The sequence below is a fragment of the Momordica charantia genome, assembly GCF_013281855.1.
Source record: "Momordica charantia cultivar OHB3-1 chromosome 7 unlocalized genomic scaffold, Mcharantia_2.0 BLBB01000007.1, whole genome shotgun sequence".
Classification (NCBI taxonomy): Eukaryota; Viridiplantae; Streptophyta; class Magnoliopsida; order Cucurbitales; family Cucurbitaceae; genus Momordica; species Momordica charantia.
In genome coordinates this window covers 6,304,638-6,448,816 of record NW_028275165.1, presented here as the reverse complement: position 1 = coordinate 6,448,816, position 144,179 = coordinate 6,304,638, and the positions used below count along the sequence as shown (strand labels likewise).

General features: G+C 38.2%; 2 protein-coding genes, 1 long non-coding RNA gene, 2 other non-coding genes and 2 pseudogenes across 5 annotated transcripts; 4 read left to right on the top strand and 3 right to left on the bottom strand.

The window, feature by feature from the left end:
• Positions 1-26,111: 26,111 nt before the first annotated feature.
• On the top strand, positions 26,112-27,829 carry LOC148210215 (uncharacterized; annotated as a pseudogene).
• A 979-nt stretch (positions 27,830-28,808) lies between these two features.
• On the top strand, positions 28,809-31,772 carry LOC148210214 (uncharacterized; annotated as a pseudogene).
• Positions 31,773-41,705: 9,933 nt separating this feature from the next.
• On the top strand, positions 41,706-42,357 carry LOC111024368 (Calcium-binding EF-hand family protein). Its single transcript, XM_022302023.2, has one exon. The coding sequence runs from the start codon at positions 41,778-41,780 to the stop codon at positions 42,159-42,161; it is 384 nt and encodes a 127-aa protein (XP_022157715.1). The 5' UTR covers positions 41,706-41,777; the 3' UTR covers positions 42,162-42,357.
• Positions 42,358-63,917: 21,560 nt separating this feature from the next.
• On the top strand, positions 63,918-64,024 carry LOC148210213 (small nucleolar RNA R71). Its single transcript, XR_015792538.1, has one exon. It is a non-coding gene; the product is annotated as a small nucleolar RNA R71 (small nucleolar RNA).
• An 8,403-nt stretch (positions 64,025-72,427) lies between these two features.
• Positions 72,428-72,534, bottom strand: LOC148210212 (small nucleolar RNA R71). The gene has a single exon (XR_015792502.1). It is a non-coding gene; the product is annotated as a small nucleolar RNA R71 (small nucleolar RNA).
• Positions 72,535-94,881: 22,347 nt separating this feature from the next.
• On the bottom strand, positions 94,882-95,762 carry LOC148210211 (uncharacterized). Its single transcript, XM_088126200.1, has 2 exons — positions 95,094-95,762; positions 94,882-94,989 (listed from the first exon to the last, which is right to left on the bottom strand). The coding sequence occupies exons 1-2, from the start codon at positions 95,677-95,679 to the stop codon at positions 94,982-94,984; spliced, it is 594 nt and encodes a 197-aa protein (XP_087982326.1). The 5' UTR covers positions 95,680-95,762; the 3' UTR covers positions 94,882-94,981.
• Positions 95,763-127,798: 32,036 nt separating this feature from the next.
• Positions 127,799-128,943, bottom strand: LOC148210210 (uncharacterized). The gene is made up of 2 exons (XR_015792323.1): positions 128,865-128,943; positions 127,799-128,162 (listed from the first exon to the last, which is right to left on the bottom strand). It is a non-coding gene; the product is annotated as an uncharacterized LOC148210210 (long non-coding RNA).
• Positions 128,944-144,179: the final 15,236 nt, after the last annotated feature.

Sequence of the window (144,179 nt, the reverse complement as noted above, 5' to 3'; positions counted from 1 at the left end):
AGATAAAGTTTGTGGTGCTTGTCAAATGGGTAAGCAAACCAAGTCTTCTTTCAAATCTAAAAATATGATCTCTACTACAAGACCCCTACAACTATTACACATGGACTTATTTGACCCTTCTAGAATTGCTAGTTTTGGAGGGAACTATTATGCCTTTGTGATAGTTGATGATTTTTCAAGATTTACTTGGGTTTTGATGCTAAAACATAAGGATGACGCTTTGAAAAGTTTTTCTAGTTTTGCCAAAAGAGTTCAAAATGAAAAAGAATTTTTGATTTCTAAAATTAAGAGTGATCATGGAGGAGAATTTGATGGTAATGCTTTTAAAAAATTTTGTGAAGAAAATGGATTTTCTCATAACTTCTCTGCTCCAAGAACTTCTCAACAAAACAGTGTGGTTGAAAGGAAAAATCGTACTTTGCAAGAATTTGCTAGGTCAATGTTACATGAGTATGGTTTACCTTCTTATTTTTGGGCGGAGGCCGTTTTTACCACTCGTTATGTTTTAAATAGAGTTTTAATTAGACCTTTAGATAAAACTCCTTATGAACTTTGGCATAACAAAATTCCAAATATTGGGTACTTCAAAGTTTTTGGTTGCAAATGTTTCATTTTGAATAACAAAGAAAAGCTTGGAAAATTTGATTCTAAGATGGATGTTGGTATTTTCCTTGGTTATTCCTCTACTAGTAAAGCTTATAGAGTTTTCAATAAAAGAACTTTGATAGTTGAGGAATCTATGCATGTGGTATTTGATGAATCTTGCAATGTTGTTTCTAATGATTCTTTTTGTAGTGATTCTTTAGAAAATTTTTTTGGAGATTTACTTGTTAGTGACAAAAGCAAAGAGATTGCTTCAAGTAAGCAAGAAGTGAGCATCAACGAAAATAAGGTGGACAGTTTTTCATCCATGCCTAAGGAGTGGAAGTATGCTCCATCCCATCCTAAGATTTAATTCTTGGTGATCCCGAACAAGGTGTGAAAACTCGTTCTTCCCTTAATATGTTTAATAACATTGCTTTTGTTTCTCGAATTGAACAAAAAAGTTTTAAAGATGCCGAAAGTGATGAATTTTGGATTTTAGCTATGCAAGAAGAATTAAATCAATTTGAAAGAAACAAAGTTTGGGAATTAGTCCCTAGGCCTTCTAATGCTTCTAGAATTGGGACTAAATGGGTCTTTAGAAATAAAATGGATGAAAATGGAAATATCATTAGAAATAAAGCTAGACTTGTAGCTCAAGATTATTGTCAAGAAGAAGGAATAGATTATAAGGAAACTTTTGCACCCGTTGCTAGATTAGAAGCCATTAGAATGTTACTTGCTTTTGCTTCTTATAAGAATTTTATTTTGTACCAAATGGATGTGAAAAGTGCTTTTTTAAATGGTTATATTATGGAAGAAGTTTATGTGGAACAACCTCCGGGATTTGAAAGTTTTGATTTTCCAAATCATGTTTTTAAGTTGAAAAAAGCTCTTTATGGTTTAAAACAAGCTCCAAGAGCTTGGTATGATAGACTTAGTAATTTTCTTATTGAGAATGGTTTTAAAATGGGTAAAATTGACACTACTCTCTCTATTAAGTCTAAAGAAAATGATATGCTTTTAGTTCAAATATATGTGGATGATATTATTTTTGGTTCTACTAATCCTTCTATGTGTGAAGAATTTTCTAAATGCATGCATATTGAGTTTGAAATGAGTATGATGGGAGAACTTAGCTTCTTCCTTGGACTCCAAATCAAACAACTCAAGGATGGTATCTTCATAAGTCAAGAGAAATACACAAGGGATTTGCTCAAAAGATTCAAATTCAATGAAGGTAAAATTGCCAAAACTCCTATGAGCACATCCACTAAGCTTGACAAGGATGAGAAAGGTAAATGTGTGGATGTAAAGACTTATCAAGGTATGATTGGCTCTTTACTTTATTTAACCGCTAGTAGACCCGATATTATGTTTAGTGTATGTGTTTGTGCTAGATTTCAATCTTGTCCTAAAGAATCTCATGTGTATGCCATTAAAAGAATTTTTAAATATTTGCTTCGAACTATTGATTTAGGCTTGTGGTATCCTAGAAATGTTGAATTTAATTTGGTAGGATATTCCGATGCGGATTTTGCAGGTAGTTTACTTGACCGAAAGAGTACTAGTGGGACTTGCCAATTTCTTGGTAGTTCCTTAGTTTCTTGTTTTAGTAAAAACCAAAATCGGTTGCTTTATCAACTACCGAAACAGAATATATTGTGGTTGCTAGTTGTTGTGCTCAAATTCTTTGGATGAAACAAACTCTTTGTGATTTTGGATTAAAGTTTGAAAATGTGCCTATATTTTGTGATAATACAAGTGCCATAAATTTGACTAAAAATCCTATACATCATTCTAGACTAAGCATATTGATATTAGACATCACTTTATAAGAGAGCATGTGCAAAACGGTCATATTACTCTTGAATTTGTAAGCTCAAATAATCAATTAGCGGATATTTTTACCAAGCCTTTAAATGAAGAATGCTTTTGCAAAATTAGGCTTGAGATTGGTATTATTCGTTGTGATGCATCTTGATTTTGTATGTGTTATTACATGCATATTGATAGGGAGAGCATTTATGCAAAATTGTGTTCATATTTTTAGGGGGAGCTTTTTATGTTATTAATTATTTTTTTGTTCTTTTTGATGATTCCAAAGGGGGAGAAGTTTAAGAAAAATTTGTTCTAAAAATGTTTCATGATTTATTGGTTTATTAATCCATGGATGTATAAATTGAGAGGAGAAATTAATCTTTGAATGGTTTTTAAGTATGATATTTTGGATTTACTATGATGTCTATGTATTTTTCTTTGGAAGTTTGTCATCATCAAAAAGGGGGAGATTGTTTGCTTTTTGGCCTTAATCTCAAATTAATTAATTAATTAATGTATGTTTTGATGGTAACAAACTTAATTTTATTTATTGATATTTTTGTATTTTAAAGTGTCCACAGTGTGGAGCTCGTTACAACGATTCCAACGACTGTTAGATCATCCAAATCGGAGCTCAAACGGAGAAGTTACGATCGAAACAAATTGGAAGGAAAAATACTTGAGAAGATAACGTGGACAGTTCGTAAGCTGACAAGTGACAAGCTTCTTTTTAAAGTGTATATATATATATATATATATATTATTATTATTATATATATACATAATTAAAATAACTTGTCACTTTTTATATATATATATATATATTTTTTATTTTATCTTATTATATATATATATATTATTCTTAATTTATTTATTTTTCAAAATTATCTCAACCCTTCATTCTTAATGATTAAGATCTAATGGTTTAAAATTAAACTTGATTTTTTTACCATTTTCTTCCCTCTATTTAAACTAAACTTCTCATTCAAAATTATACAATAATTCTCTTATTCTCAATCCTCCATAACTTCAAAATTCTCATTTTGTTAATCTCTCCAAGTTCTCAATTTTTCTTTCCATCTTATTTGTGAGATAAATTTTATTGTTGTGAGGATTGAAATTTTTGTGAGCTTAAATTTGTATCTTTACTCTATTTGAGAGTTTGTAAGTGTGTTTCAAAATCTTCAACTCATTGTAACGGTGTGATCCTCACCGTGGAGAGGATCGTCTTTGCTCTTGTGAAGATCAGTGTACCGGTTTGACTCCTACCGTGGAAAGAGTCAGAATTTCAATTTACAACCCAAGAGGTGCTTGGGAAGTGGGGTAGGACAGTTGTGCCGAACCACTATAAAAATTCCCGGTGTCAAATTTCTCTAACCCTCTCTCTTATTTATTTTTGCAATTAATCTTAGAATTTTATTGTTTGCTTTAAATTTCTCTTGTTTGCCTTAAAATTTATTTTATCTTACTTTGTTAAAATTGCATATCTCAAAAAGTGTATTATTTTTGTCTAAATTGGGCCCATTTATTAAAAAGTTTATACTTTGTTAATTAAACCCTATTCACCCCCCCTCTAGGGTTGCCATACCGATCCAACAGAGGCTCGGTCCCAAGGCCTTCATGAATCTGTCCCTTTACCACTTATGCCCCGACCTCCCTCTGGTGGCCATCATTGGCAGCCAGAGCTCTTCGATCGGCTGTATTAGTTGAGTTTGCTGGTTGAACCATCTTTGTCCACGTTTTCTAGATCGGGATGACTTAGACTGTTCTTCCCCACAGACGGCGCCAAATGTTTATGAAAAGAACTTGCACCATACTATTTAACGAAACCACCTTGAACCCGGTCCCCGGCTCGACCTAAACTCAAGAGCGAACCTGCACAGAGGGTAAACACTCCGACGCTCAAGTTAGTATAGGTCGGACTCAATATTTAGCTCGAGGTGAGATTCAATACCTGAGCGTGAAATGAAGCCCTCTATTTATAGGTGGTGGATCCGACAAAACTCACGACCGGCGGTTATATGTTTTTCTTTCATGTCGGACCTATCGGGTTCCGAGCAGATCGAACCCCAATAAGGTCGAACCTCAACACCTATATTTAGCCTTTTTCAATGGGCGAACCCAATCACTTCGGCAGGTTCGAGGTGGACCTGGGATATTTCATTCCTTGAACTTCAATGAGTGTCATCCACGTGTTCAAGGTAATTTTATCCCTAAACACATACTTTTGAACGAGGCTCCAATTTATTTGAGTTAGTCATGAGCACGTGTGCCAGACATCCCCAAATGCGGAAGTGACGTAATCTAGCTTTACGAATCTTCATAGTTCAAAGGGTGTTTCAGAAACACTTTTCGATGGAACTACGTTTAAAATGTAAACGCAGTCTTTACTGCGTAACCCCAAAACGAGTCAGGCAACTAAGCATAGCTCATCATTGATCGAACCATGTCCAAAAGTTAGATTATATATTATGAGAAAATTGATATTGATAATTTTATCCTAGAGCGCAAAGATAGAAAGTAGAGGAAGCTGTGAGAATGAACTCTAGAAAAAACATATCAATAAATAGTGAAAGTTCTGTAAAAAGGGATTTAGAGACCAATGTTGCTAGAGTTAATGAAGAAGGTCATACTGAAAAAAGATTAGAGGAGTTTAGCAAGGTAATCTTAGAAAAAATCAATTTGTGCGTGATAAAGGTTATGATTTAGAAACTAAAATTGTTAGGATTAATGAGAAAATTGATATTGAACATAAGAACAAAGAGATTAGGGATAAGAAGAATGACGGTATTTGTGCCAAGATAGCGGAATTAAATGATAAATGACAAAGATTTAAGGAAAATTCAAGAAAGTGGAGTGAAGAAATATAAATTGAATTAAATGATATGAATAATTGCCATAGGTTAGATTTTTCTCAAAACAACTCCGTATCCGAATCTTTAGAGTTGTCTATCCCTCCCCCTCCCTTCATTACTGTTGATATAGATGTAGAAGGCTAACAACAGGTTAGTGGTGATTCTGAGCATGACATAAAGCCATTGGAGCATTCAGATTCCCCATTGTTGAAATTCATTGCTAAATTGCGTCTGGCACAATTTTGGAGAGCACTCCACCAGGCACTGTACAAGGTACTTCGTCTCCCAATTTTCTAGATCTTACTTTGACTATTGCCTATAGTTTTTTATGATTTAGAATAGGATAGGACGACATAAAGAATCGCCGAAATTTTGGTTGCTTTGAATGAATCAACAGGAGAAGATCCATTGGAGGATGATCAAATTAGTAGAGAAGCTCAAGAGAAGCTGAATTTTTATGGAGAGGATGAGGATCTTGGAGATTTATCCCAAGAAGTCCATGGAGAAGAGTGTGAGGAAGAAGGAAATGACAATGTATCCCAATTTGAAGTGAGAATGCGTACTCCGGTACATGAGTCACAACAAGATGAGCAGGAGGCCCCTATTCAAGCGCAAGAAGGAGCATCCGGCCCTGTGGATGTCCCCAATGAGGCCACCAAGGAATTATCTTCCTTTTCTTCAAAAGGTATGACCCCTTATTTTTTAAGTATGAATGTTTGTTGGGATTTTCTCTACCTTTAAAAAGATTAGAGACTCGTGCAAGCGCACACGATCACAAGTAATACTCGGAAGTAATCCAAGGTCGAATCCTCAGGGACTTGTTGCTTTTCAAAATCAAGTAATGCAGTGAAATGGTTCAAATATGCAATTGTGATTTAGGAAGAAAATAATGGTGAAATGTTGTTGGTTGGGGTTTTAACTATCAAGCAATTTAATGAAACTCAACCTCCTTGTCTCCTACCTTAGTTTTGATGCAAAACATGGAAAACACACTATGTTGGGAAAATGCACCTGGCGCAATTCCTGACTTTTCTTGGGACTTGAGTTCTACTCTTTCTGTAACGCCCCAGAACTTCCCACACACTTCTAGGTCACTTTAACTACCCACCTGTCTAAACTTCACTCCAAACACGAGATGACAATTCTCTGTGAAATAATTATATAAAATAAAGCTTCAACTCTTATCAATTTACCAATGAATCAACTCTATAGAATATCAATCAAACATCATCCGTGGACAACCCCATGAGGCAACTTCATTATTCCAACTAGGCAAACTCAATGAATGGAAGAAAACTAAAATAAACACCTATTCCGAAATAAAGTAGACAACGAGTGGGAACCTCCCAATTATTCAAATAAGAACAAGTAGTTTATGGACCAAACCATAAAGTCTTACCCATCTAAACCTAAGCTAAGCAAAAGTAACTACGCAGCCTATGGTCCTCGCTCGTCATGTCTCCTCCGTTTCATCCCATGGTCGCCAACGAATCCTCCGCCTGAAACAATATTTGTAGCGGGGAGGGGGGGGTGAGTATATAAAATATACTCCGTAAGTAGCCCTCACCAACAACACACAAACATCATGCTCAAACAAAAAAGTCATGAAACATTCATAGTCATGCTCTTCATCACATTATGCAATCAAACATAGACACGCTCTATAAAATCCGACGATAACCACAACCACGGACAATTTAGTTACCAACCTCGAGGCTCCCTAACATCTCAAGCACCTCTATGCTTATCACAGCTATCCTAGCTTTCCAAAGCTAACTTTTTCGAGTAGAGTCGGCCCCTGACTATTTTTATCCAGAGCCCCGACACTGCTGCATCGACCCTCGACCATTTTTATCCAAGGCCTCGATGTCTTCACCATCTATCGGCCCTTGACCATTTTTACCCAAGGCCCCAATAGTCTTCCTTCCAAAAGACTACTCGCATCGACCCTCGACCGTTTTTACCCGAGGCCTCGATACTCAGTTAGTGACGTATCAGCCCCCGACCATTTATACCCGAAGCCCTGACACTTACCCATTCACTTTCCCCAAGAATCCAACGTTCCTTATCACGACCCACTTCACAACAACCCCTAACCTGCGAACATGGTCCAAAAATATGTTTCTATTACATGCACATCTCATAAGAAAATAATATGACTCAGACCAGCACGCTCGCATCATAAAGAAACGTTTATATATGCTCAACCAGCACACTCACATCATAAATGAACATTTATATAAACTATACCAGCACGCCCACATCTTAAGAAAACATAATCACAATAATTCTATTTTAACGTGCATCCTTTGTAAACATACATCATCCCACAACAATTTTCAGCAGTTTAGCAAGGCAAAATTCCACCATTATCACCGACGAATATTCAACACTACACCAAGTATAAAGATTATCACAAACGAGAGTTACCTAGCACAATAGCGTATCAAAATCAATATTAAACATCACAAAACAGCACATTAGAAACCAACTGGCACACATTAACGCACGCACACGCCCCTTGTCTACTTACTCACAACCGCGCCCCTATGTTTTGCGTTGATCTCACACCTAGGAACTAAAACAGAAAAAAACAGCAAGTTACATATACGATTCAGCCTTCGAAATCAATTATAAGAGGGTTCAAATGACCCATTACCACAAAATCGACTTCGTATAGGTGTGGGTAACTTAGATCTAGCTCGCCAAGGTGTGGGTAGCCTAAATCGGGCTTCGAACGGATGTGGGTAAGCCCTAATGCCACTGAAACGCTGTTGTCCACGAGTTGCAGCAGAGGGGACGCACCAAGTCAGCTACCGAACACTGTTGTACACGAGCCTAGGTGATGAAGGAGTGTTGTTTGGACCCGAAGCCGTCAGGAGCCGTTCCCAAACGACGATCTGTCACGAATGAGCGCAATTACTGGTCGTGGGTTCAGGCCGCCGGGTTCTTATTCGTTGAACGCACGCCACCGGGAAGATGCCGCAAATCGCCACCTTTTGTGGAGGGTTGCTGTTGAACACTGTGGGATCTCGCTGGAGTTACTCGAAGACGCAAGAAATTGAAGTGCAGGGGAGGAGCAATGCCGGATCTGCACGCAGACGGAGGACTGGTCGGAGGGACTATGCGCTGCTTCGCTGCCGATCCGAGGAGCGGCCGCTGAAGACACTACACGGAGGGCTCGCCGTTGATGGGGTGTTGGCCGCCGATTGCTGCTGCCAGAAAGCTGCCGTGCGCCGCCGGTGTCGTCGGTTGCCGGAGGAAGAGGGGAAGAGAAGGGAGGTTGGTGGCTAGGGCAAGGGGAGAAAGAAAGAGATGGAAACCTAATGTGTTTTTTTTCTTTTTATTAATTTTCTTTTCCTTTGTTTTAAAACCAAACCAACCCAATAAAAGCCCAACATAACCAAGCCCAAGAGAAAAAGAAACCCATCCCAACTTAAGATAAAACCAATCACGCGGAACCCGATATATATAAATTTAAATTAAAGTTTAATTTAAAATTAAATGAAAATCTCATGATTCGAGACTAACTAACCTGAGGGACTCGGGCGTTACACTTTCACTACCGCATTTGGTTGTTGTAGAGGCTAGGGTAACCTACAATCATATTCCTATGTGTGATTACAATCCTAGAGAATATCTACCAACTCATTTGCATTATGGGTCAGAGGGCCTATTCCTAGGACCATATTTTATGCGCTTATTCCTAAGTCACATCCCATATTGGTTTCCTATTATTTTACCTAACTCACCTTTCCCAAGGTTGGGCTTCAGTGTATAAATCAAGTTCCCACTGGCCAAATGGAAAAAAGACGTAAAGAGAAGTTTTTAGAAACCAACCCAAAAAAGTGTCAGGCGCAATCTGGCCAAAATCCCGAGCGTGTTAAAAATCAAATCATTTAACTAAGGCATTCCACAAGGAGGTTGATAACTAATTTAGAACATAATTAAATGAAAGTAAATGCACGAAAACATTAAGAAAGTATTTTTCATTGAATTTAAATGAATAAATAAGCCGTACAAGGAGTTCTAGCTTGACCCTCTTCTCTCTCGAGCTTGAGGGGAGTTAAAACTCGCTAAAGAACTTTAAAAAAACAGAATGAACAAAGAACGGAAGTAAGAAACTGAATTAAAGGCAATACGAAAGGTAAAAGCGTGAAAAACGAAGAAATGAACAACTAGAACATGAACATAAACCCTAAAAACGTGTTGTACAGCTAGAGGGCATCTAGAAGAAGATGAAATAAAGCTTAGAAGGGATGATTTGCTGAGGGATGGATGGCCTCCTTTTATAGCACCATAGGTTGGTTGAAACTCCCCTCCATTTTAGGTGGAAAAGGGTTGAGATTGACCTAACCACCTCACTTGGACTTGGACTCACGGTTTTGAACATGTGGGAAATGTCCTCCTTGCCCTTCATTAATCAAAACGTGCGTTTTGACAAATTACCCTAAAAAAATGCGCCAGGCACAATTTGGCAAAAGACAGAATTTTGTTATTTTCTTCCAACTTTGACCGCATTTATCTCATATTTTTCCTAAAGTACCATAGCTTGACTTTTATGCAAAAATAATCTATGTATGTTCTACTTTAAGAATATGTGATTCTTTTTGGCAAATAATAATGGAAAATGGGTCAAAAACGTGGTCAAACAGGGCTACCGACACATGTTTCTGCAGCAAAAAGTCAACCCTAACACACCCCCAAACTTAGCCATTTGCTTGTCCTCAAGCAAAAACAACAACAACAAATCTAAAACAATCAACATGCTAGAAATATGAATGATCAGCAATCCAAATGTTCTAAGTAAATGAATCATATAAGTCTCAGGAAAGGCTCCACAAGCTAAACGTCCTAACCTTACTCTCAAGCCAACAACCATAAACCATCCTTTGTTTTGAAAATAAAAACGATTCTAAATCTTCTTTTTTTCTAAAACACAAAACTCTTTTACAAAACCATGGAATATGCACACTCCATTTTGATTAAAAAATTTTAACATTAAGTGGACCGGCTACTAGCCCCTGAGGTTTTCAACACACTAACATCGGTTTCAAAGCACAGCCACTCATAGAAACTTGTTAGGTAGCAACCCGCAATAAAGTGATGTCGACAATGGTTTTCACGAAGTCACCTTAATATGTAGGTTACCACCCTCCAAGATGCTAATGCCACTCATTTTAAGAAAATGAATGTCTATAGTGGGACTCGTGAAAAAGTAAGTGCATTTTCTTTCCTCTCATGTTTCTTACCACTCGTTTCGTAGTATCACTTTTATTTTTCTTTCCCCCACTCTTATTTTCTCTCAAGACTCTTTTTTTTTTAACTTGCTTTTCTTCTTTTGTACTCTTTTTCATACTCTTTCTTTCGAAAATATTTCTTGCATATGACTCTTTTATTGCTTACATTTTCTTTCTTGACTCTTTTTCCAAAACATAAAATGCATTTTCTTTCTTGAAACAAAATAAAAAACACACACTGTCCCCCCCAAACTTAAGGGAAACAGTGTCCTCACTGGGGAAAGAAATTTTGAGAGATGCAAAATTTTGGCACAAAAAGGACAAGGACTTCCAAAGCAATGAAAAAGTTAAGGTTTCAAAACAAAAAGAAGCAGAACACAGTTTTATAACCAAAACAAAAAGAATGGAAAATGACTCATGTCTTGATCATAAAACTAGGAAATATAACATATTCATGCCCTTAAGAATCCTCATCGACATGATACAAAAACAAAGAACAAAGGAAAACATTTCATTAAAAAGATGAACATGTTGAGAGTTTAGAAAAGATGCATTGAAGAAGCTAAGGACAAGCTAGTAGCTAGAACAAGGAAGCATGCACTTTAAACATATGCAAAAACACAACTTATATGCATTCCTAACAGCACAACATCTGAACAACTAACCTAAAAGAAAGATTAAGCGTAAACAACCTATCATGAAAACAAAAAGAACAAAAACAACCTACACAAACTAATATGTAAACTAATCTAAACAACCTAAACTAAACAACCTAACATACAAAATCAAGATCCAAATATCAAAACAAAGAGAGGTAGATACTCCCATATTCATCATCGGAAGACTCATCATCGGTGGAATCGGTAGGAAGACGGGAAGAAGATGGTAAATCAGCCGCCAGCTCATCGGGGAAAGAAGATGTTTCATCACCGTATATCTTCTTGAGGAAAGCACATGTGGCACGTTGAGTAACTAACAGAAGCTCATACTTGTGCCTAAGCTCATCATACTGCTCCCTAGTCACCACCTCTTGGGTCTCGAGATCCGCGGCGGTAATGGGAGAATCTTCCTCTAGAACAATGGAATACCCCCGAACTCTTCTTAGAGATGTGAAAGGCTTCTTGGGCATCACAACATTGGCATCATCGGCCGCCACTCCCGTCTGCAAGCATAACTCAGTTATTAGTCCAGAAAAAACAAGTGGACCTACCATTTTCTCCGAGCAACTCCGTATCTCGTTTTTTATGAGCTCCCCAAAGTTGAGCTCAATGCCATTCATGAGAATGTACACCATCATCGCCCTATTGCGCTTAATGGAGGAATCATGAGAAGTGGGTATCAACCGGTTCTTCACCACATACATCCAAATCGTCGCTTGCTCATTGATGTCAAGGGGCTTTAAGGTAAGCTTCCCCGTGGTTGAGACGGTCCATGTCTTATGTGGTCTACAAATAAGTCTACGCGCCTCCTCCACTTGCTCGTCCGATGGATGCACCAAAATTTCATTACCTATGGCATTAAAAACATCCAACAAACCATAGTGAGTATTAATAATGGAAGGCGAGAATTTTACCACTTTACCCCGTACTCTCACTACATCCCCTCGGTTTGGGTTAATGGCAGTGTAAAACTCTTTCACCAAGTCCTCTGATACACGTGTAGTTGGGGCAAACAACGACTCCGAACCATTCTCCACAAGTCTTCTCCTAACATATTCTGGCACCGGTTCTTGGGTCTTATCAAAACCTCTCTCAAGGAGGATATCACGTGTTGTAAAGGTGGGCCTTCTCACCTCCAATCTCACCCTTTTTACTCTTGATGGTGTTTGCTCGGTAGAATCGGTCTCCTCTTCATTGGTTTCCTCAAGTGGCTCTTCTGCCCCTCTTTGCACCCTAGCCCTCTTGGCTTTTTTAGATGGACCAGCCTTGGCTTCTTTTTGGGCAGCCAAACGTGCTACATCGGCTCGGGTTCTAGGACTAGAAATTGCACTGGCGCAATTTCTACCACTTTTTTCTTCTTTTGTGTTTTCTTCACCACTTCGGCCAAACTCACCTCCTCATCTGAAGTCTCTGCATTAGCAACAAAGTTTGGGTAAAAAACATTCAAACTCGACAAAGAAGGGGTCTTACCTTGTGAAGAAGAGGAAGATGATTCCTCCATGGCCTCACTAAGGACATCAACAGGACCAGATGTTCCTTCTTGCTCTTGTGCAGGGGGCTCCTAATCATCTTGCTGAAATTCATGCACCGGAGTTCGTACTCTCACTTCATATTGAGAGATATCGTCATTTTCTTCTTCGTCCTCAAACTAATCTCCATGCACTTCTTGGGGTAATTCTCCAAAATTTTCATCTTCTCTATCAACATTCAATTGTTCTTGTGTTGCCCCACTGTTTCCATCATCCTCCAATGGATTTTCTCCTCTTGCTTCATTCAACGCCACCAAAATTTCGGCAATTTTCGACGTTGTCCTTTCTTGTTCTAAATCATCAAGAACTAGGGGCTTTTTAGTCAAGATAGGATCAGGAAAAGATTGAGACAAAATATCTTGTAGAGTGGCTGGTGGAGTCTCATCCAAAATTGCGCCAGGCGCAATTTGGCTTTGAATTTCGACCGTGGCTAAATCTGAGTGTTCCAAGGGCTCCGTGTCGTGTTCTGAGTCTCCACTAACCTGTTCTTGACCTTCAACATGCACAGCAATAGTAGTGGAAAGAGAGGGAGGGATAGATAGTTCTAAAGACTCGGAAACGAGGTTATCTTGAGAAAGATTCATCCTACGACGTATACTCATGCTGTTTAACTCAAGTTGAATTTCCTCACTCACTTTCTTTAAATTTTCCATGAATTCTTGCCATTTTATGTTTAGTTCCTCAATTTTCTCATAAACTCTCTCATTCTCTTTATCCCTAATTTCGTTATTTTTCTGAACATCTTCGTTCTCTCTTGATGTCTAGCTATTTCTTCATCTCATACAGCACCTTTTTCTTCTAAAGTTTGATTTTTTTGAAGATAGACTTTACTAATTCCTCCTAATTTCTTCTCACTACTACCCTCTTTATTAACCCTAGCATCATTATATTCCATATTAATTTTTTCAGAATTTATACCACCTATGGATAGGTTTCTCCTAGGGTTCATTCTTATAGCTTCCTCATATTTTCTTCTTTGTTCCCTAGGATCAAAAACTAATTTTTCATGAGAAATATCCTAGAAGGTTCAAGAGGAATCATACTCGGTTTAGTTGGTGGAGGCAACAACACTCTCTTCTTCTCATTCTCTTTGTTGTGTGGCTTGGAGGAATATGAACCTTCCATGGTTCTTGATCTTGCTTCACGATCAACAACAAAAATCCCTCCAATAAACCCTAAATGTGCCGAAAAGGAGAGAGATGAGAGAGACTTTGAGATTTCTTGAGAGAAGATTTGAAAACAAATGAGAAAATCTTGGTGAAAATTGTGAATGGGGTGTTTTGAAACTCTAGGGCTTTTTGTTTTATGTTTTAAAACATATTAAAAACATAATTGGGTTTAAAATTGGACCTCCTTTTGATTTAAAAACAACCCAAAGCCCATTTATAACCCACATAAAGCCCACGAAAGCCCTAATCCATAACTCAACACGACGAATGGACTATTTTCACTGTTTTTTTTTATGATTAGGCATGCTTAACAAATAGACAGTAGTTTTAGCAGCAGCACACAAGGCATGAAGTATGATAAGGAGCCTGGGGTACATAGAATTTTAATGCTTATATGACCCTAACTTGTAAGACTAAACATGATATATGTTATCCACAAAACATCTCAGCATGCTGTCCAGCTTATGCGAATATTTCTACCTAGAAAATATCATGACTAAGCACACATGAACAAAACAACATTATATCAGCAACAAAACAAGGGTTAGAAAACTCCCTCGATTAATCCGATAGTAAAAAAAATAAAAATAAAAAAATAAAAAAAAGGGCCACCTAGTGGCACTTTTTCTAGGCATTACATATTTAAGTCTTGTTTTGTTCCATCTTATGGAATAATGCTCACTGCTCCTTGCCTTATGCCTTGCTTATTTTCTTGGGAACTTCAATCCTGTACTAAGAAAATTAAATTATTAAAACGTTCAGGACATAATAAAAAAACTGGAAAGTAAACAAAAATGACACTAATGTACAAAACTTCCCACCTATTGATTTTACTTTGAAGAACGTTGGAGGCTTTCAACTTTCACTCATTTCCTCAAGCTCATTTAATCTCTCTTCTGCTACTACCATGTCACAGTTTCGCTCCTTCCGAGCACAATATGCTTTAAGGTCTAGCTCGAGGGGTAGGTGACTTACTTGTATGCATTGATTTTTTAAAATTGGAATTTGGGATGAAACTTTAACGTAGAACCCTTCATCTGAACCTATCACATCTTCTCCTAGTTCTTCATTTACTTGATCCTCGACAGGTTTGGTCAACTCTTCCTTCTGTATGTATTGGGTTATCTCTAAAGTGCATCGAGGGAAAAGGAAAAAGGGTCCAATATTTAGAGGTGATGGGTTTAGGTCCATTGTAACCTCATGCTCCATTTCCTCTATCGGTTTCTCGGGTTCAACTTCCTTATTCTTCCATACCTCGTTTATCACTTCAGGGATTGGTGGATCATCATTGTCTATTGGGAGCTCAAGTTCGTCATCTTCAAGCTCGCTCCATACATTAATTGCCTTACCTTGCTCATTGTTAGGAAATGCTTCTGGTGGACTATTCCTCAGCTCATCAACCATCAACTCCACTTGGATTTGCAGCCTGTGTATTGATTCATTAGTTCTCGCCATAAAGTCTATCATAGTCTGTTCAAGGCTAAAAACTTCCAATAATTGCGTTTATTCTGGCATCCATGGTTGATTGTACTCTTGTTGAGGTTGTGACGGGAATTCTGGTGGGAATGCATGCTCATACGGATGGAATATACTTTCAGGTTGAAGCTCTCCCCACGAGAAATTCGAATGATCCCTCCAATCTTGGTTGTATGGATTTGAATAATGGTTGAATTGTTGTTGGTTCCCTTGTTGACCTGGATAATAAAAAGATGAAGGATTAGATGGACAATATTCCAATGAATGGCGAATATCACCACAATATAAACAACATAATTGATTCACAGGAGCTATGGGCATGTTACTTCCCATTAGAAGATTATACATAAATTGAGACTCCATTTCCAACACTCCTGTTTGTTGTTGGCTCGATACAAGTAACATCCTATTTATTTTTTCATTTCCTTCTCTTTTTCAGTTTTTCTTTTGTTTTCTTGGCCTCAAAGCCTTTATTCTAAAAAAATTGGCCCGTTAAGGTTAGATATAACAATTAATCTCAAGGAACAGAGGCACGCAACAATCACACTATGAAACAATTCACTTGAAAAAAAATAATATGATTTTGAAAATTAAGTCCCCGGCAACGGCGCCAAAAACTTGTTGGGATTTTCTCTACCTTTAAAAAGATTAGAGACTCGTGCAAGCGCACACGGTCACAAGTAATACTCAGAAGTAATCCAAGGTCGAATCCTTAGGGATTTGTTGCTTTTCAAAATCAAGTAATGCAGTGAAATGGTTCAAATATGCAATTGTGATTTAGGAAGAAAATAATGGTGAAACGTTGTTGTTTGGGGTTTTAACTATCAAGCAATTTAATGAAACTCAACCTCCTTGTCTCCTACCTTAGTTTTGATGCAAAACATGGAAAACACACTATGTTGGGAAAATGCACCAGGCGCAATTCCTGACTTTTCTTGAGATTTGAATTCTACTCTTTCACTACCGCTTTTGGTTGCTGCAGAGGCTAGGGTAACCTACAATCATATTCCTATGTGTGATTACAATCCTAGAGAATATCTACCAACTCATTTGCATTATGGGTCAGAGGGCCTATTCCTAGGACCATATTTTATGCGCTTATTCCTAAGTCACATCCCATATTGGTTTCCTATTATTTTACCTAACTCAGCTAGGTTGGGCTTTAGTGTATAAATCAAGTTCCCACTGGCCAAATGGAAAAAAGACGTAAAGAGAAGTTTTTAGAAACCAACCCAAAAAATGTCAGGCACAATCTGGCCAAAATCCCGAGCGTGTTGAAAATCAAATCATTTAACTAACGCATTCTACAAGGAGGTTGATAACTAATTTAGAACATAATTAAATGAAAGTAAATGCACAAAAACATTAAGAAAGTATTTTTCATTGAATTTAAATGAATAAATAAGCCGTACAAGGAGTTCTAGCTTGACCCTCTTCTCTCTCGAGCGTGAGGGGAGTTGAAACTCGCTAAAGGACTTTAAAAGAACAGAATGAACAAAGAACAGAAGTAAGAAACTGAATTAAAGGCAATACGAAAGGTAAAAGCGTGAAAAACGAAGAAATGAACAACTAGAACATGAACATAAACCCTAAAAACGTGTTCTACAGCTAGAGGGCATCTAGAAGAAGATGAAATGAAGCTTGGAAGGGATGATTTGCTGAGGGATGGATGGCCTCCTTTTATAGCACCATAGGTTGGTTGAAACTCCCCTCCATTTTAGGTGGACAAGGATTGAGATTCACCTAACCACCTCACTTGGACTTGAACTCACGGTTTTGAACATGTGGCAAATGTCCTCCTTGCCCTTCATTAATCAAAACGTGCGTTTTGACAAATTGCCCTCCAAAAATGCGCCAGGCGCAATTCTGCAAAAGACAGAATTCTGTTATTTTCTTCCAACTTTTACCGCATTTATCTCATATTTTTCCTAAAGTACCATAGCTTGACTTTTATGCAGAAATAATCTATGTATGTTCTACTTTATGTGGTCCTTTTTGGCAAATAATAATGGAAAATGGGTCAAAAACGTGGTCAAACAGGGCTACCGACACATGTTTCTGCAGCAAAAAGTCAACCCTAACAATGTTTCTGACCCAAATTTTATTGCTACCGTAGAAAACTCAGAGGAAGAGGTTTGTTTGGCCAAAGTGGTGAAGAAAGCAAAGAAAAAGAAAACTCCAGCCCAAATTGCACCTGGCGCAATTTCGGGACCACACACTCGAGCCGCTGTAGTGCGTTTAGCCGCCCAAAAAAGAAGTTGAGGCTGGTCCATCTAAAAAAGCCAAGAGGTCTAGGGTGCTTGGAGAAGCAGAAGAGCATCTTAAGGAGGTGAATGAAAATGAGCCTGCTATTTCCCAACCACAACCATCAAAAGCCAAAAGGGTGAGGTTTGAAGTGAAAAACTCGAATATGTCACGCGACAGCCCGTGGTATCTTGGTTGAAAAGGGTTTTCATAAAGTACAAGATCCTGTGCCAGAATATGTCACGCGACAGCTTATGGAGAATGGTTAGGAGACGATGTTTGCCCCACCTACACGTGTGTTAGAGGCCTTGGAAAAAAAATTCTATGCTATCATCCAACCAAACCAAGGAGGTACTGTGAGAGTAAGGGGTGAATTGGTAAGATTATCTACCATTATTAACACTCATTATGGGTTGTCGGATGTGTTTGATGCAGTAGGTAATGAGTTTTTGGTGCATCTGATGGATGAATAAGTGGAGGAGGTGCGTAAGCTCTTATGTAGACCACACAAGTCATGGACCGTCTCGACAACGGGGAAGCTTTTATTAAAACCCCTCGATATCAATGAACAAGGCACGGTGTGGACTTATGTGGTAAAGAATCGGTTGATTCCCACTTCCCATGATTTTTCCATCAAACATAGCAGGGTGATGATGATGTATATTCTAATGAAGACCTTTAAGTTCAACTTTGGCAAACTCATAAGCAACGAGGTTCGGGTTTGCGCCGATAAAATGGTAGGTCCACTTGTCTTTCCTGCTCTTATAACGAAATTATGTTTGAAAGCAGGTGTAGAAGCCTACGTTGATGATGTAGTGACACCTAAAAACCCAGCCATGTCCACAAGGAGAGTTCGGGGATACTCGATAGTTCGTGAGGAGGATTCTACCATTACCATTGCGGATCCCGAGACCCGAGGTGTAGTTTACTAGAGAACAATACGACGAGTTGAGGAACAAATATGATCTTCTCTTGGTTACTCAACATGCAACATGTGAGTTTCTCAATAAACTATATATTGACGGTCCACCTTCTCTCCCCGATGAGATCGTGGCCGACTTGCCTTCTTCTTCACGATCCACCACCGCTTCCACCGGCAATGATTCTTTGGATGACGATGATAAGGGGAGTATCTCTATCTCCTTGCTTTGATATTAAATATTTTTGGATCTTGATCTTTTATGTTTTTTGTGTTTTTAGTTTGCTTATTAGTTGCTTAGGTAGGTTTAATGTTAGGATAGTTTTTGTGGGATGTTGTGGTGTTAGTAAGAAATTTTGGTTGTGTTTTTACAATATGTTTTAAGTTCAAACTTTGCATGCTTTCTTGTTCTAGCTACAAGTTTGTCCTTAGGTTCTTCAAGCTACAAGTTTGTCCTTAGGTTCTTCAACGACATCTTTTCTAAACTTCCAGCATGCTTATCATTTTAATGAAAAAACTTTCCTTTGTTATTTGTTTGTGTATCATGTCAATGAAAATACTAACGGCATGAATATGTTAAATTTTCTAGTTTTATGATCAAGCCATAAGTCATTTTTCACTTTTTTGTTTTGGTTATAAATATGTGTTCTGCTTCTTTTATTTTAAAACTTAAAACGTTTTCATTGCTTTAGAAGTCCTTGTCCTTTTTGTGCCAAAAGTTTGCATCTCTCGAAATTTCTTTCCCTAGTGAGGACACTGTTTCTCTTAAGTTTGGGGGGACAATTTGTATTTTTTTTGTTTTAGAAAGAACATGCTTTCTATTTAAAAAAAAAAGTCGGAAAGAAAATGCAAGCAATAAAAAGAGTCTTATTCAAAAAAGAGTCAAATGCAAGGAAAAAAAAAAAAAAGAGTCCAAGAAAAAAAAGAAAAATCAAGTCAAAATAAGTGTCTTGAGGGAAAAATAAGAGCGAGGGAAAGAAAAGAAGAATAAAAGTGAGAGAAAGACAAGAGTGGTAAGAAACATGAGCGGCAAGAAAAAACACTTACTTTTTTCGCGAGTCTCACTGTAGACATTTATTTATCTTTAAATGGGTGGCGTTAGCATATTGGAGAGTAGTAGCTACATATTAAGGTGACTTCGTGAAATCCATTATCGACATCATTTTATGCCAATGCCAGATTGCTACCTAAAAAGTTCCTATCGAAACATAGGGAGATAAAATTAGGGTTTTATTTATTAACAAAATTAAATTATCTTCGAATACACAGTATGATGCTTATATAAGTTCGTTAACCCTAAATAAGAAAAGACTAATCTACCCTAAAAGGCAAATTATATTAATAACAAAAATATTAATGCTAACACCTATGAGTGGCTGTGGTTAGAAACCGATGTTAGTGAATGGAAAACCTCAAGAGTTAGTAGCCGGTCCACATGTCTTCTTGATGCAAGCTTTTGAATCAAAACGGAAGTGTGCATATTCCTTGGTTTTGTAAGAAGTTTTGTGTTTTAGAAAAAAAGTAGATTGGAATTTTCAAAACAATAATGATTTATGGTATATTGGCTTGAGATTAAAGTTTGGAATTTTGGCTTGTGGAGTTCTTCCTGAGACCAATATGATGCGATAACTTAGAATCTTTGGATTGTTTATCATTCATCATTCTAGCATGTTGATCGTTTTAGATTTGTTGTTGTTCATTTTGCTTGAGACAACCAAATGGAGAAGTTTGGGGGTGTGTTAGGGTTGACTTTTTACTGAAAAAATGTGTCGGTAGGTCTGTTTGACCATAAAAATAAATCATTTCCCATCATTATTAGCTAAAAAGACTTACATATTCTTAAAGTATACCATGCATAGAACATTTATGAATAATTTGCAATATATGGTACTTTAGAGAAAATATGAGAAAAACATGGTGAAAGTTGGAAGAAAATCACATAATTTGTTTTTGCAGGAAATGCGCCTGACGCAATTTGGGCTTGGTCAACCTCCAAAACGTGTGTTTCACTTAATGAAGGGCAAGAGAGTCATTTTCAACACGTTTAAAAGAAGCCAAAACCATGAGTCAAAGTCAAGGAGGGTTTGTTTAGAGAATCTCAACCCATTTCAACTTAAGATGGTGGAAAGTTCAACCAACTTGAGGGCCTATAAAAGGGAGGCTTCCCCCAGCAGCAAATCATCCATTTCCATCTCGTTTTCATCTTCATTTCTTCCATTCTTAGCTGTAGATTTCGTTCATAAGCTTTGGAGTTATGTTTTAATACTTCTTTTCTTGTATTTTCATACTTTTACTATCGTAGTGCCTTTAATTCGAGTATGTACTTTCATTCTTCATCTATTCTATTCTTTTTAAGTTGTTAAGCCAATTTTCACTTCCCTCACGCTTGAAAGATAAGAGGGTTAAGCTGGAACTTCTTGTACGCTATTATTATTCATTTAAATTCAATGGAAATTTCTTCTTTTATGTTTCTGTACGTTTTATTTCCTTTAATTATGCACTAATTTAGTTATCAATCTTATTTTACAATGCCTTAGCCAAAATGAATTGGTTTCGAACATGCTTGGGATTTGCTCAGATTGCGCCTGACACAATCTTTGCATCTTTTTTCCATTTGGACACTGAGAATTTGATTTATGCACTAAAGCCCAACTGTGATAAGGGTGAGTTGTGTAAAATAATAGGAAACCAAGATGTGACTTAGACATAAGCGCATAAAACACGGTCCTAGACATAGGCCCTCTGACCCATAAATGCAAATGAATTGATAATTACTTTTCAGGATTGTAATCACACATAGAAATATGATTGTAGGTTACACCTATGCTCTGCAACAACCAAAACCAGTTTGTAAAATAGTAGAACTCATATTCCCAAGATTAACCAAATTGCGATTGGCAAAATTTCCCCAAAGTGTGTATCTTCCATATTTTCTATCAAAGCTAAGGTAGGAAGCAGAGAGGTTGTGTTTTATAAAATTGATTGATATTTGCAACTCCAAAGAACAACATTTGTCCCCATTTTCTTCATAAACACCAATTGAATTTCTTAACCATTTCACTTCATTATTTGATTTTGAAAGCACAAATCCCCAAGGATTCGACCTTGGATTACTTCCAAGTATTACTTGTAATCGTGTACGCTTGCACATGTCGCTTATCATTTAAAGATAGAGCAAGTCCCGAGAGGCGTGCTAGGGATTCTTTAAAGTGTATCGTGGTTTTAACATAGGTATTAGTACCTTTCGTGCTGGTTCTCTCGCATATAATCCACCCAAGTACACTCGACCCTCCATTAGTGCACTCGGTAGTATGCTCGATGAGCTCGGTCTATGCTCAATGTCCGTTGACCCAGTTAACGTGGCTCAACTAGGATATTGGACGCGTGTCACCTTTGGTTTACTTGATAACATTTGTGAAGAGTACTAGCGCAGTGACCACTGAACTAAGAATTGCAACATAATATAATAAATGAGCTAAGTAATCATAATTTACAGAAGAGTCAATACATCCCGTCAGACTTTAGCACTCGAAGAAAGCTGAATATTAAAAGCCAGGATAGAAAAATGAGAAGAAGAAAAGGTTTTTGCAAATATATAAGCAAGTTGGTCCTTAGAAGCAACATACTGATCTTTACGAATAACCTTATTGTGAACAAAATTATAAATTAGTGTTGCCTACTACTCTGCAAGTGCACACAATCGCAATCAAGTAACAAATTTAAGCATTTCAAGATATCGTTTCTACAGGGATTCTTTAACGACTGAAACAAACTTTACTTTCTATTATGCCGCAGAAGAAAAAATGTTGGAAGAAATATTTTTTGTGCTGTTTGAGAACTAATTGAATAACTATTAAAGGAGATAAAATACGTGCTAAAATACATAATCTAAAAAGATAGACAAAACATAGAGAATGAATAAAAAAATAAGAAAGTAAAGTTTAGCTATTGAATTCCCCACTCCCCATCTTCAATGACAATGATGTAGCATGCTTTTATATAACATAGATTTGTATAGATCTGAACATTATACTTCATCTACTGTCTCTCTCGTGAGTGTATGAAGTGATTTCTAAGTAGTCTCATATCTTTATGTCTCCCTTAGCTGTCTTTACGCAGTAGATCTGCCCATAATTAAGACCTTTACAAACCAACGTGGTTATCTTTAACTCAATGAACCCAATCTTCCTCTTTGCCTCAGCTTCTCATGGAGATTCCCTTTTTCCTCTCCTTCTCTTAGCAGCTATCCCCATCTACTTTCTTAACTCTTCCCCTATATTCTATCTAGGTTTGGTGCTTCAATCGTTATAACATTCAGACTTTTCTAGCAAGTTAATTTGCGTGCGATATTCGCTTGTTATACTTTCTTTCTTCCACAATATCAAATTTGTAATTCCCAGATTTCCGATGCTGTCTTTTATCGGTGTGATACAAAATGGGTTGCAACATTTGATGAATTGATGTGCTCCAACATTCAAGTTCTAAAGCGCGTATACTCTTACAACATGATGGCTCTTCTGGCTTCAACGCATTGTGCACTTGTAATTAAAAATCCATTAGTATATTATCTCAACAAAATATGTAAATTTCTCTGGGTATGCATGAATTCTCATAATACATCCCAAGCTCCATAAATACTTTAATTTAACTAACTCGTTTCATCATAGCTGTTATTTTCTTTAGAAAACATTATGCTAAACAAGGAAATAGTTAACTTTTTTTTAAGAGTTATCAATAATCAATCTCAAAGTGCTTGGAAAATGTTATAAATTTCTTTAACATAGACAATTTAAATTAAAATATTATCATGAATTCAAAATAAAATATCATTAACATTTGTGTTTTAATATGACTAGCTAATTTGAACTATATATATATGAATAAGCCCAAAAAAATTAATCTTCTTATTTTCAAATTAATTAATGAAGATTAAATATATATTTGGCGCTATTGCTAATTAAATATAGATTAATGGAGAGAATAAGATGTTTTTTTTAATAAAATATTATAATATGTTGTATGGAGAAAGTGTTAGGATAAAGCTTTTATAAAGAAAAACGAAAGGAAAGGAAAAAGGATAATGTATTAAAAGAAAAAAGAAGAGAGGTGTTGTAACCTAGCTAGGTTAACGGTTGATACTATTCAACTCAAAATTTTAGAGCCAAAATGAGTATAGTTTAATGATAGTTGACATATATCTCAAACCTGAGGTTGTGACTTCGATCCCTTGCCTCAACATGTTCTACTAAAAAAAAAGTTAAAAAAGTTTCTAAACCAAAATTGTCGGATTTTGTAAGATTTCACATAATTTTAAAGTAAATTACCCATTTAGCCTTATCATATTTTGATTTCTAATTAATAAATTCATATTAAAACTCCAAATCAGTAAAATTTTTATTTTCTTTTCATTTTCACCGAACTTCCAAACAAAGAAATTTAATGTAATTCATTTCAATTCATTCGCGTTCCAATCAAGATAAATAATTTAAAATCGTTTATCGGATTTCAAATCATGAAATATAAAATTATTTCTTTTTAACTTTCTTGGACACAAAACAAAGGATTAGGTTTAGGAAAAGCGCATAATTGCAAAATTCATCCTCCAAACATGGGATAGGCCACCCCGTGCCAAACTCATGGCCAAACAACACTTGCCAAACACCTCTTGGAGACGACAAAGAGAGTGAGAGAGAATAATTTTTTTCTTTATGTCTAAAAATAAAAAAGTTGTCATAATTTTATTTAATAGTGGGTAGGAAGAAAAATGACAGTTGTTGAGATAACTTTTATCTACATATACACATAGCATTAGTGAAATTCGCAATATAAATTTAACTCAATCATAATTGACACGTGTCTATCAAGAAGTCATAAGTTCGAATCTCTCACTCCCCTTGTTGTATTAGCAAACAAAAATGTCTTTTAAAAAAATTTATTCTTGGGTTCGTAATTTACTTAAAATTACAAAACCCATTTTTCCCAAAATATATTTCAAAGCGTAAAATTTAAAACCGAATGAAAGCCAATTTTAAAAGTAGGACATCGAACATAACCTTAAATAGGACGAGTTTGGCATACCACCTCTACGTATGATGTAAACACTTTAAATAAATACTTTTTTCTCAAACAGTTTTTATAAAAATAGTTTTAATAAATGCTTTCATATTTTGTTACATTTTTTAAAAGTGATTTTAATTATTAGTTTATTAAGTTGCATCGTAAAATTATTATAAAAATACAAAAGTATCATGGCGTGTGTTGATGTAGGATTATGCCGAACTACTGAAGTCGGACACATGGCAACCGGACCAGCTAATGACTGCGACCTTAAGTAAGATAGGATCTGAAAAAAGGAAACAAACACTCTATTATTCAAGTTAGTAAGGCACAGACTTAAGTAGGTCATTCTCGAAGCATAATTGCGTACCTAAATGAGCGGAGCAGTGTCCTTTTTATAGGTAGTGGCTGGGGAGGAGGGGGACAAGGTCGATCTTCTCAATTAAGCTAGTTGGACGAATTTGACCTTACCGAGATGATTTTATTTGTCCTCGTGTCATGTTGGTTTTTTCTGGAAAAAATCTGCTACTTGCAGAAAAAAATAGCTAACGGTCCTAGTTCTCAATACGAGCACCTCAATGAATAGTTTAACTATAAACTCTTTTCCCCGTTCCAGTGTTATTCAGCGAATCCAAATCCAAACAATACAAAAAGGAATAAGAGAAAGCACATTTAACGACATAAGAGAAAGCACCAAACTATATGGCCACGTCTAGTCTTCTGCAATGTACGAGTTCTACTATAGTCATTGTTGACGGAGAAATTTCAACTAATCACTAAATGCCATGTCACAATTTTAAATCATATTTAAGGCCAATCATAAAATTACACGTGTCCTAATTAATTTAAATTGTGTCCTAAATCAATGGATGAAATAATGCCACGTGTCTCTCCTATGGCCGTCCGATGAAATCGATTAATTGGACCAAACCCATAAGGAGATTGGACTCAAGCCCATGGCCCATATGTGACCCACGAAGTCTCTATAAATAGAGGGAGTCACATCCCATTGAGGGGAGGGAGAGTGGAGGCATTCAGAGGATTGAGAAGAATTGCAGACTCAGAGTTTTCAGCATCCGGTGACAAGCGAAGAATCTAGATCCTAACTTGAAGACTTGAAGATTGAATTGTCACTCCGCCAAGCAACCGATTGAAGAATTCCTCTCAAGAATTGAAGATCTCACAAGCTGCACTTCAAGTAAACGAACTCTTCACAAGCTACAAGCCAAAGACTTCACAAGCCGCAAGCTGAAGAACTCGCAAGCCGAAGATTTCATCAAACATCCAGTTTCACAGCCGAAGATCGTAAAGATTCTTCAATATGCTCGAGACTGAAAGTGACAACCTCCTTGATTCGAGAACAAGTTCATTAACCCTCGAAGCGAGCTTACGTCAGAGAGAATTAATCAGAGGATCATACAGTAGAGTTGTAACACTTATACATAAATACAAATACAAGTTCATTAAGTCGAGTTTCCCTTATTGAATTTCTCGTCGAACAAATTGGCACGTCCAGTGGGACATCTCTACCTCTCATCTTTTTCTCTCAACCAAAAGGCGATGACATTCAAGGAAGCTTCATCCAAGATTGATGTTTCAAGCGACTCTTACTTGGGCCCAATTACTCGCAACAGAGCCAAAGAAATGATAGATTCCCTGTTCAACTCCAGCTCCGAGAGTGAATTCGCTCATTCCTCTGCACATCACAAGGGGACATCTACTCTGAACGTCATGTACTCTGTCATGATGGCTGATGCATCCACCATGGAAGAAAAAATGGCGGATATGGAGAAAAGACTCTGCATGCTGATGAAGATGGTTGAGGAAAAGGATTACAAGATCGCTTCCCTCATGAACAAGATCGAAGCTCAAGACGTTGCTAAATCCAGCCAGAATCTTGCTGCAAAAGTCACTGAGAAAAGAAACAACACCGTGCAAGAAGAACAACAAGAACATTCTGTCTCAATTGCTTCACTGTCCGTCCAACAGCTCCAAGATATGATCACAAATTCGATCAGAGCTCAGTATGGCGGACCGACTCAAAATTCCCTCCTGTACTCCAAGCCGTACACCAAGAGAATTGACAATATGAGATTGCCAACAGGATATCAGCCTCGTAAGTTCCAACAATTTGATGGAAAGGGTAATCCAAAGCAACATATTGCTCATTTCGTCGAAACGTGTGAAAATGCTGGCACTAGAGGAGATCTACTGGTCAAGCAGTTCGTCAGGACGCTGAAAGGCAATGCCTCTGATTGGTACACAGATTTGGAGCCTGAATCCATCAGCAACTGAAAAGAGAATTCCTAAATCGCTTTTATAGCACAAGATGAACTGTTAGCATGATGGAGCTAACCAGCACTAAGCAACTGAAAGATGAACCTGTTGTCGACTACATCAATAGGTGGAGAGCTCTGAGCCTCGACTACAAAGACCGATTGACTGAAGTGTCTGCAGTAGAAATGTGCACTCAGGGCATGCATTGGGGACTCCTCTACATTCTCCAGGGAATAAAACCCTGAAGTTTTGAAGAACTAGCAACTCGTGCCCACGACATGGAACTAATTATCGCTAGCCGAGGGAACAAAGATCATCTGGTCCCAGACCTCAAGAAGGAGAAGAAGGAAGTAAAGAACTCTGATAAAATTGCTAAGAGTTCTAAGAAAGAATCCATGGTCGTCAACACGACTCCGTTTAAGTTTTCTACGAAAGGAAGAAACTTCAACGACAAAAAGGATGGAAGACAAATGGCTGGAAACGAGAAGCGGCGTCCAACATTGAAGGAGAGATAGGAAAAAGTCTATCCTTTTCCCGATTCAGATATTCCAGATATGTTGAAGCAGCTACTAGAGAAACGGCTAATTGAACTTCCCGAATGCAAACGTCCGGAAGAGATGGGAAGAACCAATGATCCCAATTACTGCAAGTACCATCGGGTCATTGGTCATCCAGTGGAAAAATGTTTCGTCTTGAAAGAGTTGATCCTAAAGTTAGCTCAAGAGAGGAAGATCGAGCTTGACCTCGACGAGGTAGCTCAAACAAACCATGTTGCAGTAAACTCTAATGGTTATGCAGTCTACAACGAAGAAGTAAAGTTGATCCAATTTGGGACTCTAGAGCCTGTAGCAATTTGGTGGCAACACGCGATACCAAGAATCACTCTTCAAGACGAGACCAAGTTTAATGTCAATGAAGAAGAAGGATGGACTCTCGTGACTCGCCGAAAGAAGCAGAAACAACGACTCATTCAGAAAGAGTCTCGCATGTTTCGAAACTAAAAAAGAAAGAACATGCCAAAAAAGAAGAAGGGAAAGAAAGATATGAGAAAACTTTGGCATGTTAAGGAGGAGAGTAAGGATATTCTCCAACCTTGCCAGCAGGTAACATTAGAAGAATTCTTCCCAAAGAACTTCCTTCATAACGAACAAGAAGAAGGTTATGAAATTGTCACGTGTCACGCTACACATGTGATAGAAGGTGATAACTCCGTGCTAGAGGCACCTGAAGGAGTAGTGGAACAAGAGGATCTCCTAGTTCATCTCATGAATGATTTGGTTAGGGTCTAAACTCCATAATAGGCCTTTATTCGTCTCGGGCTACATTCGTGAGCAGAAAGTTAGCCGGATTCTTATCGATGATGGTTCGGCTGTCAACATAATGCCTAAATCAACCATGAAGCAATTAGGCATTTCAATGGAAGAGCTCACGAAAAGCATATTGGTAATCCAAGGTTTTAATCAAGGTGGACAACGAGCGATTGGCATGATTAGGCTGGAGTTGATCATTGCAGACCTTAAAGCCACTACCATCTTCCACATCATAGACTCCAAGACTACTTACAAATTATTGTTAGGACGTCCTTGGATTCATGAGAATGGGGTGATAACTTCGACGTTGCATTAGTACTTCAAATTCTATCAAGATGGAGTTAGAAAAGTTGAGGCTGACACTAATCCATTCTCGAAAGCAGAATCACACTACGCAGATGCAAAGTTTTATACGAGTAATGATCAAATAGAAAAAAACGTGCCAATAGATGCTTCATTAACCGAGAACAACAAGGACAACTCTAGCTCGAGACAACCAACGATCAAGACAGGAGAGCTGGCAAAAGAAGTTCATGCTGTCAAGGCCATCGCAAATGAAGCATCTACTAGTTCTCTAAAAACGAAAGCTTTTAAGAAAGAAGCCTCACAGAATTCTACCATCTTGCGGTATGTCCCTCTATCTCGATGAAAAAAGGGTGAATCGCCATTCATGGAATACTCAAATAATATGAAGTCTGACGACGTAGAAATATTGAAGGAGAATTTCACACTGCCTCTTACTAAGATATCAAGTCAAGAGATTAAGAAGTCCGAAGATCTAAGTATGAAGCAGTTTCTTCCCGTGAAGCGAACGAAGGATGGCTTCAATCCCAAAGCATACAAGCTTCTGGAAAAAGCAGGCTATGACTTCACAACTCACACTGAGTTCAAAAGCTTGAGGATTTTCGATGACAAGCGGGAACTTTCTACAACACAGAAGAAGCTTTTGAAGTCAGGCTACAATATACCTACATCAAAGGCTGGAATTGGTTACAAACCGTCAGAACCAGTGTATATAGTGAAAAAAGGAAAAGAAAAAGTGGAGAATAGCAATCACATCACGGTTGAAGAGATCGATGACTCCAAAGAAAAGAAACATTCCATTAGTCAAAGAATTTCAGTCTTCAATCGCATTGAGGTTCCAACTGTTCGTATCTCGGTACACCAAAGGTTGAACATGGGGTCAATGAAAATAGAAAGCCAACGTCTGGGACATATTCCTACACGACCTTCGGCATTTCAAAGACTGAGTGTGTCGACATCAAAAATGAAAGATCAATCGTCAAGATCCGTTTTTGACCGCCTCGAAAGAGTAGAAAATCAACGTGAGCCTAAGTCAGAATCCTTGGAAACAAGACAACTCGATGGAATGAAGAATAATAACGGACTTCATAGTTCTGTCCCTTCACAAATGAAAAGAAAACTTTCTGTTCTTATAAACACAGAAGGTACATTAAGAGTGAAACGACAGTTAATCGTTTTAACCAATCCAGCCGAGGAAGATCAAGAGCATGGAGAAAACGATGTTAGTTATTGCCACATCTCCTTTGACGAAATGTTAGACGATGAAATATTAAAGGAGGACGTTGAAGAGGCACCATCATCACTAGAGGACGGCAGTCAATCAACTGTTGATGAACTTAAAAAAGTGAACCTCGGTACAGTAGAAGAGCCACGTCTGACGTTCATAAGTGCTTCACTTTCCAGCGAGGAAGAAATTGAATATATGAGTTTGCTCTCCACATATAAAGACATATTTGCTTGGTCTTACAAAGAAATGCCAGGACTTGACCCGAAGATAGCAGTCCATCACCTTGCAATCAAGCAAGGGTATCGTCCAATAAAGCAAGCACAACGACGATTTCGGCCAGAACTTATACCTCAAATCGAAAATGAAGTCAACAAATTAATAGAGGCAGATTTCATCCGTGAAGTGAAATATCCAACATGGATAGCCAATATCGTTCCGGTGAAAAAGAAGAACGGCCAACTTCGTGTATGCGTCGATTTTCGTGATCTGAACAATGCATGTCCCAAAAATGACTTTCCATTACCCATCACTGAGATTATGGTTGATGCTACTACAGGACATGAAACTTTATCTTTCATGGACGGATCGTCGGGATACAATCAAATTCGGATGGCTCTCGAGGACGAAGAAATGACTGCATTTCGAACTCCAAAAGGGATATACTGTTATAAAGTAATGCCTTTTGGATTAAAGAATGCCGGAGCAACCTACCAACGTGCTATGCAAAAGATTTTTGATGACATGCTCCATAAACATGTCGAGTGCTATGTTGATGATCTTGTAGTTAAGTCAAAAAAACGCGAAGATCATCTGCAGGACTTGAGAATAGTCTTTGAGCGCCTAAGGAAATATCAGTTGAAAATGAACCCTCTCAAATGTGCTTTTGGTGTGACATCAGGGAAGTTTCTTGGCTTTATAGTATGACATCGAGGAATTGAGATTGACCAATCCAAGATTGATGCCATCCCAAAAATGCCAGAGCCACGAAACTTACGTGAGTTGAGAAGTCTTCAAGGACGTTTGGCCTATATAAGAAGATTCATCTCAAATTTAGCTGGTCGATGTCAACCCTTTCAACGGCTAATGAGGAAAGATGTGACCTTTGAGTGGGATCAGGCATGTCAAAATGCTTTCGATAGCATAAAAAAATATTTGCTTAGCCCACCCGTCTTGGCGGCCCCTACAGCTAGAAAACCTTTAGTGTTGTATATTACTGCACAAGAAAGATCACTCGGAGCATTACTCGCACAAGAAAGAGAGAAAGGTAAAGAATGTGCTCTCTACTACCTAAGTAGAACTTTGAATGAGGCAGAACTAAGTTATTCACCCATCGAGAAGATGTGTCTGTCACTCTTCTTTGCCATCGATAAGTTGAGGCATTACATGCAAGCCTTCACAATACACTTGGTGGCAAAAGTTGACCCAATCAAATATGTTTTATCTAGGCCAATTGTCTCAGGATGACTGGCTAAATGGGCAATCTTACTCCAACAGTACGACATTGTCTATGTTCCGCAAAAGGCAGTAAAGGGACAGGCCGTTGCAGATTTCTTAGCAGATCATCCAGTTCCAACAGATTGGAAATTATCTGAAAGCTTGCCTGACGAGGAGATCTTCTATATTGAAATTACTGAGCCTTGGACAATGTATTTCGATGGTGCAACTCGAAGAAGCGGTGCGGGGGCAGGTATAATCTTCATCTCGCCAGAGAAGCATATGTTGCCATACAGTTTCACTTTTGGCGAGTTGTGTTCAAATAATGTCGCTGAATACCAAGCACTCATTATCGGTCTCCAAATAGCCTTAAAAATTGGCGTGACATATATGCAAATTTATGGAGACTCGAAACTGATAATTAATCAATTGTTGCTTGAGTATGAGGTGAAACATGAAAGCCTAATACCTTACTTCAATTATGCCAGACAGTTGTTGGGAAATTTTGAAACTGTGACCATGGAGCACGTCCCAAGAGCTGAAAACAAGAAGGCCGATGCTTTGGCAAATCTGGCTACAGCTTTAACAATTTTGGAGGATGAAGTTGTAAATATCCCACTTTGCCAAAGATGGATCGTCCACCAACTGAAAGTGAGAGTGAAGAAGTGAATGCAATATCCGTCTATGTGATTGAAGAAGAAGATTGGCGGCAGTCAATTATAGACTATCTCCAACATGGAAAACTCCCTACAGATAACCGACATAGAACAGAAGTACGAAGGAGAGCAGCTCGTTTCATTTATTACAAAGAAACTCTCTATGGCCGTTCGTATGAAGGTCTTTTCCTTCGATACTTAGGAAAAGAAGAGTCGATAAAAGCTTTAGAAGAAGCCCACTCGGGCGTATGCGGGGCTCACCAATTTGGACCAAAGCTTCATTTCCAATTGAAAATGATGGGCTACTATTGGCCTACAATGGTCCAAGACTCGATGCAATATGCAACGAAATGTGAGGCTTGTCAATTTCATGCCAACTTCATACATCAGTCTCCGGAGCCACTCCATCCAACTATAGCTTCATGGCCCTTTGAAGCTTGGGGACTCGATCTTGTTGGTCCTATAACTCCCAGATCATCAGCGGGACATTCTTGCATTCTCGCAGGAACAGACTATTTCTCAAGATGGGCTGAGGCTGTTGCACTAAAAGAAGCTAAGAAAGAAAATGTAGCTGATTTTATTCGCACCCATCTCATCTACCGTTATGGCATCCCGCATCGCATTGTCACAGATAATGGAAAACAGTTTTCCAACAGCCTAATAGAAAAGTTATGTGAGAAATTTGGCTTCAAGCAGTATAATTCATCCATGTACAATGCTGCGGCAAATGGGTTGGCAGAAGCGTTTAACAAAACGCTATGTAATTTATTGAAGAAAGTGGTTTCCAAGTCCAAGCGAGACTGGCAGGAAAGAATTGGTGAAGCATTATGGGCGTATCGAACTACCTATCGCACTCCGACTTGTGCTATGCCTTATTCTCTTGTATATGGAGTAGAAGTCGTGCTCCCTCTAGAAAGAGAAATTTCATCTCTACGAATGGCGGTACAAGAAGGACTAACAGTGGAGGATAATGCTCAGCTTCGTCTTCAAGAGTTGGAAGCATTGGATGAAAGAAGATTGGATGCCCAACAAGCGTTAGAATGTTATCAGGCCCGCATGTCTAAGGCTTTCAACAAAAAGGTACGACCTCGATCATTTCAAGTTGGTGAGCTCGTACTTGCAGTGCGAAGACCAATCATTACAACTCGACATACAGGGAATAAGTTCACTCCAAAATGGGATGGACCCTATGTTGTAAAAAAAGTCTACACGAACGGAGCATACAAGATCGTGGATCAAGACGGCCTCAGAATTGGCCCAATCAACGGAAAATTCCTAAAGAAATACTATGCTTAAATTGTAAGCGCTCCTTATCGCAAGAGCCTAAACTGCATGATACTCCTAGCCCACGTGAGTTTAAAAGGTGAATGGCAAAAAAATAAAAATAAAAAAAAATTGTAAATGAACTACGTTATGACTTGATCCTTTTTTTATATAGAAAAAAGGTACGTAGGCAGCTTAGAGGAAACTTTAAGTTCAGTCCAAGAAAAAAATGATGCAAGTTATTATCATCTTGGTCATGAAAATACTTCTTCTTCGTAAAAAAAATATATAACAAAAAAATAACGCCAATAATATAAATGAGTAAGTAAACTGAGTTCATACATGTAATAATAATAAAAGAGCGAGAATGCAAAAGAAATCATGACATCATCTAAAATCGTGGCGCCCACTTGAAGTCTTTCAATTCCTGTTGAGCATCTGTCAAAAGTCCACGAAATGCCTCGAGTGATCTCACTACTGCATCATTAACAACTGGAGTGTTTTCAAGGTTGCTCATCCTCTCTCACACTTTAGAAGCCTCAAGTTTCTGCTGGTCTAAACGCTCATTCTGTTCAAGAATAAACTTAGAAATCTCACTTCGTTTAGCCTGATAAACTTTAAGCTTGGCTTCCAACTCTTCCTCTTCTTGTAGCATGCGCGTGTGTTGTTGTTGTAGCTTGTCTTTCTCCTCAAGGGCGCTCTGCTCATCACATAATATCTTCTCCAAGCTAAAGCTGCACTCTTCCAGTTGACGGTCCTTACTTGCTAAAGTCAGCTGAGAAGAAACTGAAGACTGTAGGTTATTATAATCTGTAACCTTTTGAAAATAGTCACCTACAAAGTCTTTGAGAGACGCAAGGTTTATCGCTTTAGTCTCTGAAATGGCATGAAAAATTTTGTGTGCCTATGGCTCAAGATAAGAAGCCTTATCAAGTGAAGTACAAACGAGCTTCTTATGTAGGCGATCCCACATGACTAAAGCAAGTTGTCGTTGAACATCAGAAATCACAGTGTCCGCACAGAAGTTGGAGACTTCAGGAGCATCAACACATATCATCTTTTGGGCAGGAATAGCATCCTTCAACAAAATTGGGGGAGCTACAACCTTGTCAGTTGGCGCCTTGAAACCTCCAACACAAGCAGCAGCAAGATCAGGGGCATCGGGACTCAGCCAAGATAAAAGACTACTTTCCCCCATATCTTCATGAATGAGATCATCCAAAGGTGACTATAAGTTGAATAAATAAGAGGATTGTTAAGAAAAGTAGTAATAATCATAGAAGACAAGACAAATACAAACAAGAAAATAAAAAGAATTACTCACCAAATGTGTAGAAGGAAGAGCATGACATTCCAAAGCACTCGCAACACCATCAAAGAATTTGTCGTCACAAACTGCTACCAGCTCCGATTTCTTTGATCTCTTCCAATGATGATCACTGTTGCTGCTATGACTCTCCTCATTATCTTCAGCAACAAACTGTTCAACATCTAAAAGATGAATTCTTTTCCCCCCATTGTCATCACCAACTTTCTTTGCAGGTCTTGGTTTATGAGGGGGAAGAGCGGCACTGATCTTCAACTTTTGTATCCCTTCTTCAAGATAATCTCCATGTTTTACTAACCACCATTTTGTACAACGGGGAGTGACTTGGTTATGCGGATCTAGTGAACATGCAGGGAGACGTACTTGAGATGATGTCCGAGTCAAAATACAAATTCGCCAATGATGCAACACACTATCCAAGCTGGCTGGAGGAACCTCTTCGCTCAAATCCTTTGGTATATCTTGATAAAACCCGAACTGTCGACTGAACCGATAGGGACTATAAGCCTCAACGACTATCGAACCCAAGCTTCGTGATGATAAGAAACATGACCGCAAGCTTGAGAAGAGTGATAAATTATGAAATGAAAGTCGCTCGTTACCTTTCAAATCCTCATCTTTATTCCTAGATTGAAGAGTTGCATGCCATGATATATGTCTTCCCCTGTGAATCATATCACGAGCTTTGACAGCGCTGAAGTACTTAGCTCCACCTTCCCCAGAATAATCAACCATCATAGGACCTCTGACTGGCACATAAGTTTTGAAATGTGTGTTGAAATAATGAGCAAGCCAACCATGAATGTAATGTATGGGAAAGCAAGCACCTGAATTCCCAGCAGAAGGCGACGCATTATGGATCTGACTGAGCCCACGATAAATTTTGGCCAAAACAGGAACAACAAGGCTAAACGAGACGCCTTCGGCCATATAACTAGCAGTTTTGAAAACTTCTGGGCGAAGAGACAAATTCTTACTAGGGAAGACAAATACACATAACCAGCAGGAAAGAAAAGCGGCCAAATACGTTTTTTCCCTCCATTCATCTTCTATACCCAACTCGTCAAATAACTTAATTTCCCCCGCAGACCAGTCACCACGTACAAAAGAAGTCCCGTCCGGATTATGGGTGGCTTCGTGTACTTTCGATCTCCTTTAAACCAGAAAGAAATCCACAATTTGACATGGACTCGAAAGCAAACCCCCTCGTTAGATGCTACATGATGATAAGCGGCAAAAAGATACTCACAACTTTTCGGGAGATAATCATCATCCTTAGACGTCGCTAACAACTCCGAACGACATGGAACAACTTCATCATAAAACCTGCCTTTAATAGGAAGTCCTCCTAATCTCCACATATCCCACAAAGAGATGGATAACTCTCCAGATGATGTGTGAAGAGTATTGGTTGAAGGACACCAAGCTTCACAAAACGCTCGAATTATGTCGTTGTTACGATCATAGGTGTACAAAGAAGCCAGAACAACATCTAACAAATACGTACGTTGTAGTGTATCCTCGTTCCGAGCAACTGTGAATTCTAACCATTCCCAATAATAGGGAATATAAAAGAATTCTCCATGAAGTTTTAACATAGGACCCCAACGAGCCGAGCCTTTGATGATTCGACGACCTAGTGTCGACTCTGGATTTGAACTTGGCTCCTTATTATGTAGGGGAGAGTCTAAAAACCATGCCGCCAAAGAAGGATCCCGAGTTAATGATTTCTCTCTAGACCATCTCGATAAATGGCCAAAATTATCTAAACGAGGCCAACCCTTCGGATTATGTATCGGCTCTTCAACTTGAAGGATAACTCCATTCTTGAACGACTGGTCTTTGTCCTTCAAAATGACTAAACACCTTTTCTTGGGATCAGGGTGTTCTACAAAATATACCATGATCCTGCACACACACAAAAAATGGTGTTTAGAAGGGAACATTATGATGACAAAACTTAAAAAAAAAAAAAAAAGTAAACAAAGGCGACCATTGCGGACTTAGGAACACCTCAACCAGCGGAAGAGGCGTTAACCTACTCAGCAATGAAATCACTGCGGGGTTACCAAAAGGGGACCGTTGCTGACCTAGGAACACCTCAACCAATGGAAGAGGCGTTAACCTACTCAGCAATGAAGTCACTGCAAGGACAGACAGGAGGTGACCACCGCTGACCTAGGAACACCTCAACCAGCGGAAGAGGCGTTAACCTACTCAGCAATGAAGTCACTGCAAAGACAGACAAGAGGTGACCACCGCTGACCTAGGAACACTTCAACCAACGGAAGAGGCGTTAACCTACTCAGCAATGAAGTCACTGCACGACAGACAGGAGGTGACCACCGCTGACCTAGAAACACCTCAACTAGCGGAAGAGGCGTTAACCTACTCAGCAATGAGGTCACTGCAAGGCAGACAGGAGGTGACCACCGCTGACCTAGGAACACCTCAACCAGCGGAAGAGGCGTTGACCTACTCAGCAATGAAGTCACGACAAAGGCAGACAGGAGGTGACCACCGCTGACCTAGGAACACCTCAACCAGAGGAAGAGGCGTTGACCTACTCAGCAATGAAGTCACTGCAAAGACAGACAGGAGGTGGCCACCGTTGACCTAGGAACACCTCAACCAGCGGAAGAGGCGTTAACCTACTCAGCAATGAAGTCACTGCAAAGACAGACAGGAGGTGGCCACCGCTGACCTAGGAACACCTCAACCAGCGGAAGAGGCGTTAACCTACTCAGCAATGAAGTCACTCCAAAGACAGACAGGAGGTGACCACCGCTGACTTAGGAACATCTCAACCAGCGGAAGAGGCGTTAACCTACTCAGCAATGAAGTCACTGCAAAGACAGACAGAAGGTGACCACCGTTGACCTAGGAACACCTCAACCAGCGGAAGAGGCGTTAACCTACTCAGCAATGAAGTCACTGCAAAGACAGATAGGAGGTGAACACCGCTAACCTAGGAACACCTCAACCAGCGGAAGAGGCGTTAACCTACTCAGCAATGAAGTCACTGCAAAGACAGACAGGAGGTGACCACCGCTGACCTAGGAACACCTCAACCAGCGGAAGAGGCGTTAACCTACTCAGCAATGAAGTCACTGCAAGGCAGACAGGAGGTGACCACCGCTGACCTAGGAACACCTCAACTAGTGGAAGAGGCGTTAACCTACTCAGCAATGAAGTCACTGCAAGGGTAGATAGGAGGTGACCACCACTGACCTAGGAACACCTCAACCAGCGGAGGAGGCGTTAACCTACTCAGCAATGAAGTCACTGCAAGGCAGACAGGAGGTGACCACCGCTGACCTAGGAACACTTCAACCAGCGGAAGAAGCGCTAACCTACTCAGCAATGAAGTCACTGCAAGGGCAGACAGGAGGTGACAACCACTGACCTAGGAACACCTGACCAGTGGAAGAGGCGTTAACCTACTCAGCAATGAAATCACTGCATAGCAAATGTGATTACCGGGGGGATACCTATGAATCAGAGAATATACATATGCGCATATAAAGAAACAAGATGCATAAAATTGGCCATGGATAGAAAGGTTTGAGGACACAATTTACCTCTCAAGAAGCCGACGAAGTTGGATATTACGGTGGCAGTTGTGGATAAATTTGCAAATCTCAATTCCTAAGAGATAATAATCAGAATAACAATAATTAAAATTAAAAAATAAAAAAAATAAAAATAGTAATAAATAAATAAAGCATAAAACAGGCCAAATAAAAAAATTAATGTACAGTATTTGTAAAAATGGAGAACCGTGGTAACTGGTAGGTTAATGATTAAAAAAAATCATTCACTCTCTCATACAAAACATAAAGTTAGAATAAAAGAAAAAGAGATTTCTTACCGACGGCGGGAGTGACAAGCAAAGGAACAGTATGACGACAACAATAACACAAAGGACTGCATGGAAAATAAAGCGACATGAGCAAGTTGGAGATTTTAAAAAAAATAATAATAATAAAATAAACGAGTCTCATAGATTCTCACCGACGATGCGAAATGAAGACGAATAAATGAAGACTATGGCCTCAATAATGATACGAAATGCTGCATAAAGAAGAAAAATATATCATGAAAAGAAGAAGAAGAAAAAAAGAAAAAATTTTACAGACCTGAAAGCTTCCACAAGAGTAACGATGTTTCTTCGATTTAGCTCCACAAAACTGGAGGAAAACGTCAATCAGACTTGGAAAGAAATAGAAAAGTCTCAATCGTGTGAAGTCAAAACTAAACTTCTTTCTTTTGGATTTAATATTTCACTTTGTTAATGCTAAGGATGGAGATTTAAGAAACCATAAATGTCGGGAACATATATGAAGAATTGACGAACAAAACAAAAACGAAAAATAGAAAATCACAACACCCGAAGATTGGACGTTCGGCGGCGACGTTCAAGGAATTATTCGGTAGGATTTCAAGAAATTATTCGTTTCAGTCGGGGTTGGGCGTTCTGCGTTCAGCGTTCAGCGGCGGCGTACGACGTTGGACGAGAAGTTCCTGCTGGCTCTAGCGTTCAGCGGCGGTGTTCGAACGCTCAGCAGCAGACGAGAGAAATTTTGTGTTTTGTGACGTGGGAACACAAATATACCGCCGGCGAAATGTTGGAAAATTGAAGACAAAATTGGCATATTTGGGATGGTCAAGGCCCGTGGATGGTTAAATAAAATTTGGCAAATCCCAAAATTCAAGCGAAATTTAAATCACAAATTTCGTTTGAAATCAAATCTTGGATGATTTATTTTCCATTCAAATTAAATGCCTTTTTTTGCCAAAGAATTATTCCTTTTCATAAATTCTTTGCTCAAATAAAAAAAAAGAAGAAGGGGGTGTACCAAAAAAAAAAAGTCAAACTTAACCCCCAAATCGTGAAAAAAAAACATCGCATAATATTTGTCCAATTTATGACATGTTGCAAATCTTATATGTCATACTTTACCCAGATATTCTACTCCAAAATTCAGAGGTATCAATAGAAATTTGATCGGAAAAAAAAAGATCAAATCAAAATCAAAAGTCGGCGCCAAATCTGATATGTACGTTAAATCAAACTTATGAACCATACTTCATATTTTGATCAAATGTCACATATTACATTTTTCTTTTTCGAGATCCACACACAGATATACGTGCATAAATCTCAAAAAGGGGAGCATTTGTTGACGGAGAAATTTCAACTAATCACTAAATGCCATGTCACAATTTTAAATCATATTTAAGACCAATCATAAAATTACACGTGTCCTAATTAATTTAAATTGTGTCCTAATTCAATGGATGAAATAATGCCACGTGTCTCTCCTATGGTCGTCCGATGAAATCAATTAATTGGACCAAACCCATAAGGAGATTGGACTCAAGCCCATGGCCCATATGTGACCCACGAAGTCTCTATAAATAGAGGGAGTCACATCCCATTGAGGGGAGGGAGAGTGGAGGCATTCAGAGGATTGAGAAGAATTGCAGACTCAGAGTTTTCAGCATCCGGTGTCAAGCGAAGAATCTAGAGCCTAACTTGAAGACTTGAAGATTGAATTGTCACTCCGCCAAGCAACCGATTGAAGAATTCCTCTCAAGACTTGAAGATCTCACAAGCTGCACTTCAAGTAAAGGAACTCTTCACAAGCTACAAGTCGAAGACTTCGCAAGCCGCAAGCTGAAGAATTCGCAAGCCGAAGATTTCATCAAACATCCAGTTTCACAGCCGAAGATCGTAAAGATTCTTCAATACGCTCGAGATTGAAAGTGACAACCTCCTTGATTCGAGAACAAGTTCATTAACCCTCGAAGCGAGCTTACGTCAGAGAGAATTAATCAGAGGATCATACAGTAGAGTTGTAACACTTATACATAAATACAAATACAAGTTCATTAAGTCGAGTTTCCCTTATTGAATTTCTCGTCGAACAGTCATGATCGATACAATTGACAGACAATGTCTCTCAAATCTCTCTAGATGCGTCAACAAAGACAACTTCGTTTCTAAGCGCTATAGCAATACAAATTAATCTAGGAATACAAGAATGAAAAACCTCACCAATAAACTCAATAACAGGTTGTCGATGACGCACTACAACGCGGGATCTCGATCTCCTCTTTGCTGCCAACACACTTTTCCACCTCTATATCTTTATTTTGTTCCACTTACAGAATAACCTAAACGAAAAAAAGGAATTTTATATTATTGTCGTAGCATTGAGACGCTGTCCGTAGCGTCTCAACTTTACGAGCAAGACAGCATCAATGAGCAACGTGCGCGCCTCCGCCTTTTATCAATTCTGGGACAGTGTTAAAATGCCCCGCAATGTCTCAATGTTGTGCCCTCAGGTCTATATACTCACCCTTAACTATCCCAATATTTTGGCTCCACGAATCCGAACAGTTTTTTCCTCCACTGGAGTGATTTTGAGGTGATTGATGTTAAAGTAATTCCTCGTCAATCTATTTAAACTTAGTTTTTCAAAAATCAACTTTGAAGTAATTTTATCAAAGCATCATCATAAACAAATTTAATTATTTGAAAAGGAATTTCCAGTTTGTCCCTTTCGTCTCTCTCTCTCTCTCTCCAGGGGATGCATGTGGATGTGGAGGGAAAAAAACGGGAATAAATGGTCCCTCAATGAGCCTAAAGAGTGGTTACTATTTAAAAATAATAAAACTGGACACCAATAATGTCTCTCCCAAGAATCCAAATCCCGCATAAATTCAAACAACGAAACTTCTCAGAAACTACAATCCAATCCACCAAAATTATCATATTCCCTCTGTCTCTCTCGATTGCGTACTCTCTTTTTCTCTCAAATCCCACGAAACTTCCTCGAAACTTTCATGTTAATACCAAAATTTTACACCAATCAAAAGAATAAAAATTATTCCTATAGATAATCATAATCGGGCGTGTTAAGGATCCTACATTGAAATAAAAATAGACCTTATATAAGATATATTGATTACTACTCTTATTATCAATTAATTTTGAGACATAACTTCGTGCTCGAATGAACATTCGAAATATGATGTCATCATGGTATATTGGAAGTAAATTATAAAAATATTTTAACGAGAAGCAGTTATGGGTGGTTTGATTCAATAATTTTTCCAAAATCAAAAAAGAAATAAAAAGAAAATTTCGATGTTTATTCCAAGCCTTTTGGGCCGTACACGTGTGGAATCCAATGTGATCAACGTGGTTCACTCAAGGGCAGTGGAGTACACACCACACCAACCGTTGGATATCTTAGACAGGTAAGATTTGGATGATTTTGAGCACAGAAATGACATCACGAATTGCCATTTCAACCGAACTAAAAAAAGATAAGCATTTCTTCTTATATATATGTGTATATGTATGTACGTATACTTGCCTCTTCTATTTTTGTTTATCTTTGTGTTTGATCTTCAGCAATGGATGGAAATAACGAGAGGGGAGTGCAGAGGTCAAGGGTAGGTGATTGTGATGATGGGTACAAAGACTTGTTGCCGGTGATGGCCGAGAAGTTGGACATGGACGTGTTCGTGGGGGAGCTGTGCCGTGGGTTTCGACTTCTGGCCGACGTCGAGAAAGGGTTGATAACGTCGGAGAGTCTGAGGAGGAACTCGGCGCTATTGGGGATGGAGGGGATGAGCTCTGAAGAGGCAGCATCGATGTTGAGGGAAGGAGATCTCGATGGGGATGGAGCGCTTAATCAAATGGAATTCTGCATCTTGATGGTCAGACTTAGCCCCGGAATGATGGACGATGCGGAAGCTTGGCTCCACAAGGCCATCAACCAACGCCTGATTATATAAAGAATAATACTTAGGTGCTAATCGATCAATACTCATGTATCATTGACTACAATTTAAAAGAAATTTCAAATTTTGAGTGATTGATCAGGCAGCCGATATAAGTGTTGATTTTAACACCTAAGTATATTGTTCTTGAGTAATCCTTCTTATTAATTATAATTATGAGTAATACTTAGATATTGATGGTTGAGTATAAGTATTGTTCCTACTCACTGTTACTAGAAAGTTAACAACTATTTATTTTGTTAAAAAAATTAATATATTTATTCGTTATTCTATTGTAAAAAACATAATGGTGGTCTAACAAGAGATAGGTATCTAGGTATTATTATTCTTATATTATTTTTTGTGTTTGTTTATTTAACCGTAATTAATAACTCAGGATAATAACAGTACTCTTGTCCTTTGTCCTTCAATATTGTCGATCTGAAGGTCTATCTCATAACACAGTGGTTTGTCTTTTATTTTGTATATTTAAGAATCGATTAGATAATGTCAAAAGACAAGGAAAGGCTCATTGAAAATAAAGTGTTTTTCTCGGTTTAGTGTTTAATTGTTTAAAATTCTAAACTTTACCTAATGCATTAAAAGTTCTCATTTAGGTCTTTATTCGAAGTTAAAACTTTTGTTCATCTAAAGTTAATAGGTCACTAATACCGTAATCATCTCCTTTTCCATTTTGATTTTTGGTTTTTAATTTTTTTTTTAAAAAGGTTTGTTTAATAATCTGTTTCCAGTTTTCTAAAAATATTTTTAAAACTCTTACCTCTGTTTGGCATCAAGAAAGTTGATGAAGTCATTTTAAATTCTGTGATTTGAAATCTGATAAATGATTTTAAATTCTTTATCTTATTTGAAACAACAATGATTTGAAAATAATTAAATTAAATTTATTTGTTTGGATGTTCACTGTAAATGAAAAGAAAATAAAAATGTTACCGATTTAGGCTTTTTTAGGCTAAATTTATGAATTAAAAATTAAAATATGAGGAGGTTAAATAGATAATTTACTTTGAAAGTGTATCAAATCGTGCAAAATCCGACCATTTTGATCTATAAAATTTTTTAAGTAAAATTAAGATTTGAAATCCGATAAGATTTCAAATTAAATCATGCGCTACCAAACAGTGGAATTCATTTGAAATTCTTCATGATTTTGAATTCCTTCAAAATTCGAGGTACCAAACAGAGCATTAGTAAATTTCAAAAACCAAAGAGTAGTTTTCAAAAATAAATTTCTGGTTTTCAAAACCTCACTTTTTTCCGGTCTAAAGCTCAACTTTTTATTTTATTTGACGTATTTATCTCTAACAAACTTCTTTCTCATTCTAGAACTTTTCCCACCCAAAGTTTTGTCTCTAAAAAATTTATCTTTCTTTTTCTAAAAGTTTTATCTCTTAAATATTTACTATTGTTGAGGGTAAAACAGATCAGGATGCATGTCCACCCGCATAGAGACGTGGGACCAAATTATGTGGCAGAAGCAGGAGACGTGCGGGGACAGTACGGGTAGCACGCCTTCTAGTAGCAGGCGACGAGCGTACACCTGCGGCAGGCCCCGTACCGTGTGGCGCTTCCCTGCCACCTCCAATCGTCGTCCTTCCTGGTCGACCATTCGAGCCTATATAAGTAAAGACCCTCACCACCATCAAGTAACTGAAAAATCTGTCAATAATACTAAGGTGTATTTTCCTATTTCCTACTCTGATTACTAATTTGATTGTCAGAGTGTTTTAGGTAGGACACCGTACCGGCATCGAGTTTTTGGTTGCAGGTCATTTCGTCTGCCGGCGAAGCTACTCGTCCGCAGACACGTGGCCTTCCGCCAAAAATCACCATCAACAATTTGCACCATCTATGGGAACAACGTTTTCAGGTCAAAACGAAAACTAGTTCTCTATATTAAGACATCACTAGGATGACTTATGATAAGAAATCGTCGTATGAAAAATTTCGTCAACAACGAGCATCGATACAACAAACCAGTTGACAACTCAGCTCGCATCGCAGAAGGTGAGGGTAGCACGTGACGCTCTCAACCCCCTCCCTCTCATCGGCCACCTTGGCAAGTGAAAGGTGGGGCATCGCAAGGGCTCGGGGTTACGGAGCAAAATGCGGGCCATCAATGCACACGTGGCCTCCCAGATGAGGAGGTAAATCGAGGTCATCCTAGCCGATCTGATGTGATCATATTTGACCCAACACTCCAAAATACCACCTACACCAACAATAAAGAGAAGCTTGAGGAAAGACCCGCCAAACGAAGGAGACTTCATTGGATACACCAACAAATTTTGACCATATTGAAGGCCAATGAAGAACCTACTAGGGTTAAGAGGAAGCATGGAGAGGAAAACAAGCCAAGCACGTGGCCCCACTTCAATGACAAGCCTATCAAGAGGCCATACGCACGCACGTACGCCACCGCGTGTGCACATGCCGTGAGAACCTCACAGCATGCCCCCTGCCGCGTGCACCTCAGACTTGCTAACCTCACAGTACACGGTCCCTGCACCTGCTGCCTGCCCATCGCCTGCCGCCCACGCCTGCACGCCATCACCTGCACGCGAACGCCTGCCGCCCACGCCTGCACCAAGCGCCCGCGCGCCCACGTCTACCTCAGTACCCGCGCGCCTCTTACCTGCCTAGCACCCATGCACGCAGCCCTGCCTATCTGCGCGCCTCATGCCCAAGCGCCCGTGCGCCCCACACGCTATCAGCGCCCACCTCTGCACGCCCATGCCAGCACCAAGAGCCCCTGTCCGTCGTCCATGCGCACGTCCGCAAGCGCCCAGTGCCCCTGTCTGCCGCCCATGCGCGCACCTGCTCGTCCAGCCTATTTTGTTTATTTGGTGGAATTTTATTTGAATTTGATTTGATTTTATTTCTTTTTAAATTAAAAGTTTTAAATTTCATCGTTAGGCAAGTTTTGCACCTTTTAGGAATTTAGCAATTTTTATTTTCTTTTTATTTTTGTTATTTTCCTTAAAAGACCAAGGGCCTTAGCATATAAACAGGCTCGTACCCTCCATTGTTTAAGGCATCTTTTGAATGTCAAGTTGAATAAAACCTAGAGTGTTTTTCCCCTTTGTCGTGTGCAAAACCCCTTCCCAAATATCGAATCTCTTTGTGTGATTGAACTTAGGTTTTCGTATTTGACCCCCCTAGGAGCATGCTGGTTTGATTGGTCATCAAAGTCGTGAAGGGTTTCCAGCCTCGAGCATAGTGAGTATTCTATCTGCGTAAGGTAACCGAATGTAGAGGTAACCCTCTAACTCTTAGCCTTTTCAGGTTGAACCAACTATATGATTGGATTCAAGTGGCTTGTGGCTCGAGTAGCTCAATACGTTTGGATTGTCGCGTATCACAATCGAACTCGCGAAATCATCCCTCCTTCAAATGGGAGCACGGTCGAGGGGGAGGTAGTCGAATGAGAGCTCTGAGCTCCGCTAAGAGAGGTACTCGCTAATGATGACCCCTTAGCAGCACAAAGACTCATCGAGGGTCTGAAGGACCTTCAGAACAAGCTCAACATAAACCGGTCCAGATGCGGAATGACCAGCTCCAAGATAATGTCTCAAACCAGCATCGAGATGTCTAGTCGATCGAGCGCATCCCAAGCCAGGATTGGCCAGGAAGAGCTAAATCGAGTGAAGGAAGAAATATTCAATCGGATAAAAACCGAGCTTGGAGCAAGAGGTTGCAGACCCACCATTCAGTATGAGCCCTTAAAGATCGCTCAGAATCCGTTCACAGCCAGTATCCTGGCCGTAGAACTCCCGAAGGGGTTCAAAGGCCCCCGAATAAACAAATATGACGGATCAGCTGACCCCGTGTACTGTGAGGGCTGCCTACCACGTCTACTTCAGATGTTAGTTTATTGAATTTGGGTTAATGCAATTTTAAAAGAAACATCAATAACAACTTTATTGAATAAATATTTGTTTTACGTTTACAATCCACTAGTTTAGGGCATAAAACCCAACAAGTAGTGCATAAGACCCTATACTGCTATGTAGTTCTTCTTCCACATGTGTTTATGAAGATGTGATTTAGCCGCTTCCATTCTTTTACGTTTTAATGAAATGGTTCTTGTTTCTTTTTTATTTGCTTTTTCTTGACCTAATGTTTTAGGAAGTTGTGGTTATACAGTCTTTCACTCTTAGTCCGGGTTGTGAACCATCGGTAGGATGAGTAAGGCCCCAAGTCTTATCGCACTATGCAAATTCAAAATGATAGCAAGGAAATGGACATTCCATATCATTTAATCATAAATTGTTGCATACATAATAAACGGCTCACAATCCTTCTAGGGGTAGAATATATGGAGGTGCTCCGCATTTCACGGGTTGCTACGTAGGTCTTCCAACGTGTAGGTCCCGGGTCGAATGACTCTGGTCACTCAGTCTAATTGGGGCCAAGTGCTTCATCTGATCGGTCCTTCGTGTTCAGCATCACCTTTCTGAGCATTAGGACTCCAACTTCGTACCTACGCGGCTTAACCCATGAATTGTAGTACTTGACTATTCGGCTCTGATGCTGGGCAACGTGGAGGCGGGCGGCCTTCTTATGCTCGTCTAGAAGGTCCAGTGAATTAAGGATTCCTTATTTGTTCAGCTCTTTGTTGAAGGCTTCGATCCTCAGTGTGAATAATCTCATTTCCACGGGCACCACTGCCTCCATGCCGAAGGACAATGACTACGAAGTTTTGCCTGTGGTGGTCATTGGCGTAGTTTTGTAGGCTCAACAGACGATAGAGAGCTCTACGACCCAGAGGCCTTTGAGTCCCTCGAGCCTTGTGTGAGGTATCTCCTTACAATACTTTTGGAATTCAGCAACTAAAATCGAAGGTGATTAAGTCGTCACCCCACCAATTCGAGAGGGAGTGGGTAACTCTCCTTACAGTCTTCCTACACAACAAACTTCGATAATCATCTTACTCCTCATTAATGGATATTTATACCCATTCACTACCCAACCGTACACCCCTAGACCCACATTCTCTCTGTAGGCCGTTATACCCGCGCTACATGATTATTCACCTCTTCCCAGAACAATTTTCATCCTACCCCTCCTAGAATATGTTTTAGTTAGGATCTTCTTGATGATTTTGTTTACGACTCGACTTGCCCATTAGTTTGGGGTGCATTAGGTCGAGCTGAGATGATTGATACCCATATATGAGTAGAATTTCTTGAAGTTTACATTGTCAAATTGCTTACCATGAGCAGAAATGATGGTGTTTGGAATGCCGAATCAACAAATGATGGATTTCCAGACAAAGGTGGTTATATTCTCCTCGATGATGGTGGTAGTGGCTTTGCTTCCAACCATTTCGTAAAGTACTCGATCGCAAGTGTTTGGCCCCCCAAATGGTATCTATAGTCTTCTTAATGGACTTCGCTGAGGATGTATCCAATCTTCCCGGGTCCCACGCACCAGAGAAATGGAAGGGATTATCGCTTTTTGTACAAGACCCCATCTTTGAGAAGGTAGTGGGCCGCTCGTCTCCTGAGTCAGTGGGCCTCTACCAAGTCTTCGGGTAGCTCCCCAGTCTCTAAATGTTTGACAATGAAGGTTCTCCAGTTCGTCGTGCTCAGCTGGTCGATGTCCATAATCTCGGGCTCGGTGAGGCTCGAGTTGCTTACGATTTCGACCATCACTATTTGTGGCAGGTTCGTCTTGTAAGATGAGGCCGAGCCAGGGCATCAGCGTTAACGTTCCTGGAGCACTAGACCAATTTGACAGTTTACGTCTTTATGGAATTTAAGACAGATTGTACCTTTTGGAGATATGAGGCCATTCAAACGTCCTTAGCCTGATACTCCTGGTTGATCTGGTTGACTACTAGTTATGAGTAGCTGATGACACTGAGGTGACAGGCCCCCATTGACTTTGCCAAACGGAGCCCGACAATTAGTGCTTCGTACTCGTCTTTATTGTTCGAGGTCCGGAATTGAAGCATAGGGCACACTCGTGTCGGCTTCCTTCAGAACTAGTCAGCAAGATTCTCGCTCCGTAGCCTGCACTTTTACAGATCCATCGGTATAAAGGGTCCACCGTCTCGGCACGACTTTTGATCGTCCGGCGTCGTGGTCAGCTCGACTACAAAGTCGGCAGCGGCTTGTCCTTTCATAAAACTTATGGGGGAGTACTGGATATCGTACTTACTCAGCTCAACCGTCTATTTCACGATCCTCCTTAAGGCTTCTGGCTTCTGGAGCACTTGCCGGAGTGTGTGGTCGATCGTCAGAACCACGATCCGATGGGCATGGAAGTAGGATCTCAACCTCTGCATCGAGACGACCATTGCCAAGGCCATCTTTTTAATTTGGGTATAATGGGTTTCCGCTCCTGTCATGACTTTGCTGTATCGTACACTGGGACTGCTTTCTGCCTTCTTATTTGACAAGAGCTATGCTAATCGTGCCGTTTGAGACGACCAAGTAGGGGTACAGGCCATCCTCCTGGTTTGGCTTGGCGAAGAGGGAGGCTAATATTAGGTACTCTTTGAATTATGTAAAAGGTCTTCTCACATTCGTTCGTCCACTCGAATTTGCCTTCCTTTCTCAATGTCTTTAAAAAGGGTAGGCATTTGCCAGCCGACTTAGAGACGAACCTGTTCAAGGCGACGATCTTTCTGTTCAAGCTATGTAGTTGTTTCGAGTTGGTTGGTGGCTTCATGTTCAAGATGGCTCCAATTTTCTCGGGGTTCACCTCGATTCCTCGTTGGTGCATTATGAAACCGAGGAATTTGCCCGACTTGACCCCGAATGCGCACTTTGTCAGGTTCAATTTCATACCATGGCTTCGCATGACCCGGAAGGCCTCAGACAGGTCCTCCTCATGCTGCTCGACGGTGTGGCTTTTTATGAGCATGTCGTCAACATAGACTTTCATGTTCCTTTTGTTGGCTTTTTGCCCTTAATCTCAAATTAGTTAATTAATTAACTAATGTTTTTATGATGACAAACCTAATTTTTTTTATTAACAATTTTGATATCTTCAAGTGTCCGCAGCGTAGAACTTAATACAACGATTCCGACGTCTTTTAAATTAATCAAATCGAAGCTCAAATAGAGAAGTTATATCCAAATGAAGTTGAAAAAAAAAATATCGAGAGGATGACATGGCGACTGAATCAACCTAATCGATCAATAAAATAACGACAAGTGGCGAGCTGCATTATTATTAAAAAAAGGAAGAAGAAAAAAATAAGAAATAAAATAAGAAAAAGAAAAGAGTTAAAAAGAAAAACAAAGAAAGAAGAAAATAACTAAAAAAAAAAGTTACCGTTAATGGTAATTATAAAAATAAATAATAAATGAAATATGTTATATTTGCATTTAATGTACTGAAACACATTAAAAAAAAAAGTCGTTGGTGAGGGTTTGAGATTTATTATTATTATTATTATTATTATTCACTTTTTGAATTAATCTCAACCATTCATCTCTTTCTACAATAGATCCAGCAGTCCAAATTAAATTGGATTTCCAACCAATTTTAAATCTTTTTTACTTCTACTTAAACAACATTTTTTTCTCCCCAATTTTCTCTTTGATCTGTTCGTGTTTCTTCTCTCCAAAATTTCAATGTTGTTATTGTGAGAGAAATTTTTTATTTTAGAGATTCTCGAGCTTATAATTTTACTTTCTCTTATTCCATTTGAGGATTTTATTTGGTAAGAATTTTTCTTACAAAAATTGTGACTAAATTTTTATATCTACTCTTTGATAGAGTTTGTGAGATTGAGATTGTTCTTTAAAAATCCAATTTTTGTAAGGGTTGCTATTGAGTCCGAAAAAGAGCGTTGTAACGGTTTGTTCATAAACTGTGGAAAGAATCGAGTTTCTTCTTGCTCCCAGAAAAAGAAAGCGTTGTACCAATTTGACTCCCACCGTGGAAAGAGTCAAGTTTCTTAAACGAATACCCAAAAGGCGCTTGGGGAATGGAGTAGGCGGTTTTCCAAACCACTATAAATTTCGGGTGTCATTTTCTCTAACCCTCTACTATTGAATTGTTGCAATTAATTTTTTTTTCATAAATTGGATAAAATTAATTGCTATAATTTGTTGTTCATGTTTATGTTCAATATTTACATTAGGATTAATTAGAGTGCTTGAAATGTATTTCTAATTTATTGATTAATTGTGTATTAAAATTATTTATTTTTGAAAAAAGTTTACAAAATTGTTTAGCTTGGGCCAACCGTGTTAAAAAATTTATAAAGATTAATTAAACCCTATTCACCCTCCTCCATGGTTGTCATACTAATCCAATACCTCACGATCTGCAAGGCTAACATCTTTGTCGCCATCCTCTTTTATGTCGCCTGACATTCTTCAGTCCGAATGGCATGACCTTGTAATAGAATAATCCATATTCGGTGATGAATGAAGTGTGCTCTTAGTCCGTCAGGCGCATCTTGATCTTGTTGTACCCTGAGTAGGCGTTCATGAACATCAATAATTCGTGTACGGCGGTGGCGTCCACTAGTTGGTTGATTGGTGGCAAGGGGAAGCTGTCTTTGGGACAAACCTTATTCAGGTTGGTGAAATCAACGCACAAACACAATTTCCCATTGGCCTTCTTTACCAGGACACATTGGACAACCATTTGAGATATTGCACCTTCGGATGAAGCCAGCTTTTAGTAACTTGTTAACCTCCTCAATTATGTCGGCATTTGATAAGATGAAAAATACACCTATATTTTATATATTTATTTTACATTTTATTAATTTATTATGTTTAAATATTTGAATTTAATTATAATTTATAATTTTGTGGGAGATTGAAGATATTCAAGAATAATAATTTAAAACTGCAATTTTAGAGGATAATGTGGACTTCACCAAATTGGGAAGATTTCAACGGATAAATAGAGACACAATTATCATGGCGGGAAGCTTCGATTTGAGAATTATGAATTTTTAGGATATTTTGAAAATAAAGATATATAATCAAAGTAGGAAACATAATCCTCAATTGATTAGAAACTCTTTTATTTAATTTGTTTTCTTTTAAAAATGATATTTCCCAATTAGTTAGGAATTCCTTATTAGAGATAATTCCTCTTTAAAAGAGGATAAAGTTAATCTCTATAAATAGAGAAGCCTTATTGGGAGATCCATCATTCAACTTCCAACGAAAAGCTCTCTTCTCCGAAATTCAGTTCTCTCCCTCTACCATGAGTGGCTAGGATTTAATTCTTCCAACTCAAGGGTGATTCAAGTCCAATTGTAAGCTTGAGAGGCTCAAGTTAGATAGAGATTTCTTCTTTTTCAAGTATTCTTTATTTCTTGTTCTTATTATTTATGAACAGTTTATATTAATTAAATTGACGCTTTAATTCATATTAATTGTTCTACTACTATCCAGGAGTTTGTGATCCGTAATTGTCATGAATGATTGAAATAAGTAACAAGGGGTTGGCTTATGTGTGTGTATTTATGGCTTTTCCATGTTTACATAGCTGGCATAATAGACTCTAGGGAAACAAAGGGACAACATTAATTAACTTGCAGCTATCTCAAATTAATTGATTTTGGTTTAGTCATTCTCATCATCCTTAATGCTATTCTTTGATTAATATGGAACGCTATCGTGCCCAGTTGATTAATTAATAAAATTTAATTTTGATGCTTCGTCTAAATTAATTAAATTAGGAGAATTAAAACTTACCACGACTGTTCCGAGTAAGTAGACTAAGTTCTTGAATCAAGAAATCAATTTTTTTTCTATAAAGCCTATAATCAAGATTACAATTGGATGAAAATCACACCTTTGGATTGGAAGCTCGGTAACATTAACTTTCCTTTTCCTTTTAGTTTATTTTTTTAAATTTCAAAATTTAAATATAAACCCCCCATTTTTTTAACTTTGAGAAATTAATTTCACTGGTTCCCTTGGGATTCGACCTAGTCTCACTACTTCTACAAGTTAGATTTAAGTAAAATCACTAATTATTTTGGAGGGCCTCGACAACCCTTACCAGTATTTCGGGCGACGTCCATAGTTCGATTCTTCTACCTGACTGGCTTGGTCCCAGGGTCGATCTTCAGCCTATCTATAACAATGGAGGGGTCGATCCCGAGCGTATCTTCAAAGGACTAGGTGAAGACATTCGCGTTTCTTCTAAGAAACTCAACCAACTGCTCCTTCTCGGTGCTTTGTAACCGCACCTACGTTGGTAGCATTGTCGGGTCCGAGGACACGGATCGTTTCCAGCTTCTCTGCTGATAGGATGTTTTTTCTCGTTCGGCATCACATGATTCCAGGGTTCCCAGTGCCTGTGCTGGTGCCTTTTTCAAGGGGAAATTTTCCCTTCCGAATTTGACACTGGTCGGCCGAGGGGGGTCGTGCTGTCCAGGATCGACTGTTGTGGATGGATGAGTTGAGCGCGACTCGTCGTTGTGGGGCCCAATAGCGCACACTACCTTGGTTCATTCATGGCTATCGCATCACATTCTCGTAATGCTTGTTGCTGCCTAACCACAGATCTCATCCCATTCGGAGTGAGGAATTTCATCGCCTAGTGGTAGGTGGATGGGACGACTTTGAAGTTATGTATGGCTAGACTTGTCAGTATGGCCAGCCTTGTCAATATGGCCTTGTATTTAGAGAGGCTGTCTACTACAACAATCTCTTCAACCATAGTAATGGCTCCCTTTCTTTCACCCAAGATTAGTGGTAGCACGATACTACCTTCGAGATAGACTTTTTCGTAAAATAAGCCGACCAACAGGGGGAAGGACATCTTTTAGTGGTGGAGTCCCACCCGAGCGTTCGCAACACTCCCAGGGGGAGGACGTTGCATGAGCTTCCTCCATTTACCAATATTCGGTTCGTAGACACATGATCGATGTCCGCGACAGTCATGAGCACATCGTTATGAGGTAGGAGCTAGGTGTCAGCTTCTGCATCCGCGAAGGTTATGGACGGTCCGGGTTCGGCTATTCTTGCGGTTAGGACTTCTTGCATTCTTGGGCCATTTCGGGCTTTCCAAGCCAGGGACTTCCGTTTGTTTCCAGAGTAACCTCCTATTGACCCTCTGCAGGTGATAAGGATGACTTAGGGTAGTTCGTCCTTTTTAGAGGACTTCAGCTTCTACTGGCTCCGGTTGTTGTTGTACTCCTGAGTACAGTGACTTGGTCCCGAGCTTTCTCCCATGAACTCCTTCAAGTACCGTCTCTGGACCAGAGACTGGACCTAATCCTTGAGATCGCGTCAGTCGGTCGTGTCGTGTCCATGGTCCCGGTAGAACTTACAGTACTTGCTCTTGTCATTTTTGGTAGAATAGCCCCAGGATTGCTCTAGCCAATTAAGCAAGCTGTCGACGGGCATTCCACTGCATCGAGATTCGTGTAAGGGTATATTTCTCATATCTCAGTGGTCGATCTGCCTTGGGATTAGGGCAAATTCCACTGGGTTTCTTTTTTGCAGAAGTGGACCGATCTGACGACTTTTTTTTGTCCCACCTGGATGACTCGTTTGACTTCTTACTCAAGGATTGGGCCTTAAGTAACTATTCTCCGGCTATATGCTGGTTAATCTGAGCCATAAGTTCAGCCATGGACTCGGTTGGGTATTCGTGCTGCGAGCGGACAAGCTTCCATTCTTTGATCCTCTAGGAGAGCGCCCAGAGGGCCACACTCTCATTACAGTTTGGTACGCAGAGTCGTTAAATGGTAAAGCACGCCACATATGCTTTCAGGTTTTTGCTAGGCTTCTGATTGATTGACATGAGGTAAGCCTCTATCCGTCGGTTGATACGAAAGTAATGAAACTGGTCGACGAATTTTCAGGCCATGTCTTGGTAGCTCCCGATAGAGTACCAAGGGAGGTTTTGGAACCACTACTAGCAGGGCCTGTGAAGGTTCTTGAGAAGTCTTGACACCGCTCGATGTTATTGTATCATGCCTGTCGCATGGCATCATGATACGATGATATGTTAGTTAATAATTTCCAGACCAAATAAATGATGACTAAACATTATAAGAATAAGAGTTATTCTGGTGTAAAATTTAGTTGAGAATGTCTCAATTCAGTGAAGGAGTAAATGTCTGTCCTATGGTAGCTGTTGCTCTAAATCACTGAAGCATGAAACTAATATTTTGTTTGGGTGCTTAATTACTTTTGCTAAAATATGATTGGGTTTAAAGATAATGCTTGAAACTAATATAGGTTTGTTTTTACTTTCAGCATGTATACTTCTATTATTGCACTCCTAGTCGTAGAAAAACTTAACGACGAGAATTACAAACAATGGAAATCGAATCTAAACATTATACTCGTGATAGATGATCTTAGGTTCGTCTTGCAAGAGGATTGTCCTCAAGCTCCTGCGCCTAACGCCACTGTGGCGGTTCGTAACGTCTATGATAGATGGATCGAGGCCAATGACAAAGCTAAAGTCTACATCTTAGCGAGCATATCTGATGTGCTTGCTAAGAAGCACGAGGACACGATCACCGCTAAGGAGATCATGGACTCGCTATAGAGCATGCTTGGACAACCGTCCTCCCAGGCTCGACATGAAGCCCTTAAGTTCATTTACAACTCCCGCATGAAGTAGGGCTCATAAGTGCGAGAACCCGTTCTCAACCTAATGGTCCACTTCAATGTGGCGGAGTGGAACGGGGCCATCATAGACGAGCAGACTTAGGTCAGCTTTATTCTGGAATCTCTTCAGAAGAGTTTCCTGCAATTCCACAGCAATGCGGTTATGAATAAGCTGGAATACACTCTTACCAAGCTCTTAAATGAGCTACAGACTTACCAGTCTCTTACGAAAAATAAGGGACAGAAAAGGGAGGCAAACGTTGTCACCTCGAAAAAGTTCCACCGAGGTTCGACGTCTGGAGCCAAGTCTGTACCATCTTCTTCTGGTAAGTGGCCTAGACCAGACCCCACTGTTGCCACTCTCAAGAAAGGCAAGGCCAAGGTTGCAGAGAAAAGAAAGTGTTTCTACTCCAACATGGATGGGCATTTGAAGCGCAACTGCCAGAAATACCTGGCCGAAAAGAAGAAAGCCAACGAAGGTAAATATGATTTACTTGTTTTGGAAACATGTTTAGTGGAGAACAATGACTCTGCCTCGATATTGGATTCAAAAGCCACTAATCACGTTTATTCTTCGTTTCAGGGAATTAGTTCCTGGAGGCAGCTTGACGCCGGAGAGATGACTCTCAAGGTAGGAACGGAAGAGGTCGTCTTAGCTATGGCAGAAGGGGAGTTCAAGTTATTTGCAAACAATAATATGTATATATTATTAGATAATGTGTACGTAGTTCTTAAAATTAAAAGGAACTTAATTTCAGTTTCTCGTTTGTTAGAAAAATTGTATTCCATTTATTTTCTTTTAAATGAAGCATTGATTTCAAGAAATAGTGTCAATATATGTTCTGCTTTGCTTGAAAACAACTTGTATGTGTTAAGACCAAACATGACTAAAACAGTTTTAAATACTGAGTTATTTAAAAATGCTAAAACTCAAAATAAAAGGCAAAAAGTTTCTTATAGAGAAAATACCTATCTTTGGCACTTAAGTTTAGGTCACATTAATCTCAATAGGATTGGGAGGCTGGTTAAAAATGACATTCTAAGTGAGTTAGAAGACGATCCTTTACCACCATGTGAGTCTTGTCTTGAAGGCAAGATGACTAAAAGACCTTTTACTGGAAAAGGTTAGAGCCAAACAGCCCTTAGAACTTATACATTCAGACCTTTATGGTCCGATGAATGTTAAAGCTCGAGGAGGGTATGAATACTTCATCTTTTTATAGATGATTATTCAAGGTATGGTTATTTATACCTAATGCAACATAAGTCTGAAGCCCTTGAAAAGTTCAAGGTGTACAAGACTAAAGTTGAAAATCAATTAGGTAAAACCATTAAAACACTTCAATCCGATCGGGGTGGAGAGTATATGGACTTGAGATTCTAGGACTATATGATAGAACATGGAATCACGTCCCAACTCTCTGCCCCTGGTACACCTCAACAAAACGGTGTATCAGAAAGGAGAAACAAAACCCTGTTGGACATGGTTCAATCAATGATGAGCTATTCTCAGTTGCCTAACTCATTTTGGGGTTACACAGTGGAGACTGCGGTTTACATTTTGAACGTAGTTCCATCAAAAAGTGTTTCTGAAACACCCTTTGAGCAAGGAGGAGTCCTCAAGCTAGTTTACATCACTTCCGCATTTGAGGATGCCCATCACACGTGCTCATTACTAACCCAAAGAAACTGGAACCTCGTTCAAAAGTATGCCTATTCGTAGGTTACCCTAAAGAGACGAGATGTGGTATTTTCTTCGATCCACAAGAAAACAGAGTGTTTGTATCGACAAACGCCACCTTCTTGGAAGAGTACCACGTAAGATGATCATAAACCACGTAGTAAGGCAGTGATAAACGATATTTCCGACAAGGCTACAAACGTGTCAACAAGAGTTGTTGATCAAGCTGACAATTTAACAAGAGTTGTTCATGAAGCCACCACATCATGTCAGTCACATCCACCTAAAGAATTGATGGTGCCTCGACATAGTAAAAAGATTATATCACAACCTGACCGCTATGTGGGTTTAACTGAAACCCAAGTTATCATACATGATGACGGCGTCGAGGATCCATTGACCTACAAACAGACAATGGAAGATGTCGACAATGACAAATGGGTCAAAGCCATGGACTTAGAAATGAAGTTTATGTACTCCAATTTCGTATGGGAACTTGTAGACCAACTTGACGGGGTAAGACCGATAGGGTGCAAATGGATCTACAAAAGAAAACGAGACGCCGAAGGAAAGGTACAGACCTATAAGGCGAGACTTATGGCGAAAGGCTACACATAAAGGGAAGGGGTGGACTATGAAGAAACCTTCTCCTCTGTAGCTATGCTCAAGTCCATAAGAATACTTTTGTCCATTGTCACATATTATTGACTATGAGATTTGGCAAATGGACATCAAGACTGCCTTTCTGAATGAAAATCTTGAAGAAAGTATTTATATGCCTCAACCCGAGGGATTCATAGCTCAAGGTCAAGAGCAAAACGTTTGCAAGCTTAAACGATCCATATACGGATTGAAACAAACATCTCAATCTTGGAACATAAGGTTTGATACTGTTAACAGCAGGTGGATCAACCGTATCACGAGGTGGAATATCTGCCATTGATGTGCTCGTACTCTCTACCTCACTTTCAGAACTGATTTCACCTTCTCTCTCTTTTTGCTTTTCTAGTTGTTTTCGAAGTCTTTGCTCCTTTCGAGTTTTTCGAAGGGTCCGCTCAATCTCAGGGTCAAGGGGTACAAGAAAAGATCTTGTGCTCATGCACTTTAACTTACCCTTGTGAGATAAACGACCAAAAATATAGAACAAAAACGGTGGATGGAAATTACACCCAACAACAATTCACAAAAATAAAAACTAAAAGAATTTGAAAATAATTTTAAAACTAAAGTCCCCGGCAACGGCGCCAAAAACTTGACTAAGGGTTTGCTGAACGCACGCACTAAGCGTGGTAACAATTATATAGATGCAAGCGCACACCTGTCAGAGTAATATAAAATGGATGGAGTATCCAAGTATCGATCCTCAAGGACTTCTAAACAATTTCCAAACTCTAAAGTTTTAAAGAATAGTGAATGTTGGAATGAGTGATTCTTGTAAAATGGGAAGTGGTCACAAATAATGGTTTTGGATTTGGGATTTGGACTTATAACGATAAAACCTAGCCCGAATTACTTCAAGATAGCCAACAAAGAATCAAGGACATGCTAAGGACAATATGCATTTTACTTTAGAAACCAACGACTACGCTTCTCACTTGACTTATGTCTAAGCAAGTTCAAAGTCCTGAGACATTCCCTAATATGTCTATTATGAGATATATCTTAGTTTTAGGATGGAAATAGTCGCAACCTCGGGTTAAGGTCCTATGTCTAGGCTACTTAAGCGGAACCCTTATGTCTAAGGCGCTCCTCTCCTCGGTTTAACCACTCAACAATGCAAATAAGCAACCTTTTCAGTATTGACTTGTTAAGACTTACAGTGGCCTTCTCTAAATCCTAACTTTTTGGGAAAACATGTTGAGCAATGAATGGAAAGCAAAAACACTACTTCTTAGCAACCCTTTTTAGACATAAAAGGCTAACTATCCATAACCGGGCTAGAGACGGGAATTTAGAAAGACATATTGAAGAAAATACAGCAAGTAAAATGGTTGAATGTGGAATGCATGTGTGAAAAACAAAAGTTAACTAACGGAGAGTTTTTATCGGGATTGAGAGCTTCGCCCTTCTCTTTCAAGCAAGGGGGAGTGTCACGTGCTCTTTCCTCCAAAAACACAACTCTCTTAACTAAAAATAAAGTAAAGACAAAGGGAAGATAAGCAAAGTACTAGATTTTTATATATTTGAATAAGTAGAAAATAACTAAGTACAATGGAAACAAAACAAAGCTCAATAAAGGAATGTAAAGTATTCGGGATTTAAAAACCAAAAGCAACTAATGAAAGCAACTCAAAAGTACTTAGAAAGCAATAAAGAAACACTAAAAATGATCAAGAGAAGGAAGAAAGGCTTGATGAATTTGGTGGAGAAGTTGCTGGAATTTATAGCTGTGCAGACTTGGTTAGGTAGGTCCTAAAACGATGGTGAATCACCCATTTCCAACTCTTTTGACTGACCAAATCGTGCTAAAACTGATAGTCGAACACTTCTTCTACACGTATGCATCGGTTGGAACCACCAAAACGCATTGGAAGACGCATTTCATTAAGGGCAAAGTTGGAAGAAAACCAGTTTTTCTGCAGGCACGCAGGCGCCTCGCGCCTCCCATGATGTTTTTTCGTCTTTTTGCTTCTTTTGATTAATTTCCACTCCCAAATGGTCCTAAAATGTCATAAATATAATATAAGCCAACCACAAACCATAATATATGAATTTTGCATGAATTGGAACTCAAACGACCGAGAAAAATCCGAAATAAAGCTGAAACATAGTAAAAACAGCATCTAAAACCTTCTTTTTACGCATGTAAACAAGCGTAATCATGGTGCTCTGGAAAATTCTAAAGAACCTCGAAGCCACAAGAGAGGCCAGCACATCGAAAAGAAGTACCACCTTATACGGGAGATAGTGCAACGAAGAGATGTGATTGTCACAAAGATCGCTTCGGAGCACAATATTGATGATCCTTTTACGAAGACGCTCATGGCTAAAGTGTTTGAGGGCCATCTAGGAAGTCTAGGTCTACGAGCTTTATACGATTAGTCTAGGGCAAGTGTGAGAAATGTAATGGGTATAGTGTATGCCCTAGTTTATGGTATTTTCCCTTTGCTTTATGATAATGTACACCCCACTTGAGTTTAGTTCAAGTGGAAGATTGTTGGGTGTGTTGTCCTAAACTCGTAGTTTGTATTTATGTAAAAACAAATATATATTCAATAAAGTTTTATTCAATCAATCTGTTGTTGAATTCATAGCATTGCATTGTCCAAAATCCAATAAACTAAACATCCAAGGTTATTATCATGTAACCGAGACAGTATATCTATTGGGTATATATATGATATATTGGGTTTATATTTGATATATGCTTGATATACTAGGTATATATTTGATATACCCCTGATATACAACTGGATATAGTCCCGGGAATGACCTAAAGGGTCTATAATATATGGATAAGACTGAGTACCTTATCCTGGCAACACTATGGATACGACCCACTTTGTAAATGTTACAGACGACTCGACCCAGGTCGTCCGTATGGAGACATGCGAGTGGGGGTATCCTATACAAAGAATTTGTATGAGACCGAACCGCAAAATAGCCAAGCTTTAGATATCACATCGTTAACCAACAGATTGCTATTTCTTAGGATGATCAGGTAACTCATTCTCAATCTTGAAAGAGTTACGGACTCCTGCCCGCGAGGGCTCGTCCTTTGATTTGTATGGGTGAGAATGGCCAGAGTCGCCGATTCAATATTCCTACCATTTTGGGAATAAGACCGAGTGGGGAACTGAGAACATAACTTCACAAGATGGAATTCACTCTTCCCGACTTTAGGGAGTAGATGAGTGTTCTCTTAAATGGTGACTCCGGGACTTGAACTAGGGGCCCCACCTTCTCAATGGCCCGAGAGGGACTTCCGGTTATTGGTCGGACCATAACCGGGTTGTTCACTAGAGAAGTAGTCGTATTTAAGGAGTAAGATATAACTTAGGGGTAAAATGGTAATTTTACCCAGCTTGAGTTACGAGCATTCGTGAAGAATTGGCTTGTCATTAAAGGTTATATATCCATGGACATGAAAACATTCTGGAGTGAGAGGAGAACAACTGCGGATCTTTAGTGGAGTGACCCGTAGTTGACGAATGTTGATTAACTCGGTCAATGAGTTTGATCGATTAATCTCGCATCGTTTGAGCATCTGATCTGTAGGTCCATTAGGTCCCTTTGCTAGCTCATAACGGGTAAAACGAGGATCAAGTTTTTGAAAAATTTTGAAATGTTCAAATTGCTCAAGGGATTATATGTATAGTGATACATTATAATATATAGTTAATTCTAATTAAAACTATATATTATGAGAGAAATTATTTGAGTGAGATTCATATAAAATTAATATTAATATGATTCATATTAAGACTAGAGTTTAAAAATAATGTGGATAAGATGTACATTACAACTATAGGTTATATGAGAGAAATGCTATAGAATATGATTCTATTTTTGTAATAAATAATCAAGTGTTAATTATTTATTTGATTTATATATATATGTATATATGTTAATTGTTAATTGTTAATTAGATTAATAATTAATTATAATTTATTAATTAATACGATTAAGTAATTAAATAAATAAGTATATATATATTAATTATTATTATTAATAATATTAATATATAATTAATTTATAACTCTCTTACAAAAATGCAGGGGAGTGGGGAGTTAAGTGACGTGGGGTAACTCCCACGTCACAGTTTTTTTTTTTTTTTTGGTTTTTCAAAAAGGTTCTAGAAGAACACAACAGACACTCTCAAGATTTTCTCTCAATCACACTCTCTCAATTCTCCCTCACGTTCTAAACCAACGCTCCCACAAGCATTATCTCTATACCAAGAGGATAGCTTGGAATATCTTTTGGTGGTGTTCGGGAAATCGTTGAAGAACAGTTCTTCAAACGTAACTTTTTACCTGTATTTCCTTTTTGCACATTTGGTTTTGTTTCTCAAAATTGATGAATGATGGTCATTGCTTCCACTACGGGACTCACATCCCATCAATTAGTATTAGAGCAGCGTTGATGTTCTATTTTTTTGGGGGCAAAATCGGTGTTCTTGGTGGGTGTTTTCTTATTTTCGAAATATGGGTTTGCGGGTTAGAAATTTTCCGATTTTTGGCATTTAGATAGCATTTTGCTTCTTGATTTGATCATGTAAGTGCCCGGTGTTTTGGTTATTGTGTTTCTGTACCGAGTTTGTAAGTCCAGGTCGCTCGAAAGCTGTTCGTAGAGTCGGATTGGACGAAAAATTGTAGAAAACAGCGAATAAGACAAAGTAGGCCGCCCAGACTGCGTCATGGCGCTGCGGGGATAGCGAACAGCACCACGGCACTGCATTGTAGCGCCACGACGCTGTGTAGCGCCATGACACTATGCTGCAATTTTTTTTTGATGTAGCAGTGCCATAGTGCTACCCTCAGGCACCGCGGCGTTGTCCTGGGTGTTCTCCAACGTGGTTCCGTTGCTCCGGTTTGCGGATCAAGGACGGTTTCGGGCGTTATCTTCTTTTATTTGTTTATTTAATTTTTCTCTCTTAGGGTACCAAAATCTGGTCCAACTCTGCTATTTAATTATTTTATGCATTTTGAATGTATATTTTAATTAAATGTAGATTGAATTTTGTATGCCAAATAGTTTTAAAATCCCACGGTAGGTTACACACATAATATATATATTTGATATATAGTATGTATGTATAATCATGCATCATATAGTTATAAATGTTATAATGTATGAATGCATGTTTTATTTTCATGATTAATATAAGTGTTGTATTAATTAGATGAAAATAAAGTTGCATTGAGCATGACATTACTTTACTTAATAGAATTGTTATATTAATGTATGCTTACAATGCATGATTATAGTTTTAATTTCTTAAATTTTTATAAGAGTTATAAAATTTAGTAGATAGAAATTAAAATCTATAATAAAGAATTGCATGCAACATAGGGTCTAAGTTAATTAATTTTAAAGGGGTTTAAAATTAATTAGACCATAGGTTATATCTTCTAATATGATTAAGGGTAGTGTTTTATTATGTTTTAACTAGGTTTAAAATGAAATAATAAAAGACTAAATATAAAATATTGCCTATAAGGGAACCTTGTCTAAGCAAGGATATGTCTAAATTGTACTACACTCCTTGGTTAAGCAGACGGTTTCAAACTCTCCCAGCCTATGCTTCTTAGTGAGCACATCATTCAAAAACTTCACATATGTAGGCATCTGCTCCAAGGATTCCACAAATGGTATATGAATATGTATCTGCTTAAGTACCTGAAGAAATCGTTTAAACTGCCTGTCTTGATTCTTTTTCTGCAACCTTTCCGGGTAGGGTACTGTAGGAACATATCCTGTTGTGGTTACTGGAGCAGTGGCCTGTTCCGGATGCTTTGGATTTTTAGTTGCCTTGGACACGGATGCTTCAGCATTGTCTGTCTTAGCAACTTGTTTGTCTTCATCGCTTGTGTTGCCTTGCGGATCCACTATCTGCTCACTATTCACTAACTCCCTAAGGTTTGTCCTTTTTTTTAACTGGCATTGTTATAGGTGTCCTGTTTGCCTCAATTTCTTCTTCTTCATTTAATTCATCAAGGAATCCGCATTTGGGTGGGCAGAAGGTAGTGTCTTTCGGCTTCTCAATGTGATGGCCTTACATTTCTCATTCCCATCTCTTTTTTACTGTTCAGTGTCATTAGGAAACACTTCTCGTGGGCGACTCTTCAACTCTGTGGCTAGCTGACCTATTTGCACCCCATATTCCCCAATGATGCGCTAGACTTTGAACAATAGTATCATTCTTCACCATATAAGCCTCATTCTTTACCATATACGTCTTAAACATATCCTCTAGGGTCATAGTCTCTGTATGCTTTGGAGCGGCGTATTGATTCTGCCTAGAAAATCCAAGTGGATACTGCACCTTCTGATGATATGCTAGAGCATTGCTAGTTCCAGCATTCCGTCTCGACTAATTTCCACCCCAGCCAAAATTAGGGTGATTTCTCCAACTCGAATTATAAGTATTTTCATAAACATTTTCCCTATTTGGCTGCGAATTACCCAAATAAAACACCGAAGCTGGGTTGTCCGGACAATCCTGAAAACAATGCTCTCTTTCGCAATAAGGGTATGAAACATTATGCAAACTATTTACCTTAGCGTTGGATGCTCCAGCATCTGAGTGCGATATGCTCTTCATCACAATGTCTGCTAGTTTTGAAATTTTCGAATTTAAATCAACCACCACATCATCATTTGCCAAGCCTTTAAATTTTGCTAATGAAACAGCCCTGGTGCTTATTGCACGAGATTCTCTCCAAAATGTCAAAAGCTTCAACATACGGCTTGGATAGAAGGGCTTCATTTGTTGAAGCATCAATCACCAACTGTGTGGCCTCATTCAAACCGTTATAATATGTTTCAATATTGATGCAATGTCGTATTCCACGATGTGGGCACCTCTGGAGCAATCCTTTAAATCTTTCCCAATACTCACTCAAAGATTCTTCTGGGAGTTGTTGAAAATTGTTTATCTTGCTCCTAAGCTCCACATTTTTCGATTGTAGGAAGTATTGCATCAAGAACTTCTGTACTAAATCATTCCATGAAGTGATTGACTCCACAGGTAAAGAATCTAACCATGCTCCAGCACTATCCCTGAAGGAATAAGGAAACAGTTTCAACCGCATAGCCTCCTTGGTTACTCATTGCAGCTTGAACGAATCAACAACTTGCATAAAATATCGTAGGTGGCGATGGGGATCTTCGGATGAAAGTCTGTGGAAATACCCTACAGTTTGGAGCATCTGAAACATTGCAGGCTTCAGATCAAATCTATCGGCTTCAATAATAGGATCTGCAATCATTGGGTTGAAATCGTAGAATGTTAGAGCCACGTGTGCTCTTATTTCCTACTCTATATCATCCACGAGAAGAACAGCATTCAGAGGAGTTGCTGGAGCATGTCTTCTAGCTACAACCCCTTGTACTCCCTCTACTCTCAACTCTAGTGGATGTTGTGGGTTATCCATTTCAATTTCTTCTTTGCACTGGACTCTTTGCTCGACCTTTCTCCTTCTAAAAATTTGTTCAATTTATGGGTCAAAATCAAATTCCAAAGTAGGAAAATCGTTCATTCACTTCACAAATCAACAAGAGTGGGATTAAGAGAGCTCTTTAAGTCTCGTATTCTAATTTGCTAAAATCAATTAAGAAAACTTAATCCCCAATAACGGTGCCAAAAACTTGTTCACTTCCTCATAACTAGGAGAAAATTGGTGCAATTATACACCAAAACAATCCGTTGTAGTATAAAAATAAGGTCGTCTCCACATAGATTATAGTTTACTTGAAATAGCATATTAGAATACCAAAAAGTAAAATAAAAATAATTTGTTTAGAGTGGTCTGGATGTTGTAACAGTAAATGATAAAAATAGTAAATGAGCAAACACAGAAATATTCTGCGATTTTGCTCTGGAGCATCTGAAAACGAAAAACAAACAGAAAATGCGAAACAAATGCGAAATGAAGGTAAATTGAGGGGGAATCACTCTAATGCTCTCACTCACATCTAATTATGCCGTAATAAACTCAAAATGCTGAATGCCCAAACCGACATGGCTCTCTCCCGAGATTCCCAAATATGTTTAACCCCAACTCCCGTTGTAGACTAAACAAGCAATACGAACAGTTTATAGGCATGAAAGGGTGAGTCGTCTCATCCCTAAGTACTCACCATTCTACTTCTAAGAGTGAAATCTTACGCAAATAGAGGCAAACACACAACACAAAGACTTTCCCAAGCCTCACGTGAGCATAGCAAACAAATAATGTTGTCCAAACAAAATTAGTACGATGAAAGAAGAAAAACACCTCTATTAAATCAGCATAAATGTATATGAGTTACTAAAGTGTAAATAGATGGAAGCTACAGCGAGTTCATCCCCCTCGAAGGTGGGGTTTAGTTTATAACAAAAGAAAAGAGAAGAGTGGGTAGAGAAGAAATGTAGCCCATTGAGTAAGGAAGCTTCAGCAGTAGAGAAGATTCCCCCAACTCAGTGAAGACGCAAGGTTCGGCTTCTTCTTCGTTGGCTTCTCTTCAAAATGGGTGAGAATGTTCTCCAATTTCATTGCCCAAATGCATTTTCTGTTCTTGGGTTCTCCGTGGCAGATAGGTACTGTTCTTCTATTTATATCGCGTCCTTAAAAATTAGGGCACCACTAGGAGGCTGTACAGACACGGTAAAACTGGTGCAAATAAATTACTGCACAGTCACACACACTAGGGCATCCTGAGCGACTTCCGGCTCCAGCAACACTTTCACAACCTTGAAAGCACTTGGCTTGCCCTCAACAAATTCTCCAATCCCTAATACAAAACATCCCTAATTAAGCATAATTCATTCAAAATGAGGGAATTGTGAATTCTAAAAGCTCATGGACCTAACTAAGTGATTTCTTCTCTTTTCCATGGTCTTTTCAGAAAGATTCTCACATTTACACGCCATTTTGGTGTACACTTGATAACTCTCCTAAAGAGAGTTAATTGTGCCTATAAGTTGCATGACATAGCTAAAATTAGTCTATTCTAACCCCATTTATTCAGTGAGTGTGCTTGAATTACAAGATAAATAGATATCTCACATTACTAAGAGTCTATGTTAGCACTAAATTAAATGATCTATTTCTGAGCATTTTTGTTGCAGCTTCGATGAGGCTACAGCATCGGTTCTAGATAAAGACATAAAGCAGCAAGCTAACAGTGAACAAGCTTCTTAGTAGAATTTAGCACAGTAATTAGAGGTTTTACCGAAAAGTAAGAGCTGGGTTCCTCGAGGCTTGTGTTGTTGTTCTAATATCTGAAAGGGGTATAAATGCAAACAAGAGGAGAAGCCTCCAATGACACACGCATCAAAAAATATTCCCCTTGTTCATTCTTGAAGGAATCCACCCTCACCCCAAGAAATCCTATCCAAAACAGTTAGAGAAAGTCAAGAGAAGAAGGAGACTCTTCAGTGCCATTTGGGAGCTGATCTTCCGCTCCTTCTCTTCATTTTCTGATCTTTGTATTATTTTCATTCCTACAGTTTGTTTGGCTCTCCTTATGGCTTTGCATAGCTAACCAACTTGTGTAAGGGGGAGATGTTCTAGACTTATTTTCTGGGCTGTAACCTTATTGTTTGCTTTAATGAAAATTTGTTTTGAGTTGAAGTTGTTTTATCACTCTATTTTCAACGTACTTGATCACCATTTTGAAATACCTCTTTGATCATGTTTGGAAAAATGTATTAAGCAGCGAAACCCTTCATCTTGGGTTAGAGTCTACTTGAGTTTAGCGTGTGGTGACTTAGGGATAAGCATCACCTAGCTTGGTCATAAGAACTGTGCATATATGCTATTGATGTTTGTCTATAAATGTTAGTAGTAGAAAACCTAGGGTGTTTGGAAGAACACCTTGTCTTTTTGACCATTACAATACTCCATTTCTTCTACAGCATAGTTAGAGTGGCTCAGACGAGTCGGCTTCCTTTCCCCCTTACGCCCTTGTTTTTATACGATGTTATTAAGTTATTGTGGATGTGTGGCAGACTAGCAGACTTCACTTTTGTGTTTGATATAAGATACTCGCTTTAAATAGCCTTTACGTCAATATATTTTAGTTTTCGTAAAACAAAAACCCCTTGGTTTATTGCATTGTTTCCTTGAGTAAATATTGAGTGTTTAAGCATTTAGTCTCTGTGGATTCGAACTTTTATTTCTTGCTGCGACGATTGTGTACACTTGCACATATAAGAATTGGTAGCAAAATTAGTGGACAACAAGTTTTTGGCGCCATTGTCGGCGACTAAATTGCTTTACACTCTGTATTTTGATTAAATAAATTTTATTCTAGCTCTTTGACTACTGTATTGGTGAACTTTGAAGGTGAATGCACGATTTGCAAGGGTTAGAATACTTGCTTGACAACGAAATTGAGCGCACTTTCCACAAACGAAGAAGAGAACAGCGTCGTCAGCGAGTTGAAACTAACCCCATGGATCAACCACCAAGGCTCCCCAATCCAGTTGTGGAAGAACTACATGGAGGAGACATGGCTAATCCAGTAGCTGTGCCCCCTCTAAATGTTATTCCGTTGGCAGATGATGGAGACAGAGCAATCTCTTCCAATAACTTCCATTGGTCAGATTCTAGAGCTATAAATGACAGAGAAAAATATGGGGCTGCTAGCAACACGGAGATGGCTTCTCTAAAAGATCAAATAGCAAACTAACCAACAGGTAAATAACATGAGTGCTGCTACAGCATCGTCTACTAACTCATAATCAAGCAAAGTAATGGCAATCTCATGTTCCTACTGTGAAGGTGATCATACTTATGACTCTTGCCCGGAAAACCCAGCATCAGTGTATTATTTGGGACATCCTGGCAGAAACAACCCTTACTCGAATACCTATAACCTAGGATGGAGGCAACATCCAAATTTAGCTTGGGAGGAAATCTAGGTAATCATGGGAATCAAAACGTCAGGCAGTACCAACAGAAAACAACGCAGCAACCAGGACTACTGATGCCTAGCCAACCGCAAGGAGCAAGGCCAGCAACTAACCCCTCAAACTTTATGGAGGCCTTGATGAGAGACTATATGGCAATGAATGATGCATTGATACAAAGCCAAGCTGCCACCTTAAGAAACATGGAAGTTTAACTAGGTCAGTTGGCTATTGAAATGAAAAACCGCCCATAAGGCACCCTGCCAAGTAACACTGAGAATCCTAAGAGGGAAGGAAAAGAGCAATGCCAAGCATTGACTCTTCGCAGTGGAAAGGCATTACTACACCCCTACCTAGCTCTGATGAGAGAGGATAATGTTGTACAACAGGAGGAACTTCAGATAGAGGTTGTAACTGAGAGCGTATCAGAGAATATAAATACTGAAGAGAAGGTAGTAAATGATGCGGGAGCATCACTTGAGCAAATAGGGCAACCAGAACCGATGGCACAACAAGGAATGACGAAGCAACCTGAGCCAGAGATAAACAAAGGAAAGAGGGCTGCATAAATAGAACCTGTTGAGGAAGTGTCTACGGAGGCACCAGTGCAAAAGAAAGTAAAAATTTCAGTGGAAAATCAAGTTCCCCTGGATGTGCAGAAGAAAAACCAACTGTTGCAAAAGAAAAACCAGGACGTGCAGTTTGATCGTTTTTTAGAGGTGCTGAAATAGCTCCATGTCAACATACCCTTGGTAGAAGCATTAGAGCAGATGTCAAACTACGTCAAATTCCTTAAGGATATATTGGCAAAGAAAAGAAGGGTAGGCGAATTTGAAACGGTGGCCCTTACAAAAGAATGCAGTGCCATTTTGACAGAAAGCTCCTTCAGAAAATGGGTGACCCTGGAAGTTTTACCATTCCTGTGTCTATAGGAGGGAAAAATGTAACCGCGTGCATTGTATGACCTGGGTGCTAGCATCAACCTAATGCCTTTATCAATGTATCAAAAGTTAAGGATTGGAGAAGCAAGACTAACAACCGTCACCTTACAGCTGGCAGATAGGTCCATTACACATCCAGAAGGCAAGATAGAGGATGTTTTGGTTAGGTAGATAAATTCACTTTTCCTGCAGATTTCATCATACTGGATTATGAAGTGATAAGGAAATCCCAATCATTTTGGGAAGACCATTCCTCTCCACAGGTAGAGCTTTGATCGACGTGCATAATGAAGAGCTCACTATGAGAGTTAATGACCAGCAAGTGACATTCTCTGTTTTTAACTCTGTTAAATACCCTACTGATATGGAAAAATGTTTTTTGTTAAAGATTGCAGATGATTTAAAAAGTGATGAAATACAAAAGGAAGAGCTGTTGAACCAAATGAAGGACAAACTAACCAGAATTCTCAAGGCTGGAGACAAGGAGGCCAAGCTAATCCAACGCCAGCCAAATGACCCTGCTACTGATAGAATCTATAAGAAAATGTTTGAACTGCTGGAATTGAAGGACAGGGTACAAGCACCACTGCAGCCATTGTGGTGAAGGCCCCCAAGTTAGAGCTGAAAGTCCTACCATCACACCTTAAGTATGCTTATCTGGGAGAAGCAGAAACACTGGCAGTCATCATTGCAGCATACTTAAACAAAGAAAAAGAGCACCGTTTGATAGAAATGTTGAGGAATCACAAGAGGGTGATTGGCTGGACTTTAGCTGACATAAAGGGGATCGGTCCAAGTTACTGCATGCATAAGATCAATCTAGAAGAGGGATGTAAAAACTCAATTGAGCACCAAAGAAGGCTGAACCCTGCCATGAAAGAAGTTGTTAAGAAGGAGATCATTAAATGGCTTGATGCTGGGATAATTTACCCAATAGCTGATAGTGATTGGGTGAGCCCGGTCAAATTGTACCCAAGAAGGGATGGATCACAGTGGTGCCAAATGACAACAACGAGTTGATCCCCACAAGAACCATAACAGGTTGGCACATCTGTATGGATTATAGGAAATTGAATAAGGCAACCAAGAAAGACCATTTTCCATTGTCATTCATTGATCAGATGCTAGATCGATTGGCTGGGCAAGAATACTGATTACGCTTGTTTACATGCGTAAAAAGAAGGTTTTAGATGCTGTTTTTACTATGTTTTAGCTTTGTTTCGGACTTTTTCTCGGTCGTTTGAGTTCCAATTCATGCAAAATTTATATATGATGGTTTGTGGTTGGCTTATATTATATTTATAACATTTTAGGACCATTTGGGAGTGGAAATTAATCAAAAGAAGCAAAAAGACGGAAAAATACCTCAGGAGGCGCCAGACGCCTTGGAAGGCTGCAGAAAACAGTTTTTCTTCCAACTTTGCCCTTAATGAAACGCATCTTCCAATGCGTTTTGGTGGTTCCAACCGATGCATACGTGTAGAAGAAGTGTTCCACTATCAGTTTGAGCACGATTTAGTCAGTCAAAGGAGTTGGAAATGGGTGATCCACCATCGTTTTAGGACCTACCTAACCAATTCTGCACAGCTATAAATTCCAGCAGCTTCTCCACCAAATTCATGAAGCCTTGCTTCCTTCTCTTGATCATTTTTAGTGTTTCTTTGTTGCTTTCTAAGTACTTTTGAGCTGCTTTCATTAGTTGCTTTTGGTTTTTAAATCCCGAGCACTTTACATTCCTTTATTGAGCTTTGTTTTGTTTCCATTTGTACTTAGTTATTTTCTACTTATTCAAATATATAAAAATCCAGCACTTTGCTCATCTTCCCTTTGCCTTTACTTTATTTTTAGTTAAGAGAGTTGTGTTTTTGGAGGAAAGAGCACGTGACACACCCCCTTGCTCGAAAGAGAAGGGCGAAGCTCTCAATCCCGATAAAAACTCTCTGTTAGTTAACTTTTGTTTTTCACACATGCATTCCAATTTCAACCATTTTACTTGCTGTATTTTCTTCAATATGTCTTTCTAAATTCTCGTCTCTAGCCCGGTTATGGATAGTTAGCCTTTTATTTCTAAAAAAAGGTTGCTAAGAAGTAGTGTTTTTGCTTTCCATTCATTGTTCAACATGTTTTCCAAAAAAGTTAGGATTTAGAGAAGGCCACTGTAAGTCTTAACAAGTCAATACTGAAAAGGTTGCTTATTTGCATTGTTGAGTGGTTCAACCGAGGAGAGGAGCGCCTTAGACATAAAGGTTCCACTTAAGTAGCCTAGACATAGGACCTTAACCCGAGGTTGCGACTATTTCCATCCTAAAACTAAGATATCTCTCATAATAGACATATTAGGGAATGTCTTTGGACTTTGAACTTGCTTTGACATAAGTCAAGTGAAAAGCGTAGTCGTTGGTTCCTAAAGTAAAATGCATATCGTCCTTAGCATATCCTTGATTCTTTGTTGGCTAACTTGAAGTAATTCAGGCTAGGTTTTACCATTATAAGTCCAAATCCCAAATCCAAAACGATTATTTGTGACCACTTCCCATTTTACAAGAATCACTCATTTCAACATTCACTATTCTTTAAAACTTTAGAGTTTGGAAATTAATTAGAAGTCCTTGAGGATCGATACTTGGATACTCCATCCATTTTATATTACTCTGACAGGTGTGTGCTTGCATCTATAGAATTGTTACCACGCTTAGTGCGTGCGTTCAGCATAAATCACCAGTCAAGTTTTTGGCGCCGTTGCCGGGGACTTTAGTTTTAAAATTATTTTCAAATTCATTTAGTTTCTATTTTTGTGAATTGTTGTCGGGTGTAATTTCCATCCACCGTTTTTGTTGTATATTTTTGGTCGTTTATCTCACAAGGGTAAGTTAAAGTGCATGACCACAAGATCTTTTCTTCTACCCCTTGACCCTGAGATTGAGCGGACCCTTCGAAAAACTCGAAAGGAGCAAAGACTTCGAAAACAACTAGAAAAGCAAAAAGAGAGAGAAGGTGAAATCAGTCCTGAAAGTGAGGTAGAGAGTACGAGCACATCAATGGCAGATAATCCACCTCGTGATCCGGTTGATCCACCTGTTGTTAACGGTAATATGAGGGATCACGCAAGAAATGATTAATTCAACCATATCCAGATGGCGGACAAAAGAGACGTGGCAATGCGAGAATATGCCGCCACGGCTTTTCAGAACTTTGATGCAGGGATAGTCAACCCTATTCCAGCCCACGCAAACTTTGAGCTTAAACCAATGATGTTCCAAATGTTGCAGACAATTTGAAATTTTGGAGGGCAGGAACATGAGGATCCACATGATCATCTGAAATCATTCATTCAAATTGCAAATGCATTTCGATTACCTGGTATAACAGACGATGCTCTTAGACTAACACTTTTTCCATTTTCTTTGAAGGACCAAGCTAAAGCATGGCTCAATGCATTTCCACCGGGATCCATCACCACATGGGGGTCGTTAATGGAGAAGTTCTTAACAAAATTCTTCCCACCTACTCGCCACGCTGATATCAGAGAGGAGATAATCTCCTTTAGACAGTATGATCGTGAACCTGTTCACGAGGCATGGGAAAGATTTAAAGAACTAATCAGGAAATGTCCGAACCATGGCTTGCCGACATGCATCCAGATAGAACATTTCTTTAGAGGTTTAGATCATCCTACTAAGATGATGCTAAACAATGCTGCCAATGGAGCCTTTACAAAGAAGACATTCAACGAGATAGTCGACATCCTAAATGACTTAGCTTCACACGACGAACTATGGTGTTCGCAAAGATCTAGGGCAGCACCAAAGAAGCAAGATCCAGCTGGAGTTTTGCTATGGACATTGCGACCTCGATGCAAAAAGAGATGGTTACAATGAACCAGAGGCTGAAAGAGATGGCGTTGGGAATAAAAAATCCATTAGCCACGCCGATACAACCTGTGCAGGCGGATTATTGCACTCCTGCCTCTGTTTGCCAAGTCAACGATCTCATTTGTTCATTTTGCAGTGAAAACCATATTTATGATAATTGTCCACATAACCCTGCTTCCGTTTTTTATGTAGGACATGGGAACAATAGGAACTTTAACCCATATTCGAACACCTACAACCCAGGTTGGAGGCACCACCCTAATTTCTCATGGGGAGGTCAAGGAGGTTCGAGCGGTTTTAATCAAGGGCAAAGCCAGCAGAACAAGCAACCCTATGTTCCACCTACACAGCAATACATCCCGCCACCGCAACAACCATACAACCAGAGAACACAGATTCCACCAGTTCAAAATAACAACTCAAATCTTGAGAATATGATGAAGGATTACATGGCCCGAACCGACGCAGTGATACAATCCCAAGCGGCATCAATGAGGAATTTCGAGACCCAATTGGGACAGCTCGCCAATGAATTAAAGAATAGACCACAAGGTTCTTTTCCAGGCCATACTGAATTATCAAAACGAGAAGGGAAAGAACAGTGCAAAGCTATCACCCTTAAGAGTGGACTGGCATATGATGGAGCAACAATGCCAACAACAGATGCACAGATTCCATCCACTGAACCAACTGTAAAGATACCAGAAAATCCAACAATATCAGAAAAAGAAAATATTAGAAAAGGTAATGAGGACACCTCGAGTGTTCCTCCACAGGTACAACCTTCTTGTACCCCTACTCCCCCGTTTCCACAAAGATTAGTTAAGAAAAATAATGATTCCCAGTTTAGAAAATTTTTAGATATTTTAAAACAATTGCATATAAATATACCATTAGTAGATGCTCTAGAACAGATGCCAAATTATGCTAAGTTTTTGAAAGATATAGTTTCTAGGAAGAAAAAGATAGGAGAGCATGAACTGGTAGCCATGACAAAATATAGTAGTGAAGCTGTAGGCAGCCCGCTACCCATGAAATGTAACGATCCTGGCAGTTTTACCATTCCATGTTCCATAGGAGGGAAAAACTTAGGTAGGGCATTATGTGATCTAGGCGCTAGCATTAATCTTATGCCACTATCAGTTTTCAAATCTTTAGGCATAGGAGAAGCTAGACCTATTACGGTTACCCTCCAACTAGCAGATAGATCTATCATAAGACCTGAGGGAAAGATAGACGATGTTTTAGTCCAGGTGGACAAATTCATTTTCCCTGCGGACTTTATCATCCTAGATTGCGAGGCAGACTTAGACGTTCCCATTATTTTGGGAAGACCATTTCTAGCCACTGGGGATACAGTTTTTAATGTGAGGAAGGGAGAAATTACAATGAGGGTAAATAATGAAGAAGTTAAATTTAACGTTCTAGACGCCATGAAATTACCAGGAGACTTTGAAGAGTGCTCTGCTATAAATAGCTTGAATCCTGTTATGTTTGATGAGTTTTGTGACTTGTTAGTTACAGAGATTGAAGAAGAGCTTGATAAGATAGCAGAAGGACCGGAAGATGTGACTAATCCTGTTGAAAAAATACAAAAAGAAGAATGCAAGTCGTTACTTCCGTCCATAGTGGAACCACCCACTTTGGAGCAGAAGCCATTGCCGTCGCATTTGAAATATGCGTATCTAGGGGATAACGACACTTTACCAGTTATTATAGCCTCCAATTTATCACCTACTAATGAATATTCTTTATTGCAGATTTTGGAGAAGCACAAAAAGGCCATTGGATGGACGATAGCAGATATCCGAGGGATAAGCCCGGCCTTTTGCATGCACAAAATCTTATTGGAAGAAGATGCTAAGAACTCTATTGAGAGTCAAAGGCGGTTGAACCCGAAGATGAAAGAGGTTGTAAGGAAAGAAATTCTTAAATGGCTTGACGCCGTTGTTATATACCCAATATCCGACAGCAACTGGGTAAGCCCAGTACAGTGTGTACCCAAGAAAGGGGGTATAACCGTGGTGGCCAACGAGGAGAATGAGCTCATTTCAACCCGAACTGTGGGTGGGTGGAGAGTTTGGATTGACTATCGCAAACTCAACAAGGTAATGAAGAAGGACCATTTTCCTCTACCGTTTATTGACCAGATGCTCGACCGTCTGGCAGGTAAGGATTTTTATTGTTTTTTTACATGGATATTCGGGTTATAATCAAATTACTATTGCTCCAGAGGACCAGGAGAAGACAACATTTACGTGTCCGTATGGTACGTTCGCTTTCAGGCGAATGCCCTTTGGATTATGCAATGCACCCGCGACTTTTCAGAGGTGTATGATGGCCATCTTCTCTGACATGGTAGAAAATATTCTAGAAGTTTTTATGGATGACTTTTCTGTTTTTGGATATTCTTTTGACGCATGTTTAGTTAATTTGGAGAGAGTATTGGAGAGATGTGAACAAACAAACCTAGTCCTAAATTGGAAGAAGTGTCATTTCATGGTACAAGAGGGTATTGTTTTGGGTCATAAAATTTCCAAGCAAGGAATAGAGGTAGACCACGCTAAGATAGACATCATTTCAAAGCTACCTCCTCCCACGAATGTTAAAGGGATTAGAAGTTTTTTAGGGCATGGGGGATTTTACCGCCGCTTTATAAAAGATTTTGCTAAAATTTCTAAACCCTTGTGTCAATTGTTAGAACCTGATAGACCATTTGTTTTTTATGATGACTGTTTAAAATCATTTGAAATGTTGAAAGTTGCTTTAAGTTCAGCCCCTATAATTATCAAACCTAATTGGGATTTACCTTTCCAGCTCATGTGTCATGCTAGTGATTATGCAATAGGAGCTATGTTAGGACAACGTAAAAACAAGATCTTGCATCATGTGTATTATGCTAGTAAGACTCTGACCGATGCACAACTCAATTACACTACTACTGAAAAGGAACTGTTAGCAGTTGTGTTCGCCTTTGATAAGTTTAGGTCTTACTTGATAGGCACAAAAGTCATTGTTTTTACTGATCATTCTGCTTTAAAATATTTATTTGCTAAAAAAGATGCTAAACCACATTTGATATGGTGGATTTTGTTACTTCAAGAGTTTGATATTGAAGTTAGGGACAGGAAGGGTACTGAAAACCAAGTTGCTGATCACCTGTCTAGATTGGAATCCCCGCTCTGTGATGATGGAACTGTTATACGTGAAAAGTTTATTGACGAGCAACTCTTGCGAGTTGATTCAGTTCCGTGGTATGCCGATATAGCAAATTATTTGGTAAGTCGAATAGTTCCTTATGAGTTTAACAAGCAACAGGTAAAGAAATTTCTAAATGAAGTTCGATTTTATCGTTGGGATGAACCGTTTTTATATAAGCTAGAACCTGACAATATCATACGCAGGTGTGTAGCAGAAGAAGAGCACGAGGCGATATTAGACGCTTGTCATATGTCTTCATATGGAGGACATTTTGCAGGACATAAAACCACAGCCAAAGTTTTGCAAAGTGGGTTCTTTTGGCCCACTCTGTTCAAAGATGCACATAAGTTTGCCCAGGTTTGTGACAAATGCCAACGGACAGGTAATATATCTAAACGCCACGAAATGCATCAAACCCCGATCGTGGAGATTGAAATATTTGATGTGTGGGGTATAGATTTTATGGGTCCATTTCCATCTTCTAATGGTAAGCTTTATATATTGTTAGCAGTAGATTATGTTTCGAAATGGATAGAAGCTATTGCAACTGCTACCAATGATTCTAAAGTTGTCATTAGTTTTTTGCAAAAGCACATTTTTACGCGTTATGGAACCCCGCGTTGTCTGATAAGCGATGGGCGGGCTCATTTTGTGAATAGGTCTATGCAAAAGTTGCTGACTAAATACAATGTGCGTCATAGGGTTGCAACAGCATATCATCCTCAGTCGAATGGGTTAGCCGAAATATCTAATAGGGAGATAAAAAACATTTTAGAAAAAACTGTAAATCTTAACCGTAGGGATTGGTCTTTTAAGCTTGATGATTCACTTTGGGCATATAGGACAGCATTTAAGACTCCCCTCGACATGTCCCCATATAGGCTAGTCTTTGGAAAAGCATGTCATTTGCCTCTTGAGCTGGAATATAAAGCATTTTGGGCTACTAAAAAATTAAATTTTCATTTGTCGGCTGCAGGTGAACCGAGGAAGTTACAATTGTTGGAATTAGAAGAACACAGGCAATTTTCTTATGAGAATGCTAAGTTATTTAAGGAAAAAACTAAACAGTGGCATGATAGGCGTCTTCAGCCGAACAATCTTCAAGAAGGTGATCTGGTTCTGTTATTCAATTATAGGTTGAAACTTTTTCCTGGGAAACTTAAGTCTAGATGGTTTGGTCCCTTTAAAATTTTTAAAGTCTACCCATATGGGGCAGTGGATCTAGTTGACTCTAAGGGAAATATTTTTAAAGTAAATGGGCAGAGACTTAAGCCATATTTTGGAGAACCAGTGGATAGAGGAAAAACCTCTATTCAACTTTCAGGTCAATAAATGTTTGCGAAAAATGTTTTTCCTTCTTATCCGTTTTTGAAAGAACAAAAGTAAAGGAAGGAAGTCTTTGTATCTTGTATATTCTTTTTGTTTAATTATAAAAAGTTTTTCTTATTAAGAGAATGTTTTTGAAAATGTTGAAAAACAAAAAGAAAGAAAGAAAAGAGAAAAAAAAAACGTAAAAAAAAAAAATTTTACGCAGGCGCCTGGCGCCTGCTCTGTTTTTCCAGTATTTCGAATTTCTTTTTCCTTCGTGATTTGGGTTTCATTTTTCGACTTTTATGGGTTTTATTTTGGGTCAAACATTAATCCTTTGTGATTTAAGTTTCAAATCTCTCCTTAAACTAAAAAATTCTTCAAATTTTGTTTCCCTAATCCTATTTGGAATTCAAACTTATTTTTTCCTTTTAGGTTTAGGAAACCTAGTTGAACTGAAAACTCAATCCCTTTCCATTTAGGATTTAGTTTGGGGAAAGCTTTAAATAGACCCATTTCCTAAGCCTTGCACCTCCACCAAAACCCACACAACTCTCTTCCTCCCCTTTGTTTTTCGAAAAAAAAAACACTCCCTCCCCACCATTGTTCTCGATTTCGGCCACAACCAAGAAGAAGCAGAAATTCCAGCCTTTGTTTAGTTCTATGGCTTCTTCTTCTCAACAAACTTCACTTCCTACTTTTCCTCCCCAAGCTCCTACACAACCTCCTATGATGGACCCACATGGTTATGTGAATTTTCAGCCACTACCCACCTTTAATATACCTCAAAACAGTGAGTTTAGAGCTGAAAATCCTCAACAACTTCCTTCAATGATCAATCCGGGTATGTACCAACCATTTATGTTTCACCCGATTCCTTCCTATCATTTTCCCTTGTCCCAAACGCAAATTCCAGCTAGTGTTCATCCTTATGGAATGCCCAACCCATCTACTCTATTTCCTAGCTTTCCACCTTATTATGGAATGGGTCATTAGGTACCTCCACACAATTATGGGATGATTTCACCTAGGGTTCCCCCACCACCTCAACTTCCATTCCTAGAAAGAGGACCTTGAGCACCCCAATTGAACCCTAACATATTGAGTACCTTCAACATGGGACAACTAAAACCCTTAGAGCCTCCTAGGATGCCAATCCCAACCAATTTGCCAATGGATGCAGGAGTTGAGCATGGAGGAGAGCAAGAGAAGAGCCATAGCCAGAGGCTAGAGCCCGGGGTTTCGATAGGGCAAAAGAGGAAGGGCAAGGAGGTGATGACGGACCCAGAAATTGAGGAAGATGGGAGTAGTAGGCGTCTGACGCCTAAGGATTCATCTATAGAGAACAGGGATGAGGAGCAGTTTTATTCATCTCCATTGATTATTACACCTACTGGGGCAACTGGATCTACTCCGTTGGCAACGGATGAGTATGTCACACCGATGGCCACTCTACCAGGGGTAAGGGATGCTCACACTATTCCTTCTAATGCAGTTAACCCGCTTGGGTGTGATACAGGTAGATCCAAGGTTGGGGAGAATAGTACTCAAGAACCTACCAGCGAAGAAGATCCTGAGGACACGCAGATGATAAGGGAAATGTTCCAATACAAGAGGCGGGAGAAAAAGAGTTCAAAACGTCGTGCAGTTCAGGCTAAGAAGCCGACAGTGCCCATGAATGAACCTAAAACGAGAGCTGCGAAAGCTAAAGCAGCTGAAGCTAAGAAGAAGTTAGTGGCACCTGGGCCAGTTGATACAATCGAACTGGACTTGTCTGAGGGAGAGGAGGTCGAGATGCAATGGAACGCGGCAAATTTAGCCACTCGAACTTCATTAATGGAATCCCGTAAGATTATGACAGAATTGGGATTCGATCTCACTCTAGGAGACCGCTAGAGATAAAGAATGGAGACCATGACTGGGCGTTTATGCTGAACGCACGCGCTAAGCATGGTAACAATTATATAGATGCAAGCGCACACCTGTCAGAGTAATATAAAATGGACGGAGTATCCAAGTATCGATCCTCAAGGACTTCTAAACAATTTCCAAACTCTAAAGTTTTAAAGAATAGTGAATGTTGGAATGAGTGATTCTTGTAAAATGGGAAGTGGTCACAAATAATGGTTTGGATTTGGGATTTGGACTTATAATAATAAAACCTAGCCCGAATTACTTCAAGTTAGCCATCAAAGAATCAAGGACATGCTAAGGACAATATGCATTTTACTTTAGAAACCAACGACTACGCTTCTCACTTTACTTATGTCTAAGCAAGTTCAAAGTCCTAAGACATTCCCTAATATGTTTATTATGATAGATATCTTAGTTTTAGGATGGAAATAGTCACAACCTCGGGTTAAGATCCTATGTCTAGGCTACTTAAGCGGAACCCTTATGTCTAAGGCGCTCCTCTCCTTGGTTTAACCACTCAACAATGCAAATAAGCAACCTTTTCAGTATTGACTTGTTAAGACTTATAGTGGCCTTCTCTAAATCCTAAATTTTTGGGAAAACATGTTGAGCAATGAATGGGAAGCAAAAACACTACTTCTTAGCAACCTTTTTTAGACATAAAAGGCTAACTATCCATAACCGGGCTAGAGACGGGAATTTAGAAAGACATATTGAAGAAAATACAGCAAGTAAAATGGTTGAATGTGGAATGCATGTGTGAAAAACAAAAGTTAACTAACGGAGAGTTTTTATCGAGACTGAGAGCTTCGCCCTTCTCTTTCAAGCAAGGGAGAGTGTCACGTGCTCTTTTCTCCAAAAACACAACTCTCTTAACTAAAAATAAAGTAAAGGCAAAGGGAAGATAAGCAAAGTGCTAGATTTTTATATATTTGAATAAGTAGAAAATAACTAAGTACAAATGGAAACAAAACAAAGCTCAATAAAAGAATGTAAAGTGCTCGGGATTTAAAAACGAAAAGCAACTAATGAAAGCAACTCAAAAGTACGTAGAAAGCAACAAAGAAACACTAAAAATGATCAAGAGAAGGAAGCAAGGCTTGATGATTTTGGTGGAGAAGTTGCTGGAATTTATAGCTGTGCAGAATTGGTTAGGTAGGTCCTAAAACGATGGTGAATCACCCATTTCCAACTCTTTTGACTGACCAAATCGTGCTCAAACTGATAGTGGAGCACTTCTTCTACACGTATGCATCGGTTGGAACCACCAAAACGCATTGGAAGACGCGTTTCATTAAGGGCAAAGTTGGAAGAAAACCTGTTTTTCTGCAGGCTTCCCAGGCGTCTGGCGCCTCCCATGTAAGTTTTTCCGACTTTTTGCTTCTTTTGATTAATTCGCACTCCCAAATGGTCCTAAAATGTCATAAATACAATATAAGCCAACCACAAACCATAATATATGAATTTTGCATGAATTGGAACCCAAATGATCGAGAAAAATCCGAAACAAAGCTGAAACATTGTAAAAATAGCATCTAAAACCTTCTTTTTACGCATGTAAACAAGCGTAATCAGACCACTCATTCAGCCCATACAATGTGAGGCTTTGGAGTTAGTCAGAGAGTTCTATGCTGCTGTCCATCCCCAGTCACATATAGCCATAGTGCGTGGGAAGGAAATAAGGTTTGATGCCACTCAGATCAACTACACCTTCAACATTAAGAATATCAGAGATGCTGTGGGCAATAAGATGTTAGTGACTCCGACTCTAGAACAGCTTGATGAGGCTCTAGAATGTGTTGGGAAGCCCTCTGCCACTTGGGATTTGACTACTCATGGCAAGGTACGACTAAAACCCGAGGATGTTTCCTTAGCTGCTGCAGGATGGTTATACATAGTCAAAAACAGAATTCTGCCAACGAAGCATGATGAGCATGTCACTCAGGATAGGGCACTGCTGGTTTATGCCATGCTAAAGGGCATAGATGTGAATTATGGAGAATTGATCAATACCAGTATCCATGAGTGTGCCCACCAGACACGTGGTAAGCTTTATCACCCACGCTTGGTCACTTCTTTATGCTTGCGACACGGTGTGCAGCTCCCTGAGGATCAAATTAAGAGAGATGCCCCAATTGTGGAAGAGAAGAATATTCGGAGAATTATCGCCCATGCGCTACAAAGAAGGGAAGGTACTGGGACGTCTCCTACATCGGAGATCCGTCGTCTTCGAGAGGAGAACCAACGGCTGCGAGATCAGGTTCGAGAAGTCGTGCAACATATCTAACATCGGTTGTTTACATGCGTAAAAAGAAGGTTTTAGATGTTGTTTTTACTATGTTTTAGCTTTGTTTCGAACTTTTTCTAGGTCGTTTGAGTTCCAATTCATGCAAAATTTATATATGATGGTTTATGGTTGGCTTATATTATATTTATGAAAGTTTAGGACCATTTGGGAGTGGAAATTAATCAAAAGAAGCAAAAAGACGGAAAAATACCTCAGGAGGCGCCAGGCGCCTGGGAAGGCTGCAGAAAACAGTTTTTCTTCCAACTTTGCCCTTAATGAAACGCGTCTTCCAATGCGTTTTGGTGGTTCCAACCGATGCATACGTGTAGAAGAAGTGTTCCACTATTAGTTTGAGCACGATTTAGTCAGTCAAAGGAGTTGGAAATGGGTGATCCACCATCGTTTTAGGACCTACCTAACCAATTCTGCACAGCTATAAATTCTGCACAGCTTCTCCACCAAATTCATGAAGCCTTGATTCCTTCTCTTGATCATTTTTAGTGTTTCTTTGTTGCTTTCTAAGTACTTTTGAGCTGCTTTCATTAGTTGCTTTTGGTTTTTAAATCCCGAGCACTTTACATTCCTTTATTGAGCTTTGTTTTGTTTCCATTTGTACTTAGTTATTTTCTACTTATTCAAATATATAAAAATCCAGCACTTTGCTTATCTTCCCTTTGCCTTTACTTTATTTTTAGTTAAGAGAGTTGTGTTTTTGGAGGAAAGAGCACGTGACACTCCCCCTTGCTTGAAAGAGAAGGGCAAAGCTCTCAATCCCGATAAAAACTCTCCGTTAGTTAACTTTTGTTTTTCACACATGTATTCCAATTTCAACCATTTTACTTGCTGTATTTTCTTCAATATGTCTTTCTAAATTCCCGTCTCTAGCCCGGTTATGGATAGTTAGCCTTTTATTTCTAAAAAAGGGTTGCTAAGAAGTAGTGTTTTTTCTTTCCATTCATTGTTCAACATGTTTTCCCAAAAAGTTAGGATTTAGAGAAGGCCATTGTAAGTCTTAACAAGTCAATACTGAAAGGGTTGCTTATTTGCATTGTTGAGTGGTTAAACCGAGGAGAGGAGCGCCTTAGACATAAAGGTTCCGCTTAAGTAGCCTAGACATAGGACCTTAACCCGAGGTTGCGACTATTTCCATCCGAAAACTAAGATATCTCTCATAATAGACATATTAGGGAATGTCTTAGGACTTTGAACTTGCTTAGACATAAGTCAAGTGAAAAGCGTAGTCGTTGGTTCCTAAAGTAAAATGCATATCGTCCTTGGGATATCCTTGATTCTTTGTTGGCTAACTTGAAGTAATTCAGACTAGGTTTTATCATTATAAGTCCAAATCCCAAATCCAAAACGATTATTTGTGACCACTTCCCATTTTACAAGAATCACTCATTTCAACATTCACTATTCTTTAAAACTTTAGAGTTTGGAAATTAATTAGAAGTCCTTGAGGATCGATACTTGGATACTCCATCCATTTTATATTACTCTGACAGGTGTGCGCTTGCATCTATAGAATTGTTACCACGCTTAGTGTGTGCGTTCAGCATAAATCACCAGTCAAATACTACTGTTTCTTGGATGGATATAGTGGCTATAACCATATTACCATTGATCCTCAAGATTAGCAAAAGACGACATTCACTTGTCCATATGTTGTTTGTATTTAATAGAATGCCCTTTGGACTGTGCAATGCTTCAGCAACATTCCAGCAGTGTATGATGGCAATCTTCTCAGACTTAATATAAACCGTGGTCGAGGTCTTCATGGACGACTTCTCAATCTTTGGATGGGACTTCAGCAAGTGTCTGAGCAACCTGGAGCAAGTGTTGAGGAGGTGTAAGGACACCAATTTAATGGTCAACTAGGAAAAATGCCACTTTATGGTGAATGAAGGGATAGTGTTGGGCCACAATGTATCCAAGAAGGGAATAGAGATAGATCGCACCAAGATTGAAGTCATAGAGAACTTGCACCTCCTACCTCAATCAGAGGAGTTAGAAGTTTCCTTGGACACACAGGGTTTTACAGGAGATTCATCAAAGATTTTTCTAAAATCTCTAAGTCTTTATGCTGTCTATTAGAAAGTGAGCGCATTTTTAACTTCTCTTCTGATTGTTTGCAGGCTTTTACCACATTGAAAACAGCTTTCATCGAAGCCCCCATAATGACTGCACCAAATTGGAAGGAACTGTTTCAGTCATGTGTGACGCTAGTGATTATGCGTTAGGAGCTGTGTTAAGACAAAGGAAAGGGAAGCTAATCCACCCAATTTACTATGCCAGCAGAACACTGGTGGAAGCTCAACTCAATTACACCACCACTGAGGAAGAACTGCTAGCGGTGATCTTTGCATTTGAAAAATTTAGAGCTTACCTTATTGGAATAAAGGTAGTATTATACACGACCACGCATCCATCAAGTATCTGCTCTCCAAAAAGGACGCGAAGCCAAGACTGATTCGATGGGTGTTACTGCTACAAGAATTTGATTTAGAGATCAGAGATAAAAAAGGATAAGAGAATCAAGTAGCAAACCATTTATCGAGAGTGGAGCTTGAAGAAACAATGAAAGGACAACAAGCAGCAATAAGAGATGCTTTTCCTGATGAGCAATTGCTAGTGGTGACAGAACAGAGAAAAGATTTGGAGCCATGGTTTGTTGATATGGCCAATTATGTGGCTAGTGGAATTTTGCCATCAGACCTGAAAAGGCAGCAGCTTAAGCAATTCATTCATGACAGCAAGTTTTACAACTGGATGACCCTTATCTGTACAAACTATGCAAAGACCAAATTATGCGCAGATGTGTTGACAGTGCTGAAGCATCAATAGTGTTGGAGCATTGTCACTCCGCCCCTTATGGTGGACATTTTATAGGAAAGCGAACTGCAGCCAAAATCTTCCAAAGTGGCTACTATTGGCCAATTGTCTTCCAAGTTCACACTCATACGTCAAGAACTGTGACAAATGCCAAAGGGTAGGAAACATTTCAAACAAGTCATAAATGCCTCTGAATTTTATCTTTGAGGTAGAACTCTTTGATGTCTGGGGGATAGATTTCATGGAACCTTTCCCTCCATCGAATGGTAACCTTTACATCTTGTTGGCAGTGGATTATGTTTCAAATGGGTGGAAGCAATAGCCTGTGTAACATGTGATGCAAAAAAAATTTTGAAATTCCTACACAAGAACATATTCACCAGATTTGGAACCCCTAGGGCAGTTATAAGTGATGAGGGATCCCATTTTGTTAACAAGGCCATGAGTTCCTTGTTGGCAAAATACAATATCAAGAATAAGGTATCCATCGCATATCACCCTCAAACAAACGGTCAAGCAGAGGTATCAAACAGGGAAATTAAGGGAATTTTGGACAAATCAGTCATCTCAGCAGAAAAGATTCGTCTTACAAGTTAGATGATGCATTATGGGCATATAGGACTGCCTATAAAACTCCCATAGGAACATCCCCTTATAATCTAGTCTTCAGAAAGGCATGTCATCTCCCACTCGAACTGGAGCAAAAGGCATTTTGGGCTGTGAAGAGATTGAATATAGATCTATCAGCAGCAGGAGAAGCAAGAAAATTTCAGCTGCTAGAGTTGGATGAATTCAGAAGAGAAGCCTACGAGAATGCAAAAGTTTGCAAAGGGAAGACCAAAGTTTCGCACGACATAAGAATAAAGTCAAGAAAATTTGAGGAAGGACAAAAGGTGTTGTTATTCAACTCAAGGTTGAGGTTGTTTCCTAGAAAATTAAAATCAAGGTGGTCAAGGTCATTCACAGTGGTGAAGGTATATCCTTAAAGAGCTATAACCTTCAAAGAAGATGACACTGAAAGGGAGTTCACTCTGAATGGGCAAAGATTGAAGCACTACTAGTGAAGAGAAATGGTGAGGAAGATGGATTCCTACCGACTGAGATCATCATAAGTGGTTACCAAGACAAAATAAAAGGGGAAGAATCTTTTGTTTCTTCTCTCTCTGTAGTTTTAATCTCATTAATTAAATTTAATCTTCTTAGTGTTAGTAGGAAAATTTTAATTAGAGGCATGTTTCTTGTTTTGTTTGATTTTTGTTTCAGGCAAAGGAAAGACTCCACTAGTTCATTGCTAAAATGACGAAAGTATAGTTGAGGGAAATTGAGGAAAGAGTGGTCAACCTCGTCGATGCTGGAGCATAACTCCGGGATACGAAAAATAAAGTGGAATTTTAAAGAGCGAAAAGTAGTTAAGGAGAGAGAAAAACAATTAGTGCTTGTAGTAGAAAATTTGTCAGAAAAGAAATCGTGGGCCAGAAGTTTTTAAAACCGAATTATCTCAGACAGTTTTCTCCCATGTTTTGAGAAAAGTAGGGCATTTTTCAAGGAAAGGAAAAAAGGGTGGGAGTTTTTTAATTCGAAATTTTTAGGAAAAGAAGGAAAAGTAATTAGGGGGGTAGTTGGTTTTTTTTCTGAGCATTAGTGAGGATAATGCTGCTAAGTCTATTTAAGAAAAGACGAAGAAGGAGATTATAATCAGAAAAAGAAAAGTTTGAAGCCCTAATTTCGCGCTAGCATCCTTCCCATCCCTTCATCTTCCTTCGTCTCTCTCTGTTTAGTCATTTTCCCTCAACCCTAGGCCCCCTGCAGCATTGACAAACCATCAGCCTCATCATCCCAACATGCTTCGAGTTAAAGCGAAAGCGAAGAAAGGTAAGAAACCATCCCCCCCAAGAGCTAACACCGTTTCCTTCGCTGGAAAAGTCGCCAGAGCCAGCGAAAACCCCACCCCAACCCGATCCGTAACTCGAAAACACTGCCCCAAAAAACGAAACCCCTTCCCCGTCCAAAAAGAAAATTGCTGCCAAGAGAGGAAGGAAAGCCGCGAAAGGAAGGAAGCAGCCGCCTGTCCTAGCAGAAGAGGAGGAACAGTTGGGTTAGGCAGCCAAACCGATGCAGCTGGTCAGAATGCTGAGCATGAATAAGGACAGTATGCCGAGACAGAGGCAGAAGTAGGACCAGAACTATCGCCTGAAGCTAGACGTAAAGTCGAGGATTTTATTCTAGAGCTCTTCCAAGCGGACAGTAGCCATGAGCAAACGGGTAATGGTAAGCATAATTTGGGGGAAGGCGGCGCAGCCAAGGCAGCAGCCGGAGATGGAGAAGCTCTGCCTAACGAAGAGCAAGAAGAAAGAGAAGACGAGGAAGAAGTAACTCTGGTACCCACAAAAAAATCGCAGAGAAAAAGGAAGCCCTCCCCAGTTGCTGAAGAGAAAAGGCCTAAGCAGAAGGTCGACATGCAAGCTAAGAAAAAGGGCAAAGAGAAGGTTGCTACAGGGCCCTAAGAATTTTTGCGATTTGTCGATGCTGCAGCATCAGAGCGGTTTGAAAGCCTCAATGAGCGCAATCTGCTAGGAGAAAGAGGCTTGCCATCTGATTCATCCATGCCCCACGTTTGTCTCCACCATTATCAACAAGCATGAGTGGCAAACCTTCTGCGTACAGCCTAAGCCTGCGGTTAACCAAATTGTTCAAGAATTCTATGCCATCCTCAACCCTAGTGACCCTTCCAATGTGATGGTAAGAAGTAAGAATGTCAGCTGGAACGCAAAGGCCATCAACGAGGTATACAATCTCCCCAACTACTCTCATGCTACTTTTATTGAGATGGTGGTTGCTCTATGTGAGGGGCAACTAAATAGCGCTATCAAATGTATTGGAGTAGAAAGGTCAAAATGGCAGAAATCAGGCAGAGCAGCGCGGACTTTCCTCCCAGCTTACCTTAAGCCTGATGCCAACATCTGGTATCATCTCGTAAAAAACAAGCTCATGCCCACAACACATGACACCTCTATCACTAAGGAACGGGTTCTCCTCCTGCTCTACATTATGGAATGTCTTAGCATCAATGTGGGGCGACTCATTGAAAGAGACATTGCAGGGGTTGAGAAGAGGAAGCGAGGCAACCTATTTTTCCCCAATTTGATCACAAAGCTTTGTATCCTCTCGGGAGTCAAGATGGAAGACACAGATGAAATGCTGAAGGATAAGGGCATCATCAATGAGGTGGCAATTGAGAGTTTGAAGGCTGTTGATCGCAGTAAGCGTGGAGGAAATATTGTCTTTGCGCTTAAAGAAGTCTCAAACACACAGGCTAGCTTGATGCAGCATCTTGGCTCCATCGCAGAAGTAGTAGCGGCTATGGAGAGACGGCAATAGGCCTACATGTGCTATGCCAAAGCAAGAGACATCGTGATCCGTAAGGCCCTCATGTGAAATTTCACTTATTCTTTTCCTCCTTTCCCAAGATTTCCAGAAGACAGGCCTGATGCAGATGAAGAAGTGGATGGTGCTAGAGCATCTCATCCTACAGGCGGCTCCAGTGAAGAGGATGACGACGCTGAACAGGGGAGTTGACTTCCCCGATTGAAATCTGTTTTACATTTACTTTGTTTTCTTTTCAGCAAGTTTACTTTTATGCACTTTCATTTTAGTTAGATTAGTTTAGGCAATTTACATGTTTAGTTTTTGCATTTTGTTTTTAATTCTAGTTTTTAGGTTGTTATGATTTCAATTCAGTCCATTATTTGAAAATGAAAATGAATGAATGATTGTGCAAGATGTGCTAGATATGCTAGCTTGTGTCTTTCTAACTGTTTAATTCTTTACCCAAATGACTGATCCATGGAAATTAATAGGATGAGTGCTCTTGCTCTTGCCTATCTAAGATGTCTGTTAGCCTTGCCCTGTCTCTAAGATGTCTTTTACTAGAATTTGGTAACCTTGCCTTGCTAAATACCCGTTGCCAGCTCTAGAGCTTTAACCCCAATTGAATTTCAATGCTGATTTTTTTTTTCCTATTAAGCACAATGCTAGCTAACCATTGTCCTTAACTTTAAGCGCAAAATTCCCCCATGTAGAACATCTTATGCTAGGAAATTCTTTTATTCAATATTTTTATCTTTCCTATGACCAAGCTAAGTTTGGGGGAGCCTTGCCCTTATCTACTAAGCATTAAGGACAATACTTCCTTTTATGTTTGGGGCTGAAGGAGTCTTATGTGTAACAATAGAATATGTAATGTAACCACTGTGGCAAGAGCTGTCTTGTAATGCTATGAAAAAATTTTTGGCCCTATAATCCAACTCTAAAAAAAATGCTACAGGGTCTGGAATGGCTAGTAGCCTATAGCTGTCCTAGAGGACTTTAGTTAGTCAGTAGTGTAGGAAGGAAGTTAGTATTTTTGAAAGGGGGTTGGGGGAAATTTTTGAAAGTTGGCAGGGGAGAAGGTGAGCCAAGGCTTTCAAATATGAACAAAGTAACTTAGTTCTAGTGCAAGAGCTGGTTGGTCCCTTTGTAAGATAAGGCATGAGCACTCTGAGAGACACTTACCACAGTAATGAATTTGGGGCAGAGATGAGAATGGTTAGGGCACGGGCTAGTAGCTTTTAGCTTTTAGAAGAGAATAGCTAGCATTGCTTGGGGACAAGCAATAGGCTAAGTTTGGGGGTGTGATAACTCTCCTAAAGAGAGTTAATTGTGCCTATAAGTTACATGAAATAGCTAAAATTAGTCTGTTATAGTCCCATTTATTCAGTGGGTGTGCATGAATTACAAGATAAATACATATCTCACATTACTAAGAGTCTATGTTAGCACTAAATTAAATTATCTAATTTTGAGCATTTTTGCTGCAGCTTCGATGATACTACAACATCGGTTCCAGGTAAAGATAAAAAGCAGCAAGCTAATAGTGAACGGGCTTTTCAAAGAAATTTACCACAGTAATTGGAGGTTTTACTCAAAAGTAAGAGTTGGGTCCCTCAAGGCTAGTGTTATTGCCCTAATATCTGAAAGGGGTATAAATGCAAACAATAGGAGAAGCCTCCAAGGACAGACACATGAAGAAATATTCCCCTTGTTCATTCTTGAAGGAATCCACCCTCACCCCAAGAAACATTCTCCAAAATCATTAGAGAAAGTCAAGAGAATAAGGAGACTCTTCAGTTGTATTTAAGGAGCTGATTCAGCTCCTTCTCTTCATTTTCTCATCTTTGTATTATTTTTATTCCAACATTTTGTCTAGCTCCCCTTATGGCTTTGTATAGCTAACCAACTTGTGTAAGGGGGAGATGTTCTAGACTTATTTTCTGGGCTGTTACCTTGCTGTTTGCTTTAATGAAAGTTTGCTTTGAGTTGAAGTTGTTTTATCACTCTATTTTCAACGTGCTTAATCACCATTTTGAAATACCTCTTTGATAATGTTTGGAAAAATGTATTAAGGAGGGAAACCCTTCATCTTGGGTAAGAATCTACTTGAGTTTAGCGTGTGGTGACTTAGGGATAAGCATCACCAAGATTGGTCATAAGAATCGTGCGTATACGCTATTGATGTTTGTCTATAAATGTTAGTAGTAGAAAATTTGGGGTGTTTTGAAGAACACCTTGTCTGTTTGACCATTATGAAGGGATGTGAATCCCGGAGCGAAAGCGGATTTTCATTACTTTTTTCGGGATACAAAATCGAGTTTTAAAGAAGAAAAATACAGGGGAAACACAAACCTTTGAAGAACTTTTCTTCAGTGAATTCCCCTCGAACACCACCACCGGATCTTCCTCGCTATCCTCTTGGGTCTAGGGATCGTGCTTGTAGTAGCACCTTGATCGAAGAAAGGGAGAGATTGAGAGAGTTTGAGAGAAATCCTAGGAGCCTTTTTTTCACTGTTCTGTCAAAACCTTCTGTCTAATTCTCCAACACATGGAGAAGAAGAAGAAGGGTGACGTAGGGTAACTCCCCACATCACAAAACCTCCCACTCCCTTGCAATTTTGCAGGGGAGTTAATATTAATAATAATATTAATATATATATATATATATATAATATATAATAATAATTAAAAAAAATATAATATATATATAATTAATTAATATAATTAATTATTAATCTAATTAATAATTAATGAATATATATATATATACATAAATAATTAACACTTAATAATTTATTATTAAATTAGAATCATATTCTAAAACATTTCTCTCGTATAACCTATAGTTTTAATGATGTACATTATTTTTAACCTATAGTTTTAATATGAATCTCATTCATATTAATTTTATTTGAATCTCATTCAAATAATATCTCTCATAATATATAGATTTAATTTACAATTAACTATATATATTATAATGTATCAATATACATATAATCCTTAAAGTAATTTGAACAATTTAAATTCTTCCAAAAATTTGATCCTCGTTTTACCCGTTATGAGCTAGCAACGGGACCTAATAGACCTACAGATCCGAAGCTCCAACAATGCAAGATTAATCGCTCAAACTCATTGATCGAGTTAATCTAGATTCGTTAACTACGGGTCATTCCACTAAAGACCCGCAGTTGCACTCTTCTCACTGCAGAATGTTTTCGTGTCCATGGATATACAACCATTAATGACGAGTCAATCCTTCACGAGTGTTTGTAACTCAAGTTGGGTCAAATTACCGTTTTACCCCTGAGTTACATCTTACTCCTTAAACACCACCGCCCCTCTAATGAACAACCCGGTTATGGTCCAACCAATAACCGGAAGTCCCTCTCGGCCAATGAGAGGGTAGGGCCCCTTGTTCAAGTCCCGGAGTCAGCATTTAAGGGAACACTCATCTATTCTCCTAAAGTCGGGGAGGAGTGAATTCCATCTTGTGAAGTTATGTTCCCAGCTCCCCACTCGGTCTCGTCCCCAAAATGGTAGGAATGCTGAGTCGGCGACTCAGGTCACTCTCACCCATACAGATGAAAGGACGAGTTCTCACGGGCAAGAGTCCATAACTCACTCAGGATTGAGAATGAGTTGCCTGGTCATCCTAAGAAATAGCAATCTATTAGTTAACGGTGTTATACCTAAAGATTGCCTATTTCGCGGTCCGGTCTTATACAAACTCATTGTACAGGATACCCCAACTCACATGTCTCCACACGAACGACCTGGATCAAGTCGTTTGTAACCTTTACAGAGTGGGTCGTATCCATAGTGTTGTTAGGATAAGGTACCCAGCCTTATCCATATACTATAGACCCTTTAGGTTATTCACGGGATATTATCCATTCATATATCAGGGGTATATCAAATATATACCCCGTATATCAACTATATACCCAGTATATATACTGTCCCGATTACATCAAAAATAACCTTGGATGTTTAGTTTATTGGATTTTGGACAATGCAAAGCTATGATTCAACAACAAATTTATTGAATAAAACTTTATTAAATAGACATTTGTTTTTACAAAAATACAAACTACGAGTTTAGGGCAACACACCCAACAAACTCCCACTTGAACTAAACTCGAGTGGGGTGTACATTATCATAACGCAAAGGGAAAATACAATAAACTAGGGCATACACTATACCCAATTACATTTCTCCCACTTGCCCTAGACTAACTGTACAAAGCTCGTAAACCTAGACTTTCTAGATGGCCCTCAAACACTTTAGCCATGAGTGCCTTTGTAAAAGGATCAGCAATATTGTGCTCTGTAGCGATCTTTGTGACAATCACATCTCCTCGCTGCACTATCTCCCGTATAAAGTGGTACTTCCTTTCGATGTGTTTGCCTCTCTTATGGCTTCGAGGTTCTTTAGAATTTGCCACAACACCACTGTTATCATAATTAAGTGTGATGGGCAAGTTCATGTTTGGAACGACGTCCAAATCTGTCAAGAACTTTCTAAGCCAAATCGTCTCTTTTGCTGCTTCACAAGCTGCAACATACTCAGCCTCCATCGTGGAGTCTGCGATGCATCCTTGTTTGATGCTTCGCCAAACTACCACCCCTCCGTTAGAATGAATACTGACCCCGACGTGGATTTCCTTGAATCCTTGTCTGTTTGGAAGTCAGAGTCAGTGTATCCTGTAAGGATCAAATCCTTAGCGCCATACACGAGCTTGTAGTCCCTCGTTCTACTAAAATACTTGAGGATTCCCTTAACAGTAGTCGAGTGATCATATCCTGGGTTGGATTGGTACCTACTGACCATCCCTACGACAAAGCAAATGTTAGGCCTCATGCACAGCATAGCGTACATCAGGCTGTCTACTACTAAAGCATAAGGTATACGTCTCATATCCTTAACTTCTTGAGGTGTCTTATGACATTGTTCCTTAGACAGATGAATTCAATGCCTGAAGGGTAATAAACCTTTCTTGGAATTCTGCATCGAATATCGAACAAGCGTCTTGTCGATATAAGTTGCTTGAGACAGGGCTAACGTTCTGTTCTTGCGATCCCTTAGAATTTGGATGCCAAGAACATACTGAGCTTCTCCCAAATCTTTCATTTGGAACTCAGTTGCTAGCCACTTCTTTATGTCAGTGAGGTATCCTACATCATTCCCAATGAGTAGAATATCATCAACATACAACACTAAGAAGGCTACGGTGTTGTTGACAATCTTCTTGTATGCACAAGGCTCATCAACGTTTTGGTCAAAACCATAAGATTTGATCGCAGTATCAAACCTTATGTTCCAAGATCGAGATGCTTGTTTGAGTCCATATATGGACTGTTTAAGCTTGCAAACTTTTTGCTTTTGACCTTGTTCTATGAACCCTTCGGGTTGAGACATATAAATACCTTCTTCAAGATTGCCATTCAGAAAAGCAGTCTTGACGTCCATTTGCCATATCTCATAGTCATAATATGCGGCAATGGACAAAAGTATTCTAATATACTTAAGCATAGCTACAGGGGAAAAGGTTTCTTCATAGTCCACCTCTTCCCTTTATGTGTAGCCTTTTGCCACAAGTCGCGCCTTATAGGTCTGTACCTTTCCTTCGGCGTCTCGTTTTCGCTTGTAGATCCATTTGCACCCTATGGGTGTTACCCTGTCAGGATGATCTACAAGTTCCCAAACAGAATTGAAGTACATCGACTCCATTTCCAGGTCCATTGCTTTGACCCATTTGTCCTTGTCAGTATCTTCCATTACCTTCTTATAGGTCAATGGATCCTCGACGCCGTCATCAGGTATGACAACTTGAGTTTCAGTTAAACCCACATAGCGGTCAGGTTGTGACACAATCCTCCCACTACGTCGAGGCACCCTCAACACTTGAGGTGGATGTGACTGACGCGATGTGCTGGCTTCATCAACAACTCTTGTTATAGTGCCAGTTTGATCAACAACTCTTGTTGACGTGTTTATAGCCTCTTCGGAAATCTCGTTAATTACTACCTTACTCCGTGGTTTATGATCTCGAACATGGCCTTCTTCTAAGAAAGTAGCATTTGTTGATACAAACACTCTGTTTTCTTTATGATCGAAGAAGAGACCACCTCTCGTCTCTTTAGGGTAACCTACGAATAGGCATACTTTTGAACGAGGTTCTAGTTTCTTCGGGTTAGTCATGAGCACGTGTGTCGGGCATCCCCAAATGCGAAAGTGACTTAAACTAGGCTTACGACCCTTCCACAGCTCAAAGGGTGTTTCAGAAACACTCTTTGATGGAACTACGTTCAAAATATAAACTGCAGTCTCCACTGCATAACCCCAAAACGTGTTAGGGAACTGAGCATAGCTCATCATTGATCGAACCATGTCCAACAGGGTTCTGTTTCTCCTTTCTGATACACCGTTTTGTTGAGGTGTACCAGGGGCTGAGAGTTGGGACGTGATTCCATGTTCTATCATATAGTCCTGGAATCTCAAGTCCATATACTCTCCACCCCGATCTAATCGAAGTGTTTTAATGGTTTTACCTAATTGATTTTCAACTTCAGTCTTGTACTCCTTGAACTTTTCAAGGGCTTCAGACTTATGTTGCATTAGGTATAAATAACTATACCTTGAATAATCATCGATAAAAGAGATGAAGTATTCATACCCTCATCGAGCTTTAACATTAATCGAATCACAAAGGTCTGAATGTATAAGTTCTAAGGGCTCTTTGGCTCTATGACCCTTTCCAGTAAAAGGTCTTTTAGTCATCTTGCCTTCAAGAAAAGACTCACATGGTGGTAAAGAATCGTCTTCTAACTCACTTAGAATGTCATTCTTAACCAACCTCCGAATCTTATTGAGATTAATGTGACCTAATCTTAAGTGCCAAAGATAGGTATCTTCCTTTTGAGAAACTTTTTGCCTTTTATTTTGAGTTCTAGCATTTTAAAACAACTCGGTATTTAAAACTGCTTTAGTTGTGGTTGGTCTTAGCACATACAAGTTGTTTTTAAGTAAAGCTGAACAAATATTAACACAATTTCTTGAAATGAATGCTTCATTTAAATGAAATGAAATTGAATACATCTGTTCCAACAAACAAGAAATTGAAATTAAGTTCCTTTTAATTTTAGGAACAACGTACGCATTATCTAATAATATATACATATTCTTGTTTGTAAACAACTTGAGCTCCCCTACCGCCACAGCTGAGACGACCTCTCCCGTTCCGACCTTGAGAGTCATCTATCCGGCGTCAAGCTGCCTCCAGGAACTAATTCCCTGAAATGAAGAACAAACGTGATTAGTGGCTCCTGAATCCAGTATCAAGGCGGAGTCATCATTCTCAACTAAACATGTTTCCAATACAAGTAAATCATATTTACCTTCGTTGGCTTTCTTCTTTTCGCCCAAGTACTTTTGGCAGTTGCGCTTCCAATGCCCGTCCATGTTGCAGTGGAAACACTTTCCTTTCTCTGCAACCTTGACCTTGCCTTTCTGGGCAACAGTAGCTGAGTCAGGTTTAGACCCCTTACCAGCAGCCTTCTTCTTCTTAAAAGTCTTACTTTCAGAAGAAGAGGGCGCAGACTTGGTTCCACAGGATGATCCTCTGTTGAACCTATTTGAGGTGGCAACATTTGCCTCCCCTTCTTGTCCCTTAAATTTCATAAGAGAATGGTAGGTCTGCAGCTCGTTTAGAAGCGTGGTAAGAGTGTACAACAGTTTATTCATAACCGCATTGCTGTGGAATGGAAGGAAACTCTTCGGAAGAGATTCCAGAATAAAGCTGACCTGACTCTGCTCGTCTATGACGGCCCCGTTTGACTCAGCCACGTTGAAGTGGACCATCAGGTTAAGAACGTGTTCTCGCACTGAGGAGCCCTCCTTCATGCAGGAGTTGTAAATGAACTTAAGGGCTTCATGTCGAGCCTGTGAGGACGGTTGTCCAAACATGCTCTGCAGCGAGTCCATGATCTCCTTAGCGGTGACCGTGTCCTCGTGCTTCTTGGCAAGCACATCAGATATGTTCGCTAAGATGTAGACCTTGGCCTTGTCATTGGCCTTGATCCACCTGTCATAGGCGTTGCGCACCGCCACAGTGGCGTTAGGCGCAGGAGCTTAAGGACAATCCTCTTGCAAGACGAACCTAAGACCATCTATCACGAGAATAGTGTTTAGGTTTGACTTCCATTGTTTGTAATTTTCGTCATTAAGTCTTTGCGCGGCTAAGAGTGCAATAATAGAAGTAGACATGCTCAAAGTAAAAACAAATCTATATTAGTTTCATGCATTAGCCTTTTAAACCCAATCAAAATTTTAGCAAAAGTAATTAAGCACCCTAACAAAATTGTTTTGCAACGACGCTTCAGTGATTTAGAGCAACAGCCACCGTAGGGCGGACAGGTACTCCTTCACTGAATTGAGACATTCTCAACTAAATTTTACACCAGAATAACTCTTATTTCTATAAATTTTAGTCATCGTTTATTTGGTCAGGAAATTGCTAACTAACTTAACAACTCCTCGTAAGTGTGACCCAACATTTTCGGACCTCAAAGGTCCACCCCAATAATCCTGCCGTAGGGAAGGAAAATATTGGAGCAAAACCTAAGAGACTCCTATCCATTTCTGGAGTTTGCCTTGATTTTGATTTCCATACAATGAACCCTCCGTAGGGATGGTCGCTCCAGGACGACACGCAGGTCATGTATGAAACCTCACGGTGCAAACCAATGGCGGAGACCGCAGGATATGTTGTCACACATCCTTCTCCCACTTACTATGAAAACTATCTCCATTCACCTCGATATTGAACCATGCAAACTGTAACGCCCCAGGAATTTCACCATTTCCAAACAGGGACCGTTACTAAGCCTACCTAAAATTTTCACATAAACAAGAGAATTTTCTTCACAACAACATTAAGCAATAAAACTACCACGCTTCTGCTGCGCTACTCTGATTTCCAACACTCACGAGAGCTTGAACAATTAGAACAACAACACTAATGTTTTAAGAGAAACTCACATCCTATACAGATAAACCATTTAATACCGACTTCACATTAACCAAACCCTTCAAGGAAACCTTACTAACTATAAACCATCCACTAAATGAATATTAACATCTCGAATGGCAATGAAGCAAAAGCTAATTCAAGTACGATCAACTTAAACAAATGTGTTCATAAATATCCTAAGTGGATTACAATCCCATAGTTCAAGAGGCTAAAAAAATTAATGCTCTAAAAGAACAATGAATCGGCAACCTTACGACATCTTTTAGACAATAAAACTAAATAAAACCAACCACTACCAACTCAACTACAACATTAAATGGCCACAACTATCCTAACTAAAAGAAATTTAATTGCACACAGCATAGCTAATGGTCTTTCCGATCAAGCCTCCTTCTCGCCATCACCATCCCAAGAGCTAGCTCGATACCTGCAAACTGGAGGGGAAAAAGAGGGATGAGTACAACCACACTACTCAGTAAGCAGCCCTTATCTGAAAGGTCACGTACAAACAGCATACTTATCAAGGAACAACGTGTCATGCTTATTAAAGGGTCAACACACACACATCATGCTCAACCAAATCATGAAACATTCACAGTCATGCTTTTCATCACATTATGCATTCAAACATAGACACATTCTATAAAATTCAGTGACAACCACAACCAGGAACACATTAACTACCAGTACCAACCTCTAGTCTCCCTAACATCTCAAGTACCTCTACGCTTATCACAGCTACTCTAGCCTTCCACAGTTAACTCCTTCGACCAGAGTCGACACCTGACCATTTATACCCAGAGCCCCGACCCTGCAGCATCGACCCTCGACCATTTATACCCGAGGCCCCGATGACTTCACCGTCTATTGGCCCTTGACCATTTGTACCCAAGGCCCCAATAGTTCTCCTTTCGAAAGACTCCTCGCATCGACCCCCGACCATTTATACCCGAGGCCTCGACGCTCATCTTTATCCAATATTGGCGTATCGACCCCCGACCATTTATACCCGAGGCCTCGATACCCAATTAGTGACGTATCAGCCCTCGACCATTTATACCCGAGGCCCTGACACTCACCCATTCACTTCGTAACTTTCATAACTCCACATATCATTTCTAGCCTCCAACCAGGATTTCAATACTACTTCCCTAATAACACCAACCACCACAAAGCCCAACAACAACACAACCACTAGTAAGATTTCAATGCATCACGGGTCTCAATAACACAAAGTTTGACAACAACCAACCTGCTCACAGCATAGCGCACACAAAGCTTCAATAAACAACCCTATGACATTCTTCACATAACATGCTTTTCACAACATAACAAATCCTAATCACTTCCAACCAACCATACAATATCAGTAAGTTCCTAAAGTTGCAGACAACAAACATGAATACCAGTCATATACATATCCAATATATAAAATAACCGCAAGTTACAATAACAGCATCGACCTCACAAACCTGTCCAACAATTAAAATAATAAGAGAAACATGTTTATAATGTAAAATCAGCAAGAACAATTTCTATTAACACACATCAACGCACACACCCGCCCCCGTGCTACTTACTTTGTTATGTCCCAAAATTCTCATAAGAGTCCTACTTGCTACTACGTCATGCCTCATGCATCAACAATCTCATAACAGTCCAATATACGATACACCAAAATGATCATATGTAAAAGTTAATCAATCTAAAATAATCCAACATGATCCAACAGCTCCAGCAGGCCTCGTTCACAAAAAAAACACAAACAACCACTTAACCCAAAATATAATTGATAAATACCCAGCATACATCAAACACAACCGATTTCTCATAAATATTCAATACGCTTTCGAAACAACAGATTATAGTACCGGTATACAAATTTCATCATGAAAACCAATTAGAACATAATAGCAATTCAATCATAGTCATCCAGGATTACCTGGCTACAATTTATTCACACAACCACATACTTTTCCCAAGATATATCAACAGTTTTATGAACAATGACATTTACTAAATGATAACAACGACAAGCGACATGCAAGTATCACACATGGGCACACGAGCAAACAACCATATCATATCAGCACACAACAACCAATCCCTCCAGTAAGAAACTACTTACAACAAAGTTCTAATGCGCTACCAAGTTCACCGAACGGTTCCAAACCAAACTTGATAAGAATTCATGTTAGAAACACTTAGTTTGCATCTAAAGTGAGTTTAGATGATCCGTTACCTACTATCTCACCATGAAACCTCATGGGTAAGGAGTGGGTCGACGCCGAGCAGGTTCAGGCATCCAAAACTGAGTTCGAATGTCCTTATGCTTGTTGTTTCGATGTCAAAAGCGATGGGTAATGCTGGCTTGAGTCTAAATAGGGGTGGGTACCACGAATCGAACTCCGGACAGGTGTAGGTAAGCGTTTAAAGTCGTCGAGGGAATCAGAGCAGTCACACGTCGCCGCCACCGGACTTGCTCGTGGTCTACCCGAAGCCTCCCGAACGAGGACCCGTTCAGATGGGGCCGAAAACGCGTGGGTCGTCTCGGATCTGAGGAAGGCGGCCGCCGTGGGAAATCGGACACCGTCGTTCGTGCGCCGCTGCGAGCTGCTGCTGGAGGACACCGGCGTGGAGCTCTCTTCTGCTGCTGTGCCGCTTCGCCGGAGAACAAGAAGGAGCAGGGTGCCGGCTGGGATGCTCGAAGAAGAAGAAGAAATTTATGTGGGGGGGGGGGGGGGGGCTGGCGGCTGGCAAGGGGAAAAAGAGAACAAGATGTTGTTAGGGTTTCTTTTTTTTATTTTTTTTTCGTTTGAATTTCTTTTTCTTAAAGGAGGCCCAACTAAAACCACAATGGTCCAAACCATAAGCCCCAAAATTACACTCTAGAAATCAAATAAAACCCACAACAATCCAAAATAAAATAGTTAACTGAAACTCTAAAACCCAAGTGTAATAATTCAAAGGAAAGTAGAATTTATGAAGAAAAATCCTAAAACCCCTGAATTTAAGATTTAACTAAAAATCTCCTACACAGGTCGAGAACTTAAATTATCTTACTCCAATGAAATTAAACTTAATTCCAATTTAGCCCAAAAATTAAAATTTCAAAGTTAGAAGATCCAAGAATTAAAGTTATCAACTTAGGGGAAAATCCAAAGACACTATTTATCTCTTAAAATAAACGAGTCAGAGAACGCGGGGCGTTACACAAACACCGTCCGTAGGGAGGCCGCGCCCAGGGCGACACTAGGCCGAGCATGGAACTCACAGCGTGAATTTAAAGGAGAATGTGAGAGAGAGAGTAAAGTATGTTATATATACTTTGTATATCAAATATATACGTTGTATATTACATATTCTCTTTTGCTCCCACTTAGTATTCTAAGACTAGGGTATATTACTTAGATAAATCCCGGCTAAGTGTAATTAACTAAGTGAATTTTTAGTCGGCCCAATATAACAATTATATCGGAAGTTGTACAATAATGTTTTTGTTCATTAAACACTTTAATAAACCAACAACATTATTGCTTGTATATAAAATATTGACTAATTCAACCCCCAGGTCGGTTCCCAGGTAGAGGTGTTCCCTTACGGTCAGCTTAAATACCTCAACCTAGACAGAACCTTCATTGGACAGGGTTCCCTTATGGACAACATTTTATATTTAGTCTTTTATTATTTCATTTTAAACCTAGTTAAAACAAAATAAAAGACTACCCCCTAATCACATTAGAAGATATAACCTAAGGTCTAATTAATTTTAAACCCCTTTAAAATTAATTAACTTAGACCTTATGTTTGCATGCAACTCTTTATTATAGATTTTAATTTCTATCTACCACATTTTATAACTCTTATAAAATTTAAGAAATTAAAACTATAAACATGCATTGAAAGCATACATTAATATGACAATTATATTATCCAAAATAATGTCATGCTCAATGCAACTTTATTTTCATCTAATTAATACAACACTTATATTAATTATGAAAATATAACATGCATACATACATTATAACATTTATAACTATATGATGCATGACCATACATACATACTATATATCAAACATACATATTATGCATGTAACCTATGGTGGGATTTTAAAACTATATGGCATACAATATGCTATATGATTTTAATTAAAATATACATTCATAATGCATAAAATAATTAAATAGCAAAGTTGGAACGGTTTTTGGCACCCTAAGAAAACGAAATAATACAAAATAAGAAAATCGACTGCATCCGCCCTCGAACCGCGGACCGGAGCCTCGGAACCGAGTCGAAAACACCCGGGACAGCGCCTCGACGCCTAAGGGCAGCGCCACGGCACTGCTGCAGCACAATGCTGCAGCAGCAGCGCCCTGGCGCTGTCTGCGCAGTCTGCTTCGTCTTCTTCGCTGTTTTCTGCAACTTTTCCCCCAATCCGACGCCACGAACGACTTTCGAGCGACTCGGACTTACAGAAACAATGCAGAAACTTAATGCCCAAAACACCGGGCCCTTACATGATCAAATAACTAAGTAAAACACTATCTAGGTGCCAAAAACTGGAAATTTTCCAACCCGCAAACCCATATTTTGAAAATATGACATCACCCACCAAACTTAACGATTTTGATCCCAAAAAAGCAGAACTGCAACCTGGCTCTGATACCAATTGAAGGCATGTGAATCCCGGAGCGGAAGCGGATTTTCGTTGCTTTTTTCGGGATACAAAATCGAATTTTAAAGAAGAAAAATACAGGGGAAACACAAACCTTTGAAGAACTTTTCTTCAGTGAATTCCCCTCAAACACCACCACCGGATCTTCCTCGTTATCCTCTTGGGTCTCGGGATCGTGCTTGTGGTAGCACCTTGATCGAAGAAAGGGAGAGATTGAGAGAGTTTGAGAGAAATCCTGGGAGTCTTTTTTTTTTCACTGTTCTGTCAAAACCTTCTGTCTAATTCTCCTACACTTGGAGAAGAAGAAGAAGGGTGACGTGGGGTAACTCCCCACGTCACAAAACCTCCCACTCTCGTGCAATTTTGCAGGGGAGTTAATATTAATAATAATAATAATAATATTAATATATATATAGTATATAATATATAATAATAATTGAAATATATATATAATATATACATATATATAATGACTAATATATATATATATATAATTGATTAATCAAATTAATTAATATAATTAATTATTAATCCAATTAATAATTAATGAACATATATATATATACATAAATAATTAACACTTAATTATTTATTATAAAATTAGAATCATATTCTAAAACATTTCTCTCGTATAACCTATAATTCTAATGTACATCTTATGCACATTATTTTTAACCTATAGTTTTAATATGAATCTTATTCATATTAATTTTATTTGAATCTCATTTAAATAATTTCTCTCATAATATATAGTTTTAATTTATAATTAACTATATATTATAATGTATCAATATACATATAATCCCTTAAGTAATTTGAACAATTCAAATTCTTCCAAAAACTTGATCCTCGTTTTACCCGTTATGAGCTAGCAACGGAACCTAATGGACCTACAGATCCGAAGCTCCAACGATGCAAGATTAATCGGTCAAACTCATTGACCGAGTTAATCTAGATTCATTAACTACGGGTCATTCCACTAAAGACCCGCAGTTGCACTCTTCTCACTGCAGAATGTTTTCGTGTCCATGGATATACGACCATTAATGACGAGTCAATCCTTCACGAGTGTTCGTCACTCAAATTGGGTCAAATTACCATTTTACCCTTGAGTTACGTCTTACTCCTTAAACACCACTGCTCCTCTAATGAACAACCCGGTTATGGTCCAACCAATAACCGGAAGTCCCTCTCGGCCAATGAGAGGGTGGGGCCCCTTGTTCAAGTCCCGGAGTCAGCATTTAAGGGAGCACTCATCTACTCCCCTAATTTCGGGGAGGAGTGAATTCCATCTTGTGAAGTTATGTTCCCAGCTCCCCACTCGGTCTCGTCCCCAAAATGGTAGGAATGTTGAGTCGGCAACTCGGGCAACTCTCACCCATACAGATCAAAGGACGAGCCCTCACGGGTAAGAGTCCATAACTCACTCAGGATTGAGAATGAGTTGCCTGGTCATCCTAAGAAATGGCAATCTATTAGTTAACGGTGTTACATCTAAAGATTGCCTATTTCGCGGTCCGGTCTTATACAAACTCATTGTACAGGATACCCCCACTCGCATGTCTCCAAACGAACGACCTGGATCGAGTCGTCTGTAACCTTTACAGAGCGGGCCGTATCCATAGTGTTGCCAGAATAAGGTACCCAGCCTTATCCATATACTATAGACCCTTTAGGTTATTCACGAGACATTATCCATTCATATATCAGGGGTATATCAAATATATACCCCGTATATCAACTATATACCCAGTATATATACTGCCCCGATTACATCAAAAATAACCTTGGATGTTTAGTTTATTGGATTTTGGACAATGCAAAGCTATGATTCAACAACAAATTTATTGAATAAAACTTTATTAAATAGACATTTATTTTTACAAAATACAAACTACGAGTTTTGGGCAACACACCTAACATTATGGTCCTACCGAACTACGCCCGCCGATCTACTGACGAGACACCGTATGGACTAGCTTTTGGGTTGGAGGCAGTCCTTCCCGTGGAGATCGGTATGCCCACGCTCCGAGTTGAAGGTTTCGATGACCAGACCAACAGTGAAGCTCTCCTCCTGAATCTCGACCTACTCGATGAAAAACGGTCTCACTCCCAACTCAGGCTAGCAGAATATCCAAACCGTATGACTCGATACTAAAATGCCAGGGTAAGAGTCTGAAAGTTCAAGCGTGGAGACCTCGTCCTCAAGAAAGTAATGCAGCACGTCAGAGCCCTCGAGCCGAATTGGGAAGGACCGTACAGAGTCTTGAAGTTAGTTCGCCCCAGAGTTTATCTACTGTCTCACCTCAATGGGAGACAACTTCCCCATTTGTGGAACGCCGAGCATTTACGAGTCTATTATCAGTGAGACGAAAGAAAAATTATGTAATCCGACGTGTACAATTTCACTTGTTAATGAAAGCCAATCTCAGATGACTTGTACAAAATTTGACTTTATTCGTTAGTATCATCTGTTACTACCGAGCTACATCAAATGGGTGCCAAGGAAGACTACGTGGTACGACCTATGATGTGCCGTTGTAGTTTTTCAAACATTGGAAGCATTGGTCAGCTCGTAAGAACCTGGCTACCCTTGATACTTCGAGCACACTGCCGAGTTGAATTGCCTCGGCTCGTAAGTCGTTGTGTAGGAGAAAGATTATCCAGACTCAAGAGACTCAAATAATGAGACCGAAACTAAAAACTGAGATTTAATTAAAATTATCGAAGTATAGGGACCTCAGAAAGAGTAACTCGAATCTGAGCGAAATCTCATTTCATTGTATTAAAGTCTGATGAAGAGCCGAGGTATTTATGCCTCGGCTCGGTACATAGATTGAAAATTTAAAAAAGGAGAAGTGATGATGATTGTAAGGAGATAACAACATGAAAAAAGAAGGCGAGCTACTCTTCGGCAGGGTCATTAGGCTTGTTGGCTCCCGCGTCGGAAGGGTCGTCGAGCTTGTTAGTCCCCGCATCGGCATCGGTTGCCTCCACATCTTTGCCGACACCATCTGGACGGTCGGCCTAAACAGCCTCGTACTCTTGCTCAACAGCCGCGATTGCGTCTTCCGAGCAAGCCACTTCCAACCTCTCGACGGCATAGTAGAAGCCCTTGTCTGCCAGGTTGTGAGCAAGACCGTCAAACTCGCGAAACTCCTTCACCTTCTTCTCCACGAAGGCCCAGCTCGCCAGGTTTTGCTGAGCTTCTCTCCGCCCCTTTTCTGCAGTCTCAGCCCGACCCCTAGCGTTCTGAACATCGGCTCAAGCCTGAGCAATCAAGGCTCGAAACCTGTCGATCTTGGCCTCCTTCTCGGCTTGAACTCGTTCCACCTCCGCCTCGAGCTCAGCAACCCATTGGTCGTGCGAGGCTCGTGTCTCCTCTTCCTTGAGGTCCCGACCTCTAGCTCAGAGCTTACCATAGAGGCAGACAGGTAAGCATGGTAGTGCAGCTGCAAACGGCTGATGTTAGAGTGGGGGACAAACCAAAAAAAAAGAAAAGAAAAAAGAAAAGAAAGAAGAGAGAAAAAGAGAGAAGGAGAAGGGCAGGCAGAGCTACCTTTGCAGCAAGAGCCATCGTCTTCCTTAGTGCCTCTACCGGGTTCCCTGGCATCCGGACAGCTCGCTCCACCTGGTGAGAGTTTGAAGACCTCACCTTCGTTGCAACATCGTGGATGCTCGACCGGGAAAAAGTGAGCTTGAACGGGAATCGAAACCCATCGCAAGACTGTCGACCTTGCGAGGACCCCTCCTCTGAGTCGACGGCAATAGCGGGCGGTAGAGATTTGGAGGTGACCTCCTCAGATCGAAACGTTTCTCTCCCTCGCTTCCTCTACAGAAGAGGAGCCACCGATCTTTCACCCCTCACAATCATCTGCAGAGGCTGAGCTTGGAGGGCATGAACGTTGGCCAGGTTCTCGAGGCCGGGGGCGGGAACGTTGGCGCTGCTCGTGCACTGGCGAGCTTGGGGAGCCCTAGGTTGAGCAGCCGAGGCTGAAGCTCGTTGCCGTTTGCCACCACCGAGAACGAGGAACTTCGAAGCCATCCCTGCAAAAAGATGATCAGAGTTGGCGAAGAGGTCGAAATCCCAAGCAAAAATTCAAAGCAAGAATTACCTTCTGAAGATTTGCACTTTTCCGACCTACGTTACCGAGGCTTTGGTAGCCTCTTGAACTCATCCGGTTGATTGTACGGGCTAAGGCCGCTGGAGAAGAGGTGGAAGTTTGAAACGAGTGCTTCACCCCATAACGGTACTTCAGACTCCAACCTTGAGCGCGCTTGATGATCTCCCACGATTTGTTGTTGATCCTTGGAACGGGCGATGGCAGAGCTGCACCACGAAACCACATCAGAAACAAAGGCACGGAAATTAAAAGAAAAAAAAACCTAGCCCGCACCTACGACACTCACCTACGTCTCCGAACTCTACTGGGACATGGCAGGTCGGCTCACCCCCTTCGTCTCTCACGAGCCACTCGCCAAAGACGAGGCACCAACACTCTTTCCAATTTTTGTTGGAGGAGGGGTTCCTAATTAGCTGACCTACATTCCGCCGAGCAGAGAGGTAGTACTGACCCTCCCCCACGTTGGAGACTTTGACAGTGTGGATCGCTAAGAGCTAGTCTTCCGTAAGTCTGTCCTCGTCCTCGACCCGGATGATCCACCACAGAACGTAAGCTTCGAGCACGGTAGACCACCCGTTAGTGGAGAACTGAGTCGGGGCGAGGTTGACCGCACTAAGGAACCTCTAGATGAAAGGATGAAGCGGAAGCCTAACCCCCTACTAAACATCTGAGGATAGAAACTAACGAAGCCCATATGAAGGTCATCGAGAGATTCGCCGACGTTGGGCACCTTGAGCTCTACAGAATCGGGAATGAGGTAGGTTTTGCGAGTTCGGCTAATCTACCTACCGAGCAAGTCGACGGAGGAAGCTCGACTACCGGGCCAAAATTAGGATTTCCCGAGGTGGAGGCTATGTTGGGGGCTGCCGAGCTATCCTCAACGCGAGGGTTTCCCGAGGTAGAAGCTAGGTTGGGGTCCCCTAAGGTATTATCTGTACTAGATGAGTTAAATGACCCAAACGACGAATCGGTAGATGAGCTACTCATGGTCAGACCTAAGAGGAGAAGTTTAAAGAATACCTAAAGGAAGAGGGAGAAAAGTACCTGACTTTTATAGAACAACCCGGAGGCACGAGAGCCGTCCGATCAAGGGAGAATCAACAGACAAGATTTGTCCATGTTAGGTGATCCCCATGGCGACGTTTGAGTTCTCGAAGTAGAAACTAGGGTTGACGATATTTGTGACGTCACACATGAATGCGTGGAGTCGACCCATCTTTAGTTAGCTCGGAGTACTTCGCCGAGCCGACCTCCGACCCGCCCGAAGTGGGGGCCAATGTTGGATACAAATTCTGGCCTCCCAAATGTCATGATCGAAGAGGTGAGTTGAGTTGACACGCGCATGAAATATGGAAATTGACCCAAAAGCGTTTAGGTCGGCAGTCAGGGTATGACCAAAACAGCCGAGCCGACCTTCGGTAAAGTCCGTAACCTGGTCTCTTCAGAACCCGACAACACGCCGCGTTTTTAGGGTGTGTCAAAGTTCCCATCCGGCCCAGTTTCTATAAGAAGAAAGCGTAGCCTTAAATGCAAGGTTCGCAATTCGAGAGAGAATCGGCAAGTTAGCTTGGACCTCAACTAACTTGTTCGTCGGAGTGCTAACTTTGTTTTGCAGGTTTCACTAGTGCTCTGGGAAGGTGTAGGGCAGGCTGGAATAACTCTTCCTGTACGTTCTGATCTACTATCTATCCGAGCTCAGCGATTTCGAGCTCAAACAATCACTATTTTGGTTTTTGATTCCTTCATGACTTGTTTCAGTTAAATCATGAGATGTAGCTTTCCTGTACATTTCATTTTATCTAAAAGTTACATCTTTGCTTACAATACATTTCGAAGAGTTCTTCTCCCCTATTAAAATTTTGTACCCTTTCACGCATGCCTCTGGGTATTCTAGAAACATCCCATTTACTACCCTTAGATCACGCTTTCCTTCTTGAATGTGTACATATACAACACATACAAAAACTCTAAAATGATTTAGGTTTGGTGGATGTTTTGTCCATACATCTGTTAATGTTTGAAGGTCAATGACCTTTAGAAAATATGATGAGATTGGTTTGTTCTATTAAAAAAAAGTTAAAATACCATTTTCGTTCTTGTACTTTGAGCTTTGATTCATTTTAGTCTCTATACTTTCAAAATGTTTCAACTTTGGTTCACTTTAATCCACGCAGTCTCCAATGTTCGTTTTGGTCCTTGTACTTTTAAAACATGACAAGTTCGGTTCATATTTGCAACATTTTAAAACAAATTCTACACATAACGAAAACTATTTAATATAAAGTCATGCTAACATTTCAATAAATATATTAGGTGTAGTGTCGTGTTGAAATTGTTGTAGAAAAAACGAGATTAAAAGTAAAATTAAGGGACCAAATATAGCTAGCTTGTAATAGATTTATTATTTTCTTCATTGATGAAAAAAAAACAATGAAAGATGTCGGGTATCTACCCTTATACTTCTCGCATGCTAAGAAAATTTTCTACCATTTACTTAAAAAAAGGTTAAAAAAAATGGAGATGCAGGGTATCAATCCCCATACATCTCGCATGCCAAGCGAGTGCTCTACCATCTGAGCTACATCCACACATGTTTGGCTATATTTGTAACACATTTATTTATTCACAAACGGTTTCTTTGTCTAGTTCTACAGATACAATTGGATTTGTTCATCCTTCCACCAAGGATCTTTCCAAGGTGGTTCGAGCCTCGATCAAAAATTTCAATAAACATTAAAATTTTGTCTAGTTTATACATTTATTATTTTTGAATAAACATTAAATTCCTAGGTTCATGTCGCATAAGAAATTAAATCAACATAGGCATACCTTATTGGTGGTTTGATGTTTCTTCTTCCCCTATCACTTCTAAGTTGGCAAGAACTTGACTCATCAGTTGGAATATCATTTTGCTCTTTTGATTGTAAGTCTGTTTGAGAAAGATATATACTGTCTCTCATTTCCAAATCTTTTGCAAAGTGTGCTCCACCTCAAAATCAACATCACCATTTTGGTGTTTGATTCCTTCGAAACTTGTTTCACTTAAATCATGAGAGGTAGCTTTCCTGTACATTTCATTTTCTCTAAAAGTTACATCCCTACTTACAATGTATTTGGAAGAGTTATTCTCTCTATTAAAATTGTGTACCCTTTCACACCTTCTAGGCATCCTAGAAACATCCCCTTTACTACTCTTGGATCAAGCTTTCCTTGTTTAATGTGTGCATATACAACCCATCCAAAAACTCTAAAATGTTTTAGCTTTGGTGGATTTTTTCTCCATACATCTTTCAATATTTGAAGGTCAATGGCAGTTGATGTAGATATTGATCGGGTACGCTACTGATGGTACAGCTTTAGCCTAGAATTTCCTGTGCAAGTTTCCACTAAGTAACAGACACCTCACCATTTCCAAGAGTGTTCTATTCATCCTCTCAAGAAGTCCATTCTGCTGTAGGGTTCTAGCTACTGTTTTATGCCTCACTATTCCTTCCCTTAAGCAAAAACTATTGAATTTTTCATGTAAAATACTCAATCTCATCATCTGTTCTCAACTTGGCTGACATTAGGTCTATTACTTTTATATTAAAAAATAATAAAAAGAAAAAAAAGAAAAATAGTTTTGTCTTAATTTTGATCTTCTTCACTTGCGATACTCCTTTAAGCTTTCGTTCACTCACAGAAGATGCTCTTGTTGGGTTTGGTGCCCTTAGCTCGTATATTTGTAATTTATGAACAAATTATTTATTCAATAAAGAGTTATCCTATTATTTCTCTGTCTTACTTGTATTCCAATAAACTAAAGAGGATTTGTAATGGGTAGCATATAAGTTTTCTATATTTAACAAAATAGCATGTCTTTTTGATACTTTTAGATATAGCATTTTTTTGAAACTCCTGATTTTAAAATTTTCAATATTCCCAAATTACCCTTTTCAATTATCGCTTCATTATTATATATCAAACATATATCACATATATATTAGGAGTATATCTGACAACAATAGTATATTCATAAGTAAATCAATAGTATATCAGAAGTCAATCAATTCTATATCAGTTGTATAATAGTAAATCACTATTTTACCTGCTTTAACCCTTTGTCTTGTATTTTTTTTTATATCAATTAGAAATTAGTAAGTATTGGCATTCACTGAAAATGAGAAACAAATTTGATACTTACTGAAAATGAGAAAGAAAACTTGAAAGGAATGTGCATGTGAACGCCAATGGTGATTTTCGAAATTACTGTGAATGAGAAATCAATTAGAAATTAGAGGTAAATAGAAACTTAGAGTTTTTCTGTATATCAATAATATATCAGTGATATATCAAGTATACGTCGTACATATATCAATCTTACAATTAAGTTTTATTTAAAGTTTTAAAGATCAAAATGAAATCAACAACAATGTCATTCTTAAAAGGTTTAAATATCATTCTTGGGTATCAACATCAACATCAAATCAGCAACAAAGTCCTTTCAACCAAAAACTTAAAGGTTTAAACTTCAAAACGAACCAGTAGCATAAACCAAAAGTAGACTAACAATATCATTCTTAAAATTCTATAAAAGAAGAAGCATAAGCTCCAACAGTCTAGAAAAGCGTAAGTTTCATTCTTGTATAATCTTTAGTTAAAAGCTTGGGACATCAATCTTCGTTCTTGGTGATTTTCGTGTCTCCGGAGATAATATCTTTGAAGCTTTCCGTTTTTCCATATACAACACTTTTGGCATTGGTTTATGTTGTCTTTTGGGACGAATGACGTCAACATTTTCGACGATGTTTTTTTTATTTCATTTTTCGTGTTCGTACCATTGCTTTTATCTGGAAAAAAAAATTATTTCACATATTAGTAGTTTATCAGAAAACATATATTAGAGGTAATATGTTCGAAATAATTGGTAAATATCATAGTTATATCAGAAGTAAATCAATTTCATATCATATGTATATCAAACATATATCACATATATATATCAGGAGTATATCTATCAATCATAGTTATATCATAAGTAAATCAATAGTATATCAGAAGTCAATCAATTATATGTCACCTATAGTAGTAGATATCATAGTTATATCAGAAGTAAATCAATTTCATACCATATGTATATCAAACATATATCACATATATATCTGGAGTATATCTATCAATCATTAGTATATCAGAAGTCAATCAGAAGTAATTTATTGTTGGTTCGAGCCTGTAGGGTATATTTGTAATTTAGAACGTGGGCCTCCATTTTTTTGCAAAAAAAATGCTATTTTTGAAAAATTCAAATCTTGTTGCTATTTTGCTTATTTTCCTAACTTTTTTTGTCATATCTTAAGTTGCTTCTAAACTAAAATCCAAGGTTATCTAATGTAACTAGAATAGTATATATTTGATATACATTATATACTTAATATACAATGTATATTTAATATACAATGTATATATTTGATGTATAGTATATATTTAATATACAATGTATATGTTTGATATATAGTATATATTTAATATACAATGTATATATTTGATATACAGTATATATTTAATATACAATGTACATATTTGATATACATTATATATTTGATATACAAATGGATACTATTCCAATAATAACTTAAATGGTCTATAGTACATAGATGAGGTTGGGTACCTTATCCTGGTAATAGTTACAAATGATGTTATCCAGGTCGTTCATGTAGAGACATGCGATTGGGGGTATCTTATACAATGAGTTTGTATACGGCCAGACCGCGAAATAATTAATCATTGGCTGTAACACCGTTAATCAATGATTGTTATCTCATAGGATGACTAGGTAATTCCATCTTAATCTTGAGCGAGTTATGGACTTCTGCTTATAAGGGATGGTCCTTTGATTTATATGGGTGAGAGTGGTTGGGGTTGTCGACTCAATAATCCTACCATTTTGGCGGCGAGACCGAGTGGGGAGCTGGGAACATAACTGCGTAAAATGGAATTCACTCCTTCCCAACTTTAGGGAAGTAGATGAGTATTCCCTTACATGCTGACTTTGGGACTTGAATAATAGGCCTCACCCTCTCGCTGGCCCAAGAGGGACTTTCGGTTATTTGTCGGACCATAACTGGGTTGTTCATTAGAGGAGTAGTGGTAGGTAAGGAGCAAGATGTAAATTAGGGGTAAAACGGTAATTTGACAAAGTTAGAGTTACGAGCACTGATAAAGGATTGACTTGCTGTTAATGGTCGTACATCCGTGGACATGGAAATATTCTGCAGTGAGAAAAGTGCAGCTGTGGGTCTTTAATGGAGTGACCCGAAATTAACAAATGTTGATTAACTCAGTTAATGAGTTTGACTGATTAATCTCGTATCGTTGGAGCTTCTGATCTGTAGGTCCATAATATATTTATTCAACATATAGTATGCTTGCTAGCTCACAACGGGTAAAACGAGGATCAAGATTTTGAGAGAATTTGAAATTCAAATTATATATCAGGGAATGTATATAATGTATATGATGATACATTATATATATAGTTTATTTTTTAGTAAAGATTCAATAATTAAACTATATGTTATGAGAGAAATATTTGACTAGATTCAAGTAATTAATATGAATTGGATTCATGTTAAAACTAAAGGTTATACAAGAGAGATTCATTTGAATATGATTCAAATATATACTTTTGAATATGCATTTGGAGGAGATTTTCTGGAAGTAGCGTTCTCGGGAGGATTGGCTTATTTGGGGCGATCGCAACACAAAGTGGTTTCATAAAAAGTCTTCTATATAGAATTCTTGTAACACAATTAGGGGCATTCAAAAGGAAAATGGGAGCTACACGGATGATATGAAGGAAGTTGAAAATACTTTCATTTCTTATTTTCAATCTATCTTCACTTCATCCAATCCTTCTTTATATAGAAGTTGTCATCAGTCTTATACAACCAAAGGTCGACTGGGAGATGAATTCTCGCCTCTTAGCTTCTTATGTCAAAGAGGAAATCGAGATTGCTATTAAACATATGTTCTCGACAAAATCAGCTGGTCCAGATGGCTTCCCAACCCTATTTTATCAGAAATATTGGAACATTGTGGGTTATAAAATAGTCCAAGCTGGCCTAAATGTTCTTAATAACGATATCAGAGGCCTGAATAATACTTACATTGCTCTCATTCCAAAAGTGAAGGCTCCACGGTTAGTGTCTAACTATAAACCAATCAGCTTGTGTAATCTCCTATAAGATTATCTCCAAAGCAATTATGAATCACTTAAAGAATGTCATTGGTCTAGTTATTTCTTATGCCCAATCGGCTTTTGTTCCCCATTGAACAATTACAGATAACGTGATTATTGGCTATGAGTGTCTCCACACTATCAGAGGTTATAAATCTAGCTTGGTAGGTATGGCTACGCTTAAGCTTCATCTTAGCAAAATGTTTGATAAAGTGGAATGGTCCTATCTCCATTGCGTAATGAAGAAATTGGGCTTTCATGAGTTGTGGATATCCCAAATTATGCGTTGTATCTCCTCCGTTACTTTGTCCATTAGGCATCTTGATAGGCAGGTAGAGAGAGGATCTCTGTTACTTTCTCCATTACTCGCTCTGTTACTTTCTCATTTCCTAATGAAGAAAAGATATGGAGAGAGAGGATCTCCCTGCCTGATACCTTTGGAAGGAGAGAACGAGTCTGTAGGAAAACTATTATGTGTTCTTATTATGTTTGGAGGGCCTTTCAGCATTGATAAATAACGCAGATAGTCTGGCTATCTCACAGGTATCCCGTTTGATATTGACGGTCCTTGCATTTCACATCTTCTTTTTGCAGATGACAGTCTTATTTTTCTAAAATTTGCTGAATCTGAGTGTCTTATGCTTAAAAGACTGTTGGAAATTTATGGGCGGGCCTCAGGATAATGCATTTTAATTTCTCAAAATATGCTCTACTTTTCTCCCGAAATGTGCATCTTGAGAAGGCATAAATATCTCCCACACTATACTTACTGTAAAATTGGTTGCTGATTTTGGGAACTATCTTGGCTTGCCTTCTACCTTCTCACGAAGGAAAGGCTTGGACTAGAGTTATCTCAAGGATAAAATTTGGAAAGCAATGCAAGGTTGGAAAAGATCCTTCTTTTCTATTAGAGGTAAGGTAGTTCTTATTAAGAGTGTTGGTCAGGCCATCTCATCCTATGCTATGAATGTATTTCGCCTTCCTAAAGGGTTATGCGATGATATTTCAAGGATATTTGCTCGATTTTGGTGGGCTCCACAAATGACACTAGGAAACTTCACTGGATGAAATGGGACAAAATGTGCTACCCTAAAGAACTTGGGGGCCTAAATTTCAGGGACCTTGAAGGCTTCAATAAAGCTTTGGTGACTAAGCAAGTCTAGCGAGTTCTTCATAATTCGAATCTTCTAGTCTCACGAGTTTTGCGAGCTAAGTATTTTCGTGACTCCTCAGTCCTTCACGAATCCAATTCAAAGAACTCTTCTTACTTTTGGAAAGGTTTTTTGTGGGGTAAAGAGCTTCTTATAAAAGGCTTACGCCTTCGTATTGGAACCGGCTCAACTATTCGAGTTTATTTGGATCCATGGCTTCCTAAGCCCCTGAACCTTCGTCCCATCTCTGGTTTTCATGGTCAACCGAACCTAAAGGTAGCTGATTTACTTATCCATGATGGGGTTTGGAATGAAACCTTGTTTCTAAGATGTTTCGTGATGAAGACAAAGAGCTCATTCTAGGATTGCTTACAAGTACTTGTAATTTTCAGGACTCTTGGCTAGGGCATTATGATAAAATAGGAGCCTACAATGTCAAGAGTGGATACAAACTTTATATGCACCTAAAATGTCATGAAGCATCTCAGTTTTCAGCAAGATCAATGGAAGACTATATGGAAACTACATGTTCCTACAAAAGTTAAACTATTCATCTGGAAGGCAGCTCATGATCATCTCCCAACAGCTCTGAATCTAAAATCACGGGGGTTAGATGTGTTACCATCATGTTCTCTTTGCTCCTCTATGTCGGAAGGCACTTCCCATGCCATTTTCCTTTGCAAACGGGCGCAGAAGATTTGGAAGTTGATTTTCCCTTCTCATCTGCAATGTCCTGCCAACACAAATCTAAACTTCATTAATTTGTGGTTGGAGCTCATTACTAATCTTAATTCATAAGAAAGAGGTATTGCAGTTGTTACCAATTTTGTTCTTTATGGCAATCATGTCCGTCCTCCTGAAACAAAGTGTGAATGGATGAGCTCCTATTTCAACAATTTTTCGCAATCCCAACTTGCAATATCGTTGCCAGTCCAAGCAGAGCGTCGAAATCAGAACAATCAAACCTGTGTGTCTGCTTCGAAAAATCATCTGAAGCTAAATGTTGATGCTGCATGTCATTCTTCATCTTCGGGTATTGGATTTCTCCACCGTGGAAGTGATGGTCGTTTAATCGCGGCCAAATCTCAATTTTCATCCCTTACGCACTCTCTCCTCTGCATGTTGATGTTTGGGGTATTTTGGAGGGGTTAAAATTCGCTCAATTTTTAAATTGCCTTCGAATTCAAGTAGGATTAGGCTCATTGTTGACAATTAAGATGATTAAAGGGGAATTACATACCTTCGGAGATGAGATGACCTGGTTGATGGAAGTGAAAATTTTGGCCCTCGCTTTTTCATCAATTTCGTTCTCCCATGTATCACGCAATTGTAACAACCCGACACATTTGTTGGGAAAAAGGGGAGCCTCTTCTTTTGCCACGTCTGCCTGGCTCTCAAATTTCCCTAGGTGGATTTTGGGCTCTGTTAATGGTGATTTCCCTTCACTCATTGCCCAAGTGGCTTAATTGATTATACTTTCCTCTTCAAAAAAAAGTATATATATATATATATATTTTTTTAATTAAATATGTGATATTTAATTAAAAGTTAATTAATTAATTATTTATTTATTTAATATTTGGATTTAAATTAATTAATTATTAATTAAATTAATTAATTATTAATTAAATTAATTAATTATTAATTAGATTAACAATTATTAATTAAATTAATTGATTGTTAATCGATTTAATTAATTTGTTTATTATTAATTAGACAAAAAGAAGAAAATATCCTGATGGTATCGGGATTTCCCCTCGATTCAGGAGAAGATATCGGCCTATATCCAAAGGGATAAGATATCCTAATTGTAACGCCCCGAGTCCCTCAGGTTAGTTAGTCTCGAATCAGGAGATTTTTCATTTATTTTTAAATTGATTGTTAATTAAATTTATCTATATTTATCGGGCTCTAAACTCCAATTAAATTCATTACTGGACTTCGTGTGCTGGGTCTTGTTTTAAGGGGGGGATGGACTTCTTTTCTCTTGGGCCTGAGCTTGTTGGTCCTCCATTTGGGTTAATTTGGTTTTAAAACAAAGGGAAAGAAAAAGAAAAGAAAACAAAAGGAAACCCTAGCCCAAATTCTCTTCTTTCTTCTTCTTCCTTCTTCTCACCCTAGCCACCCCCTCCTTGTTGAAAGACCTTCGGTAGCCACAAGGGCGTTTTCCGGCGAGGTGCAGCGGCGTTCCGACGGCGTCTCCTCAAATCAAACAGTAGCGGCGGCGGCGCCCTTCGGATCGAGCAGCGGCACTTCGGCGCTCCTTTGAACAGCAGCAGCGACGTCCCGATCCAGCGGCAGCGCGGCCTCCTCCTCGAAGCGGCGCACGGCGGACTGTTACAGCGGCGGATCGGCGGCGCGACTCCCCGACGTCCCGACGGTCTACAGCAGCGGCGGCGCGTCCCGGCAGTCTGCAACGAACCAGCACCGCTCTTCCTCGCGGCGGCGCACGGCGAACGGGTGGTACAGCAGCGAAACGACGAACAACAACAAGAAGGCTATGAAAGCTACTTGGGATGAAAGTGATGAAGGAAGTGATTCTGAAAGTGAAGAGGAAGTAGCTAATCTTTGTTTCATGGATTTTGGAGATGAAGATGATGACGACGAGGTATGTTTTGAAAATCCTTCTTTTGATGAGCTTATGGATGCTTACAATGAGATTAAAGAAGAATTTGAAAAATTAGGTAGCAAATATTTAGCTCTTAAAAAGAAGAATACTAAGCTAGCTCATGAGAACCATGATTTATTAGTTGAGCATGATAGGATAAATAAAGAAAATGAGATGTTTAGAAAAGATCTTGTTATGTCTAAGTCAAATTTGCATGTTTTAAAAGAGGAGTATAAATTATTAGAAGTAAAAAATAAAGATATATCTTCTACTCTTTTAAAGTTTACAAACGGTAGATATATCTTCTACTCTTTTAAAGTTTACAAACGGTAAAAAGAACTTAGACATGATGATGGGAAAACAACAAGTTATCTTTGATAAAAGTGGCTTAGGCTATAAACCTCATAAAAAACAGAAGAAATTTGTAAACTACTTTGTTAAAGAAACTTCAATGTCTACTACTGTTTGCAATGCATGCGGGAAACTTGGTCATAAACTTTATGCTTGTAACTTGAAGAAAAATGGTGCATTAAATGAAAAGAGATGGATTCCTAAATTTTTGCTTACTAACCCTCAAGGACCCAAACAAGCTTGGGTACCTAAAGTTACATCTTGAGTATCATCTTTCTTCTAGGTATGTTTGAGATCAATAAAGAACAAGTGGTACTTGGATAGTGGATGTTCAAAGCACATGACCGGAGACCACACAAAATTCACGCACCTAGAAATTAAAGATGGAGGATACGTTACCTTTGGCGATAATAAAAGAGGTAAAATCATTGGCAAAGGTAACATAGGTAATGGTTCAAAATTTATGATTGAGAATGTGTTGCTTGTTGATGGCTTAAAGCATGATCTTTTAAGTATTAGTCAATTATGTGATAAAGGTTATAAAGTAGTATTTAATGATAAAAATTGCATAATTGAAAATGCTTGTGATGGACAAAAGTTGTTTGTAGGAAATAGAGATAAAAATGTTTATACTATTGAATTGAATGACTGCCCCATTGTTAATAAATGTTTGTCTGCTATGCATGATGATTCTTGGTTGTGGCATAGAAGATTAGGTCATGTTAGCATGTATCTGATTTCAAATATTTCCAAGAAATCTCTTGTTCGAGGTCTTCCAAAATTAAATTTTGAAAAAGACAAAGTTTGTGATGCATGTCAAATGGGTAAACAAACTAAGTCATCCTATAAAGCAAAGAAAATGGTTTCTACTTCTAGGCCTTTGCAATTATTACATATGGATCTATTCGGACCTACTAGAGTTGCAAGTCTAAATGGAAAACATTATGCTTTTGTTATAGTTGATGATTTTTCAAGATTTACTTGGGTTTTATTTTTATCTCATAAGGGTGAGGCCATAAAAGCATTTATTAGTTTTTCAAAGAAAATTCAAAATGAAAAAGGTTTTATGATTTCAAAAATTAGAAGTGATCATGGAGGAGAATTTGACAATGTAGCTTTTGAAAAATTTTGTGATGAAAATGGTTTTTCTCATGATTTTTCTTCTCGAAGAACACCACAACAAAATGGTGTTGTAGAAAGGAAAAATCGCTCTTTGCAAGAATTAGCTACTTCTTTGTTAAATGAGTATAATTTACCAAAATATTTTTGGGCTGAAGCTGTTAATACTGTCTCTTATGTGATGAACCGTGTTTTAATAAGGCCAATTTTGAATAAAACCCCTCATCAGCTTTTTAATCATAAAATTCCTAATATCAGTTATTTCAAAGTTTTTGGTTGCAAATGTTTTATTTTAAAAAATAAAGAGAAACTTGGAAAGTTTGAGTCAAAAACTGATATTGGCATATTTTTAGGATATTCAGCATGTAGTAAAGCATATAGAGTTTTTAATAAAAGAACCCTTATAGTTGAAGAGTCAATGGATGTTGTTTTTGATGAATCTCATATTACTGCTAATCAAGTTCCAGCTAGTGATGAGTTAGAAATGCCTTTTGAGAATTTGAACTTTAAAGATAATAACTCGGAAGTTGTAGTAAATGAGACTCAACAAGTGCCAGAGGAAACCCTTCCTAAGGATTGGAGTTTCTCAATTCACCATCCGAAGGAGTTAATTATAGGTGATGTATCCTAAGGGGTAAGAACTCGATCTTCTTTAAATGCATTAAATAATGTTGCTTTTGTATCTCAAATTGAACCAAAGTCTTTTAAAGAAGCCGAAGTTGATGAATTCTGGTTAATTGCTATGCAAGATGAGTTAAATCAGTTCGAAAGAAACAATGTTTGGGAATTAGTCCCACGTCCTAATGATCATCCTGTTATTGGTACTACATGGGTCTTTAGAAATAAAATGGATGAGTCTGGTAATATTGTTAGAAATAAAGCTAGGTTAGTTGCACAAGGATATAGTCAGAAAGAAGGAATAGATTATGAGGAAACTTTTGCTCCTGTTGCTAGACTTGAATCAATTAGAATGTTGCTTGCATTTGCATCTCATAAGAACTTTACTTTATATCAAATGGATGTTAAAAGTGCTTTCTTAAATGGTTTTATAATGGAAGAAGTATATGTTGAACAACCTCCTGGTTTTGAAAGTGTTGAAAATCCAAATCATGTTTATAAATTAAAGAAAGCTCTTTATGGTCTTAAACAAGCTCCTAGAGCTTGGTATGACCGTTTGAGTAAATTTTTGCTTGAACAAGGTTTTAAAATGGGACTTATTGACAATACACTTTTTATTAAAACCAGAGAAAATGATATTTTGTTAGTGCAAATTTATGTAGATGACATTATTTTTGGTGCTACTAACACTTCATTATGTGAAGAATTCTCTAAGTGCATGCACAGTGAGTTTGAGATGAGCATGATGGGAGAACTCAAGTTCTTCCTTGAGCTTCAAATCAAACAACTTAAAGAGGAAATCTTCATCAATCAAGAAAAATATACAAGAGATCTGCTCAAGAGGTTCAAGTTCGATAACGCCAAAATAGCAAACACTCCAATGAGCACTACTACAAAGCTTGATAAAGATGAAAAAGGTAAAAATGTAGATATAAAAGCTTATAGAGGTATGATCGGATCCTTGCTTTACTTAACTGCAAGTAGACCCGATATTATGTTCAGTGTATGCATGTGTGCTAGATTTCAATCATGTCCTAAAGAATCACATTTTCATGCTATTAAAAGAATTTTTAAATACTTGCTTGGAACTGTTGACTTGGGCTTATGGTATCCTAAGAATGCATCTCTTGATTTAATTGCTTATTCCGATGCTGATTTTGCTGGTAGTTTAACCGATAGGAAGAGTACTAGTGGAACTTGCCAGTTTTTGGGTAGCTCTTTAGTGTCTTGGTTTAGTAAAAAGCAAAATTCTGTTGCATTATCTACTACTGAGGCTGAATATATTGCTGCTGCTAGCTGTTGCTCTCAAGTTTTATGGATGAAACAAACATTACGTGATTTTGGTTTAAATTTTGAACATGTTCCAATCTTTTGTGATAATACTAGTTCCATAAATTTAACCAAGAATCCCATTCAGCATTCTAGGACAAAACATATAGATATCCGACATCATTTTCTTAGAGAACATGTGCAAAATGGAAATATTGTACTTAATTATGTTTGCACAGAAAAATAAGTAGCAGATATTCTTACTAAACCATTAAATGAAGAAGCATTTTGTAGGAATAGACTTGCACTTGGCATCCTTCGCATTTAATTGTCTAAATGTATTTGTTAGGGAGAGAATTTTTCTGTATGTATGATTGAGGGGGAGAATTTTTTTTACCATGCAATAATTATCTTATTAAGGGGGAGCTGAATTTCATGAAATTTTTTTTTGATAATAACAAAAGGGGGGGAGAATATAGCCACTTTGTGAACATGTCTTCTTGAGTGGTTTGTCATCATCAAAAAGGGGGAGATTGTTAGCTCTATGGCTTCAATCAAACCAAATATTTTGATGATCACAAACAAAGTATAAACTAACAATTTGAGTGTTTCAAAGTGTTCATAGTGTAGAGCTCGAAAAGACAAAACAAATGTCTGCCAAATCATTCAAATCGGAGTTTAAACGAAGAAGTTATTGTCAAAACAAGTTAGGAGAAAAATTCTACGTAGTGGGTGACGTGGACAAATCCTACACGGTGGGTGACATGGACAAGTGGACCGCTTAGAAGTTGACATGTGGCATCAAGAGGACATACTTATGCTGACGTGGCATCCAACAATCGAACAAATGAGAAGATGACATGTGGCGCTTTCAATCTCCACAAATCAATTTCCACCAATTTCTCTCAATCTCCTCAATCACTCTCAATCTCCTCAATCACTCACAATCTCAATGATTTCTCAATCTCCACCAATTTCTTTTAATCACCATAATTATGTTTTCATTTCATTTCCTTATCTCACATCTTAATCTATATCATTCATCCTTTGTTGCCCTAAATCCAATGGCCAAAATTCATCATAGAAACTCTATTTAAAGCCACCAAATTCCATCATTCTACACACCAACTATCAAATCAAAATCATTTGTTTTCAAATTCTCCTCTCAACTGTTGCAAAATCTTCATTCTCTCCTACACATAACTTGCTCAATTTTTTTTTGTGAGAGATTCATTAGAGTGTGGCTTTTTAGCCATTACTTTGGTGCAAAATTTGTGTAATCTACTTTGTTTTTGAATTCTATATTTTCAAATTGGGTTTTGTATTAAGGTGTGGGTGCACCTTGGGTTGTGAGAAAAGTAAATTGGTTGGATCCTGAACCAGTAAAAAGGATTTTGAGTTTCTCTTTAGCCTAGGACAAAAAGAGGGTCGATCGGTTTGGTTCTCACCCATTAAGAGTCACTGCAATAAAATACCCAAGAAGGAGTCTTGGGGAGTGGAGTAGGAATTTCCGAACCACTATAAAATTTCTCGGTGTCACCACTCTCTTCTCTTCTCTCTTTTAAATTCAGTATTTACCTACTTTGAATCTTGGTAGATTGCATATAGGTTTACTTAAATATTTTGCTCAATGTTTCCTCTTCTTGTTAATCTTCTTTTATTGGTTGCATAATTGTTCATTACTTTAAATTTATTTTTAATTTTCAAAAAGTGGTAAGCAACCCTATTCACCCCCCTCTAGTGTTGCCATTCGATCCTACATCAAGTTTATTTACAAGTCCCGCATGAAAAAGGGAACATCAGTGCAATAACATGTTCTCAATCTGATGGTCAACTTTAATGTGGTTGAAGTGAATGGCGCTATCATAGACGAGTGGAGTCAGGTCAGCTTTATCTTGGAATCTCTTTCGAAGAGTTTCCTATAGTTTTAGAGCAATGTTATGATGAACAAGATAGAGTACAACCTTACCACGCTATTAAAGGAGCTACAGATTTTTCAGTCTCTTATGAAAAATAAGGGATAGGAAGGGGAGGCAAACATTATCACCCAAAACGGTTCCATCGAGGTTCGACCTCAAGAACCAAATCTGCATTTTTTTTTCTTCTGGAAGTAAGACTTTCAAGAAGAAGAAGAACAATGGTAAGGGCATGAAAGCTGACCCTACTGCTACTGCTGCTACCAAAAAGGGCAAGGCCAAAGTTGCAGACAAAGAAAAATGTTTCCACTGCAACGTGAATGGACACTAAAAAAGAAACTGGCCGAAATACTTCGCTGAAAAGAAGAAAACCAAAGAGAGTAAATATGATTTACTTGTTCTTCAAACATGTTTAATGGAGAATGATGATTCTATCTAGATACTAGATTCAGGGGCCACTAACCATGTTTGTTCTTCTTTTCAGGGAATTAGTTCCTGAAGGCAACTTGATACTGGGGAGATGATTCTCAAAGTCAGAACGGAAGATGTCGTCTCAGCAGTTGTAGTGGGAGACCTAAAGTTGTTTTTAGACAAGAATACATATATATTATAAGATAGTGTGTATGTAGTTCCTAAAATAAAGAGGAACTTAATTTCAATTTCTTGTCTACTGAAACAATGTTATGCTATTTCTTTTTCATTAAATGAAGTGTTCATTTCACGAAATGGTGTTAACATTTGTTCTGCAAAACTTGAAAACAACTTATATGTGTTAAAACCAACCATAACTACAACAATTTTAAATAGAGTTGTTTAAAAATGCTAAAACTCAACACAAAAGGCAAAGAACTTCTCCAAAAGAAAATACCTATCTTTGGCACTTAACGTTAGGTCACATAAATCTCAATAGGATTGGGAGATTGGTTAAGAGTGGACTTCTAAGCGAATTAGAAGATGACTCCTTACCTGCATATGAATCTTAACTTAAAGGCAAGATGACTAAAATACCTTTTACTGAAAAAGATTACAGAGCCAAAGAATCATTGGAGCTGGTACATTCAGATCTTTGTGGTCCGATGAATGTTAAAGCCAGGGGAGGGTATGAGTATTCATCTCTTTTATAGAGGATTATTTAAGGTATGGATATCTCTACCTAATGCAACATAAGTCTGAAGCCCTTGAAAAGTTTAAGGAGTACAATAGTGAAGTTGAGAACCAATTAGGTAAGACGATAAAGACACTTCAATCTGATCAGGGTGGAGAGTATATGGACTTAAGATTCTAAGACTATATGATAGAACATGAAATTACATCCCAACTCTCAGCACCTAGTACACCTCAACAGAATGGTGTATCAGAAAGGAGAAATAGAACCCTGTTAGACATGGTTCGATCTATGATGAGATATGCTCAATTGCCTGCCTCGTTTTGGGGGTTATGTAGTACAGACTGCAGTATACATTTTGAACACAGTTCCAACAAAAGTGTTTCTGAAACACCTTTTGAACTATGGAAGGGATGTAAATCTAGTTTACGTCACTTCAGAATTTGGGGATGTCCAGCACATGTGTTAGTGACAAACCCGAAGAAACTAGAATCTCGTTCAAAAGTGTGCCTATTCATAGGTTACCCCAAGGAAACGAGAGGTGGACCCTTCTTCAATCCACAAGAAAACAAAGTGTTTCTATCAACAAATGCTACTTTCTTGGAAGAAGACCACATTAGAGATTATAAACCACAAAGCAAGGTTGTGTTAAATGAGATTTCTAATGAAGCTACAAATACATCAACAAGAGTTGTTGATAAAGCTAGCACTTCAACGAGAGTTGTTGATAGCGCTAGTACATCACGTCAGTCACATCCATCTCAAGAGTTGAGAGTGCTTCGACGTAGTGGGAAGGTTGTGTCACGACCTGATCATTGTATGGGTTTAACAGAAACCCAGGTCGTCATACCTGACGATGGAGTTGAGGATTCATTGACATACAAAAAGGCAATAAAACATGTTGATAAGGACAAATGGATCAAAGCTATAAACCTTTCATTTACTTCAATTATGTCTTGGACCTTGTAGATCAACCTTATTGGGTCAAACCTATAGGTTGTAAGTGGATCTACAAGAGAAAACGAGACGTCGAAGGAAAGGTACAGACCTTTAAAACTAGACTCATGGCAAAGGGTTACACCCAAAGGGAAGGGGTGGACTATGAGGAAACCTTCTCCCCGGTTGTCATGCTAAAGTCTATAAGAATACTCTTGTCCATTGTCACATTTTATGACTATGAAATTTGGCACTGTCAAGACTGCTTTTCTGAATGGCAATCTTAAATAGAGTATTTATATGTCTCAACCAGAAGAATTCATTAAACAAGGTCAAGAGCAAAAGGTTTGCAAACTTAAATGATCCATTTATGGATTAAAACAAGTATCTCGATCTTGGAATATAAGATTTGATACCGCAATCAAGTCTTATGGTTTTGGGCAGAATGTTGATGAGCCTTGTGTATACAAGAAGATCATTAATAACACTGTAGCTTTCTTGGTGTTGTATGTGGATGATATCCGACTCATTGGGAATGATGTAGATTTCCTAACTGACATTAAGAAGTGGCTAGCAACTGAATTCCAAATGAAAGATTTGGGAGACGCTCAGTTTGTTCTGGGGATTCAAATCATAAGGAATCAAAAGAACAAAACGCTAGCTCTGTCTCAGGCAACTTATATCGACAAAATGCTTGTCAGATATCCGATGCAGAATTCCAATAAAGGTTTACTAACTTTCAGACATGGAATCTCTCTATCTAAGGAACAATGTCTTCAGCAGTGGGCAGCCTGATATATGTCATGTTGTGTACTAGGCCTGATATTTGCTATGCAGTAGGGATTGTCAGTAGGTATCAATCCAATCCAGGATATGATCACTTGATTGCCGTTAAGGGTATCCTCAAGTATCTTAGGAGAACGAGGAACTGTATGCTTGTGTATGGCGCTAAGGATTTGATCCTTACAGGATACACAGACTCTGATTTCCAAATTGATAAGGATTCGAGGAAATCCACTTCGGGATCACTGTTTACTCTTAATGGAGGAATTGTAGTATGGCGGAGCATCAAACAAGGATGCATCGTAGACTCCACAATGGAGGCGAATATGTTGCCGCTTGTGAAGCAGCAAAAAAGGCGGTGTGGCTTAGAAAGTTCTTAACTGATTTGGAAGTTGTTCCAAACATGACTTTGCCCATCACACTTTATTGTGATAACAGTGGTGCAGTGGCAAATTCTAAAGAACCTCGAAGTCACAAAAGAGGCAAGCACATCGAGAGGAAATATCACTTGATACGAGAAATAGTGCAACGAGGGGACGTGATCGTCATGAAGATTGCTTCAGAGTATAACATTGTTGATCCGTTTACAAAGGCTCTTACTGCTAAAGTGTTCGAGGGCCATCTAAATAGTCTAAGCCTACGAGATATGTACAATATAGTCTAGGGCAAGTGGGAGACTTGTAAAGGCTATAGTGTATGCCCTAGTTTATTGTATTTCCATTGTTGTTTTTAGCTTTTGTACACCCCACTAGAGTTTAGTTCAAGTAGGAGTTTGTTGGGTTTTATGCCCTAAACTCGTGGTTTGTAAACATAAAACAAATATTCATTCAATAAAGTGGTTATTGATAGAATTTCATTAACCCAAATCCAATAAACTAACAGCTGAGGTTATCTAATGTAATTGGAACAGTATATAACATATATATAGTATATATTTAATAGACAACGTATATATTTGATATATAGTGTATATTTAAACAGTATATATTCGATATACAGGCAGATAATGTTCCAGTAGTAACCTAAAGGGTCTAGAATATATGATAAGGTTGGGTACCTTATCCTGATAACACTGTGGATACGGCCCACTTTGTAATAGTAATGAGTTGACCCAGATCGTTCGTGTGGAGACATGCGAATGCGGGTATCCTATACAATGAGTTTGTATAAGACCGGACCACGAAATGATTAATCTTTAGCTGTAACACCGTTAGCTAATAGATTAATATTTCTATAGGATGACCACGTAACTCAATCTCAATCCTGATTGAGTTATGGACTTCTACCTGTTACAGCTCGTCCTTTGATTTGTATGGGTGAGAGTGGCCCGAGTCGCCGACTCAATATGCCTACCATTTTGGGGACGAGACAGAGTGGGGAGTTGGGAACATAACTACACAAGATGGAATTCACTCCTTCCCGACTTTAGGGTAAGTAGATGAGTGTTCTCTTAAGTGCTGACTCCGAAACTTGAACAAGGAGCCCCACCCTCTCACTGGACCAAGAGGGACTTCCGGTTATTGGTGGCTTTGGTGTCTACATTGAAGAGATGTCTTCAAATGTATGTGCGTCACTAACTTCCTTCTTACTCATGCTTATGTATTTTCTTTGTTGTAATTCTAAAACATGATCGAAGCACACGCGTTTGCGTGCTTCCGCTGCGGGATCCGATCCGTTCAGTAACATTAGAGCATGTCCATCATTTGGAGAACAAAAAGGTAGATGCCCTAGCAAATTATGCTACTGCTCTTACAGTTCTGAAAGATGAGATGTTGCACATCTCACTTACCCAAAAATGGATCACCCCCCAAATGGAAAGCAAACATCAAGTAGCAAACGCTATATCAGTTTGAATCTAAGGATACTTCACCAAATTAGGTGGTCTTGTCTCGCGAGGATGTGTAAGTGATAACTCTCTATAAGAGAGTGTTTTGTGACATAAATTAGGCAATTTTGGTGCGTAAATGTAAGAGTCCTTAGTTAATTAGCAAGAAAAGAGAAGCATTTAGCTAAATTGACGCCTGAGCTGTTTATAATTCTCAATATCCTTAATTTGGATAAAGTCGAGCTTATTTTCTAATTATTTGGATAGGAATTACAGAATTAATGATGATTAAGCTGAGGGCTGCAAAGACTATTGAAGTGCTGCTAGAGCCTAAAATAGAGAGTTTCTACGCTAGAGCTTGAATGAAAGGGTGTTGATGCAGGAGGAACCTCGGATGCTCTAGCACATGTAACTGTGTAGTAACTTTTTGTCACAATTTTATCCGTGTTCGTACAGCTTCTTGGTGTTGCCCTAACTTTAAGGGCCTATAAAAGGAGAATAGTGTCCAGCCGCCAGGGGACAACATATAAAACAAAATAGAGCATTGATTTCGAATAACATTCTTCATTTTGTCATCATCTTTCATCAAAGAAGGACCTAAGGGCGTGACTGATTTTCCTTGGCGTCACCATCATGATGCTGAAGAAACTTCCATTTCCATACTATTTACTTCACCGATGGAACCCATTTCTCTTCTACCCATTGTTTGTTTTTTTCGTTAAGAACTAAACCCCATCTTCAGGGGGAATGAGCTTGCTACAACTTTTTATTGGCTGTGCTTTAGTAGTCTTGAATACTGTTTAATAAAAGTATTTTTGTACTTCCATCTCACTGATTTGTTTGGCCAACAGTATTAGTGTGTTAGCTTACTTGAGCTCGGGAGAGTCCTTGTTTAGCGTAATTGCTTCTATTAGCTATACATTCCTCTATTTGAAGTAGGATGGTGAGTACTCATGGATGAGACTCACTCTATTGTGCCTATAAACTACTTTTATTGCTTACTTTCATTGCAACAGATGTTATGTTTAAGCATGTTTGGGTATCTCGGGAGAGAACCATGCTATTTGGGCATTCAATATTCTTGGTCTACTAGAGCATAGTTAGCAAGGGGTGAAAGCATCTGAGCGAATCCCCCTCGATTTACATTCAAATTGTTTATTCGTAGTAATCTGATTGTTCTTTGTATTGGATGCTCTAGCATCGTACTGAAATTTTTCTGTAGCTGTATTCTTCTACTATTTACAATTTATTTTCATCGTATTCACAGTACTTCAATCAAACCCTTTTTATTTCTCTCTGGTGTTCTGAACTGTTAAGTCGAAGTATAGCAATAATCCCTGTGGAAACGACCTTATTTTGCACTACAATCGATTATTCAATGTATATATATACTTGCATTAATTTTCTCTTAATTAGTTGTGAGCAAGCGAACAGTAAGCCAGATAATATCCCTCATATAGGCGTCATCCCCAAAAGAATGGTAACCTTAAGGATACTTCATCAAATTAGGTGGTCTCGTCTCGCGATGATGCATAAGCTAGATGATATCCCTCATATAGGTGTCATCCTCGAAAGGATGGTAACCGTGAGGATACTTCACCAAATTAGGTGGTCTTGTCCTGCGAGCTAGATGCATAAGTTGGATAATATCCTCCATGTAGGCGTCATCTCTGAAAAGATAGTAACCGTGAGGATATTTTACCTAATCAGGTGGTCTTGTCAATCCTTGGAGTATCTTTGCAGCAAGAGATAGAAACAAGTCAACAAATAAAAAAAAGGAGAAATAGGAAACCAAGATGAAGGACAAACCTTGATAACTAGGTGAACAGCAAAAGTTGATATCCCAATCCCAATAGAAAAAATGGCACAATAAAGTTAACTCCTAAAAAAAAGGAAGCATTTAAAAAAAAAATGTTGGGAGAAAGGCTTTAAGTTCAAAATGAATTTTTAGTAAAAAAAAATGTTTTCAATTAAAAAAATGTAAAAAAAAAAACTAAACTAAAATCTTTTATGCCACATGGCAAGGAGTGTTAAAAAAATAATTAAGAAAAAAAAAACTTTTGAAATCCTCCTCGGTATGGAGCTTTTGTAAAAATTATTTTAAAATATATATATATTTATACTTTTGAAATCTTTTCTGCCACATGGCAGGGAAGTTTTGTAAAAAAAAAAAAATTAAAAAGTGTTAAAATTTTTTTTAAAATATATGTATATTTTTTAAATCCTCCCTACCGTCAGCAGGGAGGTTTTGTTAAAAAAAGTGAGAAAAAACCTTCTCCCACTATCAGCAGAGGTCTTATTTCTAAAAAAATAATAATAAATAAATATCTCTCCTATAAGGGATGTATTTAAGAAAAACAAAAAAGAAGTGTAAATAAAAGAGGAATAATGATGTGTTGAATGATTTCTCCCTTCGCCCACAAGCATCAAAGCCTACCTTAGGTGGAAGAAATAAATTGCCAGATCGCACTACACGAAGACAAAAGATAGTCATAAATGGCTAAAGAGAAAAAAAAACAGAGAAGAAGAAATTTTGAAGCAAATCTACCTAAAGGCTCAATTTATAGGCAAGAAGTTGGGGTTTAAACTAGAATAATAATCCAAATCTCAATTCAAATAGAATTCCTCATTCAAATTCGAGTTGGAAATTTGATTGGATTCCTAATTTAAATTTGACCCAAATCAAATCTCAATTCGAATAGGATGCTTATTCAAATTCGAAATCAAAATTTGATTGTATTTCAACTCAAATCAATTCAAATCCAAGTACGATAAAGATTGCAGTTTGAATCCAAATGAAATAAGAATTCTAATTTAAATTTTATTATCTTGGTAGGATTTTTAATTTGGGCATATTCCAAATTTTAGAATTTTACCAAATTTCAATTTCAATTTGGCCATATTCCAAATCAAGATTGGGGTAAAAATTCAAACTCAAACTTTACTCCTATTCAATTCCAAATTCGAAATCTTGGTAGAATTTTTTATTTGGGCATATTCCAAATTTTACAATTTTACCAAATTTGAACCTCAATTTGGCCATATTCCAAGTCGAGATTGGGATAAAAATTCAAATTCAAACTTTATCCCAAGTTAAAATGTGTAGAATTTTAAATTTAGTCATATTCCAAATTTTACAACTTTACCAAATTTGAATCTCAATTTGGCCATATTCCAAATCGAGATTGGGAGAAAAATTAAAATTCAAGTTTTATCTTATTTAAGTTAATATTGGTAGAATTTTTTATTTGGACATATTCTAAATTTTACAACTTTACCAAATTTGAATATCAATTTGACCATATTCCAAATCGAGATTTGGGTAAAAATTCAAATGCAAATTTTACTCCACTTCAAGTCAAAATTTGGGCATATTCCAAATTTATCAAACTTTTAATTGAATTCAAATTTTCAATTTGGTCATATTACAAATCCAGATTTGCTTCAAAATTAAATACTAAAATATTTTCGAAATTAATCCACAACTATGTTTGGTATAAATGTCGAAAAGGGGGCATTTGTAGAACCATAAATTTTGGGTCAATCATAAACAGGCATGTCACTATCTATTTTATTTAGGGATCAATTATAAATTAACCCTAAAATTAAAATTTAAGACAATCTGACAATTTGAAATATTGTCACATGTCTTTCATCGGGCTCCTAGATTGAATTTAATTGGTTTAATTTTGTCATATAAGAATTTGGTCCGGAATCAATTTAGTTCAGAAATCCATTAGACTGTATTTTGGCCCAAAACACAAATTACCATAAAAATAGATGGATTGATATTTAAATAAGTTTAAATTCATTTAAAGAATTTGGCTAGGTACAAATCACTCTGGCCCAAATCTTTTGAAATTAAATTGGGCTTCTAACCCAAATAGAGCCCAATCCACTTATTGAGTCCAAAATTACTCAAGCTCAAAAACCTATTAAGCCTGTGGAAACCTCTATAAATAAAGGGGGTTTCTCTCATTTTCAAAAGTTCAGAATTTCATAATTGAGAGAATTCAAACCCAATTAAAGACTCTTTGAAGACTTGAAGATTCGAAGACCAACTTGAAGACTTTCAAATAACATAGAACTTCGATCCAAATTCAAGAACAAGCATCACAATCTTCACATCAAGTTCGATAGAAATAATCAGAGGATAAATATTAGAGATTGTAGGAACCCCAAAATATAAATAAAAATTGTATTTAGTCTACGAAATATAATTTCTCCAGAAATCTCATGTGAACACTACCGTATTGAGCTTTGATCGATTATTTGTGACCATATCCTTGAGCTACTGAACAAACGGTGCAGCAATTGAAACGGTGTGTTTTTGCTAGTCTTCTTGTTGATACTTTTTCTTTTGTTGCTAATTTTAGCGAGGAGATTGATTTGACTCAGCAACATCTTGACCTTCAATCTTATTCATGTGGAAGCGATCATATAGTCCCTCTCTTTGACCATCTTTGTTAGTAGGTCGAATTTCTTCTCCATATTTGCCATTTTTCTTTCATGGTGGATGTTTCACTCATCATCACGGTGTACATGACGTTCATATCATATGTATCCTTGAGATGAACAAAGCAAGAAGAAAATTCACTCTCTAAACTGGAATTGAACAAGGTGTCCATCATTTCTTTAGCACGATGGCGAGTAATTGAACCTGTGTAGGAGTCGCTTGAGACAACAATATTTGATGAAGCTTCCCCTTGCTGTCGTCACTTTTTGGTTGAGCGAAATAGATGAGAGAAAGAGATGTCCCACTGAACGTACCAATTTATTTGCGAGGAATTTATGAGAAGATAAAACTCTAATTTAATGAATTTATGTTGAAATTATTTATGTGAGTGTCACAATCTATAATGTATAATTCTCTTATACTTTCTCTCGGATGAAAACTTTGATTTGAGGGCTGATGAGCTTGTTCTCGAATCAATGAAGTTTGTGACTTCAGCTTCTTGCTTGTTGAAGGATTTTTTGCATCTTCAGGTTTTAGCCTGTTGAAGACTTCAGTTATAAAGCTTGATGAAGTCTTTGCCTATACAACTTGATGAAGTTCTTTTGCTGGAAGCTTTGGAAGTTCTCCAGCTTGTAGCATTACGAAGTTCTTCGGCTACGCATCTTGATAAAGTCTGCAACTTGTTGCTTGACAAAGTTTTTTCGATTACGAAGTTTGACGACGAGTCTTCGACTTGCAATAGATGAAGTTCTCTGGCTTGCAGCATGATGAAGTTTTTGGCTTATTGTTTGACGCAATATTCAACTTGTAGATTGTGGATGGTTCTGGATGCTTGTAGATAATTCTAAATGTTTATTAATGCTTATGATTCCTATGATGACTCAGAATCTGAATCCTTCAAATAAAAGGTGACCTTAGAGTTTTAATTGGTCTTATGTGACTCTCCTTTTTATGAGCTCACATGGTTTGAGCCTAACCTCCTTATGGGCTGGTCTAATTGGTCGATGTCATTAGACAGCGATAAAAAAGACATCTGACATAATCTGATTTGTCGATTTTAAAATTTATTTGGGACATGTGTAAATTTGTGATTGGTCCTTAATATAACTCTAAAATAATGACGTGAGATTTAATAATTGGCCAAATTTTATTAGTCAGCACTCATACTTACAAATTTTTTAATTATGTATATACTATAATCCTATAAATAGTCTTGTAAATATACCACAAAAGTGATAAGAATTATACGTGTTCTATCTAGCTTCAGTTAATCGCTTCTTAGTATTTATTGGGATTTTTTAACACCTAAATGACATGATAAAAACAACCTGCCAATAATATCATTATACTTATGAATTATAAAACAAAAACTAAAGGAAGAGTAAAAGCATATAAAAAAAAAAAACATCTGAATTTTTTGTTATGAATTATAAAACAAAAACTAAAGGAGGAGTAAAAGCATATTAAAAAAAAATATTTGAATTTTTTATCATCCCTAATGTACAGATATGAAGATACAAGTTTAGAGACATGTAAATAAATTTTTGGAAGATAAACTTTAGAGGGATAAATAAAAAGATTTAAAAAAAATAGTGAAAGAAAAGTTAAAAGACAAAAATAGAAAAATTTTAGAGAAAAAAAAGTAAAGTCGAGAAGAAAATATATGTTAAAGAAAAAATAATAAATTAGAAAGAAATAGGAAAATTACAGTGGAAACAAATTTAGAGATAAAAACAAGATTCAAATTATAATTTTTAGAGAAAATAAATAAATAGATAGATAAATAAAAGTTACAATGAAACAAAATTGAACTAGAAAATAAGATATAATTTTAAGAGGAAAAAATAGATTCAGAAGAGAAATAAAAGTTATAAAAGACGAAATTTTAGAGAGAAAAAAGTTCAAACAATTATTAAATTTTCTAGAAATGAAATTGATCCATTAGAAAAAAATAAAAAATAAAAATACATAGAGATGAAAAATTTGGAGACAGACAAATAATAATAAATATTCAAAATATGAAAATTTTAGAAGAAAAAAATAAATTTTGTAGAGAGAAATTTAGATTTTTTAGAGATAAATATGAGAATGCAAAAAAAATTGAGTATTCTAAAAAAAATCAGATTTTGGAAAACATAAATCTATTTTTGAAAACTACGTTTTTTTTTCTAAAATTTCAAAATGATTTTTTGAAAAAACAAAAAAACAGAAAATTAAATGGGTTATCAAACCATTCATGTTTTTAAACAACCATAGATAAAAATTAAAAGCGAAATAGTTATCAAAATCAACCTTTTTATTTTACAAAGTATCCTCTCTTGACTTGAATGAACAAGCCAACATATAAGCGGAGAGAGAGAGAGTTTAAGAAAATAAAACATGGCCACGTGACCTCGAGAGGGCATTTAAGAGCCAATAAATAAAATGTGAGGAGTTATTTGAATTTTCCCACAAACATTGAAGATCATAAAGGCAATAATTGAACCCTAAAGCAAACTAAAGAATAGGGTCAATTCAAAAGTTGGATCTATAAATGACCCTCCAACAGTCATATGAGAAATGGTCAGTTGAGACATCTCATTAAATTATATAATTAATTCATATGAAATAATTTTCGAGGCTTAGAGCCCATTCCAACTGTTATCTCTTGTATATATATGTTAATTAAATTATAAATTTCGTTGCTATAATTTTGAATATCATATCTATTTGACAACCCGAATGTAATTTAACTAGTTAAGTTAATACTTTGGACCATATTCAGAGGTTTTTTTCCTTTTTGTATGGGCTCACAGTGGTGTGCGTTCTGTAGGGACGTGTTGGAAGACTTTGACCATTTGTTGTGGACATGTCAATTTGCGCATAGTTCATTCATTTCTTTTGGGTGTTTTAGAGTGGCATTGACCCGTAGTAGGGATTGTAGGACGATGATGGAGGAGGTGTTGTCTTCTCTATTTCCTGACAATGGTCGTTTTTTGTGGCAAACTTGCTTTTTTGATACTTTGTGGTGAACTTGGTTGGAGAGGAACAACAGAATTTGTAAGGGTGGAAAACTGTGCGGATTCTATTTGGGATCTTATTTGCTCTTTACTTGTGGGGTTCGGCTCTAAGGCACAATTTGTAATTTTCAACTAGATGTTATTCTTTTGGATTGAAGCCCTTTTCTTTGGTGGGCATCCTCTATGCCTTCCTTGTTTTGTTTTTCATTTTTCTCAATGAAAGTGTGGTTTCTTATAAAAAAAATTGGTTAAGGCATGTATTGTCGATCAAAAGGTCGTGTGTTCGCACCCATACCCTTCACTCCCACATATATATAGTGCTACGTTTTAAAATTTTCAATTACCTCCGTAAAAAATACTTATGTGCATATTATCCATTAGATAAATTTTGATTTAATTAGTTAGTGTGGCATAGTAGATAATTGGTAATTGGAAAAATTAATGGATACATTACTTTAACAACATCCTGTTAATGAGGTTAAATTTACGTTTCGGTCTCTAATATTTGGGTGTTTTCAATATAGTTCGTATATTGTTTAAAAGTTTCAATTTTGTTCCTTTTTTTCATTTTCAATTTAGTCTCCAATCATCGGTAGATGTAAAACAATGATATTTACCTAACATAATACTCAGTCATCTAAGAGACAAACGTTTCTAATTCCTCTTACAATTCTAAAAATTTTGTAGAAATTTCGTGTTTTCTTTTCCGGACACCTTTTTTCTCCTTCAAATTTCTACCAATTCACTAAATTATGTCATATAAGTTTATCGTTATTCACTTTTAACATCCATCAACGGTGAGGGACTAAATTGAAAAATATAATAACATAAGGGACTAAGTTGTGATTTTAAAAAAAATAGGGACTAAAATTGAAAAATAACGAAATATTAGGGACAATAACATATATTTATATCTCAAACCCTACTTTATTTTTTCTACTTCCTACCACACAATTAGGGCATTAATTTTTTAGGTCTTGGAGTCACATTATTTTCCTACCCTATGATGTTGTGTTTGACATAATTGCCATAAAATTTATTTACTAAATTATATCTTTTTGGAGGTTGATAAGCTCCAACTTTTTTTATTGTTGCTTTTTTTGATGCAATCATTTTCTTTCAAAAGCTCAAACTATGGGTTTGCTTCGTGGAATGGCAAATGAAATATTATTTTTAAAGAAAAAGTGAAAGATGTAAAATGAAGCTGTCATGAGGGAGAAATTTTTGGAATTTTCATGTCCAAAATTCCCTTTTATTTTAACGAGTTTTTAGCAATATTAAAATTATTTTCTTTTTCTGTGTATAAAATAAAAAATTCAAACTGATAAATAGGCATGTTAATTTATTCAACAAAACAATATCAAATTCTTTTAAAGTATTTCTCTTTGTATTCTAATAAGCCTTATTTCTACATAATTTTCCAAGGTGAAATTCGGCAAGCTGATTAGGTAAATTAAGTGGAGCAAGTTGGGCAGGAAGACATAAGAACATACACCCCGACATGCAGGTCAGTACAAAGTATAAATCTCTGGGTCGTTTTCAGACAAAATTATATATCTAATGGAGTGGAGTGATGACAAATTTATAGGAATTAAATAGAAATATCTATGTCACGATAATCATTAGTCTGTTGCCCAACTATATGAGGGGGTTGTCGGATTTTTTACCTTTTACTTGCGGCTTCTAAGTAGGTGGTATCGAGCTCTGCATGTTGGCGTCATGATGAGATTGTACTATTCCCGATCCACGTGGCATTCATTGGGGTTTCTCCTCCCAAAAAAGCCAATTGGTGCACGTTATTCTAATTATATAAATAACATTGGAAACTTTCAACCATGTAACAACACTAAAGATTATGTATTGAGATTCAATCTTGTGTCTGTGTGTGTTTTTTTAGGAGAAAGAAGTAAAATAATAAATGAAACAGGTTTATTTGGTAATTTCACGGGGAAAAATATCACCATCAATTTTATTAATTATTGCACACCTCAAGAAGTAGTTAAACCTACTCCATTTGCAAGATTTCTATTCAATTTGCTTAATATATTAAAATCAGAGATATAAATTTTCATAAATTATTCTACTAATTTTTATATATACAACCTTTCGACTTATGTACAGCAAATTTATCTTATAATAAAATATTTTGTAAAAAGTGCCTAAATATAAGAACGCATATATATCACTGATGAATTTTGTATTAAGTACCAATGATTAAAAAAATGGTACACCAGTAGTATACTTTATGTCAGTATATTAATAATATTTTGTTATCACACATAAACAATATAGTAGTGATTTACTTTATATTATTGATTAACTTTATCAATATAAAAAGAGGGTATATCACTAATTGTATGAGAGAACAAATTGTGGAAATGGCCATTATCATTCCGTCAAATAAATTTGCAAATATAAATCCTAATATAGTCAACTAACATATATATTTAAATAGAAAATACTAGCTCATCTCCAAATAGGAAAAAAAAATGTCACATATTTGATAGGGTAATAACCTGTATCTTAGTTTGTAAGAGTTTTTCTTTTTTACAACAAAAAGGAAAACAACCAGGAAACACAAACAGAATCATAAAAAACAATAATGCGAGAAATAGCCGCAGGCACCTCCTCAAGTCACACCCAATCCAAATGCCAAGATAAAGCCAAACTAGCCTGTTGGTGTACAGCGCGATTACCCTCACGATGGATGAAATGAAAAGAGATGGGATTTGAAAAAGAACAACAGTCACGAATCTGTGACAAAAGTGTTAAGGACAACGGTATCCCAAGTACCCATAAGTATCTCTACAATCCTTTTGTTTGCCACACAAAGCCTTAATAGTCAAAACTGTTATATTTAAATAATCGACATAGCATCACATGGTGCTACAGACTTTTGTCTGCTATAGTGCTGCGACGCTACTCTCTCGGTCAACAAGGCCTTTCAACGTGCAGCCTCCAATTCTTTTCATTCTTACTTTGTTCTACTTTCGTTTTGGATCCACATTCCCAACAATTTCCCACTTGGAGACAAAACGACAATCTTGTCTTCCACTACAACAACAGTGTCAATCTTCTCGGCAAACAACCAAGGTTCTACTCCCGCTACAACAGCAGCTCTGACCATCTTGACAAACAACCAAGGCTCAATCCATACTTGCCTTGAGACTAGGCAACCTACGTGATCTCGTCTCCCAAACGTAAAAGACACAACCACGTACTCCGACTCGAACTAAGTGGTACCTCCCAATACTTCCTTATTCGATCGCATCCAACGACTCCCAAAGAAAGAAGTTGACTTGACATCCCCATTCAAGTATGTTAACAAGCTAGAGACTCGAACATCAATCTCAGAACCAACTGTAGTCTTCCTCTTTGATGCATTCTTTCACCTATGCGACTTTATCGATTTGCTAAACCATCTGACAACTTGGGGCTATCACCTGACAACCTACTAAACTTTTTTTCGTTTTCTTATCCTGACCTACCAATTATTGAATCTGAACTTATGGATCTATCATCGTTGTCAATGTTGGTTATATCCTATCTTCATCTAAACCATCTGCAACTTTGTGCATCATCTATTTTCTAGATCTTTTGGCAACATCAAATCTCGTTGTGTACATTGTAGATGCCTTGTGGCTAACAACCACCAACTCGGATCCTCTAGTGAGTTTTCACATGTTTTCAGCAAACTCACTTATGTAACTATCATCATCCAGCTTCCCTACGGATATTAAATCCAATCTGATGTTGGATACGTACTGACATTATACAGAACCAACTCAGTCCCACTATCGGTCTTCTTACTTATATCTCAAATTCCTCTGGTCTTTGAGAGCCTACCATTTCTCGTCCTCACCATGTCATAGTTGCCTGCAGTGAAAGATATGAACAAACTTTTTTCTAAAGAGATGTATAACGAAGCTGCACTATCCACTACTTATTTTGATGACAGGTCTACCAGCTTTGTGTTACTCTAAACACAAACATGAGCCTCATGCACAACAACGTTTGTGCTCGCATCTAACTGTTTTAGATCCTCCTTCAGCTTCCTGCAGTGTATATCTTGTAATGACATTTCTTATGGGAGTAAAAACATTTGACCCCTTCATTCCCACTCCTCCTGATATTTCTCTAATGTCTGTGTTCATACTCAACCTTTTCTTTGCCTTTATGTTGAACCTCTAGTGCTAATCCTGAAGAAGTGCCAGAACCAGAAGTGGATGCGGAATTTTCTCTTTTTTCCTCAAATCTCCTCAGCAATTGCAGCATCACAAATATTATAAAATTTTAAGCTCTTGTCCCCTAACTAATTAGACAATAGTCTTCATCGTTTCTCAACTATCAAGCAAAGAAGTCAATAGAAGAATAACGCTCACCTCATCAATAAAAGTGATCTTCACCAACGCTAACTGATTGATCAAGTTAATGACTTCATTTATGTGGCAGTTGACTGATGCCTTTTCATCCATACGAATGTTGAAATATCTCTTAACGAGATATACGGTGTCGTTGGCATAGGGTTTTCATATATGTTCGTCAGTGCCTCCACCAGACCTATTATCGTTGTGTCATTCGCCACTAGACTCGCCAAATTCATAGATAAACATAGTCTGATAGTTGCAACTACCTGTTCATCTGTTTTTACCTATTCTTTATCCACATCCCAACTAGTCGTTCCTTCAAGTTTTTGTGTATATTCTTGCAGGTTAGATAATCCTTGACCTACATCTTTCAAAATCCAAAGTTTGCTCCTCCAAAGCTCATAATTGCTTTGAAACTGGACTTCTCAACTAACCACATGACTCTAAACTTAAAAGCTCTAATGTCACTTGTTAGGGAGAACGATACCCCCGTACCCCCAAATATCTCCACAACCACAATGGTATGATTTTGTCCTCTTTGGGCATAACTCGAACCTTTTGATTTCACTCAAAAGGCCTCTACCAATGGAGATAATTATTCTCATCTATATACCATGGATCACTCTCTTCCCTAACTAATGTAGGACTTTGTTTGCACACCTTGCTGTTGGCTTTTTGGCCCTTAATCTCGGTTATTTAATTTAATTAATTAATGTTTTGATGATAACAAACACACTTAGTATTAACTGTTTTTTGTGTATTAGAATTATTGTTATGAAGCATAAATTTATTATGAGCTTCAATAATATTATATGATAATACATATTTTGTTTAACAAACTTAAAATTAACAATTTTAATGTTTCGAAGTGTTCATCGCGTAGAGCTTGATGCAACGATTCCAACGCTTTTTGAATTACCTCAATCGTAGCTCAAACGAAGAAGTTATGACCAACAAAAGTTCAAAGAATATATACACGGCAGATGATGTGACAATTCAAGAAAGAAAGTACCAAAAAAAGAGAAAAAAATAGGAAAAAAAAAACTAAAGTTACCGTGGGTAATTTGAAGAAAATTAAAAGAAAAAGGCAAACAGAAGCGCTGACATGAGTTGTCATTTAAAAAAAACAAAAAAGAGGAAGATAACCGTTGAGAAGGTTTTACTATATATATAATTTTTATATTATTATTATTATTTTATTCAATTAAATCTCTACCTTTGATCTTGAATCATTTGAGATCCAATTAAATCTGATTTCAATTTTCTTTCCAATTTTTCCTCCTCTATTTAAACCTCACTTCTCTTAAAATTTTAACAATCTTTTATCTCCCAATTTTCTCTCTAATCTTCTTCTCTCCAAAGCTTCATTGTTTATTTAAATTTCTTGAGAGAGATTTATTTTGAGAGAGATCTTTGTGTTTCTATTTTTTTTTCTCTTAGCCAAATTGAGGGCTTTTATTTGTACAATTTTTCTAACAAATTTGTGAGCGAAAATTTGTATATCTACTCTTTGAGAAAGTTTGTAAGCTTGTGCATTCAAAATTTCAATTCTTGTGAGGGTTTCTTTTGAACCCGAAAAAGAGTGTTGTAACGGTTTGATCCTAAACCATGGAAAAGATCGGGTTTGTTCTTGCTTCCAAAAAAAGAACATTGTACCGATTGGACGCTAAGTCGTGGAAAGAGTCAAGTTCTTCAATTGAACATCCAAGAGGAGCTTGGAAAGTGGAGTAGGCCGGTGTTGCCAAACCACTATAAAATTTCTGATGTCATTTTCTCTAACCCTTCTCTATTTAATTTTTGCAATTACTTTTCTTTATTACAAATTGTATGAAATTAATTGTTCAAATTTGTTATTCATGTTTTTGTTCAATATTTACATTTCGACTAATTATGGTGTATGTATTTCTAATTTATTGTTTAATTTGTGATAAAATTAATTGTTTCTAAAAAGTTTACTTATTTGTTTAATTTAGACCCATCGTAGTAAAAAGTTTAAAAAGTTTCATTAAACCTTATTCATCCCCCCTAGGATTGTCATACCAATCCAACACTTGCAACCCTAATAATCCTCCACCCGAACAAAGTGCCACTTGTATCTTGCCTCAAATAGTCATGCACTCATCTACTATCGGCCGACAACGAGAGCCTACTTTCTATCCAATACGTCCAAATAGAGCACTTGCGACACGAACCACATTGTAGGAACACCTGGTGTCGTTCTATCACACCTTCAATCTCCTCCCTCGAACAAAGTACACCATTCTTCCTATTGGTCTATCTGACTGTGATAGGCTCCCTATCAATATACATCGACTTGTATAGGGCATGTCTTGCTGTCACTTGAGCACATAGCATGTCTTTGCTTGCCACCTTGAGCACTTTTTGTTCGATCTAGAGATCCATCCACAATGTTTGTAATGGCTATAAGGCTCAACCAATGACTCTTTTCAGTCCTGTCTCTAATGATTTCTCCCACAAAGCTAGGATTTTTACCATGACTCTAATACCACTTATTGAGAATCCCCAAGTATCTCCACAATTATAACAGAAATTGTTTATCACAAGTGTACGAATCAAGTTTTAATATAGTTGGTAAGTCAATGCAGATATTTTTCTTTGGATTATGTTTCTAGCTCACTCAAGTACCGTAGATAGAATCGCTCAATTTTATTTAGAGTATCGAATCAAATGAGAGAGTATATATGAAAGTCAACAAACATGTAATAGAAAAGAGAAAGTTAATGAGAACAAAGTTATTTTCCTTGTTTACAAGGTTAAAAAGAAGTTAAATTGGTTCTGTTTTCTACCGTTTTACACTCAGAAACCGTGTTTTAAGCTTATTATAGTGTCCAAAACTTTTCATTTGGAGTTATCTTAGGTTATACATGCATATAGGACATTTTTACATCATTTATAGTTGATTTCTAACGAAAATTATAATTTTATGCAAGAAAAATAGAAGTTAGGTGCCTTGTCCAATTCCTAGAATGCCCTTAATGTAAAACACAAGTTTTTGTGTTTTATGCTAACATCAATGCATTATCTCCCTCTCTTCATTCATCATCCTCAAGTAATCATTTCAGCTTTAGACACTTTACTCTCAGCTTACTTACATCTTCCTTTTAAGTTTTGAGTTATTATTCTTTTAAACTTTGCTTATTTCAAGTTCATCTTTTATTTTCCAGCTTGTTATTCTTGAATTGTAAGTTTGATCTTATTCAATCAAAATTGTAGCAAATTCTTTGATATTCATCTCTCTCTCTCTCTCTCTCTCTCATTACGAAGTTGTAATCACAAAATCTTGTGGAATCGACCGAGTATTACTCCTCAATCTTGAAAGAGAACGGGTTAGAGTCATTCTGGTTACAACTCTACTATTTCCAGCTTGGAAAAATTCTATTCATCTTTTAATCATGTCTCTTATTTTCATCAATGTTAAATTTTGTTTTTACTCTAAAGTTATGAACTAAATTTATTTTTCCAAGCCCGATTATAGATAGTTAGGGATGAACGTATACCTTCAAAATCACTTAGACATAAGAAGATGGCGAAGCAAAACCGATGAAAAATAGTGAGAGGCGCCGATGCTTAGTTGGAAAAAAATTGTTGTATTTTTAGTTAATTCGAAGTAACTGGATTGGGTTTATTGCATTGAGTTTTAAAATACCAAAACCAACATTATCCTTGATATTTGTTATCCCAAATTCAATTGCAAAGTCACCGATCAACATCATTTTCATTAAAAAGACTTCATTTGTCCCTGAGGATCGATACTCGAAATACTTATTCCATTTTACTACTTGTGACGAGTGTACACTTACGCTCTATCATTTATTTTCATTCCAAAATCCCAATCAAAAAGTTCCTATGGAATTGATTTCACCTATTGAATCTGTGAACCAATTACTTAATTACTCAAGATTGAATGAACTATTGATTCTATAGGCCAAGAACTCTCAAATCTCAACTGTATCTCTCGAGTGCAAGCTAATTCTCCTTGCTAATTAAGAAACCAATATCTTTATCTAGTTTCAATAACAAATAAGACTTTAATGAATAAGTCTTTTAATGACCTCCAAATTACTTCTAAATCTCCCGATCTTAAAACGCCTTTAGTTATGCATCCAAGTTCTAATTCTAAACCATCGCTTTCAAGCATATGATTTTAAGTCTAAGATCAATTAATCTATGGCCAATAGATTAAAGGCATGAAGCATAGAGAAACACAAATAAAATATTCAAATGAATTCAATCAAGAGAACCGAACAATTAATCAATAAAGTTAAATGGCTATATCAGTCCTTAAGATAAGAGGTTTAGCTACTCATATTCAATGTAAAACAATAAAATCCCAATGAGAATTCAATAACAAAACTAGAGGAAACAAGGGAAATGAAAAGAAACTAAATTTGGCGGGTCAATCGTTCGTTCCCAAAACGACCTCCACGATCTTAAGCCTTGAAAGTCTCTTTTCTAAGCTCTACAATGGTCTTCTTACCCTCCAAATAAGCCAAAAAGGTAAATTTCCAAAAAAAATCTCTCTAAAACTCATCCTTTTTTGTGGCTAAACAACTCTATTCCTTATAAAAAAAATAAAAATAAAAATAAAAGAAATTAGTACAACAGCGTTGATATGCTATAAGCAGAGTTTGGATGCTCTAAATAACGTTGTGACGTTACGCAGCGTTGAGACGCTGTGGCAGATTTTCCAAGGATGCCTTTAGTTTGTAGCATTGAGGCACTACAGACAGCATCTTAACACTATCTCCTCGAGGTTTAGGCTTCAGTCTTTATTGTGTACTCTTCCTTGGTAACTTTGACCCCAATTTTTCTCTCAAATTAATCGAGTAATGTTTCATTTCTTCTCAATTGTTAGTTTTTCAAATTGTATCTTATGTGCGAAAATCTATCATAAATAAACAAAAATTAAACAAATAATTCTCATATAAATCTCATGAAATAGCTCACATAGTGTATTGTCAACAATCTTTTTGTTTGCCACACAAACCCCTGAAAGCTTAAAAAGGCAAGCAAACGAGCCCAATAAGGTTTAAACTTAAAGCGGGCAAATGAGCCAAGCCAAATCAATGAAATCAAGGGTATAAAACCAAAGGTGTTAAAGGCGAGCAAACGAGCACAACTGGTCAAAGCCCAAGGTCAACAAAAGACTATTGGATAAATCAAATCGTGTAGTAGAGCTTAAGAGACTTGATTTAAAGCTAATCACGACAAGAAAATAGCAAAAAAAGTTGTTCCAATAAGAGATGACTAAGATAAGATACATATTGTTATTGGGAGAAAAATTGAATTTGACATGTAAGCTACAGGGCTTGGCACATTAAAGACTGAAGCCGGACCGACTAAACCCAACTTGCTGCTATATCTTGTCTGTTGTACCTCCTCTATTCTTGTTCTACCATGAAGTGCAAATTTATTGAAGTTTGTGTAAACACTGAACAATACTTCTGCTTTGAGAGTAGGGTCTAATGTTATGGGAGAACGAAGCTAGTCATAACAAAAGAGGCACAAGCCCACAAATAAGGAGAAAGACCGAGAGGAACACTAAGTCCCCGTGGACCAGGTGCTCCTAGACCCATGTCCCGGCTAACCAAATCCTCAACGACGACCAAGTCCCGACCTCTACCACCTGATGCTTGTTTCCTACGTGCTGCCAATAAACTTGATAACGAGCTGAGTCCTCCACAAACAGTTGCTTAGTCATGTTTAGAGCCCTACAGATCAAGTTAACCAAGTAAATCTAATAAGGACTTGATCTTTTGAAACTTCTACAAATCGAAACAACCAAATAGACTAGGCAGCCACTTAGAGAGCTAGTGCAATCATTAAGAATCATCGCATTGAAGTAATATTCAATTCTTTAGCATTTCAACAGATGAACATGTAAAAAGTCGACTTACTCATATGATCTT

Excerpts from the sequence above, each read along its gene's own strand:
- LOC111024368 (XM_022302023.2), top strand. The coding sequence starts at position 41,778 with ATGGATGGAAATAACGAGAGGGGAGTGCAGAGGTCAAGGGTAGGTGAT.
- LOC148210211 (XM_088126200.1), bottom strand. The coding sequence starts at position 95,679 with ATGGACTCGCTGCAGAGCATGTTTGGACAACCGTCCTCACAGGCTCGA.